The sequence below is a fragment of the Thamnophis elegans genome, chromosome 10 (genome assembly GCF_009769535.1).
Source record: "Thamnophis elegans isolate rThaEle1 chromosome 10, rThaEle1.pri, whole genome shotgun sequence".
NCBI lineage: Eukaryota > Metazoa > Chordata > Lepidosauria > Squamata > Colubridae > Thamnophis > Thamnophis elegans.
Genome location: NC_045550.1, coordinates 44799368 through 44943546, shown reverse-complemented (window position 1 = coordinate 44943546; position 144179 = coordinate 44799368). Strand labels below are relative to the sequence as shown.

At 40.4% G+C, this 144179-nt stretch overlaps 5 protein-coding genes across 7 annotated transcripts; all 5 read right to left on the bottom strand.

The window, feature by feature from the left end:
* Positions 1–21694: 21694 nt before the first annotated feature.
* LOC116513886 (arylacetamide deacetylase-like) lies at positions 21695–31128 on the bottom strand. Its single transcript, XM_032225174.1, has 5 exons — positions 30966–31128; positions 29050–29272; positions 27889–27958; positions 22860–23031; positions 21695–22340 (listed from the first exon to the last, which is right to left on the bottom strand). The coding sequence occupies exons 1-5, from the start codon at positions 31101–31103 to the stop codon at positions 21732–21734; spliced, it is 1212 nt and encodes a 403-aa protein (XP_032081065.1). The 5' UTR covers positions 31104–31128; the 3' UTR covers positions 21695–21731.
* A 4118-nt stretch (positions 31129–35246) lies between these two features.
* LOC116513885 (arylacetamide deacetylase-like) lies at positions 35247–50450 on the bottom strand. The gene is made up of 5 exons (XM_032225173.1): positions 50313–50450; positions 39107–39329; positions 37473–37542; positions 36643–36814; positions 35247–35855 (listed from the first exon to the last, which is right to left on the bottom strand). The coding sequence occupies exons 1-5, from the start codon at positions 50448–50450 to the stop codon at positions 35247–35249; spliced, it is 1212 nt and encodes a 403-aa protein (XP_032081064.1).
* Positions 50451–55887: 5437 nt separating this feature from the next.
* LOC116513883 (arylacetamide deacetylase-like) lies at positions 55888–93702 on the bottom strand. Of its 2 annotated transcripts, none has more exons than XM_032225170.1 (5): positions 91630–93702; positions 61538–61760; positions 60382–60451; positions 59730–59901; positions 55888–56496 (listed from the first exon to the last, which is right to left on the bottom strand). In XM_032225170.1, exons 1-5 carry the CDS (start codon positions 91765–91767, stop codon positions 55888–55890), a joined length of 1212 nt encoding a protein of 403 aa, XP_032081061.1. In that variant the 5' UTR covers positions 91768–93702. The 2 variants fall into 2 exon arrangements, with proteins under 2 accessions (XP_032081061.1, XP_032081062.1); XM_032225171.1 differs by lacking the exon at positions 91630–93702 and adding an exon at positions 69035–69197.
* LOC116513882 (arylacetamide deacetylase-like) lies at positions 74846–143636 on the bottom strand. 2 transcript variants are annotated; one of them, XM_032225167.1, is made up of 5 exons: positions 143469–143636; positions 130144–130366; positions 129111–129180; positions 127962–128133; positions 74846–75993 (listed from the first exon to the last, which is right to left on the bottom strand). In XM_032225167.1, exons 1-5 carry the CDS (start codon positions 143604–143606, stop codon positions 75385–75387), a joined length of 1212 nt encoding a protein of 403 aa, XP_032081058.1. In that variant the 5' UTR covers positions 143607–143636; the 3' UTR covers positions 74846–75384. The 2 variants fall into 2 exon arrangements, with proteins under 2 accessions (XP_032081058.1, XP_032081059.1); XM_032225168.1 differs by lacking the exon at positions 74846–75993 and adding an exon at positions 126102–126933.
* Positions 107128–116780, bottom strand: LOC116513887 (arylacetamide deacetylase-like). The gene is made up of 5 exons (XM_032225175.1): positions 116643–116780; positions 111674–111896; positions 110714–110783; positions 109543–109714; positions 107128–107736 (listed from the first exon to the last, which is right to left on the bottom strand). Exons 1-5 carry the CDS (start codon positions 116778–116780, stop codon positions 107128–107130), a joined length of 1212 nt encoding a protein of 403 aa, XP_032081066.1.
* Positions 143637–144179: the final 543 nt, after the last annotated feature.

Genomic DNA, 144179 nt, shown 5'->3' with positions numbered 1-144179 from the left:
ACCTTTGAAACCCCAGTAGAATGGGACATTTCAAACCTCAGGGTGAATGTGAACTCTGAGCATTGCTACAGAGAAGGCAGAATTCTGGATTCTGAAAATATGGCATTGTTTAGTCAAAGGAACCTGGAGTGTACCAACCCTGCCCGACAGGATTGGGCAGTTTCTATGGGAGGAAAGTGGTACATCTATGACATGTAAAGCTGTGAGTCATACAAGGGAACAAGGTGATAATTAGTGCAGCTCACAAAAGAAGGCCTTACATGGGCATTCTGAGGCATGTCTATGCTGCTGCATTCTGGACCACTTGAATCTTGCCAGTAGTCTTCAAGGGCAGCCTCATTGCAGTAAACAGACCAGAAGTGATATGAATGATTGTATGAAGTATCCCCTAATCGAGGAAATGTTGTTTGTATGCTAACAGTTACTGATTATAAGCACTGAATGCAATTTTTTGCATTTGCACAACACTTCAAAAATTAACCACTAAGTTTGGGTTTGCACAATGGCATTCCTAGTTATTCATTCTGCATATTTCTTAATTAAATAATGTGTCCATATACAATAGTGACATGCTCCTTTCCCAAAGAAATTTTTTTGAGCCATTGATGTCTCTGTTTTTATTTTTAATTGTGGCTTCATGGATTAAAATTAAAAGATTGCCTTAAATTGTCAAATGAGAGGACTTTCTTTCAAGGAAACCCCAAAGACATTCATAAGAAATCCCATAACCAGTGATGGGTTCCTACTGATTCAGACCAGTTTGGCCAAACAGGTAATAACTCGGCTGGACATGTGATCGTACCGATTCTATCCTGGGTGCCATCATATTTATTTTCTGTTCTTACATGTGCAGAACAATCTTCATTGAAAAAAGTGATGGGGTGTTTTTTGTGTTTTTCACAAAACGGAGTTGTTTTTGCCTTCCCCCAGCCTCCAGAAGCACATGCTTCAGCGGGGCTGCTGGAAGGGAAAAATGCCTCCGTTTTTGCAAAAACTGCCCATTTTCCACTCATTTTTTTGCAAAAACAGGGACATTTTTGCCTTCTAGCAGCCCTGCTGAAGCCTGCACAGTGTTCATAGAGGTCAGAGAGGACAAAAAAACTGGATACTTTTCAGGCACTCCTTTAGCTCTGGAGAGGCTGGAGCCCACCCAACCTGTCAAAACATTTTGTCACTGTTTCAGTGGGAATGGCTTGGTGAGGGGGTCATGTGACTGAGTGTGCATGAGTGACATCACGTTGGCCATGACAACTCAGTCACATGCCCCCATCTAGCTACACCCACGAAATGGTAGTAAAAAAATTGAAACCCACCTCTGCTCATAACCACTATTGTAAGAATACCTACTGATAATGATCCCGTGAATTGTGGGAATAATGATTAAACGAGAGGGGATTTTTTTTAGGCAAGAGCAGATTAATTGATGAGAAATGAAATAATGTTAGGAAGCTCATTTCTTCTTGGCAATAAATCATAAAGGAAAATATTAAAATTTTATATGCAGATTGGTCTTTTTTAAACCTTGAAGGCTATGACTGAAGTACATACCACCCGCTGAACCACAGAGCAATTTGAATATATTGTACTCCCAATCTTAACATTCCCCAAACCCACACAGGATCAAAAGGATCTGGTGCTCTTCCAGTGAGTTTTGGATGAAAGCCATAGATTTCAAATTGAGTACATTTGCTGTATAATCAGTCAAATGATAAATAAAACATTAGTCTTACTGATATTTGCCTGTCTTGCTCCTATAGCCCTGGCTACTATCACTTTATGAAAAAAAAAGTTGAACACTCTACCTTAAAAAAATACACACAATATTCCGGTGACGTCATTGGCTATGGCGGCAGGCTTGGAGATTGCTCCGAAGCCTTGCTGACAATCAGGGGGTCTGGCGGCATAGAGAGCTGCCGTTCGCTGTCTTGGAGGGACTCAGCGAAGAATAGAGGTGCTTCTCTGCAGGCGGGGGGAAGTGCAATCTCCTCGGCTAAACAGAGGCTCTGCATTGATCCCAGACTCCTGGAGAGGGACGCGTGAGCTGTCCCAGCCATGATACAGCATTTTTGTCTGGCGTAGGATTTTTGGAGTGAATCTGGACGCCCTAACTTTTTTGAAGTGTAAGTTGGACTTACTATTTGGTTACTGCATCTCTGGCAATCTTTTTCTTTTCCTCTTTGATGGGACTTTTAGCGGCAATTAAGACAAACAGGAGTAAATGAACTAACAATTGAAGACGGATTTACATTATAAAGAGTCGTTGAAGGCGGCTTAGGTTGGTGGAAACACAGAAGAGGGAAGCTTTTTTTTCTACCCAGAGGCATAGCTGACAGTACTCAGCGAATCTGCTTAACTTGCTATCAAGACCTGTGGAAAACTTTTGTGCTGAGTAACCAGCGAACTTGCCCTGCTTGCTACTAAGACCTTTGGAAAACTTTTGCGCGGAGGCCCCACGTGAGACAGTCAATATTATATCCACCGTGTGCATTGTTTTCTCTTTTCTCCTTTTGGAACTGGCGTTGGATACTTGAACCTTTTTTCTTTTTTATTCTCTTCTCTTTGAGGTCTGTTTTTTCTTTTTTTTCTTTTTGTGTTGATGTATTTGCCTCCCCTTCCTTCCTCTCTTCCTGATATGAGCCCCTTCCTGTACCTTTTTTAGACCTTTCTATGGGACTATATTTATATATATTTTTCTGTATAGATAGCAGCAAAATAAGTTGGAACATTGCTCAAACTGGTAGCAGATAGCTTATGAAGCAGTGGGATATTCTTAACTTAATTGATATGAGCTGGGCAAAGGTGGGAAAAAAAACCTCGACATTACCTACTCAGCCGTCCCCATCTTCAACTCCTCCAACAACACACAGAACTTTAGACAATATGGCAGGGGTAGAGAAGGCACCCACATTGCAAAATATACAGACAACTTTGCTATCGATACAAAATAGTATTGCTAGGAATCAAGAGATCACCGAAAAATCCCTGGCCGATATCAAAAATGAAATGGGAGACATGAGGGGTGAACTGAAACAGTTGAATTTACAGCAAAAGGAGATTTGGGCAAAAATGGAGAAACAGGAGGGTCAAATTCAAGAGTTAGGAGTAAAAATGAAGGAAAGTGAAGAGAATATGGCGAGGTGGAAAATGAGGCAGCTACATACTAACAGAAGGTTGGAGGATGAGATTGCTATGTTGGAATTAGAAAAGTCAGCCTTCTTTCTCAGATTTCAAAATATCCCAGAGGAAAGAGGGGAGAAACTGAAAGAAATCATGGTGGAGATGATAGCAGGGATCGCCCAGAGAGATAAATTGTTGATACAGAGTGACATCGATGACGTATATAGAGTCTATACTTCTTATACTAGGAGACAGAAACTGCCACGTTAAGTGCACGTGAGGTTTACTAAGCGATCCCTGAGGGAAGAAATTTACCAGAAGGCACGTGATCAGAATACCATGTATGCGGGGGAGATGGTCATAGTACTAAAACAGATACCAAGAAGAGTGAGGGAAAGGAGGCAGAAATATCAGGATCTAACAACACAACTGAGGAAACTTCAGGTGATGTATAGGTGGCTTTTCCCAGAAGGGTTATCTTTTCTCTGGCAAGGCCAGAGGTTTCGGATTGAATCATTGCAAGATGCGCAAGACTTTATCGAAAGCCAGTTGAAGAAGGGAACTCAGAATAACGAGGGAGAACTGGACAATAAGAGCCAAGGAGAAGAGCGAAAGAGTAGTGTCCCAGGAGATGAGAAAGGGGGAAATGAGAAACAAAGCAGAGATGAGAGACCGTAAATGAGGCAGACAACAAAAGCTAAAGCCCTAAACAAATAAACATGGCAGATGAACTTCGCTTAATTTCCTTAAATATAAATGGTTTGAATTCACTAAGAAAGAGAAATAAATTACTGAATGCTTTACGGAAAAAGAATTGTGATTTGACATGCTTGCAAGAAGTACATATAGCGAACCACCAGCAAAATGTGTTGTATTACCCCCGGCTGGGTATAATGTATACAAGCTTAGCAGATGAAAAGAAAAGGGGCATTGTGTTGTATGTTAAAGACCATATCGATTCTAAATTGGTGTATACGGATGGGGAGGGTAGAATCTTAATGGTCGAATTGAAATTTGGTTGATATAAAATCTTGCTGGTGGCCATATACGCACCGAATGACAACCAAAGTACCTTCTTTAGAAGGTTGCATTTAAAAATTGCAGAGTTAGGCTATGATCATATTTGTGTGGTGGGTGACTATAACGCGGTGGCAGATAGGACAATGGATTACAACCCAGGAAACATCCAAAAGGGGGGGAAATTAAGAGAAAGGAGGAGAGTTCTCCCCAAAACCTTTGAAGACATGAGGGAGGAATATGAATTAAAGGATGTATGGCGTAAACTCCACCCACAGAAACAACAATTTACTTTCTTTTCACATAGACACCAATCCTGTTCTAGGATCGACATGGCCTGGTTGACACCGGAAATTGGGGACTTGATTAAGGAAGCAGCAATTGAGGTCAATACCTGGGCCGATCACAATCCACTCTTATTGGTGTGGAAGGGAGTAAGGCAGGGGAGGAAGAGAAGGTGGATGATGAATACAGAGATAGTGAAAGAACAAGAATTTCAGCAAATGTTTAAAAGGGAAATGAGGTGTTTTTTTTGAAGAAAATAGGAAAGGAGTAACCCCACAAATACTTTGGGATATGGCCAAGGCTTATATGAGAGGCCTAGCTATTAAACATACAATAGGTACCCACAAGAAAAAATTAGAAGAGAGGGCAAAATGGGTAACTAAACTGGAGGTGGTAGAAAAAGCCTTGCAACAGAACCCACTAGACGATAGGAAAAAAGAAGAAATGGCTAGAATTAAGCATGGGATCTCTCTTTTAGACCAGGAGGATGTCGCTTGAAAACTTAGGGGGATTAAGCAAAACTTTTTTGAGCATGCTAACAAACCGGGTCGCTGGCTCTCTTATAGACTTCGAAAAGAAAGAGAGAGCAGATGTATAGCTCAACTGCAGAATAGTAAAGGGGAACTAATAGAAACCAAGCGGGAGAAACACGAAATTATCCAAGGCTTTTTTCAGCAACTATATAGTAGGGAAGAAGTTTCTGAGGTCCAAATTAAGGAATTTTTAGATAATGCAAATCTACCCAAGATCTCAAATGAAGCAAAAGGGGTACTGAACCAAAAGATAACATTAGAGGAACTAGAAAAGGCAGTTAAAAAAATGGGAAACAACAAAACTCCTGGCATGGATGGTTTGCCAGTTGAAATCTATAAATCTTTTTTGGAAATTTTAGGACAAGAGATGATAGCAATATTTAATGCTGTCTTGACGGATTCTATTGCACCGAAATCATGGGCCGAGGCTTATATAACCCTTTTGCCTAAAGTTGGAGCTGACCGTACCCAAATTAAAAACTATAGGCCCATTTCACTTTTGAATGTGGATTATAAAATCTTTGCAGCTATATTGGCAGATAGACTCAAATTTTTCCTTAACAAATTTATACACCCTGATCAGAACGGCTTCCTGCCGTCAAGGCATTTGAAAGACAATGTCAGAATTATTTTGGATGCCTTAGAATATTATGAAGCTCGGCCAGATAAACAAGTGGCCTTTATGTTTCTTGACGCACAAAAGGCTTTTGATCGGGTAAATTGGAATTTTATGTTGTCACAACTAGAAAACATAAAGTTTGGAGAAAGTTTCTTAAATGCAATTCGGGCAATTTATGTACGACAAACCGCGACAATATTGGTAAACGGAGAAGAGGCGGGTGACATTGTGATTGGTAAAGGCACAAGACAAGGATGCCCGCTATCCCCCCTACTGTTTATCCTCACATTAGAACCCCTTCTTAGAATAGTGAGAAGCGATACACAAATTAAAGGGTTACGAGCTAAAGCTCAGGAATTTAAGGTCCAGGCTTTCGCCGATGACCTTGTTTTTATCCTGGAGGACCCTATGGCGTCTGGGATACAACTTTTACATAAAATAGAGGAGTACGGTAGGATAGCGGGGCTACGTATAAACAAAGAGAAGACAAAACTATTAATTAAAAATATGACTCTGAACCAGAAAAGGGAAGTACAAAGCCTGTTAGGGATCAACATGGCCCACAAAGTACAATATTTGGGAATTTGGCTGACGGAGAGATGTTCCTCTATCAAGGTAGATAACTATATGAAATTGCTACAACAGGTATCCAAAGATATGACTAATTGGAGTAGCAAACAATTGTCTCTGATGGGCAGGATTGCGACAGTCAAGACATATGTATTACCAAAATTTTTGTTTTTGTTTCAAACGGCACCAACTAAATTAGACAAAATTTTTTTTAAATCCTTGGAGACAACCAAAGTTTATATGGCAAGGCAAGAAAGCACGAATCAAAGCCCAAACTTTGCAAAAACGCAGAGAACTGGGAGGCTTCGGAGTACCCAACTGGGAAGCATACTATAACGCAGCAATCATGACATGGGTGAAAGATTGGGTGATGTTGAATAGAAGGCACCTATTGGCTATAGAGGGACATGACCTCCCCCAGGGATGGCATGCCTCCCTCTGGCAAGAAAGAGACACCCCCCATAGGTACTTCATGGGACATTATATTCGGAATATTTTGATGGGGGTCTGGGAAAAAATGAGGAAAAAATATTATCTTAGGGTTCCGTGTTGGTTGGCACCATTAGAGGCCTTAACGCATCCGAGTCTATTTAATTGGACAAGAAACATAACATATAAAGATATCATGACAGAAGATGGCAACATGAAAACAAAAATGGAATTAGAGCAACAGGGAAGGAATTTGGAATGGTGGGAATATTTACAGGTTAGAAACAGGTTTAAAAGTGATAAGGCACGTTTCGGGATCTACCCAAACCCTCAGGGGCTAGATAAGATCTTGTTTGGTGGAGACAAGAAAATGTTATCGAAGATCTACCAATTTTTGACCTGCCAAGATACTAATGAAGAGATGGACAAAAGCCTTCTAATAGTATGGGAGAGAAACCTAGGTTATGAAATTGAAATGGGCAAATGGTGGGATCTATGGAGTAAGACTATTAAACTTACAACATCTACTGCATTCAAAGAAAACATATACAAGATGGTTTATAGGTGGCACTTCCCCCCAACGAGGTTAGCCAAGATGTTTCCTGGGTTATCTCCATTGTGTTGGAAATGTGGAAGAAAGGATGGCACATTCTATCATATTTGGTGGTCCTGTACTGAGGCCACGAAATATTGGAAAAGGATTAAAAAGTGGTTAAAAGAGGTTACCGGGGCAAACATTGAATGGAGACCTGAGAACTTGTTACTAAGCATCAAACCAGATAACATAAGCAGTTCAATATGGCACTTGAGCCTGCATATAATTGTGGCCGCAAGAATAACCTATGCACAATTTTGGAAATCCACCACTATACCGTCGGAAGATGCTATAGTTAAAAAGATCTACGAATGTGCAGAAATGGACAGAATGACGGGTTGGCTGAGGGACAAAGGAGAAACAGAACATTATCTTAGCTGGAACCTATGGTATATGTGGGCGACTAGGAGAACAGCAGGGACTTAAAATGGGGAAAGTTAACATAGGTACCGTAATAGATCCCTGAATCTTGCAATGAGAAGATGTGGCTTAGAGACCTAATAATGAGGAAAGAAAGAAAAAACTGGGCTGTGAATGACTGTCACCGTGGGGGGGGGGGGGTTGTATGTTTAAAACGGCATTTGTATCTGTATGTTTTACTTTATATTGTTATGTATGATTTGTTTTGCTTATGTCGTTGTATTTATGTCGCTGTATTTTTCTCCCTGTTTTTTAAAGGTAATAATGTTTAATAAAAATTATATTTTTTTAAAAAATACACACAATAGAATAAAAGCTGTTGAAATGCACTAAGACACAAACACATATCTGCAGTTGGAAGTATTTATAATGAGAAATGCTTCCTTCCTACTCCAAAAATTCTAAGAACCTATTGTCCCTAAATTAATAAAAAATAATCTCTCAACCACCAACAGGCAGCATAATATCAGAAATAACCTCTTGCCCTTGACTGACGTAAAGGAATTTTTTCCAAGTATTTTTCCAAGTATTAACTAGTCTATCAACAACCTTGATAGTTTTAGATAGGTGGATAAATCCATTAACATATATTTGGAAGCTACACTTGAATAGTAGTGGCTGTTCAGAATGTAATGTGAACATCTCCCAAGTTGTAATAGGCAATTTTTATGAGTATCAGGAAGCAATCAAACACACAAAGCTACTTCTAGATGCAATGAAGAGAAGAATTGGTGTAAAGGTTCTGATTTTATTTTGTTGTTTTCTAACAAGTTTTTCCCTTACTTTGGAAGCAAGGAAAATCTTGCTTTGGAAGAAAATCGGGCAATAAAATCTCAATTTTATTCAAATTCAGTCTCAATTTTACTCAGTCTTAATTTTTGGATGGTATGCATATTGTTGCTTTATTGCACTTCTTTTCAGTGTAGTGTCTGTTTTATTTTAGGTTATCATATGTTAGTTCTTACGAAATCTACAATTATAGAAAATCCCCATTTAATGACCACTTCTTCAGCAACTATTTGGAATTACAGCAGTGCTGAATGAGTGGTACTTATGACTGGTCCCAAGATGACAATTGCCATTTGCAACTTTCCTGCTATCTTCTTACAAGCAAAACCAGTAAGTTGCTTGCACTCTGCCATGCTCAGTAGCAGCTATCCCCAGCTATGGGGGATTCTCATAGCTGTTCTCCCTATGTCTTGGCACTTGACCTCTGACAGCACATCAGAACGCCTAGATCTCTAGATTGACTAGCAGATATTCGCATGTTTCTCAGCAAAAAAGGCAAGGGTTTTTACCTTCTTTTGACCTTGCTCCTAAGGATATGCAATCTCACTGATACCCCTAGTGGAATGTTTATTTGTTTTTTATCTTGCCTTTAATATTTTATAAGTAACTTCAACTTTCCATCTTTCATTCCTACAGTGGGATTAGAACTTAAAGTCACTTGGTTTCTAGACCAACAACTTTTTTTATTTTTTTTTTATTGAAAATTTTAAAAAAGGTTTTACAAATATTTACCTCCTTCCACCACCCTCCCCACCCGAGCCCATCTCCTCCCCCAACCTCCCCCCCCCCTTGAATTCCCAGAGCAAATACAGGGTATAAATATTTAACAATCATATTCTAAAATAAACTAAAAGTAACTTGGCCACATCTTTCATTTGTGCTTTCACACTTCTTTTGTTAAGCTAACTATAAACAAATTAAATCATTCCTTGCTTTTTCAATCATAAGCTATCTGGAATTTTTTAGTCCTGTGTTTATTTTGAATATAGTCAATCCATCTTCTCCACTCCAGTTTATATTTCTCATCTGAATGATCCTTAAGCTATGCTGATATTTTAGCCATCTCTGCTAAGTTTGTTACTTTTAATGTCCATTCTTGAATAGTAGGCAAATCTTCCTTCTTCCAGTATTGCGCCACCAACAGTCTCGCTGCCGTTGTTAGGTTCAAAATCAGATTAGTCTCTATAACAGTACAATCAGTAGTTATACCTAACAAGAATAACTGAAAGGTAAACTTTATCCTCTTTTTAAAAATATTTTGCATAATCCACCATATTTTTATCCAAAATGCTTTAACCTTTTTGCAAGTCCACCATACAGTATATAGTAATAGGTAGCATCAGTACAATCACATCTCTAGCATTTAGGTTGTAAATTCGGATACATGCAAGACAATTTTTTAGGATCTAAGTGCCATCTATAAAACATCTTATAAAAGTTCTCTCTCAGGTTTTGGGTTTGTGTAAATTTTACATTTCTTACCCATATCTTTACCCAAGTGTCCAACATTATTGGCTCTTCAAAATTTTGTGCCCATTTTATCATACAGTCTTTAACTAATTCTGTTTCAGAATCCATTTCTATTACAACATTATGTAACATTTTGCATGATACCAATTTTCTGATCTTTTTTCCATCTGGCCTGCAACTGTCCCTACTGAAACCATCTTTGGATTACCTTCTCCTCTTTTAAAACTGAAACACACCTCTTTCTATAGTAAGAAGCTGTCTATATGTAGTTACATCATGTTTTTGTACTATATTTACGTTCTCTATTGCATGTCTAGGAATGCCCAAATAGGTATCTTATTATTTAATTTATCTTGATATTTTTTCCAGACACGCAATAAAGCATTCCTTAATATATGACTTTTAAAATTCTTATCCACCTTCTTGTCGTATATCAAATAAGCATGCCAACCGTATAACAAGTCATGCCCCTCGATATTCAATAACCTATCCTCTGTTGAATTAATCCAGTCACTAATTATTAATAAAACTACTGCTTCATAGTATAGTTTTAAATTTGGTATTTTCAAACCTCCTCTCTCACATACATCTTGCATTATTTTAAGTTTTATTCTCAGTTTTTTTCCCTGCCCAAACAAATTTGTTAATACCCTTCTGCCATTCAAGCAAATTTGAGTCTTTTTTAAGTATTGGTATCATTTGAAAAAGAAATAGAAACTTAGGCAAGACATTCATTTTCACTGCTGCTATTCTTCCCAACAAAGATAATTGTAATTTTTCCCAATTTTTCATCTCTGCCTGTATGCTATGCCATAGTGGCTCATAATTATACTTATATAGTTGAAGTTGAGATATAAACTCCTAGATATTTAACCTTTTTGACTATTTCACATCCTGTTATTTTTTCTAAGTCTTCCCTTTGATTAGTGTTCATATTTTTAACTAGCATCTTTGTTTTTCCTAGGTTTATTTTAAACCCAGATACTTGGCCATATTGATTAATCATATTCATTAAAATAGATTAATGGTAAATTTCCCTGGTTGGGTTAATGTTATAACCAAGTCGTCCACAAATGCACGTAATCTATATTCTTGGTGCCTAATCTTGATTCCCTGTAAATCATCTGACCCCCCGTATTTTATTCAGCAATAACTCCAGGGTTATAATAAACAATAATGGTGATAGGGGGCACCCTGTCTTGTACCTTTCTCGATTTTAAATGGTTCTGTTAAACTTCCATTGACTATAATTTGTGCTGTTTGTTCCTGTCTTGTACCTTTCTAGGTTTTAAATGGTTCTGTTAAACTTCCATTGACTATAATTTGTGCTGTTTGTTCCTGATATATTGTGTTGATTGATTGTAGAAAATACTCTCCATATTTGCATCTTTTGCATTGTTTTCATTAAAAATTGCCAGTTCACTTGATCAAAGGCTTTCTCGGCATCTAGAAATATTAGCGTTGTGGGGACTTGGTTATTATTTCCCAAATATTCCAATATATTAACAATTTGTCTTACATTACTTCTCATTTGTCTCCCTTGTATAAAACCGGTTTGATCATTATGAATCAGTTGCTGAGTAACCAACATCAACCTATTCGCTAGTATTTTAGTAAAAATTTTATAATCTATATTAAGTAGTGATATAGGTCTATAATTTTTTGGTTGACTAAGATCTTGATCTTCTTAAGGTATCAAGGATATGAAAGCTGTCCTCCAAGATGGAGGTATCTTCCCTTCCACTTGAATTTTATTAAATAATTCCTTAAGGGGTTCTACCATTTCTAATTGTAAACTTTTATAATAAACCGCTGTCAAACCATCTGTGCCCGGTGCTTTCCCAGACTTTAACTGTTTAATTATCTGGAGGATTTCCCACAAGGTTATTGGTTGATTCAATCTCTCCCTTTGCTCCTCCTTAACTATAGGTATTTTTTCTTTGTCCAAGTATCTATATATCAAAGTCTTGTATTTTATCACCCATGTACAATCCTGTAAAAAATTCAAGGAAGGCCTTTTGGATCATATCCTGTCTTTTCCTTTATAATATATTCTCGGCATATTACGAGATTTTTGTTTCTTCCTGGTCAAATATGCTAACCATCTCCCTGGTTTATTTGCATTGCAGAAAGTATTATGTTTTGCATATAACAAATTAGTAGCCACCTGGTCTGACATCAGCATTTTAAATTGCACTCGTAATAGGGTAATTGCTTCTTTAATCTTCTTATCTCCTGGGTTTAATATTAACTCCTGTTCTTTCTTCCTAATCTCTTCCTCTAGTTCCTTTCTTTTTCCCCCCTGTCTATGTCTATGTAACCTATTTAAATTTATTAGGACTCCTCGCATGCATGTTTTACTGGAAAGTCCGGGGAGGAAAGCGGGGCTGGCCCGTTTCCTCCCGGGGCTGCTTGGAGACGGAACCGGGGCTGCGGAGACTCGCCCTCGGCTGGCTTCTCTGGAGCAGAGGGGGGGCAATAGAAGTGGAGCGGAGCCTCTTGCCACTGCAGGCCTGGCTTGCGGAGTGCCAAAAAGGGAGGGCCTCTTGGAACACCCACCCCACCCCTCTTCGCCTTTCGCCTCCATTGCTCTCGCTCCAGTCTCGTCTGGGCTCCTCATTTGAAGAGGTCAGCTTCTTTTTACCACTTTAAATATTCTTCAGGGAACTATTTCTGTTTCAACTAGTGAACCAACCAAATAATACATACATGTTGCAGTGAAGAGCAAACCTCCTCCTTCTCCCCCACTCCTCTCTCCTCTGAAGCACACCCTCCAAAATAACTCGCCCAACATAAGCATGCTCAACTGCCAACAAGGCATGATTCTCTGCTCCCAGATCAGGAGGCAGGAGAATCAGTGCCTCCTTTGCATATGAATTTTTTTTCTTTTTAACCCTTTCTTAACTTTTAAAAGGCGAAAAATTCCTTATGCAAAGGAGTCCCTGAGTTCTCTCGCCTCCTCCTATAGTTGACACTAAGCACAGACTCCAAGTCACTGTGACTTGGAGTCTGGTAGCAACTACCTTGGCTTTAATTATTTTTTAAAAAATTCTTTAAAATTCTTTCTTTTTCCTGAGGAGACTGGTGAGGCCCTGCTTCCACTGCCTCTAGTGACTGCACATCCCTGCCCCTCCTTCTTCACCTGAAGGAGAGGTAATCAATCTGTCAAACAGCTGATGAATGCTGTTTAGACAGCTTAATGCAATCTCAGGACTGGAGCTGCTAAGAAAAAGCAGCTCCTTCAGATGACGTGCCCAAACCGGAAGGTCTAGACCAAAATCTTAACAACATTAAATGTCTAGAAAGGTCTACAATATTCCATTCCCTTTCATGTCCAGGGTAGCACAAACCACCTCCAGTTCAGAGATTTTTTCTTCTGGAAGCTGTGAGGAACAGCATAGTTTATCTAAGGAACATCATCAACCAGGGAAGATTGTGATAGGATGTCTAACAGATCCTGTGAACATGGACACAAAAGCACAACCATTTCAGAAGGAAGCAGAGCTGTTACAGAAAAGCTTCCCTGACACCAGGAAAGATGGGAAAAGCTGAGAAAGAAACTTGGAACAATACCACAGGTAAGTTACAATAGGGATTAATTAAAATAGATTAACTTTGGTAAGATTTCAAAATTCTGTTACCTTATACTACCAGCAATAAAGACAAGATTCTATTATTGTAACCCTATAAGAAAAGTAGTTTTAGCATACATCCATTTGGTTTACAGATCTGTTCTGTCTTAAAGAATTGACATCCATCTTGAAAGTCTGCAAGTACTTCTCTTCCCCCCCCCACCCCAATTGCCTTTATTTATAAGAGAATGTGGGAGGGCAAAATCTGCAATATTTTCTCAAACAAATTTTCAGACTTTTATTTCTTGGTCTTGGTTTTGGCTGGTTCCTCCTAGTCCTCAAAACTATTCTCACCAACCATTACAGTAAGCTGGCATTTGAATAGTTCATTCTGGGTCTCATTTCATTCAGATATTCAAGATGATTCACAAACTATCTCTATACAGGTAGTCCTCCACTTTTGATCGTAATTGAGACCAGAATTATGGTTGTAATTCATGCCAGTCATTAAGACGATCATCACATGACTGACCTGATTTTATTATATTTCTTGATGTGGTCATTTAACAATTCACCATGTTTGTTAAGTGAATGCTATGGTTGTTAAGCAAAGCCTTTGTCTGCAATTAATCATACAAGCTTAGAGTTGTAGAAAAATATTTAGGCTATAGAATCGAGTCTACAGTTGAGTACAGGAGTTCAAATGAAAGCATTCTCAAGAGATAATATTATGACTTCTTCCTGAATACACCCAATGAAAGGCAACCCACTCTTTGCATTGCAGTTGGTTCCAGGACTGAATTGACTTTATATTAAGAATTTTTCCTTTAACATTTAATCAGAATTTTAGATTCTCCAAATTAAGACCATTACACTGTGGTCTGTACTCTGAGATGACTCACCTTCTATGATACTTTAGATATCTGAACATTCTATATTCCTGCTCAGTTATTTTTCACAAATCAGAGTGGGAGAAAAGGAAATAAAAAGATCATAATTCAGAGTCGACCAGAAATTTTCTAGCTGGACAGATGTGTGTGGTGGGAGTGAGCTCTGAAGAGCCTCACATGAACTCTGTCTGACAAACCAATTCCTTTTTGGATTAGAAACACACACACACTCAGGGAGGGTGAAGAAAGGGCAGTGTCTCATTAAACCCAGAGGGAGTGCAACAGGTCCCTCATAGGTCAGATATTTGCTCTCTGAATCAGAATCGGGATGGTAACATGGCAACATGGTTGCACAAGAAGCTGGCTTCCACCCCAAGCAACTGAGCAGGAGCGTGCAGGATGAAAGGAAAGCCTGATAAGATTATCTAATTAACCCATAGTTGTAAATCATAACTTGGAAAAGGCAAAGAACCTTGAGAATATAAATACCATATTTTTCGGAGTGTTAGGCGCACCTTTTTTCTCTAAAAAGAGACTGAAAATCTGAGTGCGTCTTATACATCGAAAACAGCATTTTTTGCCTCCCGAAGCCCGGCCCCTTCACCAAAATGGCTGTGCATAGCCTTATGGAGGCTTTCAGAGACCTTCTGGAGGCTGGGGAGGGCAGAAATGAGGAAAAAATGGCCCCCCAGCAGCACTCTATAAGCCTCCATAAGGCTAGGTATGCAATCTTTTTGACAAAAAACAGTCTGTTTTTGCGAAAAACGGACCATTCTTTGCTCTTTTTTGCCTCCACCCCCACCCCCCAGGAGCACTCTGAAAGCCCCCCCCCTCAAGGCAATTCATGCTTTTTATTTGAAAAAAAACGGGCCCGTATTCGCGAAAAATGGGCCATTTGGGGAAGGTTTGCAGAGAGCAAAAAACTCCCCCCCCCCTTTGGAAAGCTCTTTAGTTAGAATCATTGATGAGAATTACATTGATCAAGTGCTGTGCTGGCAGAAACAATTCTTAGGTGCTGCAGGTTGTCAGTGATTTCCTTCTCCAGCACATGAATAAATACACCTGGAAACATCTACCTACCTACCTACTCTCTCTCCCTATGTACTTACTGTATTTCTTTCTCTCTCTCTCCCCCTCTACCTAGCTACCTATCTACCTACTCTCTCTCTCCCTACCTATCTACTGTATTTCTCTTTATCCTTCTACCTACCTACCTACCTACCCTCTCTCTCCCTACCTACCTACTGTATTTAAGAGCCGAGGTGGCACAGTGGTTAGAGTGCAGTACTGCAGCCACTTCAGCTGACTGTTAGCTGCAATTCAGCGGTTCAAATCTCACCGGCTCAGGGTTCACTCAGCCTCCTTCCGAGGTGGGTAAAATGAGGACCCAGATTGTGGGGGCAATATGCTGACTCTGTAAACCGCTTAGAGAGGGCTGAAAGCCCTATGAAGTGGTATATAAGTCTAACTGCTATTGCTATTGCTATGCTATTTCTCTCTCTCTCTATTCCTCTATCTACCTACCAACCTACCCTGCCTCCCTCCTTACCTACTGTATTTCTCTCTCTCTCTCTCCCTCTCTATCTACCTACCTACTTTTTAAAAATTTGCCTCTTCAAAACCTTGGTGCGTCATATACTTCGGTGTGTGTTATACTCCAAAAAGTACGGTAATATTAATGGACAAATCTGAATTTTGGCAAAAAGAAAGAAATAAGGGGAAAGATGGAGGGTTGAATCACTAGCCCAAAAGAGCCATTTTCTTGAAACAATTTGGACAGAAAAGGAGAAAGTAGAGAAGTGACAAACCCACTCAAATACAAATTCTAAATTTGGTTTTGGATTTGAAAAGATTGCGTTTTTAAAAGAGAGTAGGAGATTGAAATAGAAACCAAAACATACCGAGATTTGCTTCTTTCAAATTTATTCTAACTAAATATCTTAAGCAACTCCAATTAATGAGAGGTGGAATGTAACAAGGTTTTTTTAAAAAAATACAAATACTATGTATGTATACTTTTTTCTCTTTTAAAAAGGAGGAAGATATATGTTAAAATTAAATATGTATATTGAAAAGGAATTATAAATACCATCAACATTAAATGGAGCTCGTTCAGAAGCTTAAATACACCAAGTAAATGAGATGAAGTCTGAAGTAGAGGAGAGAGGTAAGGGAGGAAGAGAGGGATACAAGAGAGGACAGGGAGGAAGAGGAGGAGAGAAAGAAGAAGTGAAAAGGGGAGAGAGTAGAAGGAAAAGGAAGGGGAAGTAGAGAAGAAAAGGATGATAGTGGGAAGAAAGGAGGTAGGGGGAGGAGGAGAGAGGGAGAAGAAAGTGATGGATAACGTACAAATATGGTATATGGAAAGCAGAAGAGCCAATAATTGTTTTTAGGAGTTGATGGTAATAAATAAATAAAGGGATGTGTGTGTGTGTGTATGTGTGTGTGTGTGTGTGTTTTTATTTGTGCTGATAAATAAATAAAGGGAGACTAGTATAGATATATTTCAAGCTATTTAGCTCTCATCAGCTAGCCATACCCTTACTGGGATTCGAACCTGTGCTGTATTGCATCTTAGGCAAACGTCTTAGCCATTAAGCCACAGGTCTCCTCCTTATCAGCTGAAGCCAGGGAAGAAGGTATATATTTAGTGTCACAACCCCTGGTAAGCCCCAATTATGGGAGGAAGCTAACTGCTTCCATCATCTGTCAATCGGCTCGTCACAAGAGTCCATCACGACAGAAACCCAATATTTTTACTGTTGCCTTTGTTATATTTGTGTTTTTTTATTTGTGCTGATAAATAAATAAAGGGAGACTAGTATAGATCTATTTCAAGCTATTTAGCTCTCATCAGCTAGCCATACCCTTACTGGGATTCGAACCTGTGCTGTATTGCATCTTAGGCAAACGTCTTAGACATTAAGCCACAGGTCTCCTCCTTATCAGCTGAAGCCAGGGAAGAAGGTATATATTTAGTGTCACAACCCCTGGTAAGCCCCAATTATGGGAGGAAGCTAACTAACTGATTGTGACACTAAATATACATACATACATACATACATACATACATACATACATACATACATACATACATATATATATGCCTACTCTGTGGTTGTGGCTTGCTTTGTGGGAGTGGCTTGCTGGCCATGTGACTGGGTGGGAGTGGCTTGCCAGACATGTGACCAGATGGGAGTGGACAAGATGATGTCAGCATTCCCAGTCAAAATAGAGGTATAAATTACACAGAAAAGAAAGAGGCATCCATACACTTGAATTTAACTTCAAAGCAGTGGCAACAACTTAAATTCATTAAATAGTAATGTTTGTTAGGGCTATGCACTATTTTTGAATATAGGAATGTAAAGCCCACAACATCTACTTGGTACTTTTTAAAGCAGCGACACCTTTTTCCTGGATTCATGAAATATCTACTTTAAAGAGTTGTGGGTGGGATACTATATTTACAGTCTTGTATTCTCTTTAGTACTTTGTTTGTAACAAAATCCAAAGTACCATGCAGTCCTAGCATTTGTACTATTATTTATTCAATTTATTCAATTTATAAGCTGTCCTGTTCCCGAGAGACTACTAAAGCTAGGTAAGTTATTTTACAGGGCTCTGAGCATCCTCCAGATCTGGTCAATGAAGCAGATGTTCCAAAGTATTCCCACAACTTTCCAATGCTTTGAAATCCCACCAAATGATTTATACAAGCCTATTTCATACTTTCTTCTATATGGCGATCAGGATGGTTTTGCATATGGTTCACAGGTGGTCTATTTTCCAAGTACTTAGAGGGCCAAGAACTGAATTTCCTAGATTGCAGCTTCAGCTTCCTTGAATGTTAACACACCTTCAGGCCATTCAAATATAGACTAGCTCTGATCCTGGAACAGGCAGCAGGCAGCAGGCAGCAGTTAGAGTAGTTTGTAACAAAACATGGGCAAGAAACAAAAAGTTGATTCACCACCACCATCCCTATTTTATCTTATTTCTGTCTTATCTAATATTTTCCTGCAATTCTTTCATAATCCAGACTACTAAAAAGAGTTCTATATAATGATACTTTAAAAATAAGTTTTATGTCCAACAGATTTCCCACTTATTAATATGAACAGGTTCTGGCCTGTTGTTTAAAAATAAATTCATAAATATATCCCCAATAAAAAAGAATAGGACATTGGAGTACTGAAAAACTCAGCTAAATGGGAAAATCCAAAGAAAAAAATATTGGACTTCCTGCTAAGAAGTAACAATTTATATGTACTATGCACAATTCTTTTAGTTAAATTATTGCTGATCAATTTATTATAGGTGCATCAAAGTATTATTCTAAGATATTTGCCACTATTACCCTACTTCCTAGATGTTCACTATTCTCCCCCCACCCCAAGATTTAAGGGCATGTGAAACAGTTTTGATGAAAGTTGCATGATATGAAACTTCTCTCCTTTGAAATAATATTTGGTTTTAATTCTCCAATGAATCAAAAGGAATGTTTCATGCTTGTTACACAGCATTTGTTTTAGCTTTCCATAGCTCTCTCCAAAACCAACCAAGGAAGATAAAACCACAGAAATCTAATACTGCTGTGCACAGCTTTGCACTAAATTATCTATATAGTAAGCCAAAAATAGTTTAAGATTATAATTAGCCCACCTGTTTCCCCCATTAACATGCAAATACATTTTTCTTGTTCAGACTGCATGAGAGATTTCCCAGTCCTTGCAAAATATCACACATCCACATAAAAGGAGCAGCAACTCCTCTGTGAAGGGTGCGGGGGAGTTCGGCTTCTCTCTGCCATTTAAAGACTGCAGCAGGGAGAATCCCAACTTTTTTCCTCTCGCTCCATTCACAGAGGAGCTGCGGCTCCCTTTATGCTCCCCCTGGCTTCCTCCTTCCTGGGGGACCCACCTGAAAGGGACAGGCAGGCTGCCACAGCTTTGCTGAGAAGACATTTCTGAGAAGAGAAACTTCTCCAATCCAGCTGCACCCGAGCTGGTGGAGCGCCCATGCGATTGGAGTGTGAGATATTAAAACCCAGTTTTTATTCTCACAATTCAAAAGACAAGTCTGGTTCACAAAAGTTTTTGATTGCAAAAAAAATTGAAAAAGCGGTTGCAAGCGTGGCCTCCCAGATTCTTCCCCATGGCTTGAATACTAGGAGTGCAAAGACAGACTTCAAGTAATACAATTTATGCCTTTCTAAATCATTACTCGTGACGCCTAAAGAAGAAGCTCTCCCCATTTCCAAAATCATTCTTTGATATTAATTCATATTTCAAGAGGACAGCGTGACTTTTCTTGCAGACCCCTTTTTTCTTATCTGTGCTTCTTTTGTTATTTCAATTTAGGTGGTGGATGTTACCATCTCACCAATTGGTGTACTTGTCTGTATTTCAATGTCAAAGGAATTTTAGCAAGTCATCCTGTATTGACTTTTCTGCTTATATTTATGCTTAAATTTAAAATCAAGAAAAACAGCGCCAAGAGTTTCATACCTTTGTGTTACATTTTACACTTTATATGAATGAGTAACTTATTATTTATTTATTTCAGGAGCAACTGCGTGGCTCACCTGCACTGGCTGTCTCCCTGGTGGTTGCAGATGGTCCACCAGCTCGGGTGCAGCAGACCATAGAAGTTTGCACAGCACTGGAAGGCAGGTTCTAGGACACCTGCCTGCCAGTAAGGGACGTCCACGCATAGCGCTTTTCTGAGCATGGGGAGACAGCCGTTGCAAACTACTGTGCATCTCCCCATGCTCAGAAAATTGATTCTGTTTAAGTCCTTTGCTGGCAGGCAGGTTCTAGGATGCTTGCCCGCCAGTAAGGGACCTCTCCGGACAGTGCTTTTCTCAGCACAGGGAGACGGATGGCACAAACTACTTCATGTCTCCCCGTGCTCAGAAAAGTGATTCCGTTTAAGTCCATTGCTGGGAGGCAGGTTCTAGGACGCTTGCCTGCCAATAAGGGACCTCCCCGGACAGCCCTTTTCTGAGCACGGGGAGATGGACGGCGCAAGCTACTGTGTGTCTCCCCGTGCTCAGAAAAGCAATTCTGTTTAAGTACTTTGCTGGTAGGCAGGTTTTAGGACGCCTGCCCGCCAGTAAGGGACCTCCCCGGAGAGCGCTTTTCTCAGCACGGGGAGACGGACTGCGCAAACTATTGTGTGTCTCTCCATGCTCAGAAAAGCGATTCCGTTTAAGTTGTTTGCTGGCAGGCAGGTTCTAGGACGCCTGCCCGTCAGTAAGGGACATCCCTGGACAGCACTTTTCTTAGCACGGGGAGACAGATGGGCATTCCGGAACATGCAATTTCTCCTTCACTTTAAAAACCTTAATAGACTTCTATTAATTTAGAGCATGGACCATTCTTAAAGATAGATAGTTATCTATATAGAAGTATGGAATGCTTGTACAGAAATAATTGTAATAATATAGAATAATATATGGCAGTAAGAGAGAAACAATAGCAATAGAGATACAATAAAAATACAGAATAGAGGTAATTGGAAGCACACATATACTTATCTTACAAATCGAAAGTCTAGCACTTTTTTATCTCTCTTGAGTTTGGATCAATCTAATTGAATATGATTTTAAAAAGATTCTTTAACACATACCCAAGTCAGAAACCCAGCTGAAAGGGATCTAGATAATCTAGTTCCACTACAGTGTTCTAGTTGCAGTCTCACAATTTTTGGATTGTCTCTCCTAAAAAGAGAAAATTGGAGACTGATTAAATAAGCTGGCTGTAAGGAATCCTCCTCAGGAGCATATCTACTTAACTGATCCAGCGGCTCACCATTGGAAGTAGTATTGAAGTAGTTTGTACATTGGTGGCATAATATATCTCATAGAACACTTTATTCATTTTTTTCCAAATCAACAAGTCAACTTGAATCAAAGATGAATTTATAGTCACCATTTCACCCATTTCCTTTGACACCAGCCATCCAAAATCCAATCAAGAGAAAACAAAAGGTTTTATTCATGGAATGCTACTCAAGAATTTACGTGGATCTGCAGCCAGATATTCACACTGGTTGCGTCCCAAAAGGAACAAATTGACTGGTGCCAAATGAATGTAGAAATGAATCATGGCTTTAAAAACAATCCTGAAAAACATCAAGATTCAAGTCTATAAATTCACATGTGAAATGGTCAAAAGCTTTAGATTTCATTTTACATTATTAATCATTTAATGGTTATACAAGTCCCCCACATATTCTACCAAGATTCTCATACTTATTCAAACAGCAGAGAACAAGAGATTCTATATCAAGTATAATAACTGCAGAATTACAGTGTCAAATTTATTGACTAAAAGGATAATGTCCCTGAAAAAAATAACATAAATTGAATGAAACTGAATGAATCCAAGGCAACCATCTTCAGGTGGTATAGGTGTGTTTTCACAGGTTCTTATTCAGCCACTCAATGTAGTTGTTAGCCATTCTGTGTCCTATATTTGGGGCAAAGGGGCCTGTAATAAATGTTACAACACCATGAAAAGCATTGTCAACATGTTCGTGTGCTACTTTAACTCCTGCTTCCCTAAGACGGGAAACATATATGATTCCATCATCCCTCAAGATGTCATATTGACAAGTGAGGACATATGTAAGTGGTAAGCCCTGAAGCTTAATGTCCTCAACTAAAAGTGGTGCCAGCCTTGGATCCAGTAAACCTGGATATTTGTGTCCAGTTTTGGAATTTCTATGTGATGGGTCAGTGTAAATGTGGCCTTTTTTAAATCTTTCAGGTAGCCACTTACTCCAGTTTACAAATTTAAACAAATGGTTGAACTCTGCAGGAACAAGTTGGTTGGTCTCTAAAGCTTTGGAAAAAGAGTCATCTGATGTAATATATTCACTGCGGACTCTGATTAGTAATGTTTTAGGCAGAATTGGCATGTTTTTATTATCCTGATAGGATGGCAATTCCAGATCAATACTCTGAAGACCAGGGTACAATAAAGCTTGAATCTTGAATGTAGCTTTGACATCAGGGTCATCTAGAATCTAGAAAAGAAAAATATTTATTAGAAATAGTTTTCCTATGAAAGATGGACTATTTAATAAGTTTTATATTTTGTAATATAAGCAAAACAGCCATTAAAATTTCAAAGCTTATACATTTTCTATGTCTTATTCAAAATTATAGACCAATCTAATAGACCAAACTAAACGTAAAATAATAGAAACCCAGTTTTACCCATCTAATGTGAAAAGGCCCAGCAGTTGCCCTCATTGCTAATTGCTGCAGCTATTTTTTATTTATAGCCCAAAGTATTAGGTTGCATGATAATTTCAGAAAGTCGGGGTTCAATTAACATACATAATTCTATGATCCTCCATTTTGGACTCCTTAGAAGATCCTGAATCTTTCAGGATAATTAAAAATTATGACTTCCTACTCTTAGGTATATAGTGTGAAAAGCCCGGATAATTAAACTAGTATTAGGATAGCTTGCGATAACAGAGATTTCTAACACGTATAATTCCATTTGGATTTATTACTTTCAAATGGGTAATTCTTACCTGTTGGGTTACAGCTGCAGCTAAGTTACCTCCTGCGCTGTCTCCTGCAATGGCGATGTGGCTTGGGTCTACATTATATTTCTCCAGAATGCTGCTTTGTAGAAAGTATTTTGATACTGAGTACACATCTTCAAATGCAACTGGGAATCGATATTTTGGAGCTAGTCTGTAACTTTGGTTAATTAAAAAGACAATGAAAGAAATATATAAATTCCCTCTGTGGGTAAAATAAATTAATTTATCACCAGATTTACACTATTGATACTAGATTTTAAATGGTGATTTTCTTCACTATAGAATTTGCTTTTTTTTTTTAAATTCCTGAGTTATTTGTGTGCTAAATGATCAATAATATTTCTAATCTGGTCTGTTTTGTCAATAGAATTATTATGCTTAATAGGAAGTTATGCTTTATGGAGTTATATGGAATGATTGAGACAGAATAATCTTTAACTTTGAAAAATACCGTTAGCTTTTTTTTTAAAGCAGCTGGTAAGCAAGAGTGATGTAATAATCTGTGGAAAATCCCTTAAGAAAGAGAAGGAAAAACCACAGCCCACAGATAGGAGACATCTCAGTCCACAAATTTTTTTAATTCCTCACTTATTTGTATGCTAAATGATCAATAAAATTTCTTTTCCTTTTATCAACTAACTCTAATCTGGTCTGTTTAGTCAATTGAATAATTATGCTTTATAGGAAGTTATGCTTTAAGGAATTATGTGGAATAATTTACCAGGTTCAGAATAATGTTTAATTTTAAAAAATACTGTTAGCTTTTTTTTAAAGCAGATGCTAAGCAAGACTGATGTAATAATCTTGGAAATACCCTTAAGAACGAGAAGGAAAAACCACAGCCCACAGATAAGAGAAAAGAGACCACAAAAGAAATGTGGTGTAGAAAGCATCTCAGAAGGGACCATGCTGGTTCCTTTGAAAGTAAAGGCAGTAGGGGAAGAAAAGCAAAATTCTGTTACTACAACATTGCAATAAAGGTATTGTTACTACGCATAGTGTTGGTTTTTTTATCTGTAAGCCGCCCTGAGTCTCTCGAGAGTGGGCGGCATACAAACCCTATAAATAAATAAAATCTACATTACCACAAAAAGCTGATATTTGTTATATTTTTATATTGTGAAATGTGGCCATTATTGGTATTTCTTTCTGGACCATATACATTTTTTTACTGGACTCCCATTAGACTTTGTAAACGAGAAGGCCAAGATTTTAAGATCCTTCATATAAGCCTTCACCAACTCGCACAACCACGCAATTTTTACCTGGTATGATGAGTGTATGAGGTTTGCCTGTGTTTGAATGAATGAGCCCACTTTTTATTATTCTATTACCATTGTATTTTTATGTGTTTTTAAATATTACGTGGGGACTGCTTGAGTGGATAAATGAGTATGTTTGATTCGGAGGGCCTGTCGGGGGATGCGGGAGCCACAGGGGTGGTTGAGGGAGCCACGGTCATGGGAGTGGGCCGGAGCATCACGGTCGTAACAGGGAGGGGCAGATATGGCGGGGACTTTAGGGCTGGCCATTACCGGGGAAGGAGGGCTCGCTACGTCATAGAGATCCCTCCTTCCGGCCCTATGAGTCCCACTCCAAGGCCAGATGGCGCGAGTAATCAGGACCCTGGTCTCAGGCTGCTGTCGCTAAATGCCAGGTCTGTAGTTCACAAGGCTCCCCTCGTCCGGGACTTAATTTTAGACGAGAGGGCAGACCTGGCATGTATTACTGAAACCTGGCTGGGCCCTGAGAGAGGAGTCCCCCTCGTAGAGATGTGCCCAGAAGGATTTCAGGTGCTTCATCAGCCGAGAGCCCAGGGAAGGGGTGGCGGTGTGGCTATTGTTATCCGGGAGTCTTTAGCACCTTGTAGGATCCCTGCTCCAGAGCTTGTCGGGTGTGAGTCCCTGCTGGTGAAGTTGGACCTCATGGGTCAAGTGGGTTTGCTGTTAACGTACCTGCCTCCCAACAGCGTTGCAGCAGCCCTCCCCTCACTCCTCGAGTCGGTAGCCGAGCTAGCAATTGAGTTCCCCAGGCTTATGGTGCTGGGGGATTTCAATTTGCCTTCACTCGGTGAACACTCTGACGGGGCGCAGGAGTTCATGGCTTCCATGACAGCCATGGGCTTGACCCAGGTAATTTGGGGCCCAACCCACTCAGTGGGTCACATGCTTGATCTTGTATTCCTCTCGGAGCAGTGGACTTGTGATCTTGGTCTGAGGGGTAATGAGATCATACCCCTGTCGTGGTCAGACCACTGCCTACTGAGGCTTGACTTCCGGAGACCAAACCCCCACTGTAGGGAGGAGGAACCGACCAGGTGGTTCCACCCCAGGCGACTTATGGACCCCTTGAGGTTCCAGACGGAGCTTGGGGTTATTCCTGACACTCTCGCCCACAGTCCGGTGGAGACTCTGGTTGCTGCCTGGCACTCAGCAGCATCGGAGTCCCTTGACCGGATTGCGCCACTACGGCCGCTCCGAGGTGGCGGATCCCGGAGGCCCCCTTGGTTTACCGAGGAGCTCCGGAAGAGGAAGCGCCGGAGGAGGTGCCTAGAGCACCTATGGAGGTCCGATAAATCCGAATCGAGCCGAGCACTCTTAACAACTTGCACCAAGGAGTACATCAGGGCACTTAGGACAGCAAAAAGATCGTATATTGCCACCTTGGTTGCATCCGCTGAGTCTCGCCCAGCCGCCCTGTTTAGGATAACCGGTTCCCTCCTAAATAGGAGGGATACGGGGGACCCCTTGCAGGGTAGGACTGAAGACTATGTCCAGTTCTTAGCGGACAAAGTTGCTCAGTTTCGGTCGGATTTGGACTCCACCTTTGCAGATCCAGCCGAGGCACAGGAGGACAATTTGGCAGACCATCGCTGGGTTGAGTTTCAGGATGTTGCCCCCGGGGATGTGGACAAGGCCATGAGAGCTGTGAGTGCCTCCACTTGTGTACTGGACCCGTGTCCCTCCTGGCTGGTTGCCAACAGCGGAGATGTGACACGGGGCTGGATCCAGGCGGTTGTTACCGCCTCCTTTCGGGAGGGGATCTTCCCCTCCGCACTTAAAGCGGCGGTGGTGAGACCCCTCCTGAAGAAACCATCTTTGGATCCAGCCGTTCTTAACAATTATCGCCCAGTCTCCAACCTCCCCTTTGTTGGAAAGGTCGTTGAGAAGGTGGTGGCCTCCCAGCTTCAGCGGTCCTTGGAGGAAGCCAGTTACCTTGACCCATTCCAGTCTGGCTTCAGGCCTGGTTACAGCACAGAAACTGCTTTGGTCACATTGACCGATGATCTCTGGAGAGCCAGGGATGGAGGCCATGCCTCCATCTTGGTTCTCCTTGACCTCTCGGCGGCTTTCGATACCATCGACCATGGTATCCTTCTGCGACGACTGTGGGAGGTGGGGGTGGAAGGCACTGTTTTGCAGTGGTTCTCCTTCTACCTCTCGGACAGGTCGCAGTCGGTGTTGATTGGGGGGCAGAGATCGACCCCTAGGCCCCTAACATATGGGGTGCCGCAGGGGTCGGTCTTGTCCCCCCTACTATTTAACATCTACATGAAACCGCTGGGCGAGATCATTCGGAGGCACGGGATAAGATACCACCAATACGCGGACGATACCCAGTTGTATCTGTCCGCCCCGTGCCAACTCAATGAAGTGGTGGACGTGATGAACCGGAGTCTTGAAGCCGTTAGGGACTGGATGAGGGCTAACAAGCTTGTACTCAACCCGGAAAAGACCGAGTGGCTGTTGTGTTTCCCTCCCAATAATTTGGCTAGTGTTCCATCACTCAGGCTGGGGGGGCAAATATTATACCCCTCAGACAGGGTTCGCAACTTGGGAGTCCTCCTGGACCCACAGCTGACCTTTGATCAACATCTGTCGGCTGTGACCAGGGGGGCATATTCCCAGGTTCACCTGGTGTGCCAGTTGGTACCCTACCTGAACCGGGAGGCTCTCACAACAGTCACTCGTGCCCTTGTGACCTCTAGGCTGGAATACTGCAACGTGCTCTACATGGGGCTGCCCTTGAAGAGCATCCGGCGACTTCAGCTAGTACAGAATGCGGCCGCGTGAGTGATTGTGGGTGCACCTCGGTTCGCCCACATAACACCTATCCTCCGCGAGCTGCGCTGGCTACCTGTTGATCTCCGGGTGCGCTTCAAGGTGCTACTTACCACCCATAAAGCCCTCCATGGTAGTGGATCTGGGTACTTGAGAGACCGCCTCCTGCCAATTACCTCCTTGCGACCTATTAGATCACACAGATTAGGCCTCCTCCGAGTTCCATCCGCCAGTCAGTGTCGACTGGCAACTATGCGGAGGAGAGCCTTTTCAGTAGTAGCTCTGACCCTTTGGAACGATCTCCCTGTGGAGATTCATACCCTCACCACCCTCCAGACCTTCCGCACAGCCCTCAAGATCTGGCTATCCCGTCAGGCCTGGGGTTAAAGATTATAATCCGTCCCCTCCTGAATGATGAATGAATGTTGCTTCTATTTTTAATTACGTACTGTTTTTATATGTCATTGTGTGTACTCCCTTCCCTATACGTTGTAAGCCGCCCTGAGTCCCCTCAGGGAAAAGGGCGGCCTATAAATAAATTTATCTAATCTAATCTAATCTAATCTAGATTTTAGACCTTTAGAAATGATTTGTGCATTTCAGTTTATCTATTTAAATATTGCTATACTGTCTTCCAATCATATTCTGTTTGTTTACAATTTGCAAAAAGTATAAAAGACAGTAAATGTAAAACTATATTAGCTATCTATTATAAATGCAAAACAATACTTATAGCACAGCATATGCAATGAAATATAATTTTGCAACCAATAACAATATACACTATATGCACAGCATATGCAATGAAATATAATTTTGCAACCAATAACAATATACACTATATGGGGCTTCAATGTGCCAGTCTGTACTATTAGTATCATTTTTTTTGCTTACAGAAAAAGATTAGGAAAAGATTAAAGAACAAAAATATCTCCTTCAAGCACCATTCTTACTCGACTGACACCACAATAGCACCCAGTCTTTCTGATGTCCATCTTGATAAGAGGTCATAGGCTTTCATGGCTGTGAAAAATAAGTGGCAAAGCATGTTTTATTACTCTTACAATACCAATACACAGTGCAAGTGTCAAAAACAATATGGGACAAGGTCTTTAGACAACCACAAGAGTGAGACTAGAATGTTATCATAGAAAGCTAAGAAACATCAAGCTCATTTTATGAATGGCAGAATTGTTTCTGCCTCATGTTCATGTGAGATTTGAAGTCCTAAGCTTACAAATTCTAATGAGCTGTTTTCGGGTTTTTTTGGCAGGGACTTTCTGGAAATCTTCCATGAATCTCTAATTCAATGTTTCCCAATCTTTGCAACTTCAAGATTTGTAGATGCCAGTTCTCAACATTTTACGGCTGAGTAATTATGGGAGTTGAAATTAATGTTGGGAGCAACATAAAATTATTGAGGAGGGGATAAACTGCTCTTATCTCTACCATTCAGTGATTCTTTGGAATGATACTCCTCCTACTGAGGCTGCCAAGAAAGACTATCAAAGAAGAGAAGCAAGTAGTCAACAAGATGTGAAGATATTTTAAAATGGATTTTGAACATTTCCATCTTTAAATCGGAGGAGGAATATTTCTTATCAATTTAGCACAGTTTTAGTGTGCCTGGGGAAATCTTCCCTTAGCTGATTCGAAAGGATGGGTTTTTTTTGTTTTTTCTAATGGGAAACTAACATGCTTCAACAAGATAACAGTCTCCTTTATGTTTGAGAACGCTGCTTGGTTCTATATCCCATAAATATATCTAGGAAATGAAAATAATGGGATGGCAGCAATTTAATACTTCATTTTCCCCTACTGCTCAGATTACATTGTAAATTAAAATAGGCAAACAGATAAACTGGCAAGAGGTAGAGAGGTTGGGAAGTGCAACCTCATCAATTTACTTTTTGACAATTGCGAATCTTGTACCTTCAATGTGATTCATTTTGTGAGAATCATCAGGATGGTTTTAAAAAATTAATTAATTAACCATCGACTCAATAAAATTGGCTATCTCTGTTATACCTCAATGAAAGCCCTGGGACATCAAAAGAAATAGATTCATTTTTTATTTGAGACCCACTGTAGTGGAATAAAATACTTATGCTTACTTGCTGATCCTGTACACCATCCACCTCCATGGATGAAAATCACTGCTCTTTTCAAGACATCTGACTGCTTTGTAGGAATGTAAAGGCGTACTGGAACATGGCTAAATTCTGTGTCTGTTACAATAACATTTTCATCAGATGTAGGTGGTGTGTATGTAGCAATTGTGTACAGATTTAGAACCTCTATAAAGTGTCCAACACCCAACATCTCCACAAATGTGGCCTACAAAACAAAAGAAATGTTAACATCCTTGTGCTAAGCAAAGGCTTCATAGTTCCAGGGGTGGGTTTCTACCAGTATGGACCGGTATTTCACTGAATGGTGAAATTTAGTGTGCCTTCCCATACCTGTTGATCAGGAGGCCTCACTCTCTCCCCTCATTTGCTCTTTCACTCGCCCCGCCCATCCTTACCATGCTGCCAAAATGTTCTCAGAAGAGGAACCAGAAGAAGAAAGAACTGGTGAGTGGCTGGGGTAGTGGTGGGAGGATGTTTGGGAAGAGGGAAGAGGCAGAGGGGCTGCTAGAAGAGTGTGTGCATGTGCAAAGGCTTTGGATTTTAAAAAACATTTGAGTGAATCCAGGAAGAGGGAAGAGGCAGAGGGGCTGGAAGATACTATAGCAACACACACTTCCAGCCCCTCTGCTTCTTCCCTCTTCCTGGATTTACTCAGACATCTTTAAAACTCACAGCCTGTGCACACGCACACACTGTTCCATTCTTTTAAAAACGCCTGAGTGAATCCAGGAACAGGGAAGAGGCAGTGTGTGTTTGTAAGGTCAGTTGAAGACCGGCAAGGACAGCCAAATTTCCTTGGTAAGTAGCCGTTTTATTGTTTTGTGTCCTTCTTTTATTCTTATTTAAGTAGTAAGTGCACAAAATAATACATTTCCATTTTTATATCTTCTTTTTGTAGGCCATTCTTTGTCTCAAAGAATTCAGTGACATTGATTGGCCACTCCCACCCAGTCACATGATCACCAAGCCACTTCCACCCGTCACATGACCACCAAGCCAATTCCACAAAACCAACCACAATTACAGAATAGGTTCTAAAAAAAATCTGAAACCCACCACTGGTGGACATGAACAGCTAAAATGCATAAACAATGTATATTAAACAATGAGTATTTACTCTAAGATTTCCTTATTTGTGATGACTTGTGGAGGCCAATAAAATGCAAATAAGAGTTTCCCTTTCTGTATGCAGGCACAAAATAAAATAAAAGAGACAAAATACATTATCTACATTATCAGTTAAGCATTGCAATCTGGAAATAATGAGGCGGTGAGGACAAGAATTTAGTCAGTTCAGTGAACCGATACATAAGATAAGAAGTGAAAGAAGTTTCTTTCTCCCCACCCCATTCCAGCATTTTCCCCCAAATGCAGAGTCTGGATTTTTCTGGATCAACCAAAAATTGATCCATTTAGTTACAGCAGGAATTGATCACACAGCTGGTTTCCATGCCTAAGGCTGGTCAAAAATTCCCTCTCCCGGTTTCTAGCTTAGTCCCTTAAGCAATAAACCAAACTGGCTCTCTTATGTTTCTGAAAAATACATTATATCCAATATAAAAAGCATCTTGCTAAGAGTCTAATGTTCGGAAGAAAATATTTTGTAAAAGGATAAGTTTCTAAAAAATAGAAAGGCAGTTGCTCCTGTTTCCATTATACTTTTAATATATGAGATTATATCCAGAAAACGTGTTAAAAAATACATAAATTCCATCTCCCCTCCCCCCAATAGTATTAAGTATCTGCTTTCAATATGACAAATCTTCATTTTACAGATACTTAGTTTTCTTCATTCTTGGTTGTTGTTTTCTCCGGCATTATCTTATTTCCCTAAAAGCACAAATTTCAAGTACAAGCATTCTCAGGCATAAGCACAGGAAATAAATGTTTCAACTTACCGCATGAATTAGGCTTCTCCATATAGCATCCAAAAGCATCAGTTTCCAGGGTTCCTCCACATTGTCTGGTAAAGGCTGGTAGATGTAGTAGGCTATCAAAGTTGAAGCTACCAGAAGGCAGAAGAATTTTCCTCCCATCTTTTACTCTGTCTACTCTATTCAACTCTAGCTTTTACTGACTAATCTCAGGAGGATTGCAATACTGACAAGCAGGGACATGCAGTCACTAGAGGCAGAGGAGGTGGGGCCTCACCAGTCTCCTGAGGGAAAGAAAGAATTTTAAATAATTTTTTTAAAATAATTAAAGCCAGGGTAGTTGCTACCAGATTCAAAGTCACAGTGGCTTGGTGTCTGCTCTCAGTGTTAACTATGGGAGGAGGCCAGAGAAGTCGGAGCCTCTTTTGCCTAAGGAATTGTTCGCCTTTTAAAAGTTAAGGCGGAGTTAACAAGCGAACACTTTCATATGCAAAAGAGGCACTGATTCTCCCGCCTCCTGATCAGGGAGCAGCGAATCATGCCTTATGAGCACGCTTATGTTAGCACGCTTACGTTGGCCGGACAAGAGGAGAGTTGAGAGAGTTTCCAGTCCACAGTTGGAAAAGGTGGATTGGACGGAGGGAGGGGGGGATTCAAATTTATTGTAATTTAATTTGTAATTTTTTTATTGTGAGGTGTGTGTGCGTGTGTTTTTTTTCTTTCTTCACAGCGGTGGGGTCGGAGGAGGCAGAGGGGGCGAGGCGGTGGAGCGCGGAGGCAGCAGGGACGTTCTCGCCGCTGTGTCCCAACAGACCAGGTGTCTCGCGTTTATGTCCGCCATAAATCTGAGACGCCTGGCCTGTTGGACACAGTGGTGGTGGGGGAGGAATGGGCTGGGTGGGCTGGCTGGCTGGGGAGGGGGGAGCCCTTTAAAGCCCTGCTGCCGCGCCTTCCCAGCAAGATTTCCTTTTGGCTTGCGGTTTCCCTTGCCTGCCTTAACCAAACTTGGCGCCCTGCCTCGGCTTTCGCGCTCTCCCTCTCTCAGCTGTGCAGCAGTTTCGGCAGCAGCTCTCGGCCTACGGCAGCAACATCGCACAGGCTGTGGAAGGAGAAGGAGGAGGAGGAGGAGGGGGAACCAAGAGAGGCGTTCAACGGGCGTGCGCCCCACAGCCAGGACCGTCATTGCCGTGTTTCTTCCTGCAAAGCCCTTCAGGCATCAGGCAGAGATCTCAGGTTGCCCAAAGGGCTTTGCAGGAAGAAACGCGGCTTGAGGCGCAATGACGGTCCTGGCTGTGGGGCGCACACCCGGTAAACACCTCTCTTGGTTCCCTCCTCCTCCTCCTTCTCCTTCCACAGCCTGCAAGGAAATCTTGCTGGGAAGGCGTGGCAGCAGGGCTTTAAAGGGCTCCCCCCTCCCCAGCCAGCCAGCCCACCCAGCCCATTCCTCCCCCGCCACCACTGTGTCCAACAGGCCAAGTTGCTGGGAGGAGAAAGTTTGGGCTGCAGAGCAGAGTTTGAACTGCCGAGTGACGTACGGTGAGCTTCATGGCCGGTGAGGGTCCCGCTCTATGGCAGACGTGGCGCCGGGGCTTCGGTGGGGCTTTCACGCTTGCCTCACTGGTCATGAAGGTCACCGCACGTCACTGCTGACAAGGTTAGCTAATCAAGCATTTCATTTGACCGTAAAAGTAAAGTTAGTGTCAGAGGATATTTGTTAAATGCTCATCAATATTTAATTTTGCTTTGGTGATTACAGGGTGAGACAGTTCATGATTATTAAGAAGCTTTGTTTTTTCAGGGTTTTTCAGGAAAACTGTTTCTATATTCAAATATTTAAGGATTGCAGCACACTTTCTTCACTTTGGCCTGGAAATTTCCTTCGAATTGCAGAACTGAAATTATATGTGACAAAATTGCTGGAGAGAAAGCAGAATTGCTGGATTTACAGAAGATAAATCAATAGGAAAATGTGATTCAGATTAATAAAATAAAGATGCCATCACACTGAGCAGTTTTCTTGCTTACAGAAATTAGTTATTGCCTTTTTCTGAACTGTTCTCTTGCTTTTAATAGATGATATTTAATTAAAACATATTAATTATTAAAATAAATTAATTATTCAAATGCATTTAATAATATGTTTTACGTATCCTCTGCATTCTGCTAGCTAAGCACGACTAGTTAAGAGCAAATTTACTTTGGTTGAATGATGATGATGATGACTCAAATTTATGTGAAATCACCACTAACAATTCTTTAGCTGATGTTGATCTTTATTCTTACTGATTCGTTCCCAAGAATCTAGGAAGTCAATACATATTGGCATACTATATGAATCGATCCAAGCAAAGTTCTTTTTGTGATTGACATAAATTTTGTCAAATGTACAGATTTTCTATGTGCCACCCAAGACTTTCTGGTATGGCACTTAAAACCCCCATATATTGATGAACTTTGATTGACTGAATGTTGGTCAACATTATTATTAGTTTTCCCAACTCCCTGTCACTGTTAAAATGTTATAAACAAGTAAAAAGTAAAAGATAAAAATGCAGGATAAAGCTGCCAAGAATGATAAAACACAATGAAAACAAAGGAAACTCTAAAGGAGATTCAGTGACCCTTCCCAAAGAGTCAGATCCTCAAAGACCTTTGAAACCCCAATAGAACATGTTCAAACCTCAGGGTGAATGTGAACTCTGAACATAGGAGATCTCATAACCAATATTGTAAGAATACCTGCTGATAATGAGCCCATGAATTGAGGGAGTAATGGTTAAATGAAAGGGTTGTTTTTTTTAGGCAAGAGCAGATTAATTGGTGAGAAATGAAATAATGTTAGCAAGCTCATTTCTTCTTGGCAATGAATCATAAAGGAAAATATTAAACTTAAATATGTAGATTGGTCTTTTTTAAACCTTGAAGACTGTGACTGAAGTACATACCACCTGCTGAACCACAGAGCAATTTTAAATATATTGTATCTCCCAACGTTAACATTCCCCAAACCCTACAGGATCAAAAGGATCTGGTGCTCTTCCAGTGAGTTTTTGGATGAAAGCCATTGATTTCAAAATGAGTATATTTGTTGTATAGCCAGACAGATGATAAATAAAACATTGGTCTTACTGATATTTGCCTTGTCTTGATCCTATAGCCCTGGCTACTATCTCTTTATGGAAAAAACTTTAATACTCTACATTTAAAAAAATACACCCAATAGAAGAAAAGCTGTTGAAATGCACTAAGACACAGACACATATCTGCAGGTGTTGGATAATAGAAGTAGAATGCTTGTACAAATATAATTGTAATAATATAGAATGAAATATGGTAATAATATAGAAACAATAGCAATAGATAAAAATACAGAATAGAGGTAATAGGAAGCACACATTTACTTGTCTTACACATCAAAAGTCTAGCACTTTTTAAAATATTTCTTGAGTTTGGGTCAATCTAATTGAATATGGTTTTAAAAAGAATCTTTAACACATACACCAAGTATTAACTCAGCTGAAATGGATCTAGATACACTAGTTCCTCTACAGTGCTCTAGTTGAAGCCCCACCATTTTTGGATTGTCTCTCCTAAAAAGAAAAAAAAATGGAGATTGATTATATAAGCTGGCTGTAACGAAGCCTACCTACCTAACTGATCCAGCAATTCACAATAGGAGGTAGTATTGAAGTGCTATTTGTACATTTGTGGCATAACATATATCATAGAACAGTTTATTCATTTTTTCCAAATCAACAAGCCAACCTAAATCAAAGATGAATTTATAGGCACTATCACACCCATTTCTTTTAACACCATCCACGCAAAATCCAATCAAGATAAACCAAGAGGTTTTATTCATGAACTGCTACTGAAGAACTTACAATGGTCTGCAGCCAGATATTCACACTAGTTGCTTCCCAAAAGAAACAAGTTACCTTAGAAAACCCACTGGAACACATTTGACTGGTGCCAAAAGAGTATAGAAATGAATCATGACTTTTAAAACAATCCTGAATAACATCAAGATCAAAGTCTTTATTTTCACACATGAAATGGTCATAAGCTTTATTTTTCATTTTAAATTATTAATCATTTAATGGCTATACAAGTCCCCCACATATTCTACCAAGATTCTCATACTTATTCAAACAGCAAGAAACAAGAGATTATATATCAAGTATAATAACTGCAGAATTACAGTGTCAAATTTATTGACCAAAAGGATAATGTCCCTGAAAAAAATAAATTGAATAAAACCGAATTAATCCAGGTCAACCATCTTCAGGTGGTACAGGTGTGTTTTCACAGGTTCTTATTTAGCCATTCAATGTAGTTGTTAGCCATTCTGTGTCCTATATTTGGGGCAAGAGGGCCTGCAATAAATGTTAAAACACCATGAACAGCATTGTCAACATGTTCGTGTGCTACTTTAACTCCTGCTTCCCTAAGACGGGAAACATACATGATCCCATCATCCCTCAAGACATCATATTGACAAGTGAGGACATATGTAAGTGGTAAGCCCTGAAGCTTGATGTCCTCAACTAAAAGTGGTGCCAGCCTTGGATCCAGTAAACCTGGATATTTGTGTCCAGTTTTGGAATTTCTATGTGATGGGTCAGTATAAACGTGACCTTTTTTAAATCTTTCAGGTAGCCACTTACTCCAGTTTACAAATTTAAACAAATGATTGAGCTCTGCAGGAACATGTTGGTTGGTCTCTAAAGCTTTGGAAAAAGAGTCATCTGATGGAAAATATTCATGGAGGAATCTGATTACTAATTTTTTAGGCAGAATTGGTATGTTTTTATTATCCTGATAGGATGGCAATTCCAGATCAATAGTCTGAAGAGCAGGGTACAATAAAGTTTGAATCTTGAATTTAGTTCTGACATCAGGGTCGTCTAGAAGCTAGAAAAAATAGTATTTATTAGAAATATTTTTCCTGTGAAAGATGGACTATTTAATAAGTTTCATATTTCGCAATGTAAGCAAAACAACCATTAGAATTTCAAAGCTTATACATCTCTTATTCAAAATTATAGAGGAAACCCCTAACTGATATGTTTTTCACAGTATTTGTTAATCTGGCACTTTTCTACAGCAATGACTTTTGAAGAAAACTACAAATAAAATACCGGAAGATATGTTACTTTGATGAGCTTGCTTTATTCTTGAAATGGGGCTAAAGTTACATCTTTCACAATGAAATAACCATTGACAAGGTGCTATCTAGTGGATTTCCTCCTGAATCAATTGTCTTCTTGGGCTTCATTGCAACCATGGTAGGTGGCCTGTATGCCACTTCTTGCTCTGGGCAAATCAGCAACTAAAATCTTTCTGTTAAAATGGTAGAAAGCTAGTTTTACCCATCTAATGCGAAAAAGCCCAGCAGTTACCCTGATTGCTAACTGCTACAGCTAGTTCTTATTTTTACCCCAAGGTATTAGGTTACATGATAATTTCAGACACTCAGGGTTCAATTAACATGCATAATTCTATGATCCTCTATTTTGGACTCCTTAGAAGTTCCTGAATCTTTCAGGATAATTAAAAATTATGACTTTCTACTCTTAGGTATATAGTGTGAAAAGCCCCAGGGCAATTAAACTAGTATTAGGATAGCTTGCGATAACAGAGATTTCTAACACGTATAATTCCATTTTGGATTTATTACTTTCAAATGGGTAATTCTTACCTGCTGGGTTACAGCTGCAGCTAAGTTACCTCCTGCGCTGTCTCCTGCAATGCCGATGCGGCTTGGGTCTACATTATATTTCTCCAGAATGCTGCTTTGTAGAAAGTATTTTGATGCTGAGTACACGTCTTCAAATGCAACTGGGAACCGATATTTTGGAGCTAGTCTGTAACTTTTGGGAATTAATTAAAAAGACAATGACAGAAATGTATATATTCCCTGTGTTGCTAAAACAAAATTAATATATCACTAGATTTACACTACTGATACCAGATTTTAAAAGGTGATTTTCCTTGATGTGGAATTTGTTTGATTTTTTTTAATGGAATTTCTGACTTATTTGGGTGCTAAATGATCAATAAAATTTCTTTTCCTTTTACCAAATAATTCTAATCTGGTCTCTTTTGTTAGTAGAATAATTAAGCTTCATAGGAAGTTATGCTTTATGGAAGCTATGAATTGTATGGAATAATATGAGACATAATATTGTAAAATGTAGATTTTAGTCTGTTGAAATGATTTGTGCATTTCATTTTATGTATTTAAATATTATTATACCATCTTCCAATCATATTCTATTTGTTTACACTTTGCAAAAAGTATAAGATACAGTAAATGTAAAACTATATTAGCTATCCATTATAAATAGAAAATAATACTTATAGCACAGCATATAGAAGTAAGTATAATTTAGCAACCAATAACAATATATATTGGCCTTCAATGTACCAGTTTGTGCTATTACCAACCATTAATTAATTTTTTGTTATGAGAAAAAGATTAGGAAAAGATTAATGAACGAAAATGTCTCCTTCAAACACCATTCTTACTCGACTGACACCACAACAGCATTTAGTCTTTCTGATGTCCATCTTGATAAGAGGTCATAGGATTTCATGGCTGTGAAAAATAAGTGGCAAAGCATTTTCTATTATTCTTGCAATACAAATACACAGTACAAGTGTCAAAAATACTATGGAACAAGGCTTTAGAATACCACAAGAGTGAGACTAGAATCTTACCATAGAAAGCTAAGAAATATCAAGCTCATTTTATGAATGGCAGAATTGTTTCTGCCTCGTGTTCATGTGAGGTTTGAACAGTGGTGGGTTTCAAAAATTGTTCGAACCTACTCTGTGGGTGTGGCCTCCTTTGTGGGAGTGGCTTGCCACCCATGTGACCGGATATGAAGATGCCGACGACACTTGTCAGAACCACCTTAAATTACCTCACACACAGCACTGGCATGCATAAGAATATGATGTAAACTTGTTTTTTAAAAGGCATCTTTGGTTTGCATTAAAACAACTTCAACACACGCAATGTTCTGATTGCACCACAAACGCAGTAGTCATCCTTACCTTTCACAGAGGCACTGAGTTTTATAAATATGAGCATGATAGTGTAGAATAATCATATCCAAGGACCAGTGGTGGGTTTCAAAAAAATTTGGAACTTCTTCTGTAGGTGTGGCCTGCTTTCCGGGTCCACTGGTGGAGCCTCTTCTAACCGGTTCGGTAGATTTGACGAACCGGTTATACCGAATAGGTGCGAACTGGTAGGAACCCACCTCTGGGTTTGAAGCCCTAAACCTACAAATTCTAATGAGCTGTTTTCAGTTTCTTTTGGGAGGGACTTTCTGGGAACTTTCCATGAATCTCTACTCGAATGTTTCCCAATCTTGGCAACTTCATGATTTGTGGATTTCAGTGCCCAAAATTTTACTAGCTAAGGAATTCTGGGAGTGGAAATTAATTTTGGGAGCATCATAAAATTATTGAGGCAGGAATAAATGGTTCTAATCTCTACCATTCAGGGATTCCTTAGAATGATTCTGCTCTTGCTGAGGCTGCCAAGAAAATCTACCAAAACAGAGAAGCAAGTAGTCAACAGGAAGTGAATTTTTTTAAAAAAATGGGTTTTAAACGTTCCCATCTTTAGGTTGATGTAAGAATACTTTTTCATCGATTAAGCAGTTTTAGTGTACCTGGGGTATGTCTTCCTTCATCTATGTGAAGCTCAATGCTCTATCAGATGTGAAAGAAGTGGGATTTTTTTTTCTAATCGGAAACCACCAAGGTAGCCTCTTTTATGTCTGAGAATCCCTACATCCCATAAATATCTCTAGGAAATGAAAATAATGGGATGGCAGCTTAGTACTTCATTTTCCCCTACTGCTCAGATTACATTGTAAATTGAAATTGGCAAACAGATAAATTGGCAAGAGCTAGAGAATTTGGGGGGCACAACCTCATCAATTTACCTTTTGACAATTACAAATTTGTACCCTCAATGTGATTCATATTGTGAGAATCATCAGGATGGTTTTAAAATATTAATTAAATAACCACCAAGAAGGTTGGCTATCTATGTTTTCCCTCAATGAAAGCCCTGGGATGTCAGAATAAATAGATTCATTTTTTATTTGAGACCCAAAGTAGTGGAATAAAATACTTATCCTTACTTGCTGATCCTATACACCATCCACCTCCATGCATGAAAATCACTGCTCTTTTCAAGACATCTGACTGCTTTGTAGGAATGTAAAGACGTACTGGAACATGGCTAAATTCTGTGTCTGTTACAATGACTTTTTCATCAGATGTAGGAGGTGTATATGTAGCAATTGTGTACAAATTTAGAACATCCATAAAGTGTCCTACTCCCAACTTCTCCACAATTGTGGCCTGCAAAACAAAAGAAATCTTAACATCCTTGTGCTAATCAAAAACTTCATAGTACTCTAAACTCCGTTTCTTTTCTGTAAACAAGTGTTTCTCAATCTAGCCAGCAATTGCTAGGGGCCAGACAGGTGCTCCATCAGAAGGGGCTCATGGAAGAGCAAGAAAGCACCTGACTGGAATACACAAGGACCAGAATAACAATTTGGTTAATGAGCTAATCTAGCACTCACACAGTATATACACTGAAAAAGGCTGATATGCACCAGACACAGATTTGTGGAGAAAAATATTATGAAAATATCATGCAAAAAAAAGAATTATTTTTGCTTCAAAGAAAGGCCAGCATCTGTTGCCCTGGATAGGACCCATGAGATTTCAGAATTCCTCTGAAAGGAATTCATGGTTATGGAGTCCATCATTTCAGGGACATGCAGATACTAGAAATACCAAGCAAGAAATTCTGTAATGTGAGAGAAAACAGGGAGGTAATAAAGTAATAAAGACATAAATAATAATGGATAATATGAAATATGAAATCTGGACCTCAATAGTCAGAACAGAGAAAGATTCAAAGTTAAAAGCTAACTATACAAATTATAATTATATCAAAATTTTATAGGATAGAGAAGGAATTAAAAATATAACTGTTCTGTGATTCATGATCACAGGAGGTAGATAGAAAATTAATAATTTATTCTAGTACTAGCTGTACCCGGCCACGCGTTGCTGTGGCCCAGTCTGGACATAATGGGGTAGCAGGTGGGTGCTGCTGTTGGTCAGGACTTGTGGCTGCTGGGCAGGGCGAGGCTGGTTTGGGGAGACAGTGCTGGCGCTGTCAGCCTCGTGGAAGTTGTTGAGCATCTCCTTGGAGGAGCTGCGCTCGGGCTCCCTAGGTCGGTGGCCTGGGACAGTGAGACGTCCAGGATCTTGGAGGAGGAGAAGTCCTTGGTGTGCCACCTCACAGAGCACCCAGGGGCCACCCCAGCCCTGCTGTACCTCAGGCTGACACCTCTGCCGCAGCCCCGTCGGAATCACCTTGGTGAGGCTGTAGCTGGCTTGTTGTGAGGGGGGGGTGGAGGGTGCGCGCAGCTGGCTGGGCTGAGGAAACGCTCCACCTCCGCCTCCTCTTGAGCTCCGCTGGGCTGGCCGGGGGTAGGCCGGCTTAAGGGCGGGGAAGTGTCTGATGGTGCAGGTGGTGCCCCGCCGCAGACAGCAAAGGCCCGGCGAGAGGGGAGGGGAGAGAGGGAGGGGGAGGCCAAAGGGCTTTGGCTCCCCTTGGCAGAAATGGCTGAAGCTCATCAGGGGTGGGGTGGAAAGGGGAAAGCATGTGGCCGCAGCCCAGCCACACATATAAAGGGACCGTCGGGACGAAGCTGGAAAGAGGCCAAACTGTTCTGAATATACTATACTCACTAAATGAACGCTATGGTGAATGACACAGCTCAATTCTAACACAATGTCACACAAAATAATTAAATCAAAATGAAAATAAATCGAAATTTATGAAAATTCAATATAACAATGCAATCAGAAACATTGAAATGGTATCATGTAATATTTAGTATAGCGTGTGTTGCTTTTACGTCCACCAGATGGCGCTAGTTTTCAAAAAAGCATGTTTTTATAAAAAAATCATGTTTTTACCTGTCACAGGTGTGACATCTATATAATATACGTATATGAAAACATTCGCGTATTTGAATGCAATGTTGTTTCAAAATGTCAAAGCAATTGGTGAAGAATTTTTGGAGATTAGCAATTTTGAACAAACAACCATTACATTTTTATTTATATAGATAAGGGGTGGAGTGCTGAGCTAGGAGGTAAGCAACCAGCCTTGCTGGCCAGTCACCCCAATCCACCCTGCCCAATGCCTCTTTGGCTGAGCATGTATGATTTCTAGTGTTCAGTAGCTGGATTGTACGGAGTTGGTGGGGCGTGCATAGCCATTCTGGTTCTCTCTGGGTGTTCCGCGATGGTTTGCTCGATGCCTCACGGGATGCTCTGGGCTGGATGTACTTGCAAGACTTCATTTGGTCTCTTTGTTTGCCTAATTGCCTTCCAATCCAACCTTCATCACCAGTGTTCGATCGGGTAAAGGAGGCACACAAAGGCTTGGTAACAACAGTTCCTTATTGCAAGTCAAGTAAACATCCGGCTGAGGAATGGTCAGGTAGAATCCCCTTTTAAAGGGATCTGTAAGACCTCTTCACCAATGAGATTCAACCCTCTGTCAGTCTGTCAGCGGGGAGGGGGAGATATCTAATAAGAAGGTAAGCTAAATTTCACCAACTGGTATACCCATACCAGTGCAAGCCAGCTGAAACCCACCCCTGCACCTTACCTAATAAAATATCTGGGAAATAGTGATCTTTTTCAAGTGCAGCTAATATTATCAGGTCAATATGAAGTAGTTTCTCTGAATGTGGACACATTCTACCATCCTGTATGTAAAGTTAGGCAAATTGTCCACTGTTAATACAACACCAATCCAATATATTATCCTGTCTGCCTTTATTTTTATTTTTTACTATTATTGTTGTTGTTTTTAATGCTAATCTGTGACCATAATAAAAATCAATTGAATACTTAGGAATGCTGACAAGCACACACAGAATCTTTGGACCTCCAAGAGTTATTACATTTTTATTTCCCTTGAAAGGTGGGTAACATGGGTGTCCCTCCTTGTATTATCCTCACAACAACCCTCTGAATTAAGAGTGAGTGATTGGTTATGATGTGATCTCCATGGACAAGTGGGATTTTGAATATTGTCTAAATCTATCACCTTAACTTTAGCTGACTTTTGGATCAAGCATTTCACTTGATCTCAATAGTAAATTTAGTGCCAGAGGCATTTTGTTAAATATTCACAAATTTTCAGTTGATACAACCTATTTTGGTATTGGTATTTGGCATTTATTCGATTTGTAAGCCGCCCTATTCCCCGAAGGGACTCAGGGCGGCTGAACAAAAACCAGGGGAAGGGGAAAAACAAATACAGAAAGTAAGACAAACATAACAGTGATACAACAGTTTAAAAAAGCACAGCAAGCACAGCAAATTCGAGTAGCGGGGGGAACTCAACCCCAGGATTGCTGGGACAGCCAGGCCTTAACGGCTGTCCGGAAGGCCTGAAGGGTGGCGAGGATTCGAATCTCCATGGGGAGCTCATTCCAAAGGGCCGGAGCAGCCATAGAGAAGGCCCTCCTCCGGGTGGTCGACAGCCGGCCGGCAGATGGAATTTGGAGGAGGCCTAATCTGTGGGATCTAATGGGTCTATGGGAGGTAATTGGCAGGAGGCGGTCTCTCAAGTTCCCAGGTCCAATACCATGTAGGGCTTTATAAGTAATAACTAGCACCTTGAAGCGTATCCGGAGACCAATAGGCAACCAGTGCAGCTTGCGGAGGATAGATGTGACGTGGGTGTACCGTGGTGCACCCACAATCGCTCACGCAGCTGCATTCTGGACCAGCTGAAGTCTCTGAACACTCTTCAAGGGCTGCCCCATGTAGAGCGCATTGCAGTAGTCCAGTCTTGAGGTCACAAGGGCATGAGTGATTGTTGTAAGATCCTCCCGGTTCAGGTAGGGACGCAATTGGTGCACCAGGCGAACCTGGGCAAATGCCCCCCTGGTCACAGCCGACAAATAGTGATCTAAGGTCAGCTGTGGGTCCAGGAGGACTCCCAAATTTAACCCTGTCTGAGGGGCGTATAATTTCACCCCCCAGCCTGAGAGATGGAATACCTTGCCAATTTGTGAGAGGAAAAAACACAAGCCTCTCGGTCTTGTCAGGATTGAGAGCCAGCTTGTTAACCCCCATCCAGACCCTGACGTCTTCCAGGCACTGACACATCACGTCAACTGCTTCACTGAGCTGGCACGGGGCGGACAGATACAATTGAGTATCGTCCGCATACTGGTGGTATTTTATCCCGTGCTGTCGGATGATCTCTCCCAGTGGCTTCATGTAAATGTTGAACAGGAGGGGGGACAGGACCGACCCCTGTGGCACCCCATAGTTAAGGGGCCTAGGGGTTGACCACTGTCCTCCAACCAACACCGACTGTGACCTGCCCGAGAGGTAGGAGGTGAACCACCGAAAAACGGTTCCTCCCACCCCCACCTCTCACAACCGCCGCAGAAGGATACCATGGTCGATGGTATTGAAGGCCACTGAGAGGTCCGGGAGCACCAGAACAGAGGCCTGGCCCCCATCTCTGGCTCTCCAAAGATCATCGGTCAGTGCGACCAAAGCAGTTTCCATGCTGTAGCCAGGCCTAAAACCAGATTGGAAGGCGTCTAGATAATTGGCTTCTTCCAAGGACCGCCGGAGCTGAGAGGCCACCATTTTCTCAACAACCTTCCCAACAAAGGGGAGGTTGGAGACTGGACGGTAGTTATTTAAAACGGCTGGATCTAAGGACGGTCTCTTCAGTAGGGGTCTTACCACCACCTCCTTTAATGGGGGGGGGAAGGACCCCTCCCGGAGAGACACGGTCACTATCGCCTGGATCTAGCCCCGTGTCACCTCCCTGCTGTTCGCGACCAGCCAGGAGGGACACGGGTCCAGTACACATGTGGAGGCACTCACTGCTCCGATGGCCTTGTCCACTTCCTCAGGAGTAACAGACTGGAAATCAATCCAACGATGTCACTCAAGACCCTCCACCGGTACCTCGGCTGGCTCTGCGCAATTGGAGTCCAGGTTTGCCCAAAGCTGAGCCACTTTATCCATGAGAAATTGGACAAACTCGTCAGCCTTACCTTGTAAAGGAGTGCCCGAATCCCTCCCTTTAAGGATGGAACAGGCTATCCTAAATAAGGCGGCTGGGTGTGACTCAGTGGAAGCTATCAGAGCGGCAATATGAGTTCTTTTTTACATCCGAATTGCCTGGACTCTGATGCAGGATTTTAATAATGCTCGGTCTGACTCGGACTTACTGGATCTCCAGCAGCACTCTAGGCATCTCTTTTGGCACTTCATCTCCTGGAGTTCCTCAGTAAAACAAGGAGCCCTCCTGGATCCACTGCCTCGGATCGGCCATAAAGAAGGAATCCGGTTAAGGGCCCCTGCCGCTGCCGAGTTCCAAGCAGCAACCAGCGTCCCAACCAAATCGCGGGCGAGAGTATCAGGTATAACACCAAGCGCCGTCTGAAAGCCCAGAGGGTCCATAAGGAGCCTGGGGTGGAACCACCTAATCGGTTCCTCCTCCCTACAGTGGGGGATCGGCCTCCAAAAGTCAAGCCTCAGTAGGCAGTGGTCCGACCACGATAGGGGCAAGATCTCAATACCCCTCAGACCAAGATCGCAATTCCACTGCTCCGAGAGGAATACGAGGTCAAGTGTGTGATCCGCCGAGTGAGTCGGATCCCAAATTACTTGGGTCAAGCCCATGGCTGTCATGGAAGCCATGAACTCCTGCACCCCATCAGAGTGCTAGCCGAGTGAAGGCAAGTTGAAATCCCCCAGCACCATAAGCCTGAGGAACTCAACTGCCAGCTCGGCTACTGGCTCGAGGAGTGAGGGGAGAGCTGCTGCAATGCTGTTGGGAGGCAGGTACGTTAGCAGCAAGCCCACTTGACCCCAGGGTCCAACCTCACCAGCAAGAACTCACACCTGACAAGCTCCGAAGCAGGGATCCTACGAGGAACTAAAAACTCTTGGATAACCACGGCCACTCCCCCAACACTTTTCTGGGGTCACGGCTGGTGAAGTACCTGAAAACCCTCTGGGCACATCTCGGTGAGGGGAACTCCTCCCTCCGGGCCCAGACAGGTTTCAGTAATACATGCCAGGTCTGCCCCCTCGTCTAAAATTAAGTCCCGGACGAGGGGAGGCTTGTGAACCACAGACCTGGCATTTAGCAACAGACCAGGGCCCAGACTACTTGCGCTATCTGGCCTTGGAGTGGGACTAATAGGGCCGGAAGGAGGGATCTCTGTAACATAGCAAACCCTCCTTCCCTGGTAATGGCTTGCCCTAAAGTCCCCACCATATCTGCCCCTCCCAGTTAAGACCGAAATGCTCCGGCCCACTCCCGTGTCCATAGGCCCTCCCCCTCCCCCAGGGCTATCGACATCCCTGGCAAGCCCTTCAAACCATACATTCTAAGGCTGGGGATTAAATCAGGCCCCCCTAACACTTCTGCAGAGCACTCAGTGTAGGAGGTACCCGGTTATAGTCCCAGCCTTCTCAAACCTACTCCCTCATCCAACAAACACTCCCCCATGACAATTTTAAAAACACAAATACAGCTATATGATAAAAGTGGGTACATACATACATCACAGTCACACCTCACGCACTCACCATACGTTAAAATGCATGGAGCACTGCGATAGTGCAATATCAAACAATGATGTAAAAGTGGAGAGAGAACTGCTCTGCTCTTCTCTCTCCTCTTTGTCCCGGAGAGACGTCCACGGTTACCAGACCAAAAGTCGATAGTGTACAGGGTAGCCGTACGTGGGAAAGGGTAAGGCATGAAAGTCTGATTTTCACAAGTAGCAACCGGTCAGTCTCCCCCCCCTTAGAGTCCAAAAGAAGGTCAGCGCACCGCATGCACAAAAGTTTCTTTCCTGATATTAAGTCTGGGGGGCCAAAGTCTGAAACTGGCCTGAGCCGCTCTAGGTGGGAGGGGGGAGAGCGCTGATCTTTCTGAAACCAAGTCCTTGCCCTTGCAGCCGCCATCCTCTATCGCTCCTAATCTCAACCCACCCCCAACCCTACTCCTAAACCTAATCACTAATCTAAAGTAATCTAATATTAACCGAACACTAACCTACACCCTAACCCCACCCAATCTTAGCCCAACATCAGCCTAGTCTAATACTAATCCTACATTAACCCAGCCCTAGCCCAGCCCTAACTCCATCTCAAGTCAGGGAGGACAAAAAACTGGATAGTTTTCAGGCACTCCCTTAGCTCTGGAGATGCTGGAGCCCACCCAACCTGTCAAAACATTTTGTCACCGTTTCAGTGGGCATGGCTTGGTGAGGGGGTCATGTGACTGAGTGTGCATGAGTGACATCATGTTGGCCATGCCAACTCAGTCACATGCCCCCATCTAGCCACACCCACGAAATAGTAGTAAAAATTGAAAGCCACCTCTGCTCATAACCACTATTGTAAGAATACCTGCTGATAATGATCCCATGAATTGTGGGAGTAATGATTAAACGAGAGGGGATTTTTTTTAGGCAAGAGCAGATTAATTGGTGAGAAATGAAATAATGTTAGGCAATGAATCATAAAGGAAAATATTAAAATTTAATATGCAGATTGGTCTTTTTTAAACCTTGAAGGCTGTGACTGAAGTACATACCACCTGCTGAACCACAGAGCAATTTAAATATATTGTACTCCCAATCTTAACATTCTCCAAACCCACACAGGATCAAAAGGATCTGGTGCTCTTCCAGTGAGTTTTTGGATGAAAGCCATAAATTTCAAAATGAGTACATTTGCTGTATAGCCAGTCAAATGATAAATAAAACATTAGTCTTACTGATATTTGCCTGTCTTGATCCTATAGCCCTGGCTATTATCACTTTATGGAAAAAAAATACACCCAATAGAATAAAAGCTGTTGAAATTCACTAAGACACAAACACATATCTGCAGTTGTTGGAAGTATTTATAATGAGAAATGCTTCCTTCCTACTCCAAAAATTCTAAAAACTTATTGTCCCTAAATTAATAAAAAATAATCTCTCAACCACCAAGAGGCAGCATAATATCAGAAATAACCTCTTGTAAAGGAATTTTTTCCAAGTATTAATATTTCATTAACTAGTCTGTCAACAACCTTGATAGTTTTAGATAGCTGGATAAATCCATTAACATATATTTGGAAGCTACTCTTGAATAGTAGTGGCTATTCAGAATGTAATATGTTGTAATAGGCAATTTTTATGAGTATCAGGAAGCAATCAAACACACACAGCTACTTCTAGATGCAATGAATAAAGGAGAATTGGTGTAAAGGTTCTGATTTTACTTTGTTGTTTTCTACCAAAGCAAGTTTTTCCCTTACTTTGGAAGCAAGGAAAATCTTGCTTTGGAAGAAAATCGGGCAATAAAATCTCAATTTTATTCAAATTCAGTCTCAATTTTGCTCAGTCTTAATTTTTGGATGGTATGCATATTGTTGCTTTATTGAACTTCTCTTCTTTTCAGTGTAGTGTCCATTTTATTTTATGTTATCATATGTTAGTTCTTATGAAATCTACAATTATAGACAATCCTCATTTAATGACCACTTCTTCAGCAACTATTTGGAATTACAGCAGTGCTGAATGAGTGGTACTTATGACTGGTCCCAAGGTGACAATTGCCATTTGCAACTTTTCTGCTATCCTCCTACAAGCAAAACCAGTAAGTTGCTTGCACTCTGCCATGCTCAGTAGCAGGTATCCCCAGCTATGGGGGATTCTCATAGCTGTTCTCCCTATGTCTTGGCACTTGACCTCTGACAGCACATCAGAACGCCTAGATCTCTAGATTGACTAGTAGACATTCCCATGTTTCTCAGCAAAAAAGAAAAGGGTTTCTACCTTCTTTTGATCTTGCTCCTAAGAATATACAAGCTCACTGATTCCCTTAGTGGAATGTTTATTTGTTTTTTATTTCGTCTTTAATATTTTATAAGTAACTTCAACTTTCCATCTTTCATTCCTACAGTGGGATTAGAACTCAAAGTCTCTTTTCAAGACATCTGACTGCTTTGTAGGAATGTAAAGACGTACTGGAACATGACTAAATTCTGTGTCTGTTACAATGACTTATTCATCAGATGTAGGTGGTGTGTATGTAGCAATTGAGCACTTGAGAGACCGCCTACTGCCAATTACCTCCACTAGACCAATAAGATCCCACAGACTAGGCCTCCTCCGATTTCCATCAGCCAGCCAGTGTCGACTGGCGACTACCCGGAGGAGGGCCTTCTCTGTGGCTGCTCCGACCCTCTGGAATGAACTCCCCGTGGAGATTCATACCCTCACCACCCTCCAGGCCTTCCGCATAGCCCTTAAAACCTAGCTGTTCCGACAGGCCTGGGGCTAAAGACTTGCAGCCCCACTTCGAATGGTATGATTGTTGTGCTTTTTAATTGTGTATGGTTTTTATGCTTTGTAACTTGTCTGTTTTTCCCCTCCCTTGAGTTGTGAGCCGCCCTGAGTCCCTTTCAGGGAAAAGGGCAGCATACAAATAAAGCAAAATGATAAATGATAATTGTGTACAGATTTATAACCTCCATAAAGTGTCCAACACCCAACGTCTCCACAATTGTGACCTACAAAACAAAAGAAATGTTAACATCCTTGTGCTAAGCAAAGGCTTCATAGTTCCAGGGGTGGGTTTCTACCGGTATGGACTGGTATTGTCATACTGGATGGTGAAATTTAGTGTGCCTTCCCATACCCGTTGATCAGGAGGCCCCACTCTCCCTCCTCATTTGCTCTTTCACTGCCCCGCCCATCCTTACCATGCTGCCAAAATGTTCTCAGAAGAGGAACCAGAAGAAGAAAGAACTGGTGAGTGCTGGGGGTGGTGGTGGGAGGATGTTTGGGAAGAGGGAAGAGGCAGAGGGGCTGCTAGAAGAGTGTGTGCATGTGCAAAGGCTTTGGATTTTAAAAAACATCTGAGTGAATCCAGGAAGAGGGAAGAGGCAGAGGGGCTGGAAGATACTATAGCAACACACACTTCCAGCCCCTCTGCCTCTTCCCTCTTCCTGGATTTACTCAGACATCTTTAAAATTCACAGCCTGTGCACACGCACACACTGTTCCATTCTTTTAAAAACACCTGAGTGAATCCAGGAACAGGGAAGAGGCAGTGTGTGTTTGTAAGGTCAGTTGAAGACCGGCAAGGACAGCTAAATTTCCTTGGTAAGTAGCCGTTTTATTATTTTGTGTACTTATTTTATTCTTATTTAAGTAGTAAGTGCACAAAATAATACATTTCCGTTTTTATATCTTCTTTTTGTAGGCCACTCTTTGTCTCAAAGAATTCAGTGACATTGATTGGCCACTCCCACCCAGTCGCATGATCACCAAGCCACTTCCACCCGTCACATGACCACCAAGCCAATTCCACAAAACCAACCACAATTACAGAATAGGTTCTAAAAAAAATCTGAAACCCACCACTGGTGGACATGAACAGCTAAAATGCATAAACAATGTATATTAAACAATGAATATTTACTCTAAGATTTCCTTATTTGTGATGACTTGTGGAGGCCAATCCAATGCAAATAAGGGTTTCCCTTTCTGTATGCAGGCACAAAATAAAATAAAAAGACAAAATACATTATCTACATTATCAGTTAAGCATTGCAATCTGGAAATAATGAGGCGGTGAGGACAAGAATTTAGTCAGTTCAGTGAACCGATACATAAGATAAGAAGTGAAAGAAGTTTCTTTCTCCCCACCCCATTCCAGCATTTTCCCCCAAGTTCAGAGTCTTTTTTTTTCTGGATCAACCAAAAATTGATCCATTTAGTTACAGCAGGAATTGATCACACAGCTGGTTTCCATGCCTAAAGCTGGTCAAAAATTCCCTCTCACGGTTTCTAGCTTAGTCCCTTAAGCAATAAACCAAACTGGCTCTCTTATGTTTCTGAAAAATACATTATATCCAATAAAAAAGCATCTTGCTGAGAGTATAATGTTTGGGAAGAAAATATTTTGTAAAAGGATAGGTTTCTAAAATTTAGGAATGAAATTGCTCCTGATTTCATTGTACTTTTAATATGAATTTATATCCAGAAAAAGTGTAAAAAATACATTAATTCCATCTCCCCCCCCCCACAGTATTAAGTATCTTCTTTCAATATGACAAATCTTCATTTTACAGATATTTAGTTTTCTTCATTCTTGGTTGTTGTGTTCTCCGACATTATCTTATTTCCCTAAAAGCACAAATTTCAAGTACAACATTCTCAGGCATAAGCACAGGAAATAAATGTTTCAACTTACCGCATGAATTAGGCTTCTCCATATAGCATCTAAAAGCATCAGTTTCCAGGGTTCCTCCACATTGTCTGGTAAAGGCTGGTAGATGTAGTAGGCTATCAAAGTTGAAGCTACCAGAAGGCAGAAGAATTTTCCTCCCATCTTTAACTCTGTCTACTCAATTCAACTCTAGCTTTTACTGACTAATCTCAGGAGGAATGCAATACTGACAAGGTTAGCTTTCTTCACTTTGGCCTGGAAATTTCTTTCAAATTGCAGCACTGAAATTATATGTGGCAAAGTTGCTGGAGAGAAAGCAGAATTGCTGGATTTACAGAAGATAAATCAATAGAAAAATCATGTGATTCAGATTAAAAAAATAAAGATGCCATCACACTGAGCAGTTTTCTTGTTTACAGAAATTTGTTATTGCCTTTTTCTGAACTGTTCTCTTGCCTTTAATAAATAATATTTAATTAAAACATATTAATTATTAAAATACATTAATTATTCAAATGCATTTAATAACATGTTTTACGTATCCTCTGCATTCTGCTAGCTAAGCACGACTAGTTAAGAGCAAATTTACTTTGGTTGAATGAGGATGATGATGATGATTCAACTTTGTGTGAAATCGCCACTAACAGTTCCTTAGCTGATGTTGATCTTTATTCTTACTGACTCTTTCCAAAGAATCTAGGAAGTCAATACATATTGGCATACTATATGAATCGATCCAAGCAAAGTTCTTTTTGTGATTGACATAAATTTTGTCAAATGTACAGATTTTCTAAGTGCCACCCAAGACTTTCTGGTATGGCACTTAAAACCCCCATATATTGATGAACTTTGATTGACTGAATGTTGGTCAACATTATTATTAGTTTTCCCTACTCCCTGTCACTCTGGGTGGTTTACAAATTGTTTAAAATATTATAAACAAGTAAAAAGTAAAAGATAAAAATGCAGGATAAAGCTGCCAAGAATGATAAAACCCAATGAAAACAAAGAAAACTCTAAAGTAGATTCAATGACCTTTCCCAAAGAAGTCAAATCCTCAAAGACCTTTGAAACCCCAGTAGAATCGGACATGTTCAAACCTCAAGGTGAATGTGAACTCCAGAACATAAGAAATCTCATAACCAATATTGTAAGAATACCTGCTGATAATGATCCCATGAATTGTGGGAGTAATGGTTAAATGAAAGGGTTCTTTTTTTAAGGCAAGAGCAAATTAATTGGTGAGAAATGAAATAATGTTAGCAAGCTCATTTCTTCTTGCAATGAATCATAAAGGAAAATATTAAAATTAAATATGCAGATTGGTCTTTTTTAAGCCTTGAAGGCTGTGACTGAAGTACATACCACCTGCTGAACCACAGAGCAATTTGAAATATATTGTATCTCCCAACGTTAACATTCCCCAAACCCTACAGGATCAAAAGGATCTGGTGCTCTTCCAGTGAGTTTTTGGATGAAAGCCATTGATTTCAAAATGAGTATATTTGCTGTATAGCCAGACAGATGATAAATAAAACATTAGTCTTACTGATATTTGCCTTTTCTTGATCCTATAGCCCTGGCTGCTATCTCTTTATGAAAAAAAACTTTAATACTTACATTTTAAAAAAATACACCTAATTGAAGAAAAGCTGTTGAAATGCGCTAAGACACAAACACATATCTGCAGGTGTTGGAACAATTTATAATGGAAAATGTTCTTTCCTACTCAAAAAATTGTAAACAGTTATTGTCCTTAAAATGATAAAAAAAAAATCTCTCAACCACCAAGAGACAGCATAATATCAGAAATAACCTGTTGCCCTTGCCTGATGTAAAGGATTTTTTCCCCAAGTGTATTAATACATCATTAAATAGTCTGTCAACAACCTTTATAGTTTTAGATAACTGGCTAATTCCATGAACATATATTTGGAAGCTACTCTTGAACAGAAATGGCTGTGCAGAAGAAAAGAATGAAAAATGAACATGTTCCCCCAAGTTGTAACAGGACATTTTTAAGGGGAGTGGGAACCAATCAAAGAAACATACAGAGAGTCTTATAGATGCAATGAATAGAGAAGAATTGATGTAAAGGTTTTGATTATTTAAAATTGTTTTCTACCAAAGCAAGTTTTTCCCTTTACTTTGGAAACAAGAAAAATCTTGTTGGGAAAAAAAATCAGCAATAAAATCTCAATTTTATTCAAACCCAGACTCAATTTTACTCAGTCTTAATTTTAGATGGTATGCATATTGTTGTTTTATTGCACTTCTTTTCTTTTCAGTCTACTATGTGTCAGTTTTATTCTATGCTATCATATGTTAGTTCTTAGTAAAGTCCACAATTATAGATAATACTCATTTAATGACCACTTCTTCAGCAACTGTTTAAAATCACAGCAGTGGTACTTATGACTGGTCCTAAAGTTCTGGCTGTTCCAGCAGTCCCAAGTTGACAATCACCATTTGCAACCTTCCTTCTATCTTCCTACAAGCAAAGCCAATAAGTTGCTTGTACTCTGCCATGCTCAGCAGTAGCTATGGGGGACTCTCATAGCTGTTCTCCCTATGTCTTGGCACTTGACCTCTGACAACACATCAGAATGCCTAGATCTCTAGATTGACTAGCAGACATTCCTATGTTTCTCAGCAAAAAAGGCAAGAGTTTTTACCTTCTTTTGACCTTGGTCCTAAAAATATGCAATCTCACTGATATCCTTAGTGGAATGTTTATTTAATTTTGATCTTGCCTTTAACATTTTGTAAGTAACTTTAACTTTCCATCTTTCATTCCTACAGTGGGATTAGAACTCAAAGTCTCTTGGTTTCTAAACCAACATCCTAACAACATTAAATGTCCAGAATGGTCTACAATATTCCATTCTCTTTTATGCCCAGGACAGCACAAACCACCTCCAGTTCAGGGTATTTACTTCTGGAAGCTGTGAGGATCAGTATAGTGTATCTAAGGAACATCATCAACCATGGAAGATTGTGATAGGATGTCTAACAGATCCTGTGAAAATAGACACAAAAGCACGACCATTTGAGAAGGAAGCAGAGCTATTACAGAAAAGCTTCTCTGACACCAAGGAAGATGGGAAAAGCTGAGATAGAAACTTGGAATAATACCACATGTTAATTACAATAGGGATTAATTAAAATAGATTAACTTTGGTAAGATTTCAAAATTCTGTTACCTTATACCACCAGCAATAAAGACAAGCTTCTATTATTGTAACCCTATAGGAAAAATAGTGTTAGCATCCATCCCTTTGGTTTACAGATCTGTTCTGTCTTAAGGAATTGACATCCATCTCGAAAGTCTGCAAGTACTTCTCTTCCCCCACACCCCAATTGCCTTTATTTGTAAGAGAACTTGGGAGGGCAAAATCTGCAATATTTTCTCAAATGAACTTTTGGCTTCAGACTTATATTTCTTAGTCTTGGTTTTGGATGGTTCCTTCTATTCCCCAAAATTATTCTCACCAACCATTACAGTAGCTGACATTCGAATAGTTCATTTTGGGTCTCAATTCATTCAGATATTCAAGATGATTCACAAACTATCTCTACACAGGTAGTCCTCAACTTATAATTTAGACCAGAATTATGGTTCTGATTCATGCCAGTCATTAAGAGGATCATCACATGACTGACCTGATTTTATGATATTTATTGATGTGGTCATTAACCAAATCGCCATGTTGTTAAGTGAATACTATGGTTGTTAAGCAAAGCCTTTGTCTGCAATTAATTATACAAGCTTAGAGTTGTAGAAGAATATTTAGGCTATAGAGGCTATCTAGTCCACAGTTGAGTACAGGAGTTGAAATGAAAGCAATCTCAAGAGATAGTACTATGACTTCTTCCTGAACACACCCAATGAAAGGCAACCCACTCTTTGCATTGCAGTTGGTTCCAGGACTGAATTGACTTTATATTAAGAATTTTTCCTCTAACATTTAATCAGAATTTTAGTTTTCCAAATTATGACCATTATACTGCGGTCTGTCTTTAAAATGGTAGAGAACTTATCTTGACCTTCTATGATACTGTAGATACCTGAACATTCCATAACCCTGCTCATTTATTTTTCACAAATCAGAGTGAGGGAAAAAAGGAAATAAAAAGGTGATAATTCACATAAAAATGCAATTACTGGTTATTCTTAAATAAATTAAGCAATCAGTCTTTAATTGTATATATAAGAACAGCTTTGCAGTAGTTACTATCTCTTTAAAAAGAAGCAAATCTATCCTAGCTGCTTATGCAATTTTATCATGAGATAAACTTTAATTTTCATGATTAAATGAGAGAGAGAGAGAGAGAGAGAGAGAGGAGAGAGAGAGAGAGAGAGAGAGAGAGAGAGAAAGAGAGAGATATGTATAAAATAACATTCAAGTAAAAAACCAACAACAAATGCAAACATGCAATTTTTCCTTCAGTTTAAGAACCGTAATAGAGTTATCCTAAGTTGGAGTATTGACCATTCTTAAAGATAGATAATTATCTATGTATAAGTAGTAATAATAAAGTATAGAAACAATTGTAATAGTACAGAGATAATAGAAGTAGAATGCTTGTACAGATATAATTGTAATAATATAGAAAATATATGGTAATAATATAGAAACAATAGCAATAGATAAAAATATGGAATAGAGGTAATAGGAAGCACACATATACTTGTCTTACACATCAAAGGTCTAGCACTTTTTAAAAAATATTTCTTGAGTTTGGGTCAATTTAATTGGATATGGTTTAAAAAAGAATCTTTAACACATACCCAAGTTAGAAACTCAGCTGAAATGGATCTAGATAATTTAGTTCCTCTACAGTGCACTAAATTAAAACCCCACCATTTTTGGATTGTCTCTCCTAAAAGAGAACATTGGAAACTGATTAAATAAGCTGGCTCTAACGAAGCCTCCTCAGGAACATATCTACCTAACTGATGCAGCAGTTCACAATAGGAAGTAGTATTGAAGTACTATTTGTACATTTGTGGCAAAATATATCTCATAGAATATTTTATTCATTTTTTCCTAATCAAAAAGCGAACCTGAATCAAAGATGAATTTATAGGCACTATCACACCCATTTCCTTTGACACCATTCATGCAAAATCCAATCAAGAGAAACCAAGAGGTTTTATTCATGAAATGCTACTGAAGAACTTTAATGGTCTACAGCCAGATAGTCACACTGGTTGCTCCCCAAAAGGAACAAGTTACCTTAGAAAACCCACTGGAACACATTTGACTGGTGCCAAAAGAGTATAGAAATGAATCATGACTTTTAAAGCAATCCTGAATAACATCAAAATACAAGTCTATAATTTCACACATGAAATTGTCAAAAGCTTTATTTTTCATTTTAAATTATTAATCATTTAATGGCTATACAAGTCCCCCACATATTCTACCAAGCTTCTCATACTTATTCAAACAGCAAGAAACAAGAGATTCAAGTATAATAACTGCAGAATTACAGTGTCAAATTTATTGATCAAAAGGATAATGTCCCTGAAAAAAATAAATTGAATGAAACCGAATGAATCCAGGTCAACCATCTTCAGGTGGTACACAGGTTTTCACAGGTTCTTATTTAGCCACTCAATGTAGTTGTTAGCCATTCTGTGTCCTATATTTGGGGCAAGTGGGCCTGCAATAAATGTTAAAACACCATGAACAGCATTGTCAAAATGTTCGTGTGCTACTTTAACTCCTGCTTCCCTAAGACGGGAAACATACATGATTCCATCATCCCTCAAGACATCATATTGACAAGTGACTACATATGTAAGTGGTAAGCCCTGAAGCTTGATGTCCTCAACTAAAAGTGGTGAGAGCCTTGGATCCAGTAAACCTGGATATTTGTGTCCAGTTTTGGAATTTCTATGTGATGGGTCAGTATAAACATGACCTTTTTTAAATCTTTCAGGTAGCCACTTACTCCAGTTTGCAAATTTAAACAAATGGTTGAGCTCTGCAGGAACATGTTGATTGGTGTCTAAAGCTTTGGAAAAAGAGTCATCTGATGGAAAATATTCAGTGAGGAATCTGTTTGTTAATGTTTTCGGCAAGATTGGCATGTTTTTATTATCCTGATAGGATGGCAATTCCAGATCAATAGTCTGAAGAACAGGATACAATAAACCTTGAATTTTGAATTTAGTTCTGACGTCAGGGTCGTCTAGAAGCTAGAAAAGAAAAGTATTTATTAGAAATATTTTTCCTGTGAAAGATGGACTATTTAATAAGTTTCATATTTCGCAATGTAAGCAAAACAACCATTAGAATTTCAAAGCTTATACATCTCTTATTCAAAATTATAGAGGAAAACCTAACTGATATATTTTTCACAGTATTTATTAATCTGGCACTTTTCTACAGCAATGAATTTTGAGGAAAATTGCAAATAAAATACTGGAAGACATGTTACTTTGATGGTGTTGTTGAGTTTGCTTTATTCTTGAAATGGGGCTAAGTTAGATTTTTCACACTGAAATAACCATTGACAAGGTGCTATCTAGTGGATTTTCTCCTGAATCAATTGTCTTCTTGGGCTTCATTGCAACCATGGTAGGTGGCCTGCATGCCACTTATTGCTTCAGGCAAATCAGCAACTAAAAATCTTGGACTTTCTGTTAAAATGGTAGATACCCAGTTTTACCCATCTAATGCGAAAAAACCCAGCAGTTGCCCTGATTGCTAATTGCTACAGCTAGTTCTTCTTTTTACCCCAAGGTATTAGGTTACATGATAATTTCAGACAGTGAGGGTTCAATTAACATGCATAATTCTATGATCCTCCATTTTTAAGGTGACCAGACGTCCCGATTTTCACGGGATGGTCACGCTTTCGCACAATTTGTCCCGTGTCCTGGCACGTTCTTAAAAAGTCCTGATTTTTGTGACCGGACCCGGAAGTAAGCCCGCCCCGCCCCCAGTCCTGTATACCCGTCCCAGCCGGATGGTATTTTGTCCCTTCTGTCTCTCCGTTGTTCAGAAAAGCAACTCTGGGAAGGTCCTTTGCTAGCAGGCAGGTTCTAGGACGCCTGCTGCCACCAAGGACCTTCCCGGAGTTGCTTTTCTGAGCAACAGGGAGACAGAAGGGACGCAATCTCCTTTCATTCTCTCTCTGCCTCATTCACTCGTTCGGGCAGCAGAGAACGAAAGAAAATTGCATAGCCAAGGACAAAGGAGCCTGCAGCCTCCTTCATTCAAACGTTTAGGCGGCGGGGATGGGGGGGCTTTCTCACACGCCTTCTTTCTCTGAAGCCACGCCAGATTTAGCAAACTGGGCAGCTCGTGTCCAGCAGCCAAAGATCGCCTGGTTAAAAAGGAGGAAGAGGAGGCTCCACTAGTCCAGAGCCCATATGCAGGGGCAGGGATCCACACACAAACAGACACACACACACACACACACACACACACAGGGAGGGAGGAGAGACAGAGAGAGAGACAGAGACACACAGAGAATGACAGAGAAAGAGAGACAGAGAGAGGGAGGAAGATAGAGGCAAAGAGCCACACAGAGAGTGAGGGACAAACAGATTCAGAGAGAGAGAGAGAGAGGGAGGGAGTGTTTATGCACAGAAGGGAGATTTAAAACTTCGGAGTGAATCCAGGAAGAGGGAAGAGATGGAGAACTGTCTTTTTGCTCCGATTTCTGAGTCCCCAGCTGTTAGTGACGGAGGAGGAGGAGGATGAATGAAGGGATTGCATTTTTGTCAGGCTGAAAGAAAGCTCATTCTGTGGCATTTTAAAGAAGTCCCGTTCTTTTTTTTAAAGCACGAAAGGAAAAATCTGCAAAAAGCCCGGGGAATGTTCCTTACAAAGCATCATGGTCGCAGAGAATGCAAATGAAGGTGCTTATCTCCCCGCCCCACTGTCCTTGTATTCAAATCGGAGTCACGCTGAGTCCCATTCAGAGGGCGGAGGGACGCTGGGCTTTTTTGTGCATTGTTTTACCTATGTTCTCACAACCATGCAAAGGTGGGTTTTGTGCTACAAGGATCATTCTTTCTTTCTTTCCCTGTCTGCGGTTCCGGTTGCAGTTGCTTCGGATTAAAGCACCGTTTCTCATTCCTTGCAAAACTGGGGCAGGGCTGCCTCTACTTGCAGCACCCTCGGTTGCAAAATGTTCCCCTGATTTGGTTTATAAGTTCGCAGCAATGCGATCCAACAAATGGGAAAGTTTTAATAAGATTTTCTGACTTTATTTAGTCTTTGCTGCCCCCCCACCCCCAACCCCTCCCAAGAAAAGAGTGGAAAGGAGAGGAAGGGAGGAGGGAGGAGGGAAGAAAAAGAAGAAGGGAGGGGGGGAGAAGATGGAAGGAGAAAAGATGGAAGGAAGGAGAAAGAATAGAAGGAGGAAGGAGAAGGAGGAAGATGGAAGAAGAAAGGGAAAAAAGAAGAAGGGAGGGAGAAAAGAGGGAAGGAGGTAGGAAGAAAAGGGAAAGAGAGGGAAAGAGCAGAAAGACAAAGAGGATGAAGTTGATAGGCAAGAGGAAGGAGGAAGGAAGGAAGAAAGAAAAAGGGAGGGAGAGAGGAAAGAAGAAAAGATGGAACTAGAAAGGAAAGAAGGGAGGGAGGGAGGAAAGAGGAAGACAGGGAAAGATCAGAAAGACAGAGAAGGTGAAGGTAGGTAGGCAGAAGGAAAGAAGAAAGAAGAAATAGGAAGGAGGGAAGGTGAAAGGATGGAAGGAGGAAGGAACATAAGCGAAGAGGAAGAGAGAAATGGAAAGAGCAGAAAGACAGAGAAGGTAGATAGGCAAAAGAAAGGAAGCTGAAAGAATGGAAGGAGGAAGGAAGAGAAAAGGAGGAAGGGAGTGAGTGAGGAAAGAAGAGAGGATGGAAGGAGAAAGGAAGGAAGAGAGAGAAAGAGCAGAAGACGGATAAGGTGAAGGTAGATAAGCAAGAGGAATGAAGAAAGAAGTGAGGTGTCTCGAGGAGGAGGAAAACATTTAGTGACCAAAGTTACAATGGCATTGAAAAAAGTGACTGATGACCATTTTTCACACTTAGTGACCGTTGCGACCATTTTTCACACTTAGCGACCATTGCAGCATCCTCATGGTCACGTGATCAAAATTTTGTTTGGCAACAGATTTGTATTTATCATGGTTTCAGTGTCCTGGGGTGACCTTTTGACAAAATATAAAAATTTTAATCAAGCCCCCCCCCCCCCCCCCGGTCAATGGTGTCCCTCTTTACCAATCTGAAAATCTGGTCAACTTATCCATTTTGGATTCCTTAGAAGATCCTGAATCTTTCAGATGATTAAAAATTATGACTTCCTACTCTTAGGTATATAGTGTGAAAAGCCCCAAGATAAAAAAACTAGTATCGGGATAGTTTGAGATAACAGAGATTAGTAACATGTATAATTCCATTTTGGAATTATTACTTTCAAATGCGTCATTCTTACCTGCTGGGTTACAGCTGCAGCTAAGCCACCTCCTGCGCTGTCCCCTGCAATGCCGATGCGGCTTGGGTCTACATTATATTTCTCCAGAATGCTGCTTTGTAGAAAGTATTTTGATACTGAGTACACATCTTCAAATGCAATGGGGAATCGATATTTTGGAGCTAGTCTGTAACTTTTGGGAATTAATTAAAAAGACAATGACAGAAATGTATATATTCCCTGTGTTGCTAAAAGAAAAATTAATTTATCACTAGAGTTACACTATTGATACCAGATTTAAAAAGGAGGTTTTCTTTTATGTAGAATTTGTTTGATTTTTTGGGGGGGAATTTCTGACTTATTTGTGTGCTAAATGATCAATAAAATTTCTTTCCCTTTTACCAAATAATTCTTATCTGGTCTCTTTTGTTAGTAGAATAATTAAGCTTCATAGGAAGTTATGCTTTGTGGAAGCTATGAATTGTATGGAATAAAATAATACTTATAGCACAGCATATGCAACGAAGTATAATTTAGCAACCAATAACAATATATATTGGCCTTCAATGTACCAGTTTGTGTTATTACCAACGGTTAATTAATTTTTTGTTAAGAGAAAAAGATTAGGAAAAGATTAATGAACGAAAATGTCTCCTTCAAACACCATTCTTACTCGACTGACACCACAACAGCATTTAGTCTTTCTGATGTCCATCTTGATAAGAGGTCATAGGATTTCATGGCTGTGAAAAATAAGTGGCCAAGCATGTTTTATTACTCTTACAATACCAATACACAGTGCATGGGTCAAAAACAATATGGGACAAGGACTTCAGAATACCACAAGAGTGAGACTAGCATGTTACCATAGAAAGCTAAGAAACATCAAGCTCATTTTATGAATGGCAGAATTGTTTCTGCCTCATGTTCATGTGAGGTTTGAAGTCCTAAGCCTACAAATTCTAATGAGCTGTTTTCAGTTTATTTTGGGAGGGACTTTCTGGAAACTTTACATGAATCTCTACTCGAATGTTTCCCAATCTTGCCAACTTCAAGATTTGTGGATGCCAGTGCCCAACATTTTACTGGCTGAGGAATTCTGGGAGTGGAAAGTAGTGTTGGGAGCATCATAAAATTATTGAAGCAGGATAAATGGTTCTAATCTCTACCATTCAGGGATTCCTTAGAATGATGATGCTCTTGCTGAGGCTGCCAAGAAAAACTACCAAAATAGAGAAGAAAGTAGTTAACAGGAAGTGAATATTTTTTTTAAATGAGTTTTAAACATTCCCATCTTTAGGTTGATGTAAGAATACTTTTTCATCGATTAAGCAGTTTTAGTGTACCTGGGGTATGTCTTCCTTCATCTTTGTGAAGCTCAATGCTCTAGCAGATGTGAAAGAAGTGGGATTTTTTTTTCTAATGGGAAACCACCAAGGTAGCCTCCTTTATGTCTGAGAATCCCTACATCCCATAAATATCTCTAGGAAATGAAAATAATGGGATGGCAGCATCTTAGTAAGAAGGGTTTTCCCCTACCACTCAGATTACATTGTATATTGAAATTGGCAAACAGATAAATTGGCAAGAGCTAGAGAATTTGGGGGGGGGGGGGCACAACCTCATCAATTTACCTTTTGACAATCTTGTACCCTCGATGTGATTCATATTGTGAGAATCATCAGGATGGTTTTAAAATATTAATTAAATAACCACCAAGAAGGTTGGCTATCTATGTTATGCCTCAATGAAAGCCCTGGGATGTCAGAATCAATAGATTCATTTTTTATTTGAGACCCACTGTAATGGAATAAAATACTTATGCTTACTTGCTGATCCTGTACACCATCCACCTCCATGGATGAAAATCACTGCTCTTTTCAAGACATCTGACTGCTTTGTAGGAATGTAAAGACGTACTGGAACATGGCTAAATTCTGTGTCTGTTACAATGACTTTTTCATCAGATGTAGGTGGTGTGTATGTAGCAATTGTGTACAGATTTAGAACATCCATAAAGTGTCCAACACCCAACTTCTCCACAATTGTGGCCTGCAAAACAAAAGAAATCTTAACATCCTTGTGCTAAGCAAAGGCTTCATAGAACACTAAACTCCATTTCTTTTCTGTAAACAAGTGTTTCTCAATCTGGCCAGCAATTGCTAGGGGCCAGACAGGCAATCCATCAGAAGAGGCTCACGGAAGAGCAAGAAAGCACCCAACTGGATCCCAAAAGGAGCAGAATAACAATACAGGTAATGAGCTAATCTAGCACTCACACAGTATATACACTGAAAAAGGCTGATATGCACCAGACACAGATGTGAGGAGAAAAATATTATGAAAATATCATGCAAAAAAAAAAAAAGAATTATTTTTGCTTCAAAGAAAGGCCAGCATCTGTTGCCCTGGATAGGACCCATGAGATTTCAGAATTCCTCTGAAAGGAATTCATGGTTATGGAGTCCATCATTTCAGGGACCTGCAGATACTAGAAATACCAAGCAAGAAATTCTGTATTGTGAGAGAAAACAGGGAGGTAATAAAGTAATAAAGACATAAATAATAATGGAGAATATGAAATATGAAATATGAAATCTGGACCTCAATATTCAGAACAGAGAAAGATTCAAAGTTAACTATACAAATTGTAATTATATCAAAATTTAATAGGATAGAGAAGGAATTAAAAATATAACTGTTCTGTGATTCATGATCACAGGAGGTAGATAGAAAATTAATAATTTATTCTAGTACTAGCTGTACCCAGCCACGCGTTGCTCTGTCCCAGTCTGGGCGTAATGGGGCAGCAGGTGGGTGCTGCCGTTGGTCAGGACTCGGGGCTGCTGGGCTGGGAGAGGCCTGTTGGGAGAGACGGTGCTGGGGCTGTCGGCCTCATGGAAGTTGTTGAGCATCTCCTTGGAGGAGCTGCGCTTGGGCTCCCCCAAGTCGGTGGCCCGGGACAGTGAGACGTCCAGGATCTTGGAGGAGGAGAAGTCCTTGGTGTGCCACCTCACAGAGCATCCAGGGGCCACCCCAGCCCTGCTGCACCTCAGGCTGACACCGCTGCCGCAGCCCCGTCGGAGTCACCTTGGCGAGGCCATAGCTGGCTCTCTGTGAGGGGGGAGTGGAGAGTGCGCGCAGCTGGCCAGGCTGAGGAAATGCTCTGCCTCCACTTCCTCTTGAGCTCCACTGGGCTGGCCGGGGGTAGGCTGGCTTAAGGGCAGGGGAAGCGGCTGAGGGATGGCACAGGTGGTGCCCCGCTGCAGATAGCAAAGGCCCGGTGGGAGGGGAGGCGAGAGAGGGAAGGGGTAGGCCGAAGGGCTTCAGCTCCCCTTGGCGGAAATGGCCGAAGCTCATCAGAGGTTGGGCGGAAAGGGGAAAGCATGCGGCTGCAGCCCAGCCACACATATAAAGGGACCGTCGGGACGAAGCTGGAAAGAGGCTGAACTGTTCCGAATATACTATACTCACTAAATGAATGCTATGGTAAACGACACAGCTCAATTCTAACACAATGTCACATGAAATAATTAAATCAAACTGAAAATAAATCAAAATTTATGAAAATTCAATATAACAATGCAATCAGAAACATTGAAATGGAATCATGAAATATTTAGTATAGCGTGTGTTGCTTTTACGTCCACCAGATGGCGCTGGTTTTGAAAAAAGCATGTTTTTACAAAAATCATGTTTTAACCTGTCACAGGTGTGACATCTATATAATATACATATATAAAAACATTTGCGTATTCGAATGCAATGTTGTGTCAAAATTTCAAAGCAATCGGTGAAGAACTTTCAGAGATTAGCAATTTTGAACAAACAACCATTGCATTTTTATTTATATAGATAATGAGTTGTCATCACTTTCCCTATTCTTTGTCTTAGAAATTCCTAATGTTTTTGACTATTCCCATGCTAGGATATTGTTAACTCGATGCTACTATTTGCCTATCCTAATAATGTATTATAATAGTAAAACCTGTTTTCATAATCCTCACTTAGGGTAGATTTCCACACTTAGGAATGATGGCTTAATAACGTAAAAGGTGGACAAGGCACATTGAAAGCACAAGTCCTGCTATACGGCAACTTCTGCAAGGACTCAATTTATAACATGTTGCCAGTTGTGGGTTTCATTTTTTTTAGAAACTATTCTGTAAGTATGGCCTGTTTTCTGAGAGTGGCTTGGGGGTGGGGGGGTCATCTGTCCGGATGGGAGTGGTTTGGCAATCATTTGACCAGTTGGGAGTGGCTTGGCAGTCATGTGATCAGGTGGGCATGGCCGACTTATGAAATGTGGTGAAACTCACTTAACAACTCTCTTACTTAGCAACCAAAATGTTGACTCAGAAACTCTGGCATTTGAAGTGTGCAAGTCATAAAGCTGTCAAGTTACAATACCCTTGCAATCTAAACCTTTAGAAAAAAAACCCAGGGATGTTCAAACTTGACAGCTTTAATGACCAATAGGATCAATAGGAGTGACCAATAGGAGTGCCTCTGGCAGCCAGCACTCAGCCAGCCCTGTCTTAGCCAATCAGGTGTAGCTAGACTGTTGTCAGCTGTCAATCGTAAGTTGAGGACTTTAGGACTGGTTGCAAGTGGAGGACTTAGTACTCCTTTCCCCCTAGCAAGGGTGCATGCATGAAGGTTGTGCAGGCATAATTGCTTAAATAGGTGGGCCGGCGTCGGACCCACCCAGAACACCTCAGTTGCAGCGGCGTCATCAACGGGGTAAGAGGTCCCTGTGGTACCTCCTCCCTGAAGGGAGTGTAGCTCCAGGTGATGTCATCCTGTCCTACCCCCAAAGGCAGATCTAGTGGGAATGATAGGACAGAGTGAGGGGGAGTGTCCGACAGAGGTGAACCAGATTGTGGCTGACAGTAGGCAGTGGCAGGATAGGCGAGGCCTGATTAGGCGAAGGCCCCATTGTGGGGAAACCCAAGAGGAGCATTGACGGATGGAAATGGAACTTGGTACAGCTGCCGGAAGGTGGTAGCAGGGTAGGGCCTGACTGAGTGAAGGCCTCAAGTGGAGCCGCATTCAATGGACGAATTACAGCCATGGTGGAACTGGGGCCAGCTTCTGTGCGAAAGCGGCTGGACTCGACAGGCCAGATTGAGTGCAGGCCTCAGGTAGAAGGCAGCACCTCACCTGATCCACATGGCACCTCCACTTGGTACCATCTGTGAGGATAACCCTGTAAGAGCAGGGACCAGTTATAGCAGTGATGGTGGCTGGCACCCACTTTGGATCCCCAGTAAAATTCTGAGGCCAGACAAGGTCCCATTCCCCAAAAGTGCAGGGAGGAGCCCCCAGGTTGCTAGGCTGTAGTAGAGTGGTTGCAGTCTGTCCAGGGTGGTTTGCAGGTGCTGGCCCATCAGCAGCTTGGTGGGGCTGTTGTTGGAGAAAGGGCAAGGGGTGGAGTGCTGACCTAGGAGGTAAGCAGCCACCCTTGCCGGCCAGCCGCCCCGATCCATCCTGCCCAATGCCTCTTTGGCCGAGCATGTATGATTCCTAGTGTTCAGTAGCTGGATTGTATGGAGTTGGTGGGGCGTGCATAGCCATTCTGGTTCTTTCTGGTTGTTCCGCGATGGTTTGCTCGATGCCTCATGGGGTGCTCTGGGCTGGATGTACTTGCAAGACTTCATTTGCTCTCTTTGTTTGCTTAGTTGCCGTCCAATCCCACCTTTGTCGCCCGTGTTTGATCGGATAAAGGAAGCACACAAAGAGTTCATAACAACAGTTCTTTATTGCAAGTCAAGTAAACATCCCTCTGTTCCCGCCGGAACAGAGGATCTTGGTGGAAACCTCTGTCAATCTGTCAGCGGGCGGGGGGGGGGGGATATCTAACAGGAAGGTAAGCTAAATTTCACCAACTGGTACACCCATACCTGTGTAAGCCAGCTGAAACCCATCCACTGCACCTTACCTAATGAAATATCTGGGAAATAGTGACCTTTTTCAAGTGCAGGTAATATTATCAGGTCAATATGAAGTAGTTTCTTTGAATGTGGCAAAATTCTACCATCCTGTATGTAAAGTTAGGCAAATTGTCCACTGTTAATCCAGCACCAATCCAATATATCATTCTGTCTGCCATTATTTTTATTTTTTTACTATTATTGTTGTTTTTAACACTAATCTGTGACCATAGTAAAATCAATTGAATACTTAGGAATGCTGACAAGCATACACAGAACCTTTGGACCTTCAAGAGTTATTACATTTTTATTTCAGCTTTTGTTTCCCCTGAAAGGTGGGTAACATGGGTGTCCCTCCTTGTGTTATCCTCACAACAACCCTCTGAATTAAGAGTGAGTGATTGGTTATGATGTGATCTCCATGGACAAGTGGGATTTGAATATTGTCTAAATCTATCACCTTAACTTTAGCTGACTTTTGGAACTTAGAAGGTAGGTATACACTATAGGACTAAGCACTGGGATAATCAGCCACCAATAGCACAGATACCCCAAGCACATGTTATATGTTCATTCAACTTATGCACAAAACAACTTTCTCCTGATTTTTAATCATATTAATCATCAAGCCTCTGTGTACATTTCTTGGCACAAACTACTTTACTCTATTCCCACCTAATCTCACTTTGAATGGTATCTTTCTTCCATATCTGACAAATGACTCTATTCTACTTTTTGTCCTGGCTTCCTTTTATGCCTTATTCTCATGATTTCCTGCAACAATGGCAGGTGTTTTAGGTAAAGGAGAAACACTGACCTGAGAAGTACTGTGTTCTAGTAAAATGCCTTCAGCTTGTACTTAAAAAGCACTGACTGGTCAGAAAAAAAGCACAAATGTAGAAAAAGGTTTGCAGTTGGATAAAGCAGAAGTGAACTCTCAAGAAAGATTGCAAAAAGATTGCCTGTAGGACTAATAATTTACTAATACTATATCTTCTACTAATAGATAAGGCAAAGGGTACTCTGGGTAGGAACAAGGGGAGGGTATTATTGCTATGGGACATCGTTATTAGACTACATTTGTAACATTACTCTATAAATTGCACTTGCCAAACAGGTAGAATAAACTTGTCTCAAATCAAATCACTTGCTGAAAAAGGCAAGGTACTTGTTTTTTTTCCCTTTGCAAGCACCCACAGGTAGATGAAAACTGATAAGCTGCAGATTCATTCCCAGTGAAGATGTTTGCACACCTCAACAGAAAATTAGAAGGCTGTTCATGTAGCAGCATGCAAAAAGACTAATCCGTTTCAGTGCACTGGGTGGACATGAACAGCTAAAATGCAGAAACAATGTATATTAAACAATGAGTATTTACTCTAAGATTTCCCTATTTGGGTAAAGTGACCAGATTTTAAGATGGGTACAGCGGGACACCATTGATGGGGGTGGGGGTGGGGGGGCTCGGAGCACCTGAGTTGTAAAGAAAAAAAAGACCGCTGTAAATCCATGAAGCGTTACCCTTGTCGCTGCCGCCTCCTCTGCCGTGCTTTTGAGGAGGATGGGGCCTTTTTTTCCTGCTCCCCCCCTCTGCTGCCTTCCTACTGGCTCCTGCGGCCTCGTGGCTCCTCAAAAGCACGGCGGGGGAGGCAGCGGCAGCAGGGGTAATGCTTCATGGTGCTTTTATTTACACCACACTCTGAACAGTTTACAGAATGGAAAAAACTTTGAAACTTTGAAACTTTAATAGAATTTGTATGCCGCCCACTCCCTAGGGACTCTGGGCGGCTCACAACAAATAAAAACATTTAAAATTACAGAATTAAAATCAACACAACATCCATTTCATCAAAGGCCAGGAGAGTGGTGAGGGTCTGGACCTCAGCAGGTAGTTAGTTCCACAAGGCTGGTGTAGCTACAGAGAAGTCCCTCCCTCGGGGGGCCGCCAACCGTCATTGTCTGATCAACGGCACCGGGAGGAGGCCCAACCTGTGTGATCTTATTGGTCATTGGGAGGTAAATGGCAGGAGGCAGTCTCTCAGGTAGCTAGGTCCAATGCCATGTAGGGCTTTAAAAAACACTTTCAAAAGCCACCCCCATCACCAGCGTCTCCCAACCGGATTCCCGCCTGCCTTCCCTCGGCTCACCCGAACCAGGTTGCTGATGGCTGCTTGCACGGCACGGCAGGGAGAGCGGCGCCCAAGAGAAGCGGGCCAAAAAAAAACCTTCCGAGGGCTGAACTGCTTGGCCTGGGACCGAGCCTCCCCTCGCCACGCTGATGCTGCCAGAAAGCCCCCCCTCCGCCCGAGGCTGCCGGATGGCTGTCGCAAAAACATTGTGCATCGGCGCACGTACGCACAGGAGGGAAGGGAGCCTCACCCCTCGTCGGGCACTGCGAGCGAGCCGAGCGGAGTGTGGGAAACCACTGGCCTCTAAAGGCCACATCGGGAATGACATTTCAGAGAAATAAAAAGTTTATTTTTAACAGCGTCCTTTTTATAATTGATAATTCGGCGTCTTTTCTTTCTCTTGGAAAATCAGGACTTTTTGAACCTGCCAGGGGACACGGGACAAATTTTGAAAAATCGTGACTGTCCCGCCAAAAGCAGGACATCTGGTCACCTTACATTTGGGAGGACTTGTGGAGGCCAAAGAAATACAAATAAGGATTTCCCTCTCTGTATGCAGGCACAGAATAAAACAAACAGAGGAAATACATTACCTTTATTACCAGTTAAGTATTGCAATCTGGAAATAATGGGACGGTGAGAAAAAAGAGTACAAGAACAGGTACAGAAGATAAGAAGTGAAAGAAGTTTCTTTCGTTCTCTTCCCCCCTCCCCAACTAGCATTTGCCTGGAAGTGCAGAGCCCATTTTATTCTTGATCGACCAAGAATTGATTCATTTAGTTACAGCAGGAATTGGTCACACAGCTGGTTTCCATGCGTAAGGCTGGTCTAGAATTCACTCTCCCGGTTTTTGCTTAGTCCCTTAAGCACTAAACCAAACTGGCTCTCTTGAAGGTCTGAAATATACATTATATCCAATATAGAAAAAGCATCCTGCTCAGAGTCTAATGTTCGGGAAGAAAATATTTTGTAAAAGGAAAAGTTCCTAAAATATAGAAAGAAGGTTGCTCCTGATTTTATTATATTTTTTAGATTATATTCAGAAAAAGTGTAGAAAAATACATAAATTCCACAGCTCTTCCTATGGATAAACCATAATATTCAGTATCTGCCTTCAGTATGACCAAGGCATTTTACAGATCGTTAGTGTTCTTATTTTTTTGGTTGTTGCTTTCCATGGCATTATCTGATTTCCCTAAAAGCACAACTTTCACCTTCAAGCATTCTCAGGCATAAGCACGGGAAATAAATGTCTCAACTTACTGCATGGTTTAGGCTTCTAATGCTAGCATCTAAAAGGATCAGCTTCCAGGGTTCCTCCACATTCTCTGGTAAAGGCTGGTAGATGTAGTAGGCTATCAAAGTTGAAGCTACCAGAAGGCAGAAGAATTTTCCTCCCATCTTTTACTTTGTCTACTTTATTCAACTCTAGCTTTTACTGACTAATCTCAGGAGGATTGCAATACTGACAAGTCAGCTGATCAAGCATTTCATTTAATCTTAATAGTAAAATTAGTGCCAGAGGCATTTTGTTAAATATTCACAAATTTTCAGTTGATAGAACCTATTTTGCTTTGTAAATTACAGGATTAGACAGTTCTTGACTATTAAAAAAGTAGTTTTTCAGGAAAAAAAATTTCTATATTCAAATATTTAAGGATTGCAACACACTTTCATCACTCTGCCTTGCAAATTACCTTTGAATTGCAGAACTGAAATTATAAGTGGCAAAGTTGCTGGAGAGAAAGTAGAATTGATGTATTTAGAAAGGAGAAAGCAATAGAAATATCCTATGATTCAGATTAATGAAATAAGATTCCATAACAATGAGCAGTTTTCTTCATTACAGAAGTGGTTAGTTACTGCCTTCTTCTGTGCTGTTCTCTTGCTTTTAATAAATAATATTTAATATTTAATAAAACATATTAATTATTAAAATAAATTTATTATCCCAAATATATTTAATAATAAGTATCCTCTGCATTATGCTAGCTAAGCAAGATTAGTTAAGAGCAAATTTACTTTGGTTGAATGATAATGATGATTCTAAGTTATGTGAAATCACCACTAATAGTTCTTAAGATGGTGTTGATCTTTATTCTTATTGACTTGTTCCCAAGAACCTAGGAAGTCAATACGTATTAGCATAGTATATGTATGATTCAAGCAAAGTGCTTTTTGTGATTGACATAAATTTTGTCAAATATACAGATTTTCTAAGAGCCACCCAAGGCTTTCTGGTATGGCAATTAAAACCAGCTACATATTGATAAACTTTGATTTGATTGAATCTCGATCAACATTATTATTAGTTTTCCCAACTTCTTGTCACTCTGTGTGGTTTACAAATTGTTTAAAATATTATAAACAAGAAAAAAGCAAAAGATAAAAATACAATAATACAGTACAATAGCAGAGTTGGAAGGGACCTTACAGTTCTTCTAGTTCAACCTCCTGCCTAGGCAGGAAACCCTATACGATTTCAGACAAATGGCTATCCAACATCTTCTTAAAGACTTCCAGTGTTGGGGCATTCACAACTTCTGGAGACAAGCTGTTCCACTGATTAATTGTTCTAACTGTCAGGAAATTTCTCCTCAGTTCTAAGTTGCTTCTCTCCTTGATTTCCACCCATTGCTTCTTGTTCTACCCTCAAGTGCCCAGGAGAATAGTTTGACTCCCTCTTCTTTGTGGCAATCCTGCCAGACAGGATTGGGCAGTTTCTGTGGGAGGCAAGTGGCACGTCTATGACATGTAAAGCTGTGAGTCATACAAGGGAACAAGCTGATAATTAGTGCAGCTCACAAAAGAGGGCCATTACATGGGCATTCTGAGGCATGTCTATGCTGCTGCATTCTGGACCACTTGAATCTTGCCAGTAGTCTTCAAGGGCAGCCTCATTGCAGTAGGCAGATCAGAAGTGATATGAGTGATTGTATGAAGTATCCCCTAATCGAGGAAATATTGTTTGTATGCTAACAGTTACTGATTATCAGCACTGAATGCAATTTTTTGCATTTGCACAACACTTCAAAAATTAACCACTAAGTTTGGGTTTGCACAATGGCATTCCTAGTTATTCATTCTGCATATTTCTTAATTAAATAATGTGTCCATATACAATAGTGACATGCTCCTTTCCCAAAGAAAATTTTTTGAGCCATTGATGTCTCTGTTTTTATTTTTAATTGTGACTTCATAGATTAAAATTAAAAGATTGCCTTAAATTGTCAAATGAGAGGACTTTCTTCCAAGGAAACCCCAAAGACATTCATAAGAAATCCCATAATCAATGATGGGTTCCTACTGATTCAGACTGGTTTGGCCAAACAGATAATAACTCAGTTGGACATGTGATTGTACCGATTCTATCCTGGGAGCCACCATACTTATTTTCTGTTCTGACATGTGCAGAACAATCTTCATTGTTACTTCATTACTTCAAAAAAGTAATTTTCCCCTTTTTTAATGGTGTGTGCCTCTCAGTCCCAGAGATGTCACAGAGATGGGGTGTTTTTCACAAAATGGAGTTGTTTTTGCCTTCCCCCAGCCTCCAGAAGCACAGGTTTCACCAGGGCTAAGGGAAGGCAAAAATGGTGCGGTTTTCACAAAAAACAGGTGAAAAGTGGGCAGTTTTACACAAAAACGGAGGTATTTTTGCCTTTCTGCAGCCTCCAGAAGCACTCTGCAGGCTTCAGCAGAGCTGCTGGAAGGGAAAATGCCTCCATTTTTTTTACAAAAAAACCCGGGCCATTTTCCACTCATTTTTTTGCAAAAACAGGGACATATTTGCCTTCTAGCAGCCCTGCTGAAGCATGTACAGTGTTCCTAGGGATCAGGAGGACAAAACTTCTTTTCTTACTGGGGAGTTTGCAGGCACTCCCTTAGCTCTGGAGAGGCTGGAGCCCACCCAACCTGTCAAAATATTTTGTCACCGTTTCAGACGTCATGGTTTGGTGAGGGGGTCATGTGACTGAGTGTGCATGAGTGATGTCAAGTTGGCCATGCCACCTCAGTCACATGCCCCCATCTAGCCACGCCCATGAAATGGTAGTAAAAAAATTGAAATCCACCTCTGCTCATAACCACTATTGTAAGAATACCTGCTGATAATGATCCCATGAATTGTGGGAGTAATGATTAAACGAAAGGGGATTGTTTTTAGGCAAGAGTAGATTAATTGGTGAGAAATGAAATAATGTTAGCAAGCTCATTTTTTCTTGGCAATGAATCATAAAAGAAAATATTAAAATTAAATACGCAGATTGGTCTTTTTTAAGCCTTGAAGGCTGTGACTGAAGGACATACCACCTGCCGAACCACAGAGCAATTTGAATATATTGTATCCCCCAATCTTAACATTCCCCAAATCCTATAGGATCAAAAGGATCTGGTGCTCTTCAGTGAGTTTTTGGATGAAAGCCATTGATTTCAAATTGAGTACATTTGCTGTATAGCCAGACAGATGATAAATAAAACATTAGTCTTACTGATATTTGCCTTGTCTTGATCCTATAGCCCTGGCTACTATCTCTTTATGAAAAAAACATTAATACTCTACATTTAAAAAAAATACACCCAAAAGAAGAAAAGCTGTTGAAATGCACTAAGACACAAACACATATATGCAGGTGTTGGAAGAAATTATAATGGAAAATGTTCCTTCCTACTCAAAAAATTGTAAAAACTTATTGTCCCTTAATTAATAAAAAATAATCGCTCAACCACCAAGTGGCAGCATAATATCAGAAATAACCTGTTGCCCTTGACTGATGTAAAGGATTTTTTTTCAAGTATATTAATACTTCATTAAATAGTCCATCAACAACCTTGATAGTTTTAGATAGAAAGCTAAATCTGTGAACATATAGTTTAAAGTTACTCTTGAACAGAAATGGCTGTGCAGAAGAAAAGAATTAAAAATGAACATGTTCCTCCAAGTTGTAACAGGACATTTTTAAGGGTAGCAGGAACCAATTAAAGAAACATACAGAAAGTCTTCTAGATGCAATAAATAGAGAAGAATTGGTGTAAAGGTTTTGATTTTTTAAAATTGTTTTCTACCAAAGCCAAGTTTTCCCTTACTTTGGAAGCAAGGAAAATCTTGCTTTGTAAAAAAAAATGGGCAATAAAATCTCAATTAGATTCTCCAAATTAAGACCATTACACTGTGGTCTGTGTTTAAAATGATAGAGAACTTATCTTGACCTTCTATGATACTTTAGTTACCTGAACATTCCATATCCCTGCTCATCTATTTTTCACAAATCAGAGTGGGAAAAAAGGAAATAAAAAGGTGATAATTCCCTTAAAAATGCAATTACTGGTTATTCTTAAATAAATTAAACAATCAGTCTTTAATTTCATACATAAGAACAGCTTTGCAATAGTTACTATCTCTTTAAAAAGAAACAAACTATCCCATCCTATCCTAGCTGCTCTTACAATTTTATCATGAGATAAACTTTTAATTTTTTATGATTAAATATGAGAGAGAGAGAGAGAGAGAGCGAGAGAGAGAGAGAGAGAGATGTATAAAATAACATTCAAGTAAAAAACCAACAACAAATGCAAACATGCAATTTTTCCTTCAGTTTAAGAATCCTAATAGAGTTCTACTAAGTTGGAGTATTGACCATTCTTAAAGATAGATAGTTATCTATATAGAAGTAATAATAATAAAGTATAGAAACAATTGTAATAGTCGGAGATAATAGAAGTAGAATGCTTGTACAGATACAATTGTAATAATATAGAATAATATATGGTAATAATATAGAAACAATAGCAATAGATAAAAATACAGAATAGAGGTAATAGGAAGCACACATATAAATTGAAATTGAAATTGAAATTTAATAGATTTGTATACCGTCCAATCCTGTAGGACTCTGGGCGGATTACAAGACAAGATAAAAAAAATTAAGAGTTAAAAATAGAAAGATACAATTAAAAAATACAATTTTAAAACACACCCATATAATCCGCCTAAGTGGGGCTGGACCTTGTTCAACAGCCCCAGGCCTGCCGGAACAGCCAGGTTTTCGTGGCTTTTCGGAAGGCCAAGAGAATGGAAAGGATCCGGATCTCTACGGGTAGATCATTCCATAGGGCCGGAGCAGCTACAGAGAAGGCCCTCCCCCGAGGGGTCGCCAGCCAGCATTGTCCGGCCGACGGCACTCAGAGAAGGCCCAACCTGTGAGATCTTATTGGTCGACATATACTTGTCTTACACATCCAAATCTTTTTTTATATCTCTTGAGTTTGGGTCAATCTAATCGAATATGGCTTAAAAAAGAATCTTTAACACATACCCAAGTTAGAAACTCAGCTGAAATGGATCTAGATAATCTAGTTCATCTACAGTGCTCTAGTTGAAGCCCCACCATTTTTGGATTGTCTCTCATAAAAAGAGAAAATTGGAGATTGATTAAAAAACTGGATCAAAGGAAGTCTCCTCAGGAGCATATCTACCTAAGTGATCCATCAACTCACAATGGGAAGTAGTATTGAAGTACTAGTTGTACTTCATTGTACTGTATTTGTGGCATTGTGCTGACTCAACAGTATATAGCTAATGTAGGAATTAAGAACTGTCTCCTTTAAGAAAGTACCTCATGGGAGATAAAACTCCTTATGGTAAATATAGGCAGGGATGCCTTTTGGGAAATATAGTTCCACGACATTTGACCATATCTGTGTTCCCTGATTGGATACCTAGTCTCTCTCCCCTGGAAAATTGATTTATGACCAGATGCTCTGTGAAGAGGTTTCTGTGTTTATTGAGAACAATGGGATAAAAGCATGTTTCCTCACCCCCACTTCATCAGAGGAATGGAAAAGCATAGTTTTTTCATATCGCGCAATGGACAGATCAAGGTCAGCTATATCTTAATATTGAACTCTATGTTTGCTACTAAGAATTTCTGTTAATAAATTTATCTGAGACACCAATCCTAAAGCGTGAAGTTTAAAGCTGACTGGCCCCTGGCATGGTTGCACACCCGGTCCAGAACAGGCATAATATATCTCACAGAACATTTTATTCATTTTTTTCTGAATCAACAAGTCAACTTGAATCAAAGATAAATTTATAGGCACTATCACACCCATTTCCTTTGACACCATTCATGCAATATCCAATCAAGAGAAAACAAGAGGTTTTATTCATTAAATGCTACTCAAGAACTTACAATGGTCTGCAGCCAGATATTCATACTGGTTGCGTGCCAAAAGGAACAAGTTACCTAAGAAAACTCACTGGAACACATTTCACTGGTACCAAAAGTGTTTAGAAATGAATCATGACTTTTAAAACAATCCTGAATAACATCAAGATTCAAGTCTATAAATTCACATATGAAATAGTCAAAAGAAGCTTTATTTTTCATTTTAAATTATTAATCATTTAATGGCTATACAACTCCCCCACATATTCTACCAAGCTTCTCATACTTATTCAAACAGCAGGAAACAAGAGATTCTATATCAAGTATAATAACTGCAGACTTTGGTTATTCACCAAAAGGATAATGTCCCTGAAACAAACAATATAAATTGAATAAAACCAAATGAATCCAAAGCAACCATCTTCAGGTGGTATAGGTGTGTTTTCACAGGTTCTTATTTAGCCACTCAATGTAGTTGTTAGCCATTCTTTGTCCTATATTTAAGGCAAAAGGGCCTGTAATAAATGATACAACACCATGAAAAAAATTGTCAACATGTTCGTGTGTTACCTCAACTCCTGCTTCCCTAAGACGGGAAACATACATGATTCCATCATCCCTCAAGACATCATATTGACAAGTGAGGACATATGTAAGTGGTAAGCCCCAAAGCTTAATGTCCTCAACTAAAAGTGGTGCCAGCCTTGGATCCAGTAAACCTGGATATTTGTGTCCAGTTTTGGAATTTCTATGTGATGGGTCAGTGTAAATGTGGCCTTTTTTAAATTTTTCAGGTAGCCACTTACTCCAGTTTACAAATTTAAACAAATGGTTGAACTCTGCAGGAACATGTTGGTTACTCTCTAAAGCTTTGGAAAAAGAGTCATTTGATGTAATATATTCACTGAGTAATCTGACCATTAATGTTTTAGACAGAATTGGCATGTTTTTATTATCCTGATAGGATGGCAATTCCAGATCAATAGTCTGAAGAACAGGATACAATAAAGCTTGAATCTTGAATTTAGTTTTGATGTCAGGGTCATCTAGAATCTAGAAAAGAAAAGTATTTATTAGAAATATTTTCCCTATGAAAAATGGACTATTTAATAAGTTTTGCATCTTGTAATGTAAGCAAAACAGCCATTAAAATTTCAAAGCTAATACATTTTCTATCTCTTATTCAAAATTATACAGGAAAACCCCTAACTGGTATGTTTTTCACAGTATTTGTTAATTTGGCACTTTTCTGCAGCAATGACATTTGAGGGAAATTGCAAACAAAATACTGAAAGATATCTTATGACACTTGTACAGTATCCAAAGATATATTGAGAACTTCAGTATGTTCCAGTCTTATTCATAAATGACTATAATTTAACTATTCTTTATTATTGCTTTGTGGAGTTTGGATGTTTTAGGAGTTATTTGATTCTTTTTCAATTCATTTTCATCATCAAAATAGACTGGATAGGGAAAAAGAGCAGAGTGAGGAAAGATTTAAAATTCTTCTCCTTGTAAAGTAAAGGTCATGTTTGGCTCAGTATACTAACATTGTCCTAAAAAGTGACCTCTTATTCCCCCAAAATTATTTCATCTTGTTTCTTTGTCTTATGTCATTCACAACTCATATAAATATGTTGCGCTTCAAGGTGCTACTTGTCATCTACAAAGCCCTGCATGGTATTGGATCTGGGTACTTGAGAGACCGCCTACTGCCAATTACCTCCACTAGGCCGATACGATCCCATAGATTAGGCCTCCTCCGAATTCCATCAGCCGGCCAATGTCGGCTGGCAACTACCCGGAGGAGAGCCTTCTCTGTGGCTGCTCCGACCCTCTGGAACGAACTCCCCATGGAGATTCGTACCCTCACCACCCTCCAGGCCTTCCGCGTAGCCTTTAAGTCCTGGCTGTCCCGACAGGCCTGGGGCTAAAGATTTTAACCCCACTCGAATTGTATGACTGTTGTGTTTTTAATGATGTATTGTTTTCTCATGTTTGTGACTTGTTTGTCCTCCCTCCCCTTGAGTTGTGAGCCGCCCTGAGTCCCCCCAGGGAAAAGGGCGGCATACAAATAAAGCATCTCAATCTCTCAATGTTAAATTTACTTTGATAGTGTTGTTGAGCTTCCTTTATTCTTGCAATGGGGTGAAGTTACATCTTTCCTTTATATTTAGGCTTCTATAGCTTCCTTATGTGGAAATGCTCCATGGGAAAGTATACAGGTAGTCCTCGACTTACAGCAGTTTGTTTAATGACTGCTAAAAGTTATTATGGCCCTGAAAAAAGTAACTTATGACTGTTTTTTACACATATAACTTTTGTGTCAAGATAATGTGATGTTGGGCGCAGTTGTGGTCATAGGTTGAGGACTACCTGTACTTCTCTTGAGATTTAAGACTGGAGAGAAGCCCAGATTGCAATTTCCTGGAGACAACCTCCCTCAATCACTTTATAATTAAGGTACGTAAAAGAACAACACATAGCAATTTCTCCTTTTCCCCTCTCAGAAAATTCATGAATATGCAGATGAAATTTTTGCTCAGCATTAATTTATGACTATATGTCATATCCTACTTCTTTATGAGTACAGAGTCAGTCCCATTTCAATTCTTACTGAAATTTCATCCATTTAATGCTTGAATAAATGTAATCAATCAAACACCTAATGAGTAAATATATCAAATAAAATGTAAGAATCGGAATTGTTTGTCTTATGTCATTCACGGTTCACACGAACATGTTAAATTTACCTCGATGTGTTGTTCAACTTGCATTAATCTTGAAATGGGGCTGAAGTTTCACAAGTTTCACAATGAAATAACCATTGACAAGGTGCTATCTAGTGGATTTCCTCCTCAATCAATTTTCTTCTTGGGCTTCATTGCAACAGTGGTAGATGGCCTGCATGCCACTTCTTGCTCTGGGCAAATCAGCAAACTGAAAATCTAGAACTTTCTTTTAAAATGGTAGAAACCCAGTTTTATCCATCTAATGTGAAAAGGCCCAGCAGTTGCCCTAATTGCTAATTGCTGCAGGTATTTTTTATTTATCACCCAAAGTATTAGGTTATATGATAATTTCAGAAAGTTGGGGTTCAATTAACATGCATAATTCTATGATCCTCCATTAATAATATACAGTATATGTGGCTTCAATGTGCTAGTTTGTACTATTAGTATCACTTATTATTCTTTTGCTTACAGAAAAAAAGATTAGGAAAAGATTAATGAACAAAAATGTCTCCTTCAAACCCCATTCTTACTCAACTGACACCACAACAGCATTTAGTCTTTCTGATGTCCATCTTGATAAGAGGTCATAGGATTTCATGGCTGTGAAAAATAAGTGGCAAAGCATGTTTTATTACTCTTACAATACCAATACACAGTACATGCATCAAAAATACTATGGAACAAGGGCTTTAGACTACCACAAGAGTGAGCCTAGCATGTTACCATAGAAAACTAAGAAACATCAAGCTCATTTTATGAATAGCAGAATTGTTCCTGCCTCGTGTTCATGTGCGGTTTGAAGTCCTACAAATTCTAATGAGTTATTTTTGGTTTCTTTTGTGAGGGACTTTCTGGAAACTTTCCATGAATCCCTAATTCAATGTTTCCCGATCTTCGCAACTTGAATATTTGTAAATGCCACTTCCCAAAATTCTACTGGCTGAGGAATTCTAGGAATGGAAATTAATTTTAGGAGCATCATAACTGTTAGGAATATAATCTAACAGTTGGGTTGGCAATATATAAATCATGTAATGATGTTGTACCTGTTTCTTTAAATCATATTGTAAAATGTGATTGTTTGCTGTTTTCCTCAAGAAAACAGAATGCCATAAGAGGGATTCCAGAATGACTGGTAGCTCTCTGTTTGTTAGATGCTGGGCTGTTCTGATCTGAGTGTCTTGGAAGCTGGCTGTTAGTAAGTGCCGTGAGCTATTGTACGTTTTCCAACTGCTAGCAAACTTTGAGTACCAGACTGTTTGTATGATTATGGACTATGTTATTTGAATTATCCCTTAACTGAAATACATTGACGGCTGACTGTCTTATCGGTGTATGACTTGGACTGTTTGATGGACTCTGATAGCTCTATTTCCACAAAAGTAAAAGCCTATTTAAACTGCAGTGTCTCTGTATGCTGGTTTGTGTGTTCTCCAGCACAACTCTCACAATGCTTCTCTGAACACACTTGCTCTCCCAATGAGGAGCCTACCTAGCACTGGTTATGGGCCCAGGTTATACCAGATGTAGCTAAAGGAGAGTTGGTGTTGATACGCAATACCGCATACACACAGCTGTTTATTGTAGAGATTGTACTATCCTGGAGAAGATGGTGAGCGACCCATCAACAAGTCTATCAATGATAACCCGGTTGGATGGAACAAACTATGTTTCCTGGTCTACGAAATGCAGTCTACTCCTGCGTAGGAAAGATTTATGGGATGCTGTACAGAATCCACCAGATGTAACTGCTTGGAATCTAGATAACGATTATGATGCCAAGAAGATAGCAGATTTTCAGTGATGCAACGAACCAGTGTTGTGTATAATTGGACTAACACTGAATGACCACCAGTTAGTACATATTCGTGGAGAAAATTCTGCTGCAAGATGTTGGGAGAATTTGAAGAGGATTTATGTACCTGACACTGTAGGTGCACACATACATCTCACACGCAAACTGTTTAGGGCATGTCTTCTGAGAGGTGGAGATATGTTAGCTCATTTAACCTTTATGAAAGGTTTTTTTCCAGGAGCTACATGAAAAAGAACTAATTTTTTCTGAGCTACATCAAGTTTATATCATACTCTCCTCACTGGATGAGAGTTATGATGTTTTTGTATCTTCTCTTGAATTCCTAACCCAAAATGAACTAACATTGACTTACATTACTGCACGACTGTTGGAAGAGTCAAGAAGAAGGATGGAAAGGGAACAACTGAGAGAGAAACCACCACAACATGAGGAGTCACCTTCTACTGCCTATATTGTTTGAAAAAGTTTTTCTTGTGGGGCTAAGGGACATATAGCTAGATTCTGTAAAAAGGCAAAACAACAGAATGCCAGAAGAGCTAGAAAAAATGCTAATGTCAACTTAGGTATGTCTACTTTGGCTATGTCTAGCAATGCACCAGTAAACAATGATTTGTGGATTGTTGATAGTGGAGCATCACAGTGCATTGTTAGACATAGAAAAAGGTTTGTAAAAATGACGAGCAAGGAATGTGTATTTTTGGCAAATGGATGGAAGGTGAGGGCGTCTGGTGAAGGTAATGCATGTTGTTCATTCCTAGATGAGCAGTTACCAATGTTATTTGTACCTAACCTGAAATTCAACTTACTATCAGTTAGGCTCTGGTTAACATTGGCTATGTGGTAACCTTTAGGGGAGATACCTGCATTATTGAAAAGGAGGATAACAGGGTTACTGCTACTTTAAATAACAGTTTGTATGTTATACTGGATGGCCAGATGGCTAACACAGCTTATCATAATGTTAAACCCCATGACGAATGCATACATTTACTATATAGACACATGGGGCACATTGATTTCAAAATGCTGCAACAAACTGTTAAGTTGGCAGAAGGAGTAAAATTAAAACCATGCAGTAAATATTTAAACTGCAATGTTTGCAATCAGGAGAAAAGCAAAGTTACTCCAGCAAACAGACTGAATGGTTTTAAAACAAAGGAACCTCTGGAAGTTGTTTTTGCTGTTATAATAAGATCTAAGAAACCAAGTTTGGGAGATGTCTGTTATGTTTTGAGTATCATGGATCATTATTCCCGATACGGTTTCTGTTACTTAATGAGAAACAAAACAGAAATGTTTCAGAATTTCTTTAATTGGCTGAGGTTTGCGGAAATAAAGATGAAAGGCAAGGTTATTACTGTAGTCACTGATATTGGGATGGAGTTTAGCAATTATAAATTCCAAACAATGTTAAAAACAGCTGGAATCGAGCACAAACGTTCTGCTCCTTATAGGTCACACCATAATTCGTTTGTAGAACGAAGGGGGCAAACATTACAGGCCATGGTTTGAACTATGATAGCTGATTCAGCTTTGCCTGAAACACTGTGGGGTGAAGCACTAGTTTATAGAACACGTGGGGTGAAATCGATTAGAAACAAATGATAATGTTATTATCGACACCCAAGTAGTCCTTAATGATGAGGTAGGAAAACCAGTAATGAAAGAAATTAAGGAAGAAGTATGTGACGAACCAGAAGAACAAGAGCAGGTTATACAGGAGAGTCCACTGGTGAGTCCTGAAATACCTAGATGTTCAACTCGTGTAACTAGACCACCTGACAGGTATCAGGCATCTATAGCATGTCAGGCAAATAAGGTTCCTGCTAATTACCAAGAATTAACTCTATATCCAACTGAGGAACAGAAAGCTTGGAAAGATGCAATGGAAAAGGAATTAAACTCATTGCATATGCCGAGGTGTATGAAAATGTAGATGGGACTGTAACCCATAAAGCCAGTCAGCCAATGACTATGATGAGGTCTTTGTGCCTAGTTTAAGGTTACAACATTACGTGCAGCATTAGTGTGGGCAGCTAAGAATGAATATATAGTTAATCATTTAAATGTAGAGACAGCATATCTTCATGCACCGTTGCAACATACTATATATTTACAGAAGCCTGTGGGATTCAAAACTGATAGTAAAACTGATTGCTGGAGGTTGAAAAAGAGTCTGTATGGCTTGAAGCAATCAGGATATGAATGGAATCAATGTATAGTTAAAGAGTTAACTAAGATAGGTTTTTAAGCTGGCATGACTGATCCATGTTTGTTTAAGAAAGAAAGTAATGGTGTGATTTCATTGTTGCTATTGTTCACTGATGACATAGCATTAATCACTAAAACTGAGCAAGAAGCTATGAGGAGTATAATACTGTTAAGGACGAAGTTCAGTATAAAACATCTCGGTGAGATTAGCAATATCTTGGTTTACAAATAAATAAAACTAGGGGAGGATACAAAATCTCACAAACTGAGAAGATTAACCAGCTACCCAGGACGTTTGGGATGGAACTGTGTAAACCAGCTAAAACTCCAACGGGCCAAGAATTTAGCCATGATGTTGTAAAAAGCCCTGTGTTTGATAAAGGTATTTATCAATCATTGATTGGTAGTTTATCGTATCTGAGTAATTGGTCAAGGCCCAACATAGCATATAGTGTAAATCAATTAGCCAGGTTTAAGGCTGAACCTACTGAAAGGCACTGGCAAGCTGCTAAGAGGATATTAAGATATCTTAAACAAACGATGCATTATGCATTGTATTTAGAACCTAAAGAGAATCTGAGCTTAACTGCATATGCTGATGCAAGTTTTGCTACAGATATGCCTACATGGAAATCAACATCAGCGTTTGTTGTATTCCTGGGAAAAGCACTAATTGGATGGTGGTCTATTAGACAAAAACATTTAAGTCTATTGACTATGGAGGCTGAGTTCTCATGTCTGTCATTATTATGTATGGATTCTACTTGGCCTGTTTTGTGGGAGTGGCTTGGTATTCATGTGACTGGGTGGTAGTAGCTTTACAGTCATGTGACTGGGTGGGTGTGGCCAAGTTGGAAAATGTGGTGAAACTCACTTAACAATGCTCTTGCTTAGTAACCAAAATTTTGGGCTCAATTGTGATCATAAGTTCTCTTCCTCTCTCCCTCTCTCCCTCCCTTCCTTCTTTCTTGTGTTTCTGTATTTTTATTTATTTATTTATTTATTTATTTATTTATTTATTTATTTATTTATTTATTTTCTTTCCCTTCCATCCTTCCTTCTTTCTTGTTTCTTTCTTTCTAACTTTCTTTCTTTCTCATTCTCATTCTTTCTCTCTCTCTCTCATTCACATACGCACCATTTCCCTCATGTCTGCCACAGACAGCTCTCAAAGAGAAGGAAGGACTCCTGCCTTGGGAAAGGGTTGGACTAGATTACCTCCATGTTCCCTTGCATGCCACGATGTTCTCTGTCCCATTTAATCACAAAAGCCCCAATCACTTTAAAGTCGGTTGCAAACTCCACTCACCCTGTGTGCGCCCTGGTCCCACCCAAGGAGGCAAGCTGTCAGGCGGGGGAATGATGGGGGGGGAGTCTATGGCTCTACGTCTTTCGATCTTCTTCCCCGCCTCGGTTCTGCGAGTAGGAGGTGATGCTGTTTAGTTATCATGGTGGTGGCAGTGGCGGTGGGGGAGTCGGGGCGCTGCCTGCTACCCACAGCGAGCCCAGGAGCAGTAGCTGCCACCACTGCCATCACTAGCTTCCCCTCAGGGCATCAGTTGGGCATGCAGAAGGGCATGGTGACAGCAAGGGCAGTTGAGCGGAGGCAGTGCTTTGGTGGGCGAAGAAGAGCCGAGATGAAGTGGGGGGAGCTCTGCTGACAGGGGGTCGCTGCATGGTGGGAGCCTTTTATTATTTTTTTCTCTTTTCACGAGATTCGCGCTGACAGAGTGGCGGCAGGAGGAGCAACAGCCTGATGTGCACTCCTGATCTGGCCTGCCTCAGGAACAGGAGGGGAATTTGGCTATTTAAAAAGCCCCGCATGGAACTCCTCTCCTGTTCCATTTGCTGTTTGAACACACCACGTGGAGGGTGTTGCCTTGTCTTTCACAGCTGCCTCATTTCCAATTGCGGGGGATCCATGGATCCATGGAGAGGGACAGAAAAGATGGATTTCTTCCTCCCCCCCCCCAAATTGGAAACAAGGTGGTTGTCAAAGCAGGGGAGCGGGCACCACGTGGCTTGTTCAAACAGAAGAAATAACAGGAGGGAAGCCCCACATGGAACTCCTCTCCTGTTCCATTTGCTGTTTGAACATGCCACGTGGAGGGTGCTGCCTTGTCTTTCACAGCTGCCTCATTTACAATTGGGGGGCATCCATGGATCTATGGAGAGAGATGGAAAAGATGGATTTCTTCCTTCCCCCCAACTGGAAAAAGGGGGCTGTCAAAGCAAGGGAGCACGCCCAACATGATTTATTCAAACAGAAAAAGAACTAACAGGAGGGTAGGATTCGTTGGACAAGCCAATGGGCACGTGCTGCTCTCTCCTCTGACAGCTGCCTTGTTTCCAATGAAGGGGGTGGGGAATCCATGCAATTTCCTACCTCTGCAAGGATTCACTGCCTTACCTTTGTGCGCCCACCAGCCAAAACCTCCTGGAAGGCTTCTGCTGGTGGGCGAGTGGGTGGGAGGGACAAGCAGGGGAAGGACCATTCCAGTTCCAGGCCCCCAGAAGACCCGGTACAGAAGGCAAGCTAAATTCTTTCAACCAGCAGGTGTGTACCATACAGAACTGGCAGAAACCCACCTCTGAAGTGAAGATATTTTAAAATGGATTTTCAACATTTCCATCTTTAAATTGGAGGAGGAATATTTCTTCATTGATTAAGCACAGTTTTAGTGTGCCTGGCAGTGACATGCAGTCAGGGGAGGCAGGACCTCACCACTGTCATCATGAAAAGAAAAGGAAAATAAAAGGAAAAAGGCTGAGGTAGTTGCTGCCAGAGTCACAGTGGATGACTCTGCTTAGTGCTTAACTGTTTTAAAAAGCCTCTAAAAAGTGCCCTCTACAGGAGGAGGTGGGAGAACCAGGTGCCTCGTTTAGTCTATCTCTATGATTACTCGTGTAGAGTTAAGCAAGGGTTAAAAGCTGAAAAATTCCGTATGTAGATGAGGCACCTGGTTCTCTTGCCTCCTCCTATAGAGGGCGTTTTTTTAGAAGCTTTTTTAAACAGTTAAGCAGAGTCATCCATTGGGGACTCTGACAGCAGCTAACCCAGCCTGACCTCAGCAGCTTTTGCCTTTTTCCTTTTACATTTTTACATATTCATCATGGCAGACAAGAGCAGAGTTGAAATCCTCTGTGAAACAGCTGGAAAAGGTATGTGGGTCGGAGGGAGGGGGAAGGAATTCAAAATTATTGTAATTGTAATAATACAATTGTATTATTGTAAGCAATTTGTGTTTGTGGGCTGGCACTTTTTTTATGTCGGACATAGCGGCAGGGCTTTTGAACATAGCGGCAGGGCTTTTGGACATAGCAGCAGGGCTTTTGGATGACCCAGGGCTGTGTCAGCTATAGAGGCAGGATGCCTCTATATCAGACACAGTGGCAGGGCTTTTGGATGCCCCGGAACGTGTCTGCCATAGAGGCAGGGCACCTCTATGTCAGACACAGTGGCAGGGTTTTTGGACATCCCGGCGCTGTGCCCGCCATAGAGGTGGGATGCCTCTATGTTGGACATAGCGGCAGGGCTTTTGGACATAACAGCAGGGCTTTTGGACATAGCGGCAGGGCTTTTGAACATAGTGGCAGGGCTTTTGGACATAGCAGCAGGGCTTTTGGATGCCCCGGCACTATGTCCAACATAGAGGCAGGATGCCTCTATATCGGACACAGTGGCAGGGCTTTTGGATGCCCCGGGGCTGTGTCCACCATAGAGGCAGGACGCCTATATATCGGACACAGTGGCAGGGCTTTTGGATGCCCCGGAACTGCGTCTGCCATAGAGGCAGGACACCTCTATGTCAGACACAGCGGCAGGGCTTTTGGACATCCTGGCACTGTGTCCGCCATAGAGGTGGGATGCCTCTATATTGGACACAGTGGCAGGGCTTTTGGACACCCCGGCGCTGTGTCCGCCATAGAGGTGAGATGCCTCTATGTTGGACATAGCGGCAGGGCTTCTGGACATAGTAGCAGGGCTTTTGGACATAGTAGCAGGGCTTTTGGACATAGCGGCAGGGCTTTTGAACATAGTAGCAGGGCTTTTGGACATAGCAGCAGGGCTTTTGGATGCCCCGGTGCTATGTCCGACGTAGAGGCAGGATGCCTCTATGTCGGACACAGCGGCAGGGCTTTTTGACGCTTCGGCACTGTGTCCGCCATAGAGGTCAGATGCCTCTATGTCGGATACAGCGGCAGCACTTTTGGATGCCCCGGCACTGTGTCCGCCATAGAGGTGGGACACCTCTATGTTGGACACAGGGGCAGGGCTTTTGGACTTGAAAGCAGGCAAAAGCCACCCTGCCACCCTGGTGCTATGTCTGACATAGAGGCGTCCCTCCTCTATGGTGGACATAGCACCAGGGCGGCAAGGCGGCTTTTTCCTCTTGAAAGCAGGTAAAATCCACCCTGCTGCCCTGGCGCTATGCCTTGTGCTCTTAATTACTTAATTACAGAAGAGCTGCCCGGGTTAGGATGCCAAGTGGGCCAAGGAAGAGGACATTCACACGTGCTGCAGCTTCAGGTTCCCATTGCTGCTGGCTCTGCTGCAACTGGCGCTGGGAGTCTTCATTGCCATCCTGGCCTTCCTGATGGCTGAGTTCAGCCCTTCACTGCTGCTCCAGGAGACCCCCTATTGGGCTGGAATGCTGGTAAGCCTTGAAGGCGAGGCGATGGTCTTACGCTTGCCCTCCGCCTCCCTCCCCCAAGCATCTGCAGGTGCTGCTCTCAGCTCTGGGCTCTACGGGGAAGGGGTGGTGGGCTGATGGGCTGGAGGGAGAAGTGCTTTCTCATTCTTTCCTCTCCCCCAGCATCCCACTGACTAAAGCACTTTCTTTCGCCCACCTGAGCTCTGCTGCGGACAAAAGAAAACGCTTTAATCAGTGGGGTGCCAGGGAAGAGGAGAGAATGTTCAGGCATTTGCTCCTCTCCCCCGACATCCCACTGACTAAACCGCTTTCTTTCGCCTGCCTGTCAGAGCTCAGGTGGGTGAAAAAAATGCTTTAGTCCATGGGGTGTCAGGGGAGAGGACTGCCTCACCAGCCATAAACCTCACCACACGTCACTGGTGCCTGGGGATATCTTCCTTCATCTGATTCGAAAGGAGTGGGATTTTTTTTTAGTTTTTTCTAATGGGAAATTAATATGCTACAACAAGGTTACAGCCTCCTTTATGTTTGAGAACCATTCTTGGTCCTACATCCTATAAATATGTCTAGGAAATGAAAATAAAGGTATGGCAACAAGTTAGTACTTCATTTTCCTTTATTGTTCAGATTACATTGTAAATTAAAATTGGCAAACAGATAAACTGGCAAGAGGTAGAGAGGTTGGTAAGCACAACCTCATCAATTTACCTTTTGATAATTACAAATCTTATACCCTCGATGTGATTCATATTGTGAGAATCATCAGGATGGTTTTTAAAAATTAATTAATCACCAACTCAAGAATGTTGCCTATCTCTTTTATACCTCAATGAAAGCTCTGGGATATCAGAAAAAATAGCTACATTTTATATTTGAGACCCACAGTAGTGGAATAAAATACTTATGCTTACTTGCTGATCCTGTACACCATCCACCTCCATGGATGAAAATCACTGCTCTTTTCAAGACATCTGACTGCTTTGTAGGAATGTAAAGACGTACCGGAACATGACTAAATTCTGTGTCTGTTACAATGACTTTTTCATCAGATGTAGGTGCTGTATATCCAGTCCTCATGTACAGATTTATAACATCCATAAAGTGTCCAACACCCAACTTCTCCATAATTGTGGCCTGCAAAACAAAAAAAATGTTAACATCCTTGTGCTAATCGAAGACTTCATAGTACTCTAAACTCCATTTCTTTTTCTGTAAACAAGTATTTCTCAATCTAGCCAGTAATTGCTAGGTGCCAGACAGGCGATCCATTAGAAGGGGCTCAGGGAAGAGCAAGAAAGCACCTGACTGGAATCCACAAGGACCAGAATAACAATATGGTTAATGAGCTAATCTAGCACTCACACAGTAAATACATTGAAAAAGGCTGATATGCGCCAGACACAGATAACAGGGAGCAAAATATCCACAAGATATTTGGAGTATGGAGAAAAGTATCATGCAAGAAAAAGAATTATTGTTGCTTCAAAGAAAGACTAGCATCTGTTGTCCTGGAGAGGACACCATGGAAACCTCCAAGGAAATTCTGAAAGGAATTCATGGTCCATTATTCAGGTACCTGCAAGTACTAGAAATAGCAAGCAAGAAAATCTGTAAAGGGAGAGAAAACAGGTAGTTAATAAAGTAATAAAGACATAAAAGAGAAAAGGAAGTATTAACAAGACATAAATAATAATGTAGAATATGAAATATGAAATGAAGACCTCAATAGTGGGAATAGAAAAAGATTCAAAGTTGAAAGGTAACTATACAAATTGTAATTATATCGAAATAAAAATTGATAGAGAAGGAATTAAAAATATTATTCAGTGATTTGTGGTCTAATGACCACAGGGGGTAGGAGGTAAATAGAAAATTAATAATTTGCTGTAGTATACTGATTTCCTTATTCTTTGTCTAAGAAATAGCTAATGTTTTTGACTATTCTCATGCTAGGATATTGTTAACTAGGTCAGGTTTTCATACTTAGGAATTCTGGCTGAATACCATATGCGCGGAGACTGCCCTGTGGACAAGGGGCCATTGAAACTGTAGTTCAAGTCCTACTGTATGGCATATTCTACAAGGACTCAATTTATAACCCCTTATCTAATAAAATATCTGGAAATAGTGATCTTTTTTAAGTGCAACTAATATTATCAGATCAGTATGAAGTAGTTTCTCTGATTGTGGCCAAATTCTACTAGCTGTATGTAAAATTAGGCAAATTGTCTACTTTTAATCCAGCACCAATCCAATATATTGTTCTGTCTGCCTTTATTTTTATTTTTTTCTATTATTATTGTTGTTTTTAATGCACATCTGTGACCATAATAAAAATCAATTGAATACTTAGGAATGCTGACAAGCACACACAGAACCTTTGGGCTTCCTACAAGAGTTATTACATTTTTATTTCAGCTTTTGTTTCCCCTGAAAGGTTTGTAACATGGGTGTCCCTCCTTGTATTATCCTCACAACAACCCTCTGAATTAAGAGTGAGTGATTGGTTATGATGTGACCTCTGTGGACAAGTGGGATTTTGAATATTGTCTAAATCTATCAGCTTAACTTTAGCTGACTTATTTATTTATTTACTTATTTATTTATTTATTTATTTGTCTTGTATGCCGCCCACTCCCGGAGGACTCTGGGCGGCTCACAAAAGACAAGGGAAAGGGGGGAATGAGACAAAGACAACATATTAAAAACAAAACCAACATTCACAATTTCCGTGGAGGTAGACTTTTGGAACTTAGAAGGTAGGTATACACTATAGGACTAAGCACTGGGATAATCAGCCACCAATAGCACAGATGCCCCAAGCACATGTTATATGTTCATTCAACTTATGCACAAAACAACTTTCTCCTGACTTTTAATCATTTTAGTTTAGTTTAGTTTAGTTTATTTATTTGTATGCCGCCCTTTTCCCTGGGGGGACTCAGGGCGGCTCACAATCAAAAGGAAGGGGGGGACAGACTTTTACATATAAGACAGTACATGATTAAAAACGCAACATTCATACCATTCGGGCGGGTTACAATCTTTAGCCCCAGGCCTGACGGGATAGCCAGATTCTAAGGGCTGTGCGGAAGGTCTGGAGGGTGGTGAGGGTACGAAGCTCCACGGGGAGATCGTTCCATTGGGTCGGGGCTACCACCGAGAAGGCTCTCCTCCGCGTCGGCATTGGCCAGCGGATGGAACTCGAAGGAGGCCTAAACGATGAGATCTAATGGGTCGTGTGGAGGTGATCGGCAGTAGGCGGTCTCTCAAGTACCCAGATCCACTACCATGGAGGGCTTTATAGGTGGCAAGTAGCACCTTGAAGCGTATCCGGAGATCGACAGGTAGCCAGCACAGCTCGCGGAGGATAGGTGTTACGTGGGTGAAGCGAGGTGCACCCACGATCGCTCGCGCGGATGCATTCTGGACTAGCTGAAGTCGCCGAATACGCCTCAAGGGCAGCCCCATGTAGAGCACATTGCAGTACTCCAGCCTAGAGGTCACAAGGGCCCGAGTGACTGTTGTGAGAGCCTCCCGGTTCAGGTAGGGGCGCAACTGGTGCACCAGGCGAACCTGGGCAAATGCCCCCCTGGTCACATTTTAATCACCAAGCTTCTGTTTACATTTATCAGAACAAACTACTTTACTTTACTCTATTCCCACCTACTCTCACTTTGAATGACATCTTTCTTCCTTGCTCTGCCAAATGATTCTATTCTAGTTTTTGGTCCTGGCTTCCTTTTATGCAGTGGTGGGATTCAGCCAATTTGGACCTATTCAGGAGAATCAATTATTAAATTTCTAAATAGTTTGGAGAACTGGTTGTTGGAAGAAATCTCATCCCCCCCCCCCCCACTTTACAGGGGCAATCCTGTAAGGAAAGCAGGAAAGAAACATTCTGGTGTTGTTTCTAGCCTAACCTTTTTGCCCTGATTACAGAAACTGCCTCTCCAGTTAACCCTTATTACATTGTAACAGCTAAGGCAAAGCGTTATGATGTTGAATTGGCCACACCTACCCAGTCACATGAAAGATTGTGAAAAGATGGATGAAGCCCTGCAGGACTAATGATTTACTAATACTATTTCTGCTACTATAAGTTAAGGCAAAAAGTACTTTGGGTAGGACCAAGAGAAGGGTATTATTGCTATAGGACATTGTTATTTGACTACATTGTATCCTTACTCTATAAATGGCACTTGCCAAACAGGTAGAATAAACTTGGCTCAAATAAGATCACTCTCTGAAAAGAGCAAGGTATTTGTTTTCTTTCCCTTTGCAAGCACCCACAGGCAGATGAAAACTGATAAGCTGCAAATTCAGTCCCAGCGAAGATTTTTTCACACCTCAACAGAAAATTAGAAGGCTATTCATGTAGCAACATGCAAAAAGACTAATCCATTTCAGAGCACTGGATGGACATGAACAGCTAAAATGCAGAAACAATGTATATTAAACAATGAGTATTTACTCCAAGATTTTCCTATTTGGGACGACTTGTGGAGGTCAATGAAATACAAATAAGGATTTCCTTTTCTGTATGCAGGCGCAGAATAAAAAAAAAAAAACATTACCTGCATTACCAATTAAGCATTGCAATCTAGAAATAATGAGACAATGAGAAAAAAGGGTACAAGAATTTATTCAGTTCAGCGGACAGATACATAAGATAAGAAGTGAAAGAAGTTTCTTTCTCTTTTTTTCCCCCTAGCATTTTCCTGGAAGTGCAGACTCTGTTTTATTTTGGATCAACCTAGAATTGATCCATTTAGTTACAGCAGGAATTGATCACACAGCTGGTTTCCATGCCTAAAGCTGGTCTAGAATTCACTCTCCGGGTTTCTAGCTTAGTGCCTTAACCACTAGACCAAATTGGTTCTCTTGAAGGTCTGAAAAATACATTATAGCCAATATTTTAAAAAGCATCCTGCTCAGAGTCTAATGTTCAGGAAGAAAATATTTTGTAAAAGGATAAATTTCTGAAATATAGAAAAGAGGTTGCTACTGATTTTATTATACTTTTAATATATGAGATTATATACACAAAAATTGTAGAAAAATGCATACATTCCATATCTCTACAAACCCCCCTACTAATAATATTCAGTATCTGCTTTCAGTATGACTAGCCTTTATTTTACAGATTGTTAGTATTCTTCATTCTTGGTTGTTGTTTTCTCCGCCATTATCTTATTTCCTTAAAAGCACAACTTTCACCTTCAAGCATTGTCAGGCACAAGCACAGGAAATAAATGTCTCAACTTACCACATGATTTATGCTTCTAAAGCTAGCATCTAAAAGGATCAGCTTCCAGGGTTCCTCCACATTCTCTGGTAAAGGCTTGTAGATGTAGTAGGCTATCAAAGTTGAAGCTACCAGAAGGTAGAAGAATTTTCCTCCCATCTTTTACTCTGCCTACTTTATTCAACTCTCGCTTTCACTGACTAATGTCAGGAGGATTGCAACACTGACAAGGCATCTGATCAAGCATTTCACTTGATCTGAATAGTAAAGTTAGTGCCAGAGGCACTTTCTTAAATATTCACCAATCTTCAGTTGATAAAACACGTTTTGCTTTGGTGATTACAGCCTGAGGCAGTTCTTGATTATTAAAAAGCTTTTTTTTTCAGGGAAACTGTTTCTATATTCAAATATTTAAGGATAGCTGCACACTTTCTTCCCTTTGTCCTGGAAATTGCCTTTGAATTGCAGAACTGAAATTATAAATTGAAAAATTGCAGGAGAGAAAATAGAATTTCTGGATTTACAGAATGTAAATCAATAGAAAAATCCTATGATTCAGATTAATAAAATAAAGATGCCATCACACTGAACAGTTTTCTTGTTTAAAGAAGTGATTAGTTACTGCCGTCTTCTGAGCTGTTCTCTTGCCTTTAATAAATAATATTTAATTAAAACATTAATTATTAAAATTAATTAATATTCAAATGTATGTAATAATATGTTTAGGATATCTTCTGTATTCTACTAGCTAAGTAAGACTAGATAAGAACAAATTTACTTTGGTTGAATGATGTTGATGATTCAAAGTTATGTGAAATCACCACTAATAGTTCTTTAGCTGGTGTTGATCTTTATTTTTATTGACTTGTTCCCAAGAACCTAGGAAGTCACTACGTATTAGCATAGTATATGTATGATTCAAGCAAAGTGCCTTTTGTGATTGACATAATTTTTGTCACATGTACAGATCTTCTAAGTGCCACCCAAGACTTTCTGGTATGGCACTTAAAAAACCCCACATATTGATAAACTTGATTGAACCTTGATTAACATTATTATTACTTTTTCCAACTCCCTGTCACTCTGGGTGGTTTACAAATTGTTTAAAATGTTATAGAAAGCAAAGAGCAAAAGATAAAAAATGCAGGATAAAGCTGCCAAGAATGATAAAACCCAATGAAAACAAAAAACTCTAAAGGATATTCAGTGACCCTTCCCAAAGAGTCAAATCCTCAAAGACCTTTGAAACCCCAGTAGAATGGGAGATGTTCAAACGTCAGGGTGAATGTGAACTCTGAGCATTGCTACAGAGAAGGCAGAATTCTGGATTCTGGAAATATGGCATTGTTTAGTCGAAGGAACCTGGAGTGAACCAACCCTGTCAGACAGGATTGAGCACTTTCTATGGGAGGCAAGTAATACCTCTATGACATGTAGGGCTGTGAGTCATACAAGGGAACAAGCTGATAGTACAGCTCACAAAAGAGAGCCATTACATGGGCATTCTGAAGCATGTCTATGCTGCTGTATTCTGGATCAGTTGAATCTTGCCAGTAGTCTTCAAGGGAAGCCTCATTGCAATAGGCAGACCAGAAGGGATATGAGTGATTGTATGAAGTATCGCCTAATCTAGGAAATGTTGTTGGTATGCTAACAGGTACTGATTATGTGCAGTGAATGCAATTTCCTGCATTTGCACAGCACTAGGCTTAAATTTGCACAATGTCGTTCCTAGTGATTCATTCTGCATATTCCTTATTATTGGCTTGCACCCTTCCCAAAGAAAATTTTGAGCCATTGACATCTCTGTACTTCATTTTTATTTGTGGCTTCATAAATTAAAATTAGAAGATTGCCTTAAATTCGCAAAGGAAAGAACTTTCTTCCAAGGAAACCCCATAGACATTCATAAGAGCTCTCATAACCAATATTGTAAGAATATCTGCTGATAATGATCCCATGAATTGTGGGAGTAATAGTTAAATAAAAGGGTTTATTTTAGGCAAGGGCAGATTAATTGGTGAGAAAGGAAATAATGTTAACCAGCTCATTTCTTCTTGGCAATGAATCATAAAGGTTAAGGAATCTTAACATTCCCCAAACCCATATAGGATCAAAAGGATCTGGTGCTCTCCCAGTGAGTTTTTGGATGAAAGCCATAGATTTCAAAATGAATGCATTTCCTGTATAGACAGCCAGATGATAAATAAAACATTAGTCTTACTAATATTTGCCTTGTCTTGATCCTATAGCCCTGGCTACTATCTCTTTATGGAAAAAACTTTAATACTCTACATTTTAAAAAAAATACACCCCATAGCAGAAAAGCTGTTGAAATGCACTAAGACACAAACACATATTTGCAGGTGTTGGAAGAATTTATAATGGAAATATTCCTTTCTACTCAAAAAAATTCTAATAACTTATTGTCCCTAAATTAATAAAAAATAATCTCTCAACCACCAAAAGACAGCATAATATCAGAAATAACCTCTTGCCCTTGACTGATGTAAAGGATTTTTTTTTCAAGTGTATTAATACTTCATTAAATAACCTGTTAACAACCTTGGATAGCTGGCTAAATCCATGAACATATATTTTTTTGGGGGGGAGGGTTCCAAATGTGATTTCATTTATTTCCATTTTGATGCAAAACCAAAGCTTTCACTACAGCACAGAAACCAGTTTTACAAAAGGTCGTGAAATGTTGGACATGCACGATATGATGAAGTGACACAGAAGGATGGGAAGTGGGAGATTCTTCCTGTTAACAAGATGCTATGCTGTCTTCCATGGAACACTTTTAAAATAACTGAAGAACTGAACTGAAATGTAGCATTACAACTTCCATGTAACATTACAACCATTACAACTTCCATGCATTCCTTCAAGTATTGCCCTTCATTAGGTTGCACTCTCCAGACTTCAGTGTTGGGGGTTACAACAATTCATGAACATATATTTTAAAGTTACTCTTGAATAGCCGTGGCTGCGCAGAAGAAAAGAATGAAAAATGAACATGTTCCCCCAAGTTGTAACAGGAGATTTTTAAGGTAGCAGGAAACAATCAAACACACACAGAGAGAGACTTCTAGATGCAATGAATAGAGGATAAGTGGTGTAAAGGTTTTGATTTTATTTTATTGTTTTCTTCCAAAGCAAGTTATTCCCTTACTTTGGAAGCAAGGAAAATCTTGATTTGGAAGAAAATTGGACAATAAAATTTAAATTTTATTCAAATTCAGTCTCAATTTTACTCAGTCTTAATTTTTAGAGGGTATACCTATTGTTTCTTTATTGCATTTCTTTTCTTTTCAGTGTAATGTTCGTCAGTTTTATTCTGTGCTATCATAAATTAGTTCTTAAAGAAGTCTACAATTATAGATAATCCTCATTTAATGACCACTTTTTCAGCAACTGTTTGAAATCACTTAATTACCTAAGTACGTATGAGTGGTCCCAAGGTTGCAATCACCATTTGCAACCTTCCTGCTATCTTCCTACAAGCAAAGCCAATAAGTTGCTTGTACTCTGCCATGCTCAGCAGTAGCTATGGGGAACTCTCATAGCTGTTCTCCCTATGTCTTGGCACTTGACCTCTAACAACACATCTGAATGCCTAGATCTCTAGATTGACTAGCCCATGTTTCTCAGCAAAAAAGGCAAGTATTTTTACCTTCTTTTGACCTTGCTCCTAAGAATATGCAATCTCACTGTTTCCCTTAGTGGAATGTTTATTTAATTTTTATCTTGCCTTTAACATTTTATAAGTAACTTCTTCCAGTTTGGGCGGTGTCTGTGGGAGCTGTTTTGTTTTTAGCAGCTCCGAACCCATGGCTGCAATAAGCTGTCTAAACAGCATCCATCAGCTGTTTGACAGTTTGATTACCTCTCCTTCGGGCATAGAAGGAGAGGTGAGAAGCTGTGTTTGGGAAGTGCTCCATTCAATCTCCCCCAGAACATAAATCTGGGGTGTGGAAGGTGTGAACCGCGCTATAACTCAGTGAATTCTCTGAGCCAGGGATCTTTTCTGCCGTTTTGCAGAACAAAGACATACGTCCACCCTCAGCTCAATGATTGATTTATACCTGATTCCAACACGGGCAGACAGATACTGGAGAACTTCTAATTGTATGTATTACAGACTTTAACTCCATTTTTCTAAAAATTCCTTCTGATAAACTACGTGGCAGAAAGACAAAGACAAAGATGGTGGCGAACAGCTTTGTAGGTGTGGTTATGCTGTGATGGTATAGATTTTCACAGAGCTCAAACTATTATAGAGTTCAAGACCATCTAAAGATCATTAAATCAGTAGTGATTTATTAGTAAACTACATAGTAATTACTGGAACAAGCGGCTTGCCTGGATTTAGTAACTAGGTGCAAGAGAAGATTAAATGAGAAATGGCCTCTAAGCAAAAATTGAATGACTCAAAAAGTGCTGGTAGTTCACACGCCCTGGCATCTAAATTACAGTCATTACTCCCATCCGAACCCCCTCCTACTCCTGCTGGGGAACCTTTGACTCGAGAAATACTGCAAAAAGAATTAATTGAGGCTTTAAAAAAACAATGCAGCTGCGATGTAAATTAAAATGCAGGAAAAGATCTCTGCTGCTTTTAAGGAATTATCAGAAGAAGTTATGAGTTCGGTCCAGATTCCTAAATCAAGAAATTAGATGATATTTTAGAGGCTTTTAAATGCTTATCTGGCTACGTATCAGGAATCGAGGACAAATTGGAAGATCTTAGTGATTCCAATATTAACCTGGTAACGAAAATGGATGTGGTCCAACGCAAGGTTGATGATGCAGAAAATGAAATTATAATGTTGCAGTACAGACAGATGGAATTTGCTCTAAGGATAAGGGGCCTTAAAGAGAAAAACCAAGAAAATTTGAAGGAGATCTTCTCAGAAGCTTTTGATCAATTGATGGGACGGCCAGGAGGGGATTTCGACTGGCAAATTGACAAGATATATCATATTAATTTCTGGCTTGCCAGACAAAAACAACTCCCAAGGGACATTGTGGTGTATTTTGCCACAAGAGATACAAGAAATTTGATATTGCAAGAGTCTTATAAAACCAAGTTGTAAATTGGGGGTCAGGAGGTGACTGTTTTGAAGGAAATACCACGCAAAATGTTAAGATCAAGGAAAGACTATGCCTTTTTTAATGGATGAGCTCAAAAACCGTCAGTTACAGTTCAGATGGGAAGCTCCAGCTGGGTTAGCCGTTAATTACCAGGGACAAAGATATCATCTTAACTCAGTATGGAAGGCTCAAGATTTTTATAATAATATATGAAGGCTGGACATCCCCCCCCTCCAAGACCGAGAGAAGGAGAACAAGAAGGACAGCAAGATATCCAAGATCATTAAGGCTGGACCAACTTCCTCTCTCAGAATTAGAAGAAGCGACGGAGCAAAGGCAAACCCACATTGTCACTAGGCATATGGAACAAGAGTTAAAAAAGCAACAAGCTTTGCAACAAATGGACGCAACGATTCAAGAATTCACAGGTTTTAGCTCAGAAGCAGTGGGAGGAGCCAGGCCAAAAGCCAAACTACAGGATTTCCAGATGGCTCTTAAAAAGCTTCAGGGAGCTAAAGATGACAACTAAATTCTTAACCTGGAACGTTAATAGCTTAAATTCACCACAGAAAAGGAAGAAAATAAATCATTATTTGAAACAATTTAAGAATGATATAATTTGCCTGCAAGAGACACATATTAGATTGACTAACCAGAAATATTTGATCAATACAAGACTTGGACAACACTTTGTAGCCTCCGCCTCGGAGAAGAAAAATGGTATAGTTATATACTTAAGAAAGGACAGGAAAGCTGAATTAATTGAAGCAGATTCCCAAGGAAGATATATTGCAATAGATCTGGTATTAGAAGGGGAAAAGATGCTTTTAATGGGAATATATGCTCCCAATCAACAACAAGACAAATTTTACAAAACGCTCCATACCAAGTTAATACAGTGGGACTATAGATCTTGCATATTAATGCGTGATTGGAACGGTATTTTGGATACCAAGAAAGACAAGAAGGGTCTTCTGCAAAACTTCCAAACGCAAGCAAAATTACCTAAGTCTTTTTTCAATATGATGGATGATAAGAGACATCTGGCAAGAAAGAAATGCAAGAGAACAGGACTTTACATTATTTTCTGTTAGACATCAATCCTTTTCCAGGATTGACTTTATATTAACAACAAATGATTTGCTTTCTAAGGTAAAGAAGACGAAGATATGTTCCAGAGCTTTAACAGATCATAACCTGGTTTGGATGGTGTTGGAACTTGGGAAGAAATCTAGAAGGACTTAGAAATTAAATGAAAATTTATTTAGATATGAGAAAAATGTTAATAAATGTAAAAAATTGTTGAGAGAATATTTTGTCTTTAATATGAATAAGGGCACATCTATGGAAATGGTCTGGGATGCAAGTAAAGCATACATGCGAGGAGTCCTAATAAATTTAAATAGGTTACATAGACGTAAGCAGGGGGAAAAAGAAATGAACTAGAGGAAGAGATTAGGAAGAGAGAACAGGAGTTAATATTAAACCCAGGAGATAAGAAGGTTAAAGAAGCAATTGCCCTATTACGAGCGCAATTTAATATGCTGATGTCAGACCAGGTGGCTACTAATTTGTTATATGCAAAGCATAATACTTTCTGTAACGCAAATAAACCTGGCAGATGGTTAGCATATTTGACCAGGAAGAAACAAAATTCTCGCAATATATCAAAAATACATTATAAAGGGAAGGAAATGTATCAACAGGATGTGATTCAAAAGGCCTTTTGTGAATTTTTTACAGGATTTTTCATGAGTGACAAAATACAAGGTTTAGATATAGATAGATACCTGGACAAAGAAAAAATAGTAGAACCCCTTAAGGAATTATTTAATAAAATCCAATTGGAAGGGAAGGTACCTCCATCTTGGAAGACAGCTTTCATATCCTTGATACCTAAAGAAGATCAAGATCTTAGTCAACCAAAAAATTATAGACCTATATCACTACTTAATATAGATTATAAAATTTTTACTAAAATACTAGCGAATAGGTTGATGTTGGTTATTCAGCAACTGATTCATAATGATCAAACCGGTTTTATACAAGGGAGACAAATGAGAAGTAATGAAAGACAAATTGTTAATATACTGGAATATTTGGGAAAGAATAATCAAATCTCTGCAGCGCTTATATTCTTAGATGCCGAGAAAGCCTTTGATCGAGTGAATTGGCACTTTTTAATGAAAACAATGCAAAAAATGCAAATAGGAGAGTATTTTCTACAATCAATTAAAGCAATATATCAGGAACAAAGAGCACAAATTATAGTCAATGGAAGTTTAACAGAACCATTTAAAATCGAGAAAGGTACAAGACAGGGTTGCCCCCTATCACCATTATTGTTTATTATAACCCTGGAATTATTATTTAATAAAATATGGGGGGTCAGATGATTTACAGGGAATTAAGATTAGGCATCAAGAATATAGACTACGTGCATTTGCGGATGACTTGGTTATAACATTAACCCAACCAGAGAAATCTATCAAGGTTTTAATGAATATGATTAATCAATATGGCCAGGTATCTGGATTTAAAATAAACCTAGGAAAAATAAAGATGCTAGTTAAAAATATGAATACTAATCATAGAAAAAATGACAGGATGTGAAATAGTTAAAAAGTTTAAATATCTAGGAGTCTACATCTCAACCTCAAACGGGAAACTATATAAGTATAATTATGAGCCACTATGGCATAGTATATAGGAAGAGATGAAAAAGTGGGAAAAATTACAATTATCTTTGTTGGGAAGAATAGCAGCAGTGAAAATGAATGTCTTGCCTAAACTTCTATTTCTTTTTCAAAATGATACCAATACTTAAAAAAGATGCAAATTTGCTAGAATGGCAGAAGGATATTAACAAATTTGTTTGGGCAGGGAAGAAGCCAAGAATAAAACTTAAAATAATGCAAGATGTACGTGAGAGAGGAGGTTTGAAATTGCCAAATCTAAAATTATATTATGAAGCAGTAGTTTTATCACTAATCAGTGATTGGATTAACTCAACAGGTGATAGAATACTTAACACCGAAGGGCATGATTTGGTATATGGTTGGCATGCTTATCTGTTATATGACAAGAAGGTGGATAAGAATTTCAAAAGTCATATTTTAAGGAATGCTATACTGCGTGTCTGGAAAAAATATCAACATAAACTAAACGATAAGATACCTATGTGGGCAATTCCCAGACATGCAATAGAGAACATAAGTATAGTACAAAAACAGGATGTAACTACATACAGACAGCTTCTCACTATAGAAAGAGGTGTATTACAGCTAAAACCCTTGAATGTACTAAAAGAGGAAAAGGTAATTCAAACATGGTTTCAATATGGACAGTTACAGGCCAGATGGAAAAAAAGATCAAAAAATTGGTTTCACACAAAATGAGGATAAATTACTAAAACAAATTAGGGATCAAAGTCAAATGCATATAAAAAGGTTATATAATGTATTAATAGAAATGGATTCGGAAACAGAACTAGTCAAAGATTGTATGATAAAGTGGGCACAAAATTTTGAAGAATCAATAATGTTGGATACATGGGAAAAAATATGGGTAAGAAATGTAAAATTCACACAAGCCCAAAATTTGAGAGAGAACTTTTATAAGATGTTTTATAGATGGCATTTAGATCCTTAAAAACTGCTCTGTATGTATCCGAATTTACAACCTAAATGCTGAAGATGGGATTGTGTTGATGCTACATATTACCATATATGGTGGACTTGTAAAAAGGTTAAAGCATTTTGGATAAAAATATGGTGGATTATGCAAAATGTTCTTTTAAAAAAGGATAAAGTTTACCCCTCAGTTATTCCTGTTAGGTATAAATGCTGATTGTACTGTTATAGAGACTAACTTGATTTTGTACTTAACAACGGCAGCAAGACTGTTGGTGGCGCAATACTGGAAGAAGGAAGCTTTGCCTACTATTCAAGAATGGACATTAAAAGTAACAAACTTAGCAGAGATGGCTAAAATATCAGTATATCTTAAGGACCACTCAAATGAGAAATATAAACTGGAGTGGAGAAGATGGATTGATTATATTCAAAATAGATATGGGACTAAGAAATTCCAGATAGTTTATGACTGAAAAAGCGAGGAACAATATAATCTGTTTAGAGTTAGCCTAACAAAAGAGGAGTTAAAGCTCAAATGAAAGATGATACTAACCTTCCTTAAGTTTATTTTAGAACATCTTTGTTAAAGTTTTATACCCTGTATTTGTTCTGGGAAGTCGGGGGGAGGTTGGGGGGGGGGGGTTGGGTTAGTGTGGGGAGGGTGGGGGAGGGTGGGTAAATATTTGTAAAAGCCTTTTTTTTAATTTTCAATAAAAAACCTTTTACAAGTAACTTCAACTTTCCATCTTTCATTCCTACAGTGGGATTAGAACTCAAAGTCTCTTGGTTTCTAGACCAAGATCTTAACAACTACATTAAATGTCCAGAAAGGTCTACAACATTCCATTCCCTTTTAGGTCCAGCATAGCACAAACCACCTTGAGTTCAGAGGATTTACTTCTGGAAGTTGTGAGGATCAGCATAGTGTATCTAAGGAACATCATCATCCAGAGAAGGTTGTGATAGGATGTCTAACAGATCCTGTGAACATGGACACAAAACCATGACCATTTCACAAGGAAGCAGACTTGTTACAGAAAAGATTCCCTGACCCCAAGGAACAGGGGAAAAGCTGAGAAAGAAACTTGGAATAATCCAACACATTACTTACAATAGGGATTAATTAAAATATATTAACTTTGGCAAGCTTTCAAAATTCTGTTACTTTATACTACCAGCAATAAATACAAGATTCTGTTATTGTAACCCTATAAGAAGAGTAGTTTTAGCATCCATCCCTTTGGTTTACAGATTTGTTATGTCTTAAAGAATTGACATGCATCTTGCAAGTCTGCAAGTACCTCTCCCCTTTGTCCTCATTGCCTTTGTTTATAAGAGAACTTGAGTGGGTCAAGTCTGCAACATTTTCTCAACTTAACTTTTTGCTTCAGACTTGGATTTCTTGGCCTTGGTTTTGGCTGGTTTCTCCTACTCACCAAAATTATTCTCGCCACTCATTACAGTAGCTGGCATTTGAATTGTTCATTCTGGGTCTCGTTTAATTCAGATATTCAAGATGATTCACAAACAATCTCTATACAGGTAGTCCTCCACTTTTGATCGTAATTGAGACCAGAATTATGGTTCTGATTCATGCCAGTCATTATGAGGATCATCACATGACTGACCTGATTTTATGATATTTGTTGAAGTGATCATTAAGCAAATCACCATGGTTGTAAAGTGAATGTAAAGTACCCTAAGGATGCCTGCTTCATAATAAGCAACCCAATATTGTAATACAAAAAGCAGTGATTTATTAACAGCTTCATTAGGCATTCTTCATTAGGCATTTCTTATTTGCAGCCATCTTTTTTTGCTTTCTTTATCTGTTTCTGAACTTTGTCCATGTTCCTGTCCTCCCTTCAGTCTGTGTCATAAATCATGTTATCCAATAGTTTCATTCATCTCAACCCAGCTATGTAATCTGAGATCCGGCTCCGCCAACAGACTGCATGGAATGTCAACACGGAGAGTTGACAGTGAATGCTATGGTTGTTAAGCAAAGCTTTTGTCTGCAATTAATCATACAAGCTTAGAGTTGCAGAAGAATATTTAGACTATAGAATCAAGTCCACAGTTGAGTGCAGGAGTTCAAATGAAAGCATTCTCAAGAGATAGTATTATGACTTCTTCCTGAACAAACCCAATGAAAGGCAACCCACTCTTTGCATTGCAGTTGGTTTCAGGACTGAACTGCTTTAATACTAAGAAATTTTCCTCTAACATTTAATCAGAATTTGAGTTTTTCCAAATTAAGACCATTACACTGTGTTCAGTATTCTGAGATCATAGAGAAGTTATCTTGATCTTCTATGATACTTTAGATATCTGAACATTCTGTATCCCTGCTCAGTTATTTTTCACAAATCAGAGTGGGAAAAGGGAAAATGAAATGGTGATAATTCACATTCCAGTACATCTGCCACTGGAGACCAACGTGGGATCTACCTGCCTCTTCTGAAACCAGGTACTAAATACCTTCCAAGTTCAATTGAGATTGAGAGATTGAGATTGAGATGCTTTATTTGTATGCCGCCCTTTTCCCTGGGGGGACTCAGGGCGGCTCACAACTCAAGGGGAGGGAGGACAAACAAGTCACAAACATAAAAACGATACATCATTAAAAACACAACAGTCATACAATTCGAGTGGGGTTGAAATCTTTAGCCCCAGGCCTGTTGGGACAGCCAGGACTTAAGGGCTACGCGGAAGGTCTGGAGGGTGGTGAGGGTACGAATCTCCATGGGGAGTTCGTTCCAGAGGGTCGGAGCAGCCACCGAGAAGGCTCTCCTCCGGGTAGTTGCCAGCCGACATTGGCCGGCTGATGGAATTTGGAGGAGGCCTAATCTATGGGATCGTATCGGCCTAGTGGAGGTAATTGGCAGTAGGCGGTCTCTCAAGTACCCAGATCCAATACCATGCAGGGCTTTGTAGGTGACAAGTAACACCTTGAAGCATACTCGGAGATCAACAGGCAGCCAGTGCAGCTCGCGTAGGATAGGTGTTACGTGGGTGAAACGGGGTGCACCCACGATCGCTCGCGCAGCCGCATTCTGGACCAGCTGAAGTCGTCGAATACTCTTCAAGGGCAGCCCCATGTAGAGCACATTGCAGTATTCCAGCCTAGAGGTCACAAGGGCACGAGTGACTGTTGTGAGAGCCTCCCGGTTCAGGTAGGGCTGCAACTGGTGTACCAGGCGAACCTGGGCAAATGCCCCCCTGGTCACAGCCGACAAATGGTGTTCAAAAGTCAGCTGTGGGTCCAGGAGGACTCCCAAGTTGCGGACCCTATCTGAGGGGCGTAGTATTTGACCCCCCAGCCTGAGAGATGGAACACTTGACCAATTAGTGGGAGGGAAGCACAGCAGCCACTCGGTTTTATCTGGGTTGAGTACAAGCTTGTTAACCCCCATCCAGTCTCTAACGGCTTCAAGGCCCTGGCTCATCATATCCATCGCTTCATTGAGTTGGCACGGGCGGACAGATACAACTGTGTGTCGTCCGCGTATTGATGGTATTTTATCCCGTGCCGTCGAATGATCTCGACCAGCGGTTTCATGTAGAAGTTAAAAAGAAGGGGGGACAGGACCGAACCCTGTGGCACCCCATATGTTAGGGGCCTGGGGGTTGATCTCTGCCCTCCGACTAACACCGACTGCGACCTGTCCGAGAGGTAAGAGGAGAACCACCGTAAAACAGTGCCTCCCACCCCCACCTCCCGCAGTCTTCGCAGAAGGATACCATGGTCGATGGTATCGAAAGCTGCAGAGAGGTCAAGGAGTACCAGGATGGAGGCGTGGCCTCCATCCCTGGCTCTCCAGAGATCATCGGTCAATGCGACCAAAGTGGTTTCTGTGCTGTAGCCAGGCCTGAAGCCAGACTGGAATGGATCAAGATAACTGGCTTTCTCCAAGGACCGCTGGAGCTGAAAGGCCACCACCTTCTCAACAACCTTCCCCACAAAGGGGAGGTTGGAGACTGGACGATAGTTGTTAAGAACGGCTGGATCCAAAGATGGTTTCTTCAGGAGGGGTCTCACCACTGCCGCCTTTAAAGCGGGGGGAAAGACCCCCTCCCATAAGGAGGCGGCAACAACCGCCTGGATCCAGCCCCGTGTCACCTCCCTGCTGTTGACAAACAGCCAGATGTCAATGTGGATGGCAGAAGGCTGTCTAGCTGCATGAATGGTTCTTATCACCTTATTAGAAAAACTTTCTGTTTTCAGCAATTTCCACTCAATCGCTAAATTGTCAAGCAAAACCATAGGGGCTCTGGATGGGCAATGGGCCTCTGACTGAGGGAGACCCTCTCTGGGGGAATTGTCCATGGTCTGGCCACCAACAGTCTGACCAAATTGGAGAACCATGGTCGTCTGGGCCAATGAGGAGCCTCTGCCCTCCCAGAGCTGGAAACCTTGAGCAGAACCTGGCAAGGTGAGAGTTCATTGGAGAGGCTAAGATATCCAAGATGGGATGGCTGAACCATTCTGACTGTTCCACAAACAGAATGGAATGCAGATGCCACTCTGTCCTGTCACTCTTGGGAAAGAAAAACATGTCCAGTAAGAATGTCTATAAATTCCTCTAAGTCCACCAGTCTTGTAGAGGGGACTAGATGACATTTGTCCAGAAAAAAATTAAACAAACCCATGGTCTCTCAGAACATGAATGTTGGTATGAAGGTCCCTTTCCACCTGCTGGTGGGACAATGTCTGAATCAGTAAGTACTCTAGGTAACACTGGATTCAGATGGGCAATGTCCAAAGGTAAGCAGCCAAAGCTGTTAGAACTTTGGTGAAGGTCCTTGGGGCCAAAGCAAGACTGAATGAAAGAGCTGCATATTCAAAATGTCAGCCTTTGTAACCAAATCTTAGATACTGTCTGTGCCTTGGATGTATAGGAATATACAGTACTGTTCTCCACCATATCATTACCAATCAGTCAGCCAGATAAAGGTACATGCAGTTGTCAACAGCAATCAGGCAAAGTTATGATGCTGATGGCAGTCAACAATTCAGCAAAAATGAGGCAGTTTTAGTCTTTCTGGAAAGCAGAAATGGTGCCAATACAATTTTAAATTGTTCTGTCCAGCTGACGTGAACAAAATGGCTGGCAGAGGAAAACAAAATTGCCACAGCTGTTTTCAGGACTCTGAGGCAACCATCTGTACACCAAAATGAAGAGGCGGGAAAAACCATTGGGACAGTGGCTGTCCATGGAGCTTTCAGACTCACGCTTTACAGGAGCAGTGAGCCTGTGAATGGCCACATTTGTCATTAGCCTCGCCATCACCTATGCTAAAAAATGCCGAAACTGCCAATTTGAAAAGCGAGTAGAGCTGTCAAAAGAGAAAGTTGCTTTAATTACTGCCTCACTGCTGTACTCCTAAAAAAGCAGTGCAGACTGTCTCCAGAGCCCAATGGACCTGCGGTTGAAATTGAAACCACGATGGTTCATCTGCCGCAGCTATAATCAGCTCCCACCTCTGGTAATCATTAAGGAGGCAAAGTCCGGACCTCAAAGGGCAGGAAGCCTTGGCGCACTAGAAACTGGGCTAATGGAGCCCCGCAGAAGAGTCTGTGGTAGTAAACTAAAAATGCGATGAAGGCGCCTTGTATTGTCTTCCTTACTGAACCCCCCAAAACCCCACAATCCAGATAATATTAGAACAAATCTTTCAACCACTGAGCTGGGAGCTCAAGAGAAACTAGTCTTGCGAGCTGAAACTGAATTGAAAGACTGAGGACCATTACCCAGGAGGCATGTCTTCACACTTTCAATTCATTTAATGAGCTAGCAGGCTAGAATAACCCCATTTTGGACTCTCTCGTCAATACCATGGAGAATAGGAAGTACACATATATTTGTCTCACACATCCAAAGTCTAGCACTTCTTTTTATCTCCCTTGAGTTTGGGTCAATCTAATTGAATATGGTTTTAAAAAGAATCTTTAACTCATACCCAAGTTAGAAACCTGGCTGAAATGGATCTATATAATCTAGTTCCTCTACAGTGCTCTAGTTGCAGCCCCACCATTTTTGGATTGTCTCTCCTAAAAAGAGAAAATTGGAAACTGATTAAATAAGCTGGCTCTAAGGAATACTCCTCAGGAGTATATCTACCTAACTAATCCAGCAGCTCACCATGGGAAGTAGCATTGGAGTAGTTTGTACATTTGTAGCATAATATATCTCATAGAACATTTTATTCATTTTTTTCTGAATCAACAAGTCAACCTGAATCAAAGATGAATTTATAGGCACTATTACACCCATTTCCTTTGACACAATCCATGCAAAATCCAATCAAGAGAAACCAAGAGGTTTTATTCATGAACTGCTACTGAAGAACTTACAATGGTCTGCAGCCAGATATTCACACTGGTTGTTTCCCAAACGGAACAAGTTACCTTAGAAAACCTACTGGAACACATTTGACTGGTTCCAAAAGAGTATAGAAATGAATCATGACTTTTAAAGCAATCCTAAATAACATCAAGATCCAAGTCTATAATTTCACATATGAAATGGTCAACAGAAGCTTTATTTTTCATTTTAAATTATTAATCATTTAATGGTTATACAAGTCCCCCACATATTCTACCAAGCTTCTCACACTTTTTCAAACAGCAGGAAACAGGAGATTCTACATCAAGTATAATAACTGCAGAATTACAGTGTCAAATTTATTGACCAAAAGGATAATGTCCCTGAAACAAATAATATAAATTGAATGAAACCGAATGAATCCAGATCAATCATCTTCAGGTGGTATAGGTGTATTTTCACAGGTTCTTATTTAGCCACTCGATGTAGTTGTTAGCCATTCTTTGTGCTATATTTAGAGCAAGAGGACTTGTAATAAATGATAGAACACCATGAAAAGCATTGTCAACATGTTCATGTGCTACCTCAACTCCTGTTTCCCTAAGACGGGAAACATACATGATTCCATCATCCCTCAAGACATCATATTGACAAGTGAGGACATATGTAAGTGGTAAGCTCCGAAGCTTAATGTCCTCAACTAAAAGTGGTGCCAGCCTTGGATCCAGTAAACCTGGATATTTGTGTCCAGTTTTGGAATTTCTATGTGATGGGTCAGTATAAACGTGACCTTTTTTAAATCTTTCAGGTAGCCACTTACTCCAGTTTACAAATTTAAACAAATGGTTGAGCTCTGTAGGAACATGTTGGTTGGTCTCTAAAGCTTTGGAAAAAAAGTCATCTGATGGAAAATATTCACTGAGGAATTTGATTACGAATGTTTTAGGCAGAATTGGCATGTTTTTATTATCCTGAAGGGATGGCAATTCGGGATCAATAGTTTGAAGACCAGGGTACAATAAAGCTTGAATCCTGAATTTAGTCTTGACGTCAGGGTCATCTAGAATCTAGAAAAGGAAAGTATTTATTAGAAATATTTTTCCTATGAAAGATGGATTATTTAATATGTTTCATATTTCATAATGTAAGCCATTTTCTATCTTTTTTATTCAAAATTGTAAGGGAAAAACCTTAACTGATATGTTTTTCAAAGTATTTGTAATCTGGGAATTTTCTACACTAATGGCTTTTGAAGAAAAATACAAATAAAATACAAAAAGATATATTATTATATTTGCTAACTAAAGGATATATTGAAAACTTCAGTATGTTCCAATCTTATGCATCAATGACTATAATATAACTATTCTTTATCATTACTCTGTGGAGTTTAAATGCTTTAGGAATTATTTGATTTTTTTTCAATTCATTTTCATAATCAAAATAGGCTGGATAGGGAAAAAGAGCAGAGTGAGGGATAATTTAAAATTCTTCTCCTTGTAAAGTACAGGTCATGTCCGACTCAATATACTAACTTTGTCCCAAAAAGTGACCTCTTATTCCCCCAAAATTATTTTTTCTTGATAAATTTTTGTTTGTTTGCCGTATGTCATTCACCACTCATATAAATGTTAAATTTACTTTGATAGTGTTGTTGAGCTTCCTTTATTCTTGCAATGGAAGTGAAGTTACATCTTTCACTTATATTTAGGACGCTATAATTAAGTATAATCTTTATTGTCATTGTACTTAAATACAACAAAATTGGTTCCTAATGTGAAAATGCTCCATGGGAAAGTATACAGGTAGTCCTCAACTTACAACAGCTTGTTTAGTGACTGCTCAAAGTTACTATGGCCCTGAAAAAAATAATTTATGACTGTTTTTTACACATATAACTTTTGTGTCAAGATAATGTGATCACTTTTTGCAACCTTTTGACAATTGGGAAGTCAGTTTCACTTAACAACTATGTTACTAACTTAGGTGATTCACTTAACACTTAACAACTGTGGCAAGAAAAGTCATAAAATGGGGCAAAACTCATTTAACAATTGCTTCGTTTAGCAACAGAAATGTTGGGCTCAATTGTGGTCATAAGTTGAGGACTATCTGTACTTCTCTTGAGATTTAAGACTGGAGAGAAGCCCAGATTGCAATTTCCTGGAGACAACCTCCCTCAATCACTTTATATTAAGGTACGTAAAAGAACAACACATAGCAATTTCTCCTTTTCCCCTCTCAGAAAATTCATGAATATGCAAATATATGAAATAAAAAGTAAGAATCAGAATTGTTTGTTTGTCTTATGTTATTTACAGCTCACATGAATGTGTTAAATTTACTTTGATTGTGCTGTTGAGCTTGCGTATTCTTGAAATGGGACTGAAGTTACATTTTTCACAATGAAATAACCATTGACAAGGTGCTATCTAGTGCATTTCCTCCTGAATCAGTTGTCTTCTTGGGCTTTGTTGCATGGTAGGTAGCCTGCATGCCACTTCTTGGTCTGGGCAAATCAACAAACTAAAAATCTAGGACTTTCTTTTAAAATGGTAGAAACCTAGTATTACACCTCTAATGTGAAAAGTCCCAGCAGTTGCCCTGATTGTTAATTGCTGCAGGTATTTGGTTACATGATAATTTCAGACAGTCGGGGTCCAATTAACAGACATAATTCTATGATCTTCCATTTTAAACTCCTTAGAAGAACCTGAATCTTTCAGGGTAATTAAAAATTATGACTTCCTACTCTTAGGTATATAGTGTGAAAAGCCCCAAGGTAAATAAACTAGCAGGATTTGAGATAACAGAGATCAGTAACATGTATAAACCCATTTTAGATTTATTACTTTCAAATGGGTAATTCTTACCTGCTGGGTTACAGCTGCAGCTAAGCCACCTCCTGCGCTGTCTCCTGCAATGGCAATGCGACTTGGGTCTACATTATATTTCTCCAGAATGCTGTTTTGTAGAAAGTATTTTGATACTGAGTACACATCTTCAAATGCAATGGGGAATCGATATTTTGGCGCTAGTCTGTAACTTTTGGAATTAATTAAAAACACAATGAAAGAAATATATAAATTCCTTGTGTTGCTAAAACAAAATTAATGTATCGCTAGATTTACACTATTGATATTAGATTTTAAAAGATGATTTTCTTCAATATAGAATTTGCTTAATTTTTTTGAATTCATGACTTACTTGTGTGCTAAATTATCAACAAAATTTATTTTCCTTTTATCGACTAATTCTATTCTGGTCTATTTAGTCAATAGAATAATTATGCTTCATTGGAGTATATGCTTTATGGAAGCTATAAGTTATGTGGAATAATCTGAGACAGAATAATCTTTAACTTTGGAAAATACCATTAGCTTTTTTTAAAGCAGCTGATAAGCAAGACTGATGTAATAATCTGTGGAAATATCCTTAAGGAAGAGAAGGAAGAACCACAAACCACAGATAAGAGATAGGAAACATCCCAGTCCACAAAAGGAATTGGGTGTGGAAAGCATCTCAGAAGGGACCATGCTGCTTCCTTAGAAAGTAAAGGAAAAGGCGAAAAAAGCAAAATTCTGTTATTATAACGTTGCAATAAAGGTAGCATTACCATCCATAGTGTTGAGTAGTTTCCATACAAGATACAATAGTTTGTCTGGATTACCACAAAAGGTTGACAATCTCTACATTGTTATATTTTGAAATGAAGATTTTAGTTTTTTGAAATGATTTGTGCATTTCATTTTATGTATTTAAATATTATTATACCGTGTTCCAATCATATTATATTTGTTTACAATTAGCAAAAAGTATAAAAGACAATAAATTTAAAACTATATTAGCTATCCATTATAAATATGAAATAATACTTATAGCACAGTATATGCAAGGAAGTATAACTTAGCAACCAATAACAATATATATGGCTTCAATGTTCCAGTTTGTGCTATTGCTATTAATTAATTAATTTTTTGTTTATGGAAAAAGATTAGGAAAAGATTAATGAACGAAAATGTCTCCTTCAAACACCATTCTTACTTGACAGACACCACAACAGCATTTAGTCTTTCTGATGTCCATCTTGATAAGAGGTCATAGGCTTTCATGCCTGTGAAAAATAAGTGGCAAAACATGTTATATTATTCTTGCAACACCAATACACAGTGCATGGGTCAAAAACAATATGGGACAAGTCTTTAGACTACCACAAGAGTGAGAGTAGAATGTTACCATAGAAACTAAGAAACATTAAGTTCATTTTATGAATGGCAGAATTGTTTCTGCCTCGTGTTCATGTGAGGTTTGAAGTCCTAAGCCTACAAATTCTAATGAGCTGTTTTTGGTTTCTTTTAGGAGGGACTTTCTGGAAACTTTCCATGAATCTCTAATCCAATGTTCCCCAATGTTGGCAACTTCAAGATTTGTAGGTGCCAGTTCCCAAAATTCTACTGGCTGGGGAATTCTGGGAATGGAAATTAATGTTGGGAGCATCATAAAATTATTGAGGCAGGGATAAACTGCTCTAATCTCTACCATTCAGTGATCTCTTGAAATGATACGGCTCCGGATGAGGCTGCCAAGAAAGACTACCAAAGAAGAGAAGCAAGTAGTCAACAGGGTGTGAAGATCTTTTAAAATGGGTTTTGAACAGTCCCAATGAAAATAATGGGATAAAAGCAACTTACTACTTCATTTTCCCCTACTGCTCAGATTACATTGTAAATTAAAATTGGCAAACAGATAAACTGGCAAGAGTTAGAGAGGTTGGAAGGTGCAACCTCATCAATTTACCTTTTGACAATTGCGAATCTTGTACCTTCTATGTGATTCATTTTGTGAGAATCATCAGGATGGTTTTAAAAAACCAATCAATTAGCCAGCAACTCAAGAAGGTTGATATCTCTATTATACCTCAATGAAAGCCCTGTGATGTCAGAAAAAATAGATACATTTATATATTTGAGACCCACTCTAGTGGAATAAAATACTTATGCTTACTTGCTGATCCTGTACACCATCCACCTCCATGGATGAAAATCACTGCTCTTTTCAAGACATCTGACTGCTTTGTAGGAATGTAAAGACGTACTGGAACATGGCTAAATTCTGTGTCTGTTACAATAACATTTTCATCAGATGTCGGTGCTGTATATTCAATCCTCGTGTACAGATTCATAACATCCATATAGCGTCCAAGACCCAACTTCTCCACAATTGTGGCCTGCAAAACAAATGTTAACATCCTTTTTTTTTGCTTGAAAGAAATACCAGCATCTGTTGCCTTGGAGATACTCCATGAGATACTCCAAGGACATTCTGAATGGAATTCATGGTTACAGACCCCATCATTTCAGGTACCTGCAGAAGCAAAAAACAAGATGGCACTGCCATAGGCACTGCCAGGAGAACCAGTTTGGGGAAATGGCAGGCCTGGATCACTGCCAGTTCCAGTGACCCAGGATGCCAAACTACTACTGGTTCAGCCAAACTGGTCCAAACTGGTAGGAACCCACCACTGTCTCTTTCTCTCCCTCTCTATCTTCCCCTCTTTCTATGTCCCTCTATGTCTCTCTTTCCCCCTCTCCCTCTCTATCTCTCTTCTCCCCCTTCTCTCTCTCTCTCTCTCTTCTCTCTCTCTCTGTGTTTTCTCTCTCTCTCTCATCGTTCTCTCTCAGAAAGCCGTGACTGGGCCAACCGAGCAAGCTGTCCTTGGGGTTCTTCGCTGCTCCTTTTCTTTCTTCTTGGCAACTTTTGGAAATCCGCCCTCGCTGAGGAATAAGGAATGAGCACAAGCTGCGGCAGAGGCTTCCCCAAAGATGGTCCTTCTTCTCCTATCACAATCCCCTGGCTGGCTCTGGTGGGCCAGAAGGGGGAGCATTAGTGGGAAGACCCTCCTTAAGTGGGGGCTGGGCTCAGCCAAAGTGCAGCAAAGGTGCATGGGGCACATGGGCTGATCAGCTGACGGGTGAGTGTTTTTGGCAAGGGTACTCTCACTCTCTCAGCCAGTCCCCCAGGGTGGGTTTGTAAAGTTTGATGGATCAGGCCCCCTTTTCCAACTGCCATGAGCATCTTTACTTCTTCAGAAGATAGGTGCCCCAGCGGCTTTGATTGAAAAGTGTCCTCTAGATGGTGAAAGTCCCATGTAAGGTTTAAAGCTGAAGCCCCTTTTCTGTCATCCCCTCCTGGATCCTATTCCAACTCCACCAGCTGTCATATTAGTGAGGCCAGCATTGGTCACAGTTGGGTGGGCCCAGTATCTCAGGGTCTCAGGGTGATATCTCCCCAAGTGAGACACTCAGCACTAACAAGGGCCAGAAGAAGCACCAGCCAGAGAGAAGGTGCTGGAGAATTACACCCCACACTTTTCCAACTGCCCTGAGCATCTTAACTTCTTCAGCAGATAAGTGCCCCCAGCGGGTTTGATTGAAAAGTGTCCATGTGCAGAGTAATTTTTATTGTATGGTGTGCATCAAGTGTGCATCAAGTGTGCATCAAACATGCATCTCATGGCCATGAGCAAAGAAGCTGTAGTGGCTGCTTTAACCCACCCCTGGAAAAACACATAGAGAAATAGAGAGAGGGAAGAGAGAGGAGTAGAGAGAGGGGGAGCAAGAGAAAGTCATAGAGATACAGAGACATATATACAGAGAGGCGGGGAGAGAGGGAAGAGAGAGAGAGAGATACATAGAGGGAGGGGAGAGAGAGAGAAAGGGAGAGGGAGGGAAGGAGAGATAAATACAGAGAGAGGGGTAGAGAGAGGGAAGAGAGAGAAAGAGAGAGGGGGAGAGAGGGAGTGGGAGAGCAGAGAAGAGGGAGGGAGAGAGAGAGAGAGAGATGTCAAAAAGGTTGTGTGGTTCCCAGTATTTTTTAACAACCAGTTTTCTGTCATAATAGCCTGTTGGGTAGGCATGGCTAGGGAGTCATGTGACTCGATGAGGGTGAGTGATGTCAGTGTTTTCTGTGGGAAATGGGTCCAAATTGCTCTTGGAGTTTTTAAGTTTGCAGATCCCTGGCCTAGTAAAATGGCTTCAACTGTACTTTAAAAGCACTGACCTAGTCAGAAAAAAAGCACAAATGTAGAAAAAGGTTTTGTAGTTGGATAAAGCAGAAGTGAACTCTCAAGAAAGATTATGAAAAGATGGAAGAAGCCCTGCAGAACTAATGATTTACTAATACTATATCTGCTACTAATAGATAAGGCAAAGAGTACTCTGGATAGGAACAAGGGGAGGTTATTATTCCTATGGGACTTTGTTATTGGACTACACATAACATTACTCTATAAATTGCACTTGTCAAACAGGTAGAATAAACTTGGCTCAAATCAAATCACTTGCTGAAAAGGGCTGGGTATTTGTTTTCTTTCCCTTTGCAAGCACCCAAAGCAGGCATGAAATCCTCTTATGTTTTGCTATTGGTTCAGAACCAGTATGTGCAGAGCAATGTTCCCTCTAATTTTTTTTCAGTTTGGGCGGAAAAGTATAGTGTTTGAGCAGCACATTTTCATGCCTGAGCACCTGAATTTTTTTCACAGATGTCACTCAAGACAACGACAAAATCAGTGTTATATCAAATCAAACTAGTAAAATATTAAAATGAATAAAATTGTAAACGAATAAATTTAGAAATATTTGTTCAAAAGCAAACTCACTAAAATTATCTTTTCAAATACATTTTAATGAATTTCACTTGCTATACTTCATTTTAATGTATTATATGCAATTTGCTATTTTAAATAAGTAAAATGATTAAAATCCCCATGCATAAAGTCTCATTCACATCTAACAGTTTTCTTCTATCATTAATTTGTAAACTCAGGGATTTATTGACATTCTGTTCAACAATGCTTGCTGATTGTTTAAAAAATTGTGCCAATTTGTTCCTCTCTATACAGCTGGTTTCAGTAACCTACTACTATTGAACTCTGGGAAACAATTCTGCATATAACTAGTGATAGTAACTAGTGACCCAAAATATCCAGCAAAATTGCAGAGATAAACTGACAGATAGGAAGTTTAATTAGCTCAAAGCAAAAATATTCTCAATGACTTTGAAAATCCCAATGAGTTATCAAACATCATGTGATGTCACTTGACCGGCTGGAGACTCAAAGATAGCTGAGATTACAGCCAGGAGAGGTAGAACAAGGAAGATTTTCTCTGAAAGAGAGAGATGCACGAGGAAACAGACCCTGCTTCCTGCATTTGGATTCTGTGGCGCGCACACTCTAGGTGGGAGTTTAGGATCGCTGCTGTGCCGCCCTGGATTGGCCAATGCAAGCCTCAGGTGGGTAGCCTCAAGAGAAACGGCGGCAGTGAGCCTTCTGCCTTCACTTTCTACCTCGTTGTGGAGAGGTAGAAAGCAAAGGCAGGAGGCTCACTGCTGCCGTTTCTCTTGAGGATGCTCAGCTTCCTTGGCTCGTTCTGGGTTCATGACCAGCCCCCACCCCCACCTTTTGTGGGCTTTTATGTGTTAATCGAGGCACGGATGCTGGAGAGGAAGGGAAGCCGGCTGCTTTCACACAATACGTTTATCTCAGAGGCCGAATTATGCAAGTGGGTCAGAAAGAGATGAAACTTTCTTTCAGCGAGTATTGGCCAATCACTCCCTCCCCCCTAATGTGGCGAATTTAGCCTTCTTAAACTTGTGTGAAGGCAGCTGTGGGCAATGTTATCTCTAAATAATTGCTCCAGGAAGCCCGAGCTACCTCACTTCCTCAACCCAGTCACTTTGCTGCCATGCTGCACCTCAAGACTCCTGTTTAGCTGAAGGGGTTTCAATCACGATTGTGCGGCCGCTCTGCAGACTGCATTCCGTGACCGGCAAACGACACTGTGTGGCAGTTGAAAACTGCTATGTGATGTTTACTTTCCATGTGCATGGCGGCGCAGCCACACAGCCACACAGCCACGCAGCTTAGAGGGAACATTGGTGCGGAGCGTCCATGGTGACTACCAGTTAACCTGAACCGGGGCAGCACAGGCAGATGAAAACTGATATGCCCCAGATTCAATCCCAGCCAAAATGTTTGTACACCTCAACAGAAACACAGAAGGCTGCTCATGCAGCAGCATGCAAAAAGACTAATCCATTTCAGTGCACTGGGTGGATGTGAACAGCTAAAATGCAGAAACAATGTATATTAAACAATGAGTATTTACTCTAAGATTTCCCTATCTGGGACAACTTGTGGAGGCCAATAAAATGCAATTAAAGATTTCCCTTTCTGAATGCAGGCACAAAATAAAGTAAACAGACAAACTACATTACCTGCATTACTAGTTAAGTATTACAATCTGGAAATAATGAGACAGTGAGAAAAAAAGAGTGCAAGAATTTACTCAGTTCAGCAGACAGATACAGAAGGTAAGAAGTATCTTTCTTTCTTTCTTTCTTTCTTTCTTTCTTTCTTTCTTTCTTTTTCCCCCTAGCATTTTCTCTCAAGTGCAGTGTCTGGTTTTTTTTTTGATCAACCAAGATTTGATCCATTTACAGCAGGAATTGATCACACAGCTGGCTTTCATGCCTAAGGTTGGTCTAGAATTCACTCTCCTGGTTTCTAGTTTAGTGCCTTAAGCACTGGACCAAACTGGTTCTCTTGAGTGACTGAAATATACATTATATCCAATATAGAAAAAGCATCCTGCTCAGAGTCTAATGTCCAGGAAGAAAATATTTTGTAAAAGGAAAAGTTTCTAAAATATAGAAAGGAGGTTGCTCCTAATTATATTTTTAAGATTATATCCAGAGAAAGTGTAGAAAAATACATAAATTCCATAGCTCTTTCTATGGATAAACTATAATATTCAGTATATGCCTTCAGCATGACCAAGGCATTTTACAGATTGTTAGTGTTCTTATTTTTTGGTTGTTGTTTTCCCTGGCATTATCTTATTTCCCTAAAAGCACAACTTTCACCTTCAAGCAGTCTCAGGCATAAGCACGGGAAATAAATGTCTCAACTTACTGCATGGTTTAGGCTTCTAATGCTAGCATCCAAAATGATCAGCTTCCAGGGTTCCTCCACATTCTCTGGTAAAGGCTGGTAGATATAGTAGGCTACCAAAGTTGAAGCTACCAGAAGGCAGAAGAATTTTCCTCCCATCTTTTACTCTGTCAACTTTATTCAACTCTAGGTTTTACTGTCTAACCTCAGGAGGATTGCAATACTGACAAGTCAGGTGATCAAGCATTTCATTTGATCTCAATAGTAAAATTAGTGCCAGAGGCATTTTGTTAAATATTCACAAATTTTCAGTTGATAGAACCTATTTTGCTTTGTAAATTACAGGATTAGACAGTTCTTGACTATTAAAAAGCAGTTTTTCAGATAATTTTTTTCTATATTCAAATATTTAAGGATTGCAACACACTTTCTTCACTTTGCCTTGCAAATTACCTTTGAATTGCAGAACTGAAATTATAAGTGGCATAATTGATGGAGAGGAAGTAGAATTGCTGGATTTACAGAAGATAAATCAATAGAAAAATAATATGATTCAGATTAATAAAATAAAGATGCCATCATACTTCTCTTGCCTTTAATAAATTATATACAGTGTGTGTGTGTGTGTGTGTGTGTGTGTGTGTGTGTGTGTGTGTGTGTGTGTGGAAAATATATTATTCAAATATATTTAACATATGTTTTAGGATATCCTCTGCATTCTGCTAGCTAAATAAGACTAGTTAAGAGCAAATTTACTTTGGTTGAATAATGATAATGATTGATGAGGATGGATGAGGACTGATGATGATGATGATGATGATGATAATGATAATGATTCAAAGTTATGTGAAATCGTCACTAATAGTTCTTTAGCTGGTGTGGATATTTATTCATGTTGACTTCCGCCCAAGAAGCAAGGAAGTTAATACATATTGGCATAGTATATGCATTGATTCAAGCAAAGTGCCTTTTGTGATTGATATACATTTTGTCAAATGTACGGATTTTAACAGATTTATAGAGTTGGAAGGGACCTTGTACGTCATCTAGTCCAACCCCCCTCTCAAGCAGGAGACCCTACACCATTTCTGACAAATGGCAGTCCAATCTCTTCTTGAAAGTCTCAAGTGATGAAGCCCCCACAACTTCGGAAGGCAAGCTCTTCCGTTGGTTGATTGTTCTCCCTGTCAAAAAGTTCCTCCTTTTTTCTAGGTTGAATCTCTCCTCGGTCAGTTTCCATCCATTATTCCTTGTCTGGCCTTTAGGCGCTTTGGAAAATAGCTTGACCCCCTCCTCTCTGTGGCAGCCCCTCAAATATTGGAACACTGTTATTATGTCTCACCTCGTCCATCTCTTTACTAGACTAGTTCCTGTAACAGTTCTTCATATATTTTAGTCTCCAGTCCCCTTACAATCCTGGTTGCTCTCCTTTACACTTTTTCTAGAGTCTCAACATCTTTTTTACATAAATTATGTGATGAAAACTTAGAGTTTTACTCATCAACTGCAAACCTTTTTATTGTCCATGGGAGTTTTCCTCATTTCTCCTAATTGCTGTGTTTGTGCCTCCATAAGCTTGCGTAAAGAGGCATTATGAGCTCTAAATGATCAGATTATAGAGGCTGAAGTGAAACACCCATATTCACTGGCCATTATTCTAGCTGATTTCAACAAAGGTAACTTAAGGAAAGAGCTTTCAAAATATTTTCATCATGCCAATGCTTACCACAGAGGCAAGAATACTTTAGACCATTGCTACACAACACTAAAAGATGCTTATCGGTCCTTACCATGAGCAGCTGTGCGACATTCTGTCCTTTGCATGATTAACCTTGTATCTACCCACAGACAAAGACTTAAAGCCATGAAACCAACAATTAAATCAGTGAAGACTTGGACTTAGGAGGCAAAGTTAAAGCTAGAGGCTTGCTTTGACTGCACTGACTGGAATATTTTTGAAGAAATCTCTGCAGACCTGGATGAAGTCACAGATATTGTAAAATCATATGTCAGCTTTGTGAAGACCTATGTGAACCAAACAGGAACTTGTGAATATACAGTAACAACAAATCTTGCTTCACAGCTAAACTTAAGCAGCTACGTTGTTCGAAAGAGGAAGCCTACAGAAAAGGTGATAGAATGCTGTACAATCAGGCCAGAAATGTATTAACAAGCAAAAAAACCTACTCTGAAAAGCTAAGGAATCAGTTCTCAACAAATGAACCAGTAAACAAGTGGAAAACTCTTAAAAATATCATTGGTTACAGCAAACCACCTTCCCAGGCTGAAGGAAATCAACAACTGGCAGATGACCTGAACCTGTTTTACTGCAGGTTTGAAAGGAAACTACAGTCACCTATCTCCACAATTCCCATCCCAGACATACCAACAACACCCAAATCTTCTACAACTCCTACAACTAACCCCATCTCATTGGCTTCACAACCCCTGGTGATCACAGAACAGGAAGTCCAAGATCTATTTCACAGACAGCAGCCAGGAAAAGCATCAGGCCCAGATAAGATAACTCCTTGCTTAAAAGTCTGCGCTGATCAATTGGCCCCCATTTTCACCCAAATCTTCAACAAATCACTAGAGATGTGTCATGTTCCTTTTTCCTTCAAATGCTCCACTATCATCCCAGTGCCGAAGAAGCCCTCCATTAAGGAACTCAATGACTACAGACCAGTTGCTCTAACATCTGTAGCTATGAAAACCTTTGAAAGGCTAGTGATGTCCCACTTGAAAGACATCACAGATCCGCTATTAGACCCACCCTGAAATTTGCATACCAAGCAAATAAATCAACAGATGATGCTGTTAATATGGTTTTGCACTACATCCTTGAATCCCCAAAGACCTACACAAGAGTCCTCTTTGTAGAATTTAGTTCAGCATTAAATACCATAATATTGGACATTCTTCTAAGTAAACTAAATCATCTAGAGGTATCTGAACACACTTGTAAGAGGATCACAAGCATCCTAAAAGACAGGAAACAGCAGGCAAAGCTAGGCAAAATCATATCAATACAATACAATAGCAGAGTTGGAAGGGACCTTGGAGGTCTTCTAGTCCAACCCCCTTCCTAGGCAGGAAACCCTATATCATTTCAGACAAATGGCTATCCAACATCCTCTTAAAGACTTGCAGTGTTGGGGCATTCTCAACTTCTGGAGGCAAGCAATTCCACTGATTAATTGTTCTAACTATCAGGAAATTTCTCCTTAATTCTAAGTTGCTTCTCTCCTTGATTAGTTTCCACCCATTGCTTCTTGTTCTAAACTCAGGTGCCTTGGAGAATAGTTTGACTCCCTCTTCTTTGTGGCAACCCCTGAGATATTGGAACACTGCTATCATGTCTACTCTAGTCATTCTTTCTATTAAACTAGATATACCAAGTTCCTGCAACCGTTCTTCATATGTTTTAGTCTCCAGTTCCCTAATCTTCTTTGTTGCCCTTCTCTGCACTTTTTCTAGAGTCTCCACATCTTTTCTACATCATGGCAGCCAAAACTGAATGCAGTATTCCAAGTGTGGCCTTACCAAGGCATTATAAAGTGATATTAACACTTCATGTGATCTTGATTCTATCCCTCTGTTTATGCAGCCTAGAACTGCATTGGCTTTTTTGGCAGCTGCTGCACACTGCTGGCTCATATTTAAATGGTTGTCCACCAGGACTCCAAAGTCCCTCTCACAGTTACTACTATTAAGCAAGGTACCACCTATACTGTACCTGTTCATTTCATTTTTGTTGCCTAAATGTAGAACCTTACTCTTTTCACCATTGAATTTCATTTTATTGGATAGTGCCCAATGTTCAAGTTTGTCAAGATCCTTCTGTATCTTAAGCCTATCTTCTGGAGTGTTGGCTATTCCTGCCAGCTTGGTGTCATCTGCAAATTTGATGAGTTCCCCATTTATTCCCCTATCCAAATCATTGATGAAGATGTTGAAGAGTACTGGGCCTAAAACAGAGCCTTGGGGTACTGCACTGCATACTTCCCTCCACTGATAGCCCAAGCAGCCATAGTGGCCATACTTCTTGTAGAGTGGAGGATGATCCCCCAGTACACATGGAGGGCCTGGCTCTCATAGGCTATGGCAATACAAGCCCTCAGCCAATGACCCACCATGGAAGATGTCACTCTATGGCCCAGAGTTGACAGCTGAAAGGATACGAACAGGGCCTCAGTCTTCCTGAAGGAAGAGGTCCTGGAGATGTAAATGTGGAATGCCCTCCTTATATCCAATTTATGCCACTGCTTCTCCAAGGTATCTTGAGACCAAGGACAGAAGTCCGGCAGTATTAACTCCTGTGCTCAGTGAAAAAAGAAGTTAACCTTAGATATAAAGGCAGGGTCCACACTGAGGACCACCTTGTTAATATGAGACACACAGAGATCCTTTCTCACTGACAATGTGCCAATTCAGATATCTTTCTAGCATAATAGCCACCAGGAATGCCACCTTACATGAGAGGTGACATAGACTGGCCTTCTTAAGGGCTCAAAGGCTTCTATGGTCAGGGCCTGGAACACCTTAGGCAAATCCCAGGTGGGATAGTGGTGTACCATAGGGGGGCGTAAGCTAGAGGCGCCCCTGAAAAAAGCTCTAACCATAGGATGGAGAGCTAGAGAACTAAAACATCCTATACTAAGAAGAGAGGCCAAGGCCACGACTAGTACATCCACCCGCAAGGCCAACGTGGGATCTACCTGCCCCTTCTGACACCAGGTACTAAATACCTTCCAAGTTCAATTGTAAATGTGGGTGGTAGAGCTTCCTGAATGGTCCTTATGACCTTATTAGAAAACTTTTCTGTTTTCAGCAATTTCCACTCAACTGCCATACGGTCAAGCATAACCACTGGGGGTCTGGATGGGCAATGGGTCCCTGACTCTCTGGGGGAATTGTCCACAGTCTGGCCACTGACAGTCTGACCAAATCAGCAAGCCATGGTCGTCTGGGCTAATGGGGAGTCACCAACAAAACCTTTGCCCTCTTCCTCAATACCTCCCTGACTACAGCCAGGATCAGAGGCAGTGGGGTAAAGGCATACAATAGATCTCTGGGCCATGAACATCATAGAGCATCTACTCCTACCAGTCCCAGAGCTGGAAACCTCGAGAAGAAGCTGGAAAGGTGAGAATTCATTGGAGAGGTGAAGAGATCCAGGATGGGATTGCCAAATTGTTCTGACAGTTCCACAAAAAGATTGTGATGCAGATGCCACTCTGCCTTGTCTACTGTGGCCCTGCTCAACCAGTCTACCTGCATGTTGGATACCCCCGCAATGTATTCTGCCCTGATCGAAAGCAGGTGAGTCTCCATCCACCAGCACAATGTTTCGGATTCTGTCATGAGGGACTTCGATCAAATCCCTCCCTGGTGATTGATGTGAGCCTTCATTGCCACATTGTCTGTTAGGAGGAAGGACACGGTACTCAGAGATCTGCTGGTGGAAAGCCCTGATGGCTAGCCCTGAAAAGCAGGTGATGATTATGGAAGAGATGCATGGAAATACTGTAACCAACTGACACACTTTCTACAATTTGTAATGGAAGATTTTTTTTTAAACTTTTATTTTTATGTTTGTTTGTCCTTGTTCAAAAACAAATAACAATTATTTAAAAAAAAGATTGAGAATTGCCCTCTACCCTCCTGAGGCCTTCGGTATTAGGCAGAGGATTGAATAGAATCCCTGTCCCCACTGTTCTAGCAGAACCAGTTGAATGGCCCAAATATCCAACAAATGTTGGATTGCTGATTCCATGAGTCCTCTTCTTTCTGGGTCCCCAGATACAGTGGAGGAAGAACCTCGGAGGAGGGGACCGAAATTCCAGGGAGAGACCTGATCTTACAATCTCCAGGATCCAGGTGTTGGTTGTGATCTACCCTCCTCTGTAAGAGAATTCCAGCTGACCCCCTATAGGACAGGAACCTTCCAAGTCATTTCTGACTTCTGTAGGGCTTATTGCCCCCACCACAAAAGGGCCACTTGCCCTGTGACTACTGTCTACCTCTGGCCCCGTTCCCAAATCCAGATCTATCAGACTGGTAATTAGAGTGTCCAAGAAATGGTCGCTGGCAGGTAAAATTAGATCCCAGTCTGTCAAAAGGAAGACTGCCTAAAGTACAGTGAGGGATGAATATCTGCCCTCCTGCCCTGAGAAGGAAACACCTTTATCTTATCCTTGGTCTCAATCAGGAAGGGTGCAAAATAATCACCAAAAAGTTGTCCTCCCACAAAAGGAGAAGATGCCAGCTTCCACTTATGCATAGCATCCATACACCAATGATACAGCCAGAGAATGCAATGGGTCGTAACGTTTGAAACCATAGCTCTAGCCGCAAACTTAGCTGTATTCAGCGATGCGTCTGCAGTGAACTCTGCAGCAGCCATTATCTTAGAAATGTCCTGGTGTGCATGGATGTTGTCTGCTAGAATCCTGCCTTGAAGCTGCTGGTGCCAATGCAAAGATACCCTGGTAAAAAAAGAAGCAGCAGTAGTGGTCCGAATGGCCCAGCAATCAGTCTGATGGGTCTGTGCAAAGCAATTTCCTCCGTTCTCCTTTCAGCCTTCAAGGCATCCTCAGCATACCTTGGGGGGGGGGCAGCACAGAAGATAAAGTCAAAGCAGCCACTGGGGCATTCAAATTAGGTACCTGTGCTAGAGTCAAAAGGTCAGATTCAATTGAAGAGAGAGAGTTTTCAAAAGTACTGGGCCTAGAAAGGGTAGCCAGAGCAGTCCACTGTCTCTTAATCACATCCAGGAACATTCCTGGTATGGAAATATTATCAGCTGAGGCCGTTTTTTCCATGAAAATAAAGTTGTCCTCTACCAACAAACCTTGGGTAAAATCTGGAACAGCTGAGTCCTTCCATAGGCAGGCAGTTGTCTTCACCTTCGACAGCAGGAATTTAAAGAGAGAAGGATTAAACAGGCCCTTAAAGACTGGCAAGGCTGGCTGTTCTTCAGAAAACTCACCTCCCCCAGAATTTTCTCTTCAGATAAAGGAGATTGACTCTGAGCCGAAGGCCCAGGAGAAGATGGTTCAAGCCATGGTCTCTGGTAACCTGTGGGATGCCCCCCCCCCCCACATGGTACATGCTATCCTGCTGCAGATCTTGACTAGTCTGAGGCCCAGACTCCTGAGTTTGACAGAATTCAGCCATCTCTTGCCTAATCGCCTGAGAAATCTATCTCCTGAAACAGGCAGGCATCTCCTGCTCTGCCAGGTCCACTGGAGAGGTCCCTGCTTCAGTGGGAATAAATATTGTCTCCTGTGGTCTAACAGAATCTTGTGAAGTAGATGAGATAACCGGTCTAACCAGCACTATGTTCTCTCCCTGCTCACTAAGAGTCTCAGGTGATGAAGCTCTAGGTTTAGGACAGGATCCTAAAGATCTTGAAGGACCAGCATTGTCAGTTACTACGCTTAACAGAGATTCATCTGATATCTTAAGTTTAGATCACTTATGACTACCAAATTGTTTGCTGGCCCGAGTAATTTCCTGATCTAATGTTTTCTGTCTCTGTTTGGCCACTTTTTCCTCGGCTCGAGAAGCCTTCTTCTGAGCCCTAGTCTTGGCCTTAATTTTCACTGTCACTGCTAGGCTAGTTGATCTAACATTACTAAGCCCCTGATATTATATTCAGACCCCAGAGGTGGTGACTCAGTCTGGGCTGGGCCTGAAACAGTACTGTTCTCCGCCAGATCATTACCAATCAGTCAGCCAGATAAAGGTAAGTGTAGCTGTCAACAGCAATCAGGCAAAGTTATGATGCTGATGGCAGACAGCAATTCAGCAAAAATGAGGCAGTTTTTGTCACTACAATGCTCCTGAGGCAATTCACAATACAGGTTAGGCCCAGATGACCTGAAAGCCTATAAGCCAGCGGCAATTACAAAACACAGGGCTGGCCCAGATGACCCTTTCCCCATGTTTATTCAGACTCCAATAAATCCTGTGGAAAGTAGAAACGATGCTGATACAATTTTAAATGGTTCTGTCTAGCCGACGTGAACAAAATGGCCGCCGCTGTTGTCAGGACTCTGAGGCAACAGTCTGCATCCTGAAATGAAGCGGTGGGAGAAACCTTTGGGACAATGGAAGTCAATGGAACCCTTAGAGTCACACTTTACAGGAGTGGTGAGCCTGCAAATGGTCAAATTTATCACTGGACTCCTAAGCCTCGCTGCCACCTATGTTAAAAAAAAAATGCCGAAACTGCTAATTTGAAAAGTGAGTAGAGCTGTCAAAAGAGAAAGTTTGCTTTAAATGACTGCTTCATTGCCACATTCCTAAAAAATGCGGTGCACATTGTCTCCAGAGCCCAATAGACCTATGGTTGAAATTGAAACTGCAATGATTTATCTGCCACAACTATATTCAGCTGCTACCTCTGGTAATAACTAAGGAGGGAAAGTCTGGAGCTCAAATAGAGCGAAGCCTTGGAGCACTAGAAACTGGGCTAATGGATCCCCACAGAAGCCCCCGCAGTGCTAAACTCACAGTGCAGTGAAGGTACCTTGTACTGTCTTCCTTACCAAAGCCAAAAAAAACCCACAATCCAGATAATATTACAACAAATCTTTCAAATTCTGAGCTGGGAGCTCAAGAGAAACCAGTCTTGTGAGCTGAGACTAAATTGAAAGACTGAGAACCGTTACCAAGGAGGCGTGTCTTCAGACTTTCAATTCAGTTAATGAGCTAGCAGGCTAGAATAACCCCATCTTGGACTCTCACATCGATACCATGAAGAATAGGAAGCACACATATTTGTCTTACACATCCAAAGTCCAGCACTTCTATTTATCACTCTTCAGTTTGGGTCAATCTAATTGAATATGGTTTAAAAAGGAATCTTTAACACATATCTAAGTCAGAAACCTGTCTGAAATGGATCTAGATAATCTAATTTCCCTACAGTGCTCTAGATGCAGTCGCACCATTTTTGGATTGTCTCTCCTAAAAAGGGAAAATTGGAGATTTATTAAATAAGTTGAATCAAAGGAATCCTCCTCAGGAGCATATATACCTAACTAATTCAGAAGCTCACTATAGGAAGTAGTTTGGATATATACATTTGTGGCATAATATATCTCATAGAACATTTTATTCATTTTTTTTTCTGAATCAACAAGTCAACCTGAATCAAAGATGAATTTATAGGCACTATTACACCCATTTCCTTTGACACAATCCATGCAAAATCCAATCAAGAGAAACCAAGAGGTTTTATTCATGAAATCCTACTCAAGACTTACAATAGTCTGCAGCCGGATATTCATATTGGCTGCTTCCCAAAAGGAACAAGTTACCTTAAAAATCCCACTGGAACACATTTCACTTGTACCAAAAATGTATAGAAATGAATCATGACTTTTAAAGCAATCCTAAATAACATCAAGATTCAAGTCTATAAATTCACGTATGAAATAGTCAAAGGAAGCTTTATTTTTCATTTTAAATTATCATTTAATGGCTATACAACTCCCCCACATATTCTACCAAGCTTCTCATACTTATTCAAACAGCAGGAAACAAGAGATTCTATATCAAGTATAATAACTGCAGACTTGCAGTGTCAACTTTATTCACCAAAAGAATAATGTCCCTGAAACAAATAATATAAATTGAATAAAACCGAATGAATCCAAAGCAACCATCTTCAGGTGGTATAGGTGTGTTTTCACAGGTTCTTATTTAGCCACTCAATGTAGTTGTTAGCAATTCTGTGTCCTATATTTAAGGCAAAAGGGCCTGTAATAAATGATACAACACCATGAAAAAAATTGTCAACGTGTTCATGTGTTACCTCAACTCCTGCTTCCCTAAGACGGGAAACATAAATGATTCCATCATCCCTCAAGACATCATATTGACAAGTGAGGACATATGTAAGTGGTAAGCCCCGAAGCTTAATGTCCTCAACTAAAAGTGGTGCCAGCTTTGGATCCAGTACACCTGGATATTTGTGCCCAGTTTTGGAATTTCTATGTGATGGGTTAGTATAAACGTGACCTTTTTTAAATCTTTCAGGTAGCCACTTACTCCAGTTTACAAATTTAAACAAATGGTTGAGCTCTGTAGGAACATGTTGGTTGGTCTCTAAAGCTTTGGAAAAAAAGTCATCTGATGGAAAATATTCACTGAGGAATCTGATTAGTATTGCTTTAGACAGAAATGGCATGTTTTTATTATCCAGGTAGGATGGCAATTCGGCATCAATAGTCTGAAGACCAGGGTACAATAAAGCTTGAATCTTGAATTTAGCTTTGAGGTCCCGGTCATCTAGAATCTAGAAAAGAAAAGTATTTATTAGAAATATTTTTTTCCTATGAAAGATGGACTACTTAATATGTTTCATATTTTTTAATGTAAGCCATTAAAATTTCAAAGCTTATACATTTTCTATCTCTTTTATTCAAAATTGTAAGGGAAAAACCTTAACTGATACGTTTTTCACAGTATTTGTTATCTGGCAATTTTCTGCACTAATGAGTTTTGAAGAAAATTGCAAATAAAATACTGAAAGATATCTCATTACACTTGCTACCAAAAGATATCTTGAAAACTTCAGTATGTTCCAACCTTATTCATCAATGGCTATAATTTAACTATTCTTTATTATTACTCTGTAGAGTTTAAATGCTTTAGGAATTATTTGATTTTTTTTCCAATTCATTTTTATAGTCAAAATAGGCTGGATAGAGAAAAAGAGCAGAGTGAGGGAAGATTTAAAATTCTTCTCCGTGTAAAGTACAGGTCATGTCCGACTCAATATACTAACTTTGTCCCAAAAAGTGACCTCTTATTCCCCCAAAATTATTTCCTCTTGATAAATTTTTGGGTTTTTGTCTTCTGTCATTCACAGCTGACATGTAGGTGTTAAATTTACTTTGATAGTGTTATTGAGCTTGCTTTATTCTTGAAATGGGGCTGAAGTTACATTTTTCACAATGAAATAATCATCGACAAGTAGCTATCTAGTGAATTTCCTCCTGAATCAATTGTCGTCTTGGGCTTCATTGCAAACATGGTAGATGGCCTGCATGCCACTTCTTGCTCTGGACTAATCAGCAAACTAAAAATCTAGGGCTTCTAGGTTCAATTAGCATGCATAATTCTATGATTCTCCATTTTGGATTCCTTAGAAGATCCTGAATCTTTCAGGGTAATTAAAAATTATGACTTCCTATTCTTAGGTATCCATTGTGAAAAGTCCCAAGGTAACTAAACTAGTATCAGGAGAGCTTCAGATAACAGAGATCAGTAACATGTATAAATCCATTTTGGATGCATTACTCTCAAATGGGTAATTCTTACCTGCTGGGTTACAGCTGCAGCTAAGTTACCTCCTGCGCTGTCTCCTGCAATGGCGATGCGGCTTGGGTCTACATTATATTTCTCCAGAATGCTGCTTTGTAGAAAGTATTTTGATACTGAGTACACATCTTCAAATGCAACTGGGAACCGATATTTTGGAGCTAGTCTGTAACTTTTGGAATTAATTAAAAACACAATGAAAGAAATATATAAATTACTTTTGTTGGTAAAACAAAATTAATTTATCACTCGATTTACACTATTGATACTAGATTTTAAAAGATGATTTTCTTCTATATAGAATTTGCTTAATTTTTTTGAATTCCTGACTTACTTGTGTGCTAAATGATCAATATTTTTTTTCCATTTTACCAACTAATTCTAATATGGTCTGTTTTGTCAATATAATAATTAAGCTTCATAGGAAGATATGCTTTATGGAAGCTATGAATTATATGGAATAATCTGAGACATAATAATCTTTTACTTTGAAAAATACCATTAGCTATTTTTAAAGCAACTGGTAAGCAAGACTGATGTAGTAATCTGTGAAAATATCCTTAAGGAAGACAAGGAAGAACCACAGACCACAGATAAGAGATAGGAGACATCTCAGTCACAAAAGGAATTGGGTTGTGGAAAGCATCTCAGAAGGGACCATGCTGGTTCCTTTGAAAGTAAAGGAAACGGGGCAAAAAAAGAAAAATTCCGTTATTATAACTTTGCAATAAAGGTAGTGTTACTACCAATAGTGTTGGGTAGTTTCCATATAAGAAACAATAGTTTGTCTGGATTACCACAAATCACTGACAATCTTTACATTTTTATATTTTGAAATGATTTGTGCATTTCAGTTTATTTATTTAAATATTATTACACCGTCTTCCAATCATATTCTATTTGTTTATAATTAGCAAAAAGTATAAAAGACAGTAAATATAAAACTACATTAGCTATCCATTATAAATACGAAATAATACTTATAGCACAGTATCTGCAAGGAAGTATAATTTAGCAACCAATAACAATATATATGGCTTCAATGTGCCAGCATGTGCTATTAATAATCATTAATTAATTTTTCATTTACGGAAAAAGATTAGGAAAATATTAATGAATGAAAATGTCTCCTTCAAACCAAATTCTCACTCGACTGACACCACAACAGCATTTAGTCTTTCTGATGTCCATCTTGATAAGAGGTCATAGGCTTTCATTCCTGTGAAAAATAAGTGGCAAAACATGTTTTATTACTCTTGCAATACCAATACACAGTACATGCGTCAAAAACAATATGGGACAAGGTCTTTAGACTACCACAAGAGTGAGCCTAGCATGTTACCATAGAAAGCTAAGAAACATCAAGCTCATTTTATTAATAGCAGAAATGTTCCTGCCTTGTGTTCATGTGAAGTTTGAAGTCCTAAGCCTACAAATTCTAATGAGCTGTTTTCAGTTTCTTTTGGGAGGGACTTTCTGGAAACTTTCCATGAATCGCTAATCTAACGTTTCCCAATCTTGGCAACTTCAAGATTTGTAGATGCCAGTTCCCAAAATTCTACTGGCTGAAGATTTCTGGGAGTGGATATTAATTTTGGGAGCATCATAACATTATTGAGGAAGGGAAAAACTGCTCTAATCTCTACCATTCAGGGATTCCTTGGAATGATACGGCTCCCGATGAGGCTGCCAAGAAAGACTACCAAAGAAGAAAAGCAAGTTGTTAACAGGATGTGAAGATCTTTTAAAATGGGTTTTGAACATTCCCATCTTTAAATTGGAGTAGGAATACTTTTTTATTGATTAAGTACAGTTTTAGTGTGCCTGGGTATGTCTTCCTTCATCTTTGTGAAGTTCAATGATCTATCTGATTTGAAAGAAGTAGGATTTTTTGTTTTTTCTAATGGGAAACTAACATGCAGATAAACTGGCAAGAGCTGGAGAGGTTAGGAGGCACAACCTCATCAATTTGCCTTTTGACAATTGTGTATCTTGTACCTTCTATGTGATTCATTTTGTGAGAATCATCAGGATGGTTTTAAAAAATTAATTAATTAACCACCAACTCAAGAAGGTTGATATCTCTGTTATACGTACTTCAATAAAAGCCCTGGGACATCAGAAGAAATAGATACATTTATATTTGAGACCCACAGTAGTGGAATAAAATACTTATGCTTACTTGCTGATGCTGAACACCATCCACCTCCATGGATGAAAATCACTGCTCTTTTCAAGACATCTGACTGCTTTGTAGGAATGTAAAGACGTACTGGAATATGGCTAAATTCTGTGTCTGTTACAATAACTTTTTCATCAGATGTAGGTGCTGTATATCCAGTCATCATGTACAGATTTATAACATCTATATAGCGTCCAAGACCCAACTTCTCCACAATTGTGGCCTGCAAAACAAATGTTAACAGCCTTTTTTTTTTTTTTTTTTGCTTCGAAGAAATATCAGCATCTGTTGCCTTGAGATATCTCCATGAGATACTCCAAGGACATTCTGAAAGAAATTCATGGTTACAGAGCCCATCATTTCAGGTTCCTGCAGATACTAGAAATAGCAAGCAAGAGACTCTGTAAAGGGAGAGAAAACAGGGAGGTAATAAAGTAATAAAGACGTAAATAATATGAAATATGAAAGGAAGACCTCAGACAGAGAAGGATTCAAAGTTAAAAGTTAAAAGCTAACTATACAAATTGTAATTATATCAAAATTTAATAGGATAGAGAAGGAATTAAAAATATAACTGTTCAGTGATTCATGGTCTAATGACCACAGGGGGTCAACAGAAGATTAATAATTTACTCTATTATACTGATTTGCCATCACTTTCCCTATTCTTTGTCAAAGAAATTGCTAACATTTTTGAGTATTCCTATGATAGGATATTGTTAACCAAGTGCTACCATTTGCCTTTCCTAATAAAATATTATAATAGTAAAACTTGTTTTACTAATCCTGGTTTAGGTGAGGTTTCCACACAGGAATTCTGAATACTATTTAAACTGAGATTGCCCCTGTGGAAAGGGGGCTATTGAAACTATAGCTGAAATCCTGCTATACAGCATCTTCTACATGGAATCAAATTATAACACCTTACCGAATAAAATATCTGCAACTACTGTGATCAGATCAATATGAAGTAGTTTCTCTGAATGTGGCCAAATTCTACTATTCTGTATGTAAAATTAGGCAAATTGTTCACTGTTAATCCAGCACCAATCTAATATATTATTCTGTCTGCCTATATTTTTATTTTTTACTATTATTGTTGTTGTTTTTAATGCTCATCTGTGACCATAGTAAAAATTGATTTAATACTTTGGAATGCTGACAAGTACACACAAAACCTTTGGACCTCCAAGAGTTATTACATTTTTAATTCAGGGGTGTTTCAAGAGTGAGTGATTGGTTATGATGTGACCTCCATTGACAAGTGGAATTTTGAATATTATCTAAATCTATCACCTTAACTTTAGCTGACTTTTGGACCTTAGAAGGTAGGTATACACTATAGTACTAAACACTGGGATAATCACCAATAGCGCAGCTGCCCCAAGCATATAGAATATTTTTAACTAGGTGCTACCATTTGCCTTTCCTAATAAAATATTATAATAGTAAAACCTGTTTTACTAATCCTGGCTTAGGGGTGTTTCCGCCTTGTCCCTCCTTATGTTATCCTCACAACAACCCTCTGAATTAAGAGGGAGTGATTGGTTATGACGTGACCTCCATGGACAAGTGGGATTTTGAATATTGTCTAAATCTATCTAATCCTGGCTTAGGTCAGGTTTCCACACTTAGGAATTCTGGCTGAAAACGATTTGAGTTGGGACTGCTTTATGGACAAGTGGCCATTGAAACTGTAGCTCAAGTCGACTATATGGCATATTCTACAAGGACTCATTTATAACACCTTAGCTAATAAAATATCTGGGAAATACTGATCTTTTTCAAGTGCAACTACGGTTGTCAATATAAAGTAGTATCTCTTAACATGGCCAAATTGTACTATCCTGTATGTAAAATTAGGCAAATTGTCCACTGTTAATCCAGCACCAATCTAATATATTATTCTGTCTGCCTATATTTTTATTTTTTACTATTATTGTTGTTGTTTTTAACGCTCATGGTTATGACATGACCTCCACGGACAAGTGTGGTTTTGAATATTGTCTAAATCTATCACCTTAACTTTAGCTGACTTTTGGAACTTAGAAGGTAGGTATCCATTATAGGACTAAGCCCTGGGATAATTAGCCACCAATAGCACATCATATATGTTAATTCAACTTATCCACAAAACAATTTTCACCTGATTTTAATTATTTTAATCATCAAGCCTTTGTTTACATTTCTCAGCACAAATTACTTTCCTTTACTCTATTCCCACCTATTCTTCCTTTGAAGGGTATCATTCTTCCCTGTCTGGCAAATGACTCTATTCTAGTTTTCTTCCTGGCTTCCTTTTATGCCTTATTCTCATGATCTACTACAACATGACAGGTGTTCCAGATAAAGTAGAAACATTGACCTGAGAGGTAGTTTGAACTAGTACAGGGGTTTCCAATTCATGGCTCTGGAGCTGCATGTGGCTCTTTTGCCCCTTTGCTGTAGCTCCCTGTCAGGTGATCTCACCAATGGCAGGCCTTGCCCCTCACCCACCTCTCCTAGTCACTCCTCGCCTGGCTTGAGAAGGTAAGGGTGATAGTGCAGGATGGAGAAGTGGTCGTGGCTGATTCTCCAGCACCTTCTCTCTGGCTGGTGCTTCTTCTGGCCCTTGTTGGTGCTGAGTGTCTCAGTCACTTTGGGAGATGCCACCCTGAGACACAGTTGGCCCACCCAACTGTGACCAATGCTGGCCTCACTAATATGACAGCTGGTGGAATTGGAATAGGATCCAGGAGGGGATGACAGAAAAGGGGCTTCAGCTTTAAACCTTACATGGGACTTTCACCACCCAGAGGACACTTTTCAATCAAAGCCACTGGGGCACCTATCTGCTGAATAAGTAAAGATGCTCAGGGCAGTTGGAAAAGCGGGCTGGCCCCATCAAACCTTACACACCCACTCTGGGGGCCTGGCTGGGAGAGCTGGAGCAACCTTGTCAAAGATGCTCACCCATCAGGTGGTCAACCTATGTGCCCCATGTACCTTTGCTGCACATTGGTTGAGCCCAGCCCCCACTTAAGGAGGGTCTTCCCGCTCATGCTTCCCCTTCTGGCCCACCAGAGCCAGCCAGCCAGGGGATTATGAGAGGAGAAGAAGGGCCATCTTTGGGGAAGCCTCTGCCGGAGCTTGCGCTCATTCCTTATTCCTCAGCCAGCCCGGATTGCCAAAAGTTGCCAAGAAGAAAGAAAAGGAGCAGCGAAGAACCCCAAGGACAGCTTGATTGGTTCGCCCAGTCTCGGCTTTCTGAGAGAGAGAACAGAGAGAGAGAGAAAACAGAGAGAGAGAGAGAGAAAGAGAGGGAGAGAGATAAAGAAAGAAAGCAGGGGGAGAAGAGAGATAGAGAGGGAAAGGGGGAAAAAGAGACATAGAGAAACATAGAAAGAGGAGGAGAAAGAGACAGAGAGAAAGAGACAGTGGTGGATTCCCACCAGTTTGGACCAGTTTGGCTGAACCAGTAGTAGTTTGGCATCCTGGGCCGCTGGAACCTGCAGTGACCCAGGCCTGCCATTCCCCAAACTGGTTCTCCCAGCAGTGCCTTTGGCACTGCAATCTTGTTTTTTGTTTTTTGCTTCTGCACATGTGCGGAGCAATTTTTATTGTACAACACACAACAAGTGTGCATCAAGCGCGCATCAAACATGCATCTCATGGCCATGAGCAAACAAGCAGTAGCGGCTGCCCTAACCCACCCCTGGAAAAACACATAGAGAAATAGAGAGAAGGCAGAGAGAGGGTAGAGAGAGGGGGACAAGAGAAAGACATAGAGATACAGAGACATATATACAGAGAAAGGGGAGAGGGAGGGACAGAGGGAGAGGGAGGGAAGGAGAGATATATACAGAGAGAGGGGGAGAGAGAGGGAAGAGAGAGAAATTCATAGACATACAGAGAGATATATTCACAGAGATGGGGAGAGAGCGGGGGGAGAGAGAGATGTCAAAAAGGTTTTGTGGTTCCCAGAGTGTTTTTAATGAGAATTTTAAAAAACAAACTTTTACAAATATTTACTTCCCTCCCCTCCCTCCCCCCCTCCCCCCCAACCTCCCTCCCCATCCGACTTCCCAGAACCAATGCAGGTATAGATCTTGACAAAAACACACTTAAAAAGAAAAAAAGATAGTTGATAACATCTTTCAATTGAACTTTAGCTCCTTCTTGCTAGACTAGCTCTAGACAATTTATATCATTCATGGTCTTTAATCATAAGCTATTTGGAATTTCTTAGTCCCATATTTATTTTGAGTATAATCAATCCATCTTTTCCACTCCAGTTTGTATCTCTCGTTTGAATGGTCCTTAAGATATGCAGATATTTTAGCCATCTCAGCTAGATTTGTTACTTTCAATGTCCATTCTTGAATAGTAGGCAAATCTTCCTTCTTCCAGTATTGCGCCACCAACAATCTAGCTGCAGTTATTAAATGCAAAATCAAATTAATCTCTACAACTGTACAATCAGTAATTACACCTAACAAAAATAACTGAGGGGTAAACTTTATCCTTTTTAAAAAACATTTTGCATAATCCACCATATTTTTATCCAAAATGCTTTAACTTTTTTGCAAGTCCACCATATGTGAAAATATGTAGCGTCCACACAATCACATCTCCAGCATTTAGGTTGTAAATTCGGATACATAGAAGCCAATTTTTTAGGATCTAAATGCCATCAATAGTGGGGATAAGGGGCAACCCTGCCTTGTACCTTTCTCAATTTTAAATGAATCTGTTAAACTTCAATTAACTATGATTTGAGCTGTTTGTTGCTGATATATTGCTTTAATTGATTGTAAGAAATGCTCTCCTATTTGCATTTTTTGCAATATTTTCAGCAGGAATTGCCAATTCACTCGATGAAAGGCTTTCTCAGCATCTAAAAATATAAGCGCAGCAGGGATTTGGTTATTCTTTCCCAAGTATTCTAATGTATTAACAATTAGTCTTACATTACTTCTCATTTGTCTCCCTTGAATAAAACCTGTTTGATCATTATGAATTGATTGCTGAATAACCAGCATTAACCTATTTGCTAGTATTTTAGTAAAAGTTTTATAATCTATATTGAGTAATGATATAGGTCTATAATTTTTTGGTTGAGTAAGATCTTGATCTTCTTTAGGTATCAGGGATATGAAGGCTGTCTTCCAAGATGGGGATACCTTCCCTTCCACTTGGATCTTATTAAATAATTCCTTAAGGGGTTCTACCATTTCTAGTTGTAAATTTTTGTAATAAGCCGCCATCAAGCCATCTGTACCTGGTGCTTTCCCTACCTTTAGCTGTTTAATTACCTGGAGAATTTCCCCCGAAGTTATTGGTTGATTCAGTCTTTCCCTCTGCTGGTCTTTAACTTTGGGTATTTTTTCTTTGTCCAGGTATTTATCTATATCTAAGCCTTGAATTTTATCATTCGTGTACAATCCTATAAAAAATTCTCGAAAGACCTTTTGAATCTCATCCTGTTGGTAGACTTCCTTCCCTTTATAATGTATTTTCGATATATTACGAGATTTCTGTTTTTTCCTAATAAAATATGCTAACCATCTGCCAGATTTATTTGCATTACAGAAGGTGTTATGTTTTGCATATAGCAAATTGGTAGCTACCTGATCTGACATAAGCATATTAAATTGCTCTCTTAATAAGGTAATTGCTTCTTTAATCTTTTTGTCTCCTGGTTTTAAAATTAACTCTTGCTCTCTCTTCCTAATTTCATCTTCAAGTTCAATTCTCTTTTCCCCCTGTTTGTGTCTATGTAATTTATTTAAATTTATCAAAATTCCTCCCATATACGCTTTACTTGCGTCCCATACCATTTCCATAGATGTACCCTTATTCATATTAAAAACAAAGTATTCTCTTAACAATTTTTTACATTCATTTATATTTTTCTCATATCTAAATAAATTTTCATTCAGTCTCTAAGTCCTTCTTGCTTGCATCCCAACTCCCAACTCCATCCAAACTGGGTTATGATCTGATAAGGCTCTGGAACATATCTTTTTCCTCTTTACCCTAGAAAGCAAATCATTGGTTATTAGTATAAAATCAATCCTAGAAAAGGATTAGTGTCTATCAGAAAAAAAAGTGAAGTTGTATTCTTCTGCATTCCTTTTTCACCAGATACCTCTCAATTCAAAATCATCTATCATGTCGAAAAAGGACTTAGGTAGTTTCGCTCACATTTGAATATCTTGCCGAAAAGCCTTCTTATATTTCTTGGTATCCATAACGCCATTGCAATCACCCAGTAATATGCAGTATCTATAGTCCCAATGTACTAACTTAGCATGAAGCATTTTATAAAATTTGTCTTGTTGTTGATTGGGAGCATATATTCCCAATAGCAGTATCCTTTTCCCTTCTAATATCAGATCTATTGCAATATATCTTCCTTGGGGGTCTGCTTCAATTAATTCAGCTTTCAAGTCCCAGAGTTTTTTAACAACCAGTTTTCAAAGACGCTCACCCATCAGCTGGTCAACCCATGTGCCCCATGCAACTTTGCTGCACATTGGCTGAGCCCAGCCCCCACTTAAGGAGGGTCTTCCCACTCATGCTCAGTCTTCTGGCCCACCATAGCCAGCCAGGGGATTATGAGAGGAGAAGAAGGGCCATCTTTGGGGAAGCCTCTGCCAGAGCTTGCGCTCATTCCTTATTCCTCGGCCAGCCCAGATTTCCAAAAGTTGCCAAGAAGAAAGAAAAGGAGCAGCGAAGAGCCCCAATGACAGCTGGGGTTGCCCCAATCTTGGCTTTAGACATAGAAAGAGGAGGAGATAGAGAGGGAGGGGGGGAGATAGGGAAAGAGAGACATAGAGAGACACAGAGAGAGATTCATAGGGGAAGAGAGGGGAGATAGAGAAGGGGAGAGAGAGGGACAGAGATACAGAAAGATACAGAGAGAGGGTCAGAGAGAGGGAGAGAGAGACGGAGAGAGAGACATAGAGAAACAGAAGGGGGAGAGTCAGAGAGATACAGAAAAATATACAGACAGAAGAGAGGGAGACAGAGATACAGACAAACAGAGAGAGAAGGGTAGTGGGGAGAGATAGAGAGGGGGAGAAAGAGACATAGAGAGAGACACAGAGAGTGGGGAGAGAGAGAGACAGAAGCAGAGAAGGGTAGATAGAGAGGGAGAGGGTGGAGGGAGAGAGACAGTGAAACAGAGAGGCACAGAGAGAGGGGGAAAAAGAGACTGAGAGAAAGAGACAGTGGTGGGTTCCTTAGGGTGACCAGACATCCCGGATTTGGCGGGACAGGCCCGATTTTTCATCATTTTTCCCGCGTCCCGCCCACTTCTCAAAAACCCCTGCTTTATTTTGGCGCTCGGTGGCTCTCCCGCCCATCATCAGCTGCCGCTAGCTCGCTCATTCCTTTCCCCCATCTATTCTATTCTACACTAAAAATCTAAGCTAGCCCAGCCTGCCGCTCACTGATTGGCCTGGACTCCAGCCAATCAGTGAGCTGGCTGGGATGGAAAACTTTAAGCACGCGGCATCCTAGCCAGCTCACTGATTGGCTGGAGTCCGCTTAAGCACGCCGCGTGAGTCTCCATTTCATTTCGCCTTCGCCGTTTGCTTTTGCTGCTTCACTGGTGAGTAACCGGTGGGAATTGGGAGGCTTCGCCGCTTCGGGTGGGCGGCGGTGGCCTTTAGCAAGGGAAGGCCTTCCCTAGGGAGTCTGGCTTTCCCCATCCCCCACCCCACCTCCTCCACTAGCCTTTGTCCCTCCACAGTAGGGAGGCTGGGGGGAGGAGACGGCCCTCCTCTCCTTCTCCCCCTTTGCGGAGTTGGGCTGGTGGGCCGTCTTCTCCCCCCAGCCACCCTACTGTGGAGGGACAAAGGCTAGTGGAGGAGGCGGGGTGGGGGATGGGGAAAGCCAGACCGCGGTGGCTACTACCAGCCCGCGGCCTCCCTACCCTGAGAGAGAAACCCGGGAGAAGATGCGGGGAGGAGGGGAATTCGCATGGGGCGGGCTGCAAGAGGGAAGGAGGGAGTCTGGATTGCTGCAAAACAAGTCTTGGGAAGTCCTTTGCACCGGCTAGAAAAGGTCTTCACTCCCTCCCTCTTCTTGCAGCACGGCCCGCACTTGGGGCTGCAGTGATTTCTATCAAAGCAAACGTGGGCGCAGCCAAAGAGCTTCTCTGAACGGGGCTGAAGGGAGGGAACCAGGAGCCCAGTGGCTGCAAGAGCGCCGCATGCCCGCCGCAAACAAAGCACATCCACGCCCGCCGATAACTCCTGCACGGGAGAAACGACCCGGGCTCCCCCGGGAGACACCCACCCCCAGGCCGGGGGGGGCTGCAGGTGGGGGAAGGGCGGGGGGTGGAGGAGCCACCGCAAGGGCATCGCATTTACCCCTGCACCGAGGCTGGAAATGGCAAAGGCGGCCAGGAAGGTCCGATCGGCCGAGACTATCACTCCGTGCTTCCTTCCCTAAAAATTTACATTTCTGTCAGAGGAAAGGTCACAGTGTTGTGTGGTAGGCGGAGCTCGGAGCACAACGGAGAGAGAAGGAAAGCGGGCGATAGTACTGGCTCCCGCGAAGCGGAGCCTTTAGGGATTAGGGAAGGGAGCCAGCCGTGGAAGGGAAGGGAGTGTGCGGGGCCGTGTGTGTGTGCATGCGCGTAGGCAAGCCGCTGTGGAGTTGCGTCTGCCTTTGCCAAGGGAATATGTTGCTGCTGCAGTGGTTGCTGGCCTCCCGTTGCCAAACGGCACCTGGAAGCCATGAGCGGTGGACGCAGCCCTTGGCGGCTTCTAGCAGGGAACCGTAGCGAGCATCTCCCCCTTCGGCTGCAGCTTCCTTTCCTCTCTCCACCCGCCGATGCTGTGGCTGCTTTTCGCTTCTCTGCCTCTTCCTGGGGATCGTGGAGGAATCTTGGTCTGGCATCATTGTGTATACCCATCCCAGCCGGCCGGTATTTTGTCCCTTCTGTCTCCCCATTGCTCAGAAAAGCAACTTTGGGAAGGTCCTTTGCTAGCAGGCAGGTTCTAGGACGCCTGCTGCCACCAAAGGACCTTCCCACAGTTGCTTTTCTGAGCAACGGGGAGACAGAAGGGACGCAATCTCCTTTCATTCTCCCTCTGCCTCATTCACTCGTTCGGGCAGCAGAGAACGAAAGAAAATTGCATAGCCAAGGACAAAGGAGCCTGCAGCCTCCTTCATTCAAATGTTCAGGCAGCAGGGATGGGGGGGAGGCTTTCTCGCATGCCTTCTTTCTCTGAAGCCGTGCTGGATTTAGCAAACCTTGGGATTGTGCAGCAGCCGAAGATCGCCTGGTTAAAAAGGAGGAAGAGGAGGCTCCACTAGTCCGGAGCCCATCCGCAGTGGCAGGGATCCCCCACACACATACACACACACACACGGAGGGAGGAGAGACAGAGAGAGAGAGAGAGACACACAGAGAATGACAGAGAGAGGGAGGGAGGGAGATAGAGGTAAAGAGCCACACAGAGAGTGAGAGACAAACAGATACAGAGAGAGGGAGAGGGAGAGGGAGGGAGTGTTTATGCACAGAAGGGAGATTTAAAACTTCGGAGTGAATCCGGGAAGAGGGAAGAGATGGAGGACTGGCTTTTCACTCCGATTTCTGAGCCCCCAGCTGTTAGTGACGGAGAAGGACGAAGGAAGAGGTTGCATTTTTGTTAGGCTGAAAGAGCTGTGGCGTTTTAAAGAAGTCCCGTTCTTTTTATTTAAGCACGAAAGGAAAAATCTGCAAAAAGCCCGGGGAAATGTTCCTTGCAAAGCATCGTGGTCTCAGAGAATGCAAATGAAGGTGCTTATCTCCCCGCCCGGCTCGGAGTCATGCTGAGTCCCATTCAGAGGGCAGAGGGACGCTGTGCTTTTTTTTGTTTTGTTTATGTTCTCACAACCATGCAAAGGTGGGTTTTGTGCTACAAGGATCTTTCTTTCTTTCTTTCCCTGTCTGCCGTTCCGATTGCAGTTGCTTCGGTTTAAAGCACCGTTTCTCATTCCTTGCAAAACTGGGGCAGGACTGCCTCTCCTTGCAGCACGCTCGGTTGCAAAATGTTCCCCTGATTTGGTTTATAAGTTCGCAGCAAGGCAATTCAACAAATAGGAAAGTTTTAATAAGATTTTCTGACTTTATTTGGTCTCTGCTGCCCCCCCCACCCCCAATCCCTCCCAAGGAGAGAGTGGGAAGGAGAGGAAGGAAGGAGGGAGGGGGAAGGAAAAGAAGAAGGGAGGGGGGAGAAGATAGAAGGAGAAAAGATGGAAGGAAGGAGAAAGAAGGAGGAAGGAGGAAGATGGCAGAAGAAAGGAAGAAAAAGAAGAAGGGAGGGAGAAAAGAGGGAAGGAGGTGGGAAGAAAAGGGGAAGAGAGGGAAAGAGCAGAAAGATGAGGAGGATGAAGTTGATAGGCAAGAGGAAGGAGGAAGGAAGGAAGAAAGAAAAAGGGAGGGAGAGAGGAAAGAAGAAAAGATGGAACTAGAAAGGAAAGAAGGGAGGGAGGAAAGAGGAAGACAGGGAAAGAGCAGAAAGACAGAAGGTGAAGGTAGATAGGCAGAAGGAAGGAAGAAATAGGAAGGAGGGAAGGTGAAAGGATGGAAGGAGGAAGGAACAGAAGCGAAGAGGAAGAGAGAAATGGAAAGAGCAGAAAGACAGAGAAGGTAGATAGGCAAAAGAAAGGAAGTTGAAAGAATGGAAGGAGGAAGGAAGAGAAAAGGAGGAAGGGAGTGAGTGAGGAAAGAAGAGAGGATGGAAGGAGAAAGGAAGGAAGAGAAGAAAAGAGCAGAAGATGGATAAGGTGAAGGTAGATAAGCAAGAGGAATGAAGGAAGAAGTGAGATGTCTCGAGGAGGGGGAAAACATTTAGTGACCAAAGTTACAATGGCATTGAAAAAAGTGACTGATTACCATTTTTCACACTTAACAACCATTTTCACACTTAGCGACCGTTGCAGCATCCTCATGGTCACACGATGAAAATTTTGATGTTTGGCAACAGATTCATATTTATGATGGTTTCAGTGTCCTGGGGTCATGTAATTGCCTTTTGACAAAGTCAAATGGGGAAACCAGATTCACTTATGTTAATAACTTATCAGCTGCATTTATTCACTTAAGAACTGTGGCAAGAAAGGTGGTATAGTGACCAAAGTTACAATGGCATTGAAAAAAGTGACTGATGACCATTTTCACACTTAGTGACCATTTTCACACTTAGTGACCGTTGCAGCATCCTCATGGTCACGCAATCAAAATTTTGATGTTTGGCAACAGATTCGTATTTATGATGGTTTCAATGTCCTGGGGTCATATAATCACCTTTTGACAAAGTCAAATGGGGAAACCAGATTCACTTATGTTACTAACTTATCAGCTGCATTTATTCACTTAAAAACTGTGGCAAGAAAGGTGATATAGTGACCAAAGTTACAATGGCATTGAAAAAAGTGACTGATGACCATTTTTCACACTTAGCGACCATTTTCACACTTAGCGACTGTTGCAGCATCCTCATGGTCACGCGATCAAAATTTGGATGTTTGGCAACAGTTACAATTTATATTTGTAAATTGTAGTTATGTTGAAATTAAAAAAAAAACATTACAATACTATTTTTGCGTTGTATGAAAATTTTTGTTGCTCCGTATAACATTTTTAATCAACCCCCCCCCCCCGGTCAAAGGTGTCCCTCTTTACCAATCTGAAAATCTGGTCACCTTAGGGTTCCTACAAGTTTGGACCAGTTTGGCTGAACCAGTAGTAATTTGGCAGCCTGGGTCTCTGGAACCGGCAGTGACCCTGGCCTTCCATTCCCCCAAACTGGTTCTCCCAGCAGTGCCTACGACAGTGCCATATTATTTTTTGCTTCTGCGCATGTGAAGAGCAATTTTATTGTAAAGCGAGAGAGAGATGGGAGAAAGAGAGAGACATAGAGAGGGGTGAGGGAGAGGGGGAGAGGGAAGGAGAGAGAGAGAGATGTCAAAAGGTTTTGCGGTTCCCAGTGTTTTTTAACAACCAGTTTTCTGCCATAATAACCTGTTGGGTAGGCATGGCTATGGAGTCATGTGACTGGGTGAGTGATGTCAGTGTTTTCTGTGGGAAATGGGTCCAAATTGCTCTTTGAGTTTTTAAGTTTGCAGATCCCTGGCCTAGTAAAATGACTTCAATTTGTACTTAAAAAGTACTGACCTAGTCAGAAAAAAAGCACAACTGAAGAAAAAGGTTTTGTAGTTGGATAAAGCAGAAGTGAACTCTCAAGAAAGATTATGAAAAGATGGAAGAAGCCCTGCAGAACTAATGATTTACTAATACTATATCTTCTACTAATAGATAAGGCAAATAGTACTCTGGGTAGGACCAGGGGGGGTATTATTGCTGTGGGACATTGTTATTAGACTACCCTTGTAACATTACTCTATAAATTGCACTTGTCAAAAAGGTAGAATAAACTTGGCCCAAATCAAATCACTCACTGAAAAGAGCAAGGTACTTGTTTTCTTTCCCTTTGCAAGCACCCATAGGCAGATGAAAACTGATATGCCCCAGATTCAGTTCCAGCAAAGATGTTTGCACACCTGAACACAAACACAGAAGGCTGCTCATGCAGCAGCATGCAAAAAGACTAATGCATTGGGTGGACGTGAACAGCTAAAATGCAGAAACAATGTATATTAAACAATGAGTATTTACTCCAAGATTTGCCTATTTGGGAGGGCTTGTGGAAGCCAATAAAATGTAAATAAGGGTTTCCCTTTCTGCATGCAGGCACAAAATAAAATGCACAAACAAAATACATTACCTGCATTACTAGTTAAGCATTGCAATCTGGAAAAAATGAGACAGTGAGAAAAAAGAGTGCAAGAATTTACTCAGTTCAGCAGACAGATACAGAAGGTAAGAAGTATCTTTCCTTCCTTCTTTCTTTCTTTGTATCTTTTCCCCTAGCATTTTCTCTCAGGTGCAGTGTCTGTTCTTTTTTTTTGATCAACCAAGAATTGATCCATTTAATTACAGCAGGAATTGATCGCACAACTGGCTTTCATGCCTAAGGCTGGTCTAGAATTCACTCTCCCGGTTTCTATAGAAAGGAGGTTGCTCCTGATTTTATTATACTATACTGAGTTTATATCCAGAAAAGGTGTACAAAAATACATAAATTCCACTTCTCCCATTCCCCCGCCCCCCCAATAATATTCAGTATTTGCTTTTAGTATGAGGAGTCTTCATTTTACAGATTGTTAGTGTTCTTATTTCTTGGTTGTTGTTTTCCATGGCATTATCTTATTTCCCTAAAAGCACAACTTTCACCTTCAAGCATTTGCAGGCATAAGCACGGGAAATAAATGTCTCAACTTACTGCATGGTTTAGGCTTCTAATGCTAGCTTCTAAAAGGGTCAGCTTCCAGGGCTCCTCCACATTCTCTGGTAAAGGCTGGTAGATGTAGTAGGCTATCAAAGTTGAAGCTACCAGAAGGCATAAGAGTTTTCTTCCCATCTTTTACTTTGTCTACTTTATTCAACTCTAGCTTTTACTGACTAATCTCAGGAGGATTGAAATACTGACAAGTCAGCTGATCAAGAATTTCACTTGATCTCAATAGTAAAATTAGTGCCAGAGGCATTTGGTTAAATATTCACAAATTTTCAGTTGATAGAACTTTTTGCTTTGTTAATTACAGGGTCAGACAGTTCCTCACAGGTAATCTTTTTCTATATTCAAATATTTAAGGATTGCAACACACTTTCTTCGCTTTGCCTTGGAAATTACCTTTGAATTGCAGAACTGAAATTATAAGTGGCATAGTTGCTGGAGAGAAAGTAGAATTGCTGGATTTACAAAAGATAAAACAATAGAAAAATCATATTATTCAGATTAATAAAATAAAAATGCCATTACACTTCTCTTGCCTTTAATTTGTATTTATTTGTATTTATTAGTTTTGTATGCCACCCACTTTGGGAAGACTCCGGGCGGCTTACAATAAAAAAGGGAGGGGGAATATATAAGACAATACAACAATTTAAAATTACAGCAACACTCATACTTGAAGTGGGGCTGGATACTTCA

Coding starts and splice junctions, on each gene's coding strand:
- LOC116513886 (XM_032225174.1), bottom strand. CDS start 31,103: ATGGGAGGAAAATTCTTCTGCCTTCTGGTAGCTTCAACTTTGATAGCC. Junction 27,959..29,049: donor ATGGTGTACAGGATCAGCAA/GTAAGCATAAGT, acceptor TATTTTTCACAG/CCATGAAAGCCTATGACCTC. Junction 22,341..22,859: donor CTGCAGCTGTAACCCAACAG/GTAAGAATTACC, acceptor TTTCTTTTCTAG/ATTCTAGATGACCCTGATGT.
- LOC116513885 (XM_032225173.1), bottom strand. CDS start 50,450: ATGGGAGGAAAATTCTTCTGCCTTCTGGTAGCTTCAACTTTGATAGCC. Junction 39,330..50,312: donor GGAGAAGCCTAATTCATGCG/GTAAGTTGAAAC, acceptor TTTGTTTTGCAG/GCCACAATTGTGGAGAAGTT. Junction 35,856..36,642: donor CTGCAGCTGTAACCCAGCAG/GTAAGAATTACC, acceptor TATTTTTTCTAG/CTTCTAGACGACCCTGATGT.
- LOC116513883 (XM_032225170.1), bottom strand. CDS start 91,767: ATGGGAGGAAAATTCTTCTACCTTCTGGTAGCTTCAACTTTGATAGCC. Junction 61,761..91,629: donor TTAGAAGCATAAATCATGTG/GTAAGTTGAGAC, acceptor TTTGTTTTGCAG/GCCACAATTGTGGAGAAGTT. Junction 59,902..60,381: donor GCTGTTGTGGTGTCAGTCGA/GTAAGAATGGTG, acceptor AATTCCCAAAAG/TTACAGACTAGCTCCAAAAT.
- LOC116513887 (XM_032225175.1), bottom strand. CDS start 116,780: ATGGGAGGAAAATTCTTCTGCCTTCTGGTAGCTTCAACTTTGGTAGCC. Junction 111,897..116,642: donor TTAGAAGCCTAAACCATGCA/GTAAGTTGAGAC, acceptor TTTGTTTTGCAG/GCCACAATTGTGGAGAAGTT. Junction 109,715..110,713: donor GCTGTTGTGGTGTCTGTCAA/GTAAGAATGGTG, acceptor TAATTCCAAAAG/TTACAGACTAGCGCCAAAAT.
- LOC116513882 (XM_032225167.1), bottom strand. CDS start 143,606: ATGGGAAGAAAACTCTTATGCCTTCTGGTAGCTTCAACTTTGATAGCC. Junction 130,367..143,468: donor TTAGAAGCCTAAACCATGCA/GTAAGTTGAGAC, acceptor TTTGTTTTGCAG/GCCACAATTGTGGAGAAGTT. Junction 129,181..130,143: donor ATGGTGTTCAGCATCAGCAA/GTAAGCATAAGT, acceptor TATTTTTCACAG/GAATGAAAGCCTATGACCTC.